This window comes from Rhineura floridana, chromosome 10 (assembly GCF_030035675.1).
Source record: "Rhineura floridana isolate rRhiFlo1 chromosome 10, rRhiFlo1.hap2, whole genome shotgun sequence".
Lineage (NCBI taxonomy): Eukaryota > Metazoa > Chordata > Lepidosauria > Squamata > Rhineuridae > Rhineura > Rhineura floridana.
The window spans coordinates 53,177,704-53,321,882 of NC_084489.1; the positions used below are offsets into that span (position 1 = coordinate 53,177,704).

The 144,179-nt window shown below is 42.4% G+C and overlaps 4 protein-coding genes and 2 pseudogenes across 5 annotated transcripts; 4 read left to right on the top strand and 2 right to left on the bottom strand.

Moving 5' to 3' along the window:
• The first annotated feature begins 6,205 nt into the window (after positions 1–6,205).
• On the top strand, positions 6,206–21,160 carry BET1 (Bet1 golgi vesicular membrane trafficking protein). Its single transcript, XM_061585670.1, has 6 exons — positions 6,206–6,224; positions 6,332–6,427; positions 6,519–6,783; positions 15,091–15,206; positions 16,289–16,345; positions 17,347–21,160. Exons 3-6 carry the CDS (start codon positions 6,765–6,767, stop codon positions 17,500–17,502), a joined length of 348 nt encoding a protein of 115 aa, XP_061441654.1. The 5' UTR covers positions 6,206–6,224; positions 6,332–6,427; positions 6,519–6,764; the 3' UTR covers positions 17,503–21,160.
• A 1,283-nt stretch (positions 21,161–22,443) lies between these two features.
• Positions 22,444–99,635, bottom strand: LOC133364807 (probable acyl-CoA dehydrogenase 6). 2 transcript variants are annotated; one of them, XM_061585668.1, is made up of 9 exons: positions 99,364–99,635; positions 78,913–79,033; positions 48,156–48,285; positions 39,330–39,436; positions 36,114–36,284; positions 31,954–32,127; positions 28,742–28,903; positions 27,973–28,123; positions 22,444–23,450 (listed from the first exon to the last, which is right to left on the bottom strand). In XM_061585668.1, the coding sequence occupies exons 1-9, from the start codon at positions 99,574–99,576 to the stop codon at positions 23,360–23,362; spliced, it is 1,320 nt and encodes a 439-aa protein (XP_061441652.1). In that variant the 5' UTR covers positions 99,577–99,635; the 3' UTR covers positions 22,444–23,359. The 2 variants fall into 2 exon arrangements, with proteins under 2 accessions (XP_061441652.1, XP_061441653.1); XM_061585669.1 differs by lacking the exon at positions 99,364–99,635 and adding an exon at positions 93,198–93,300.
• On the top strand, positions 33,146–33,262 carry LOC133365759 (5S ribosomal RNA; annotated as a pseudogene).
• On the top strand, positions 92,367–92,475 carry LOC133365671 (5S ribosomal RNA; annotated as a pseudogene).
• A 3,978-nt stretch (positions 99,636–103,613) lies between the features above and the next one.
• On the bottom strand, positions 103,614–110,843 carry LOC133365064 (guanine nucleotide-binding protein G(I)/G(S)/G(O) subunit gamma-11). Its single transcript, XM_061586363.1, has 3 exons — positions 110,342–110,843; positions 109,936–110,037; positions 103,614–104,065 (listed from the first exon to the last, which is right to left on the bottom strand). Exons 2-3 carry the CDS (start codon positions 110,029–110,031, stop codon positions 103,940–103,942), a joined length of 222 nt encoding a protein of 73 aa, XP_061442347.1. The 5' UTR covers positions 110,032–110,037; positions 110,342–110,843; the 3' UTR covers positions 103,614–103,939.
• A 9,176-nt stretch (positions 110,844–120,019) lies between these two features.
• On the top strand, positions 120,020–130,606 carry TFPI2 (tissue factor pathway inhibitor 2). The gene is made up of 5 exons (XM_061587213.1): positions 120,020–120,370; positions 121,393–121,572; positions 121,693–121,872; positions 125,592–125,765; positions 128,119–130,606. Exons 1-5 carry the CDS (start codon positions 120,274–120,276, stop codon positions 128,166–128,168), a joined length of 681 nt encoding a protein of 226 aa, XP_061443197.1. The 5' UTR covers positions 120,020–120,273; the 3' UTR covers positions 128,169–130,606.
• Positions 130,607–144,179: the final 13,573 nt, after the last annotated feature.

Genomic DNA, 144,179 nt, shown 5'->3' on the forward strand with positions numbered 1-144,179 from the left:
TTACCCCCCAGCGTATGAACACCAAATTGTCATCTTCATCCACGATCAAATCATGGATGAGTGTGGTCTTACTATGTACCGATCCGGCCTTAAACAACAACACACACAAGCCAGTGGGCATAGCAGATGGGCAATGGGGAACCCATCCATGAGAGGAGTGGGAGCAAGGAACAACGTGTGGGTAGCTTTGCCCTCGTCTTCTATGGTAGTTCACCACCTTCCTATGACTATACCTCCCTCTACCCATGGTAACTGAAATTGGGATGGCATCACCCATGTCCCTCCTTGCTAAGACTTCTCCTAAACACCTGATACGGACTCAGCAACAGCCGACCAACAAAACCTGCCTGAACCAGTTATCCCAGTAGGCCTCTGATAGAATTTGGAACAGTCAGACCCACTCAATATCTTTCACACAGGGCACATCTACTCTCCGCCCGCCCCGGTCTCACACCCAGGGAGGGCCAGCCTTCTGCCAGTTGCAGACTCTCACTCTGAAGGCATCTGGCAACATTCTCCTATTATTCAGTTCATCGCACAGGCTCTCACCCTGCACAGGAACTACACATGTGTCATAAGCCCTTGCCACTACCAATCTTCTCTAGATCGGGCTAAAAAAAATGGAAGGGGGTAGTGCTCTTGCCCTCAGGACTCCCCAAGGGGCAACCCCCTTTGGTGGCAACCCCACAGGCAGCAGACTTGCCGCCTAAGGGCAGCTGGGCTTTTATGCTCCCGACCCAACCAGGAGCTGATGCGAGAGGCTGCAGGATTTCCAGCTTTTCTCTGGAGTCAGGGTCAGCAGGGGGTCAAGGTCCTTCCAGCACTTACCAGGGACTTCAGCTGTCTCAGGAGACAGCAACCCAGAGGAGCGAGCAAGTAAGCAAGCATCCAGATGCTCAGGTACTTACTCCCAGGGCAGGTCTTCTTCAGTCCCCCAGTGCTGCAGCTGTTCCCAAGGACCCAAAGGGCAGCTGCACTTTTAAAGACGTTTTAAAAGCTTTTTTTTAAAAAAAAGATGTTTTGTTTTAATATATTTTAATGTCTGTTTTTATCCTGTTTTATAGTGTTTTTAGTGTTTTGTTTGCCGCCCTGGGATCCTACTGGAAGGGATTTAAATTTCATAATAAATAAATAAATAAATTTGAAGGGCATTCTACTAGTTCAACAGTATTATCAACATTCCTGTAAGACAAGGGCTGGGGAACCTGTGGCCCTCTAGATGTTGCTGCACTACAGCTCCCATCATCCCTGACCATTAGCCATGCTGCTTATGCAGCAATGGAGCTGATGAGAGTTGGACTCCAATGATATCTGGAGCACCACTGGTTCCCCATCCCTGCTGTGAGCACTTACAGTGCTATTTAGGAGGGAAGCCCCACATGAAGCAGTGAAATTCCTCCAATACAAATGATGTCAGGATTGCTGCATCATTGTAAAGACTACTGAATGGTTCTGACTGCCACAAGGTCAATGGATATTTTGCTTGAGCAAAGAGCAAACCAGAGCAGGCATTTTAAAACATTGATTGATTTCGTTCTGCCCAACAGACCATTTGATTTATGTGTTTGCAATTACCAGGTTCTATTAATACAGTTATACAAGATGTTAAATGAATAGGAAGGCAGCAAAACTTGCATTATATTCCCTATTGGAGACTGAAAGTGCTCCTTTCAAAGGGATGCACTCTTGCTTTTATGCAGCTGATGTAGTGGATTGTGCTTTTAAAAATCTCAGCCAGCCATTATCTAATTACAGTGATGGATCACCCATTAACAGGCAAGCCTTCTTTCAGGGAAGGGTGGCAGCGGTGGTGATGAGAGAAGCAATTTCTTACTCAAAAAGCAAACCAACTGAACATTAAGATTCAAATGCATAAAAGCCTGAGATAACAGCTTGGTAGCTCACTAATGATGTCAGGCAACATCTGCAAAGTCCAGGGAAGAAACAGACTGAAGGACAAGAATGATTATTAAGAACATTGTGCTCGAGTATCTGAAAACACAGAGAAGACAAGGAAACTTTTATGCACACAGCTACTGCAGTGTTTTCCTCAAGGAGAGGGCCACAGCTCAGTGGCTGAGCACAGGCTTCACATCAGTGGTGGCTGATGCCCATTATGACTGATGGCGCAGAAGTCAGAGAGGCCAACAGCAGATGAAGCCGGAGCCAGTGACAGCCAGAATCAACTAATTCTAGTTTTGTCCCCATCCTCCTCCCTTCCGAGTTCTACAAGAGACAATACCGAGGCCGTATCTGCACTCTATAGTATTTGTTGTTATGTGCCTTCAAGTTGACTACGACCCATGGTGGCCCCACGAATCAGCAACCTCCAATAGCATCTGTCACGAACCACCCTGTTCAGATCTTGTAAGTTCACGTCTGTGGCTTCCTTTATGGAATCAATCCATCTCTTGTTTGGCCTTCCTCCTTTGCTACTCCCTTCTGTTTTTCCCAGCATTATTGTCTTTTCTAGTGAATCAGGTCTTCTCATTATGTGTCCAAAGTATGATAACCTCAATTTAATCATTTTAACTTCTAGTATTAGTTCTGGTTTAATTTGTTCTAACACCCAATTATTTGTCTTTTTTGCAGTTCATGGTATGCGCAATGCTCTCCTCCAACACACATTTCAAATGAGCTGATTTTTCTCTTAGTTGTGAGGAGACCCCTGTTCCCCTCACAGAGCTATAGTTCTCAGAGTGGTTTAACAGTCAATCCCTCTACCTAGAGAACTCTGGAAATTGTAGCTCTCTGGGGTGGAATAGGGGTCTCCTAACAACTCTCAGCACCCTTTACAAACTACAGGCCACAGTATTCTTTAGAGGAATCCATGGCCATTTAAAGTGCTATAATAGTGCTTCAAATGTATATACCCAGTTGATCACTGCGCTCTGCAGGTGAGGGTTGTGATGTTCCCACCTTTGGCTCCACCTGTCAGGTTCCCACCTGCTTATGTCTACCGCCTTTCACTAGGCACCACCTCAGGACACCACCAGTCAGGATCGTTGTTTTTATTTTTTCCTCACTCCGCTCTAGCACAGATCTCTCAAGATCCCACTGCTGGGCAGCACCACCAGCCACTCCCTGTAAACAATACTGCTACAGACTTCGCCTTAATCTCCCTATGGCTTGTTACTTTGTGTCTGGGTGCCCTTGCTGTCCACAACCCCCCTGTATCTTTGTCTATAAAGCATACAATCCTGGGTTGCTCTGGATACTTGACAATGTTACAATTTCTTCCTTCACCGCTGCCACCATTAGATACAGTTTCCCTTCAGCCTTGGTAATTACCCTGCCTTCCCTTCTGGTCTGTATATCCCCAGCCAAGGATCAGGCTTTTGGTAAACCAATAAAAGTATTTATTTGATAACACTAGGAAATAACAAGATTACTTTAGGAATATTTAACAAGCGTATGGTTTCCTATAGTGTCACTCTTATGTTTCCAGTTATATACTGTCCAAATATCAGCCTAACAGAATCCAAACCTCCCTCAGAACTCAACTCAATCCCAACTGCCTCCCACTTCAACTCCTTTCCAATCACTCTCCTCTCAACTTCCCCCAACCAACCTCTCCAACTCAACTGTCATCCTCTCATTTATACCTTCAGCCATTCAAACCCTCACCCAATAATCATCCAACATTCTCCCGCATTCTAGCCCATGTACTCCCCCCTCTTACTCAATTCACTTACCATATAGCCCTATATAAACCCACACTTACCATATTTACAGTTTTTAACATATAAGGACATCACAGGGTATCCTGTACAAAGGAGCTTAAGAACATTAGAAGAGTCTGATGGATCAGGACAGTGGCTCATCTAGTCCAGCATCCTAATGCTGTTCCCAAATGCCTATGGGAAGTACACATGTACAAGTATTTGTGTGAGAAAATGTGTGCTTGTTAATTTGTACAGCTCATCTGTTGTGTATACAGGTACATAGACTGTACACTCATTGAATGTAATGTGTGAATACCCCCAAGAATGCATTAGGGGACAGCTTCTTGCTCCTATATTTTATTCAGCAAACTTACCTTATTTTATTCTTATTGCTATCACATCGTAATGATATCTTTTTTCCTGTAGTGAGACAGCAGTGTGCTATCATGGGAAGATACAGAAACTGAGAAAACAGTTTTATAACAGCTTTAGGCAAGGAAAAAGAAGAAAGAGTTATACTTCAGTGATTCACTGCTTCTAAATGCTGCATCCCCCCGCCCCCCGGTTAAGGTTATCAGCCTGGGAAATAAATCTATAATCCTACAGTGTATGGCATGAGTCACATCCATAATGTAAGAAGATAATACTGAATTCTCATTAAACATTTTGAATGGAGACAAGTTGTAGGAGAAGATGAATTGGCTTTGTAAATTAATTCAGGTACACTTTGGCTCGGAAACACACAGAGAGATCTGAAGTATTACAACAGATACTTCACTAATGCCCCCCGTTAATGTTTTGTGGTGAGGATCCAGTAATAATAAAAAATTTATTTATTTTAGACATGCCAGTATTTAGCAATATATGGTGATCCTAAGCATTGACTCAAAAAGAAGTCCCACTTAGTTCATGTAATCATAGAGCTGGAAGAGGTCTCAAATGTCATCTAGCCCAACCCTGAGGACTAATGTAAAATCAGGTTTACTCCTTAGTGTGTTTAAGGTTACAGCCATGCAGCCCAATTCTATGCACATTTTCTCAGAATAAGTTCCACTAAGTTCAGTGGGTGCACACAGCATTGTATCCTTATGGTCTTCCCATGAATTATATCAGTAATCAGTACAACATTCCTGTGAAGTACGGCAGGCAAGGGTATGATGCGTATATAGCAGTGTTACAGCATCCTAATCATGTAGAAGTCACCTGGAGTTTTGGAATGAACTCTCAGTGATATGCTGATAATGCACACTTCTGTTTCCCTTTTGCAACTGCAGGTGTAGCAGGGGATTCACAAGACTGATATTGGCATCAGGAATGCACTGGATGAGAGCCAATAAACCAAAGCTTAATCCAGATAAGACGGAGATGCTGTATGTGGGCTATTCCATAGACCAGATGGGGGAGGCATGGCCTGCTCTGGATGGGATTACACTCCCTCAAAAGTAGTAGGTGCTAGCTTGGGGGTACTTCTGGATCCACTACTGTTGCTTTAGGCTCAAGTGGTCTTGGTGGCATGAACTGACTTCAGCTGGTGGCCCAGCACCACCCCTATTTGGACAAGGATTGCCTAACGTCTGTGGTTTATGCTCTGGTATCATCTAGTTTAGATTACTGCAATGCATTCTATGTGCTGTTGCCTTTGAAGATGGTTCAGAAACTACAGTCTCTGACCATGTAACACCAATCCTGGCCTGGCTGCACTGACTACCAATTAGTTTCCCAGTGCAATTCAAAGTGCTGGTTTTGACCTATAAAACCTTATGCTGCTCAGGACCCCTGTGCCTCAAGGTCGGCCTCTCCCCACATGAACCAATCTGGATCCTGCATTCATCATCTGAGACCCTTCTCCATGTGCCCCCTCCAAGGGACATGTGGAGGGTGGCAACACGAGAACGGGCCTTCTCAGTGGTGGCTTCCCATTTGTAAAATGCTCTCCCCAGGGAGACACGCCTGGTGCCATAACTATCTGCTTTTAGGCGTTTGTTTCTGTAAGTCATGTTGAGTTCATCTTTATGAAAACAGCAACAAATAAACATAAACTAATAATATTGATAATAATAATCATCTCCCTTCTCATTAGTGGGAGAAAAGTGCAGCCAAATCTGCAAGTGGAGCAGTTTACAGGAAAATAACACGTGCCCCACTGAGTTAATTGAAATTTATGCCCACTGAAATGCACATAGAATTGGAACCTTAACAGGCCCCAGAGAGCCATAAAGGAGAGAAACTAGGGTTGTCAGGTTCAATCCCTGAGACTGATCCTGTATCTTTAGGAGAAGAGAAAGTCAGCCAAGTGCAGGTGTTCTTGCAACTCTGTAATGGGGAAAACCACATGGTGGAATTCTCCCTTCCCTCTGCACAACTTTTAAAGTTACAGAAGACCTCTTGGTTGCCAGGCCCGGCCTTCAAGAGATCTTCTGTATCTTTAAAGGTTGTGCAGGGGGAAGGGAGAATTCCACCTTGTAGTTTTTCCCATTACACCTGCACTTGGTTGACTTTCTCTTCTCCTAAAGGTACAGGATCAGTCTCAGGCCCTGAACCTGGCAACCCTACAGCCAGGTAAGTGCAGCCGTAGATGCCCATAACGAGGGAACAAGAAGCAGGTAAATAGAAATAGTTTTCACTTTTTCTTCAATGGCGTGGTTTTTGCTTTCTTTTTAATTTAGCCAGGCGACCGCGTTTCTTTCTACTATACCCCACGTCTCATGATAGATGTTTAGAACTCATCCGCGAAATTTCATTTTCAAGCTGAGGATCGCAGGGTAAGCGAAGGCTGGTCTCCTAGAATTACGTGACAGAAACACCCTGGAACCTACAGCATTGCTATTCCTGTTTCTCTCTCATTTTCCTTAGAAGAACTACATTACCCAGAGGGCCTTGCGCAGGCGAAATGAAAACTACATTACCCGGAAGGCTTTGCGGGAATTAAGCGCTGTCGTGGCGTTTGCGGGGTGATCTATACCGACCGAGAGTTCGTAAAGCTCCCCCACCCCTTCCCTTTCCCCTGTTGAGTGCCTGAACGCAGACTCCGAGTGTGCCCGTGTGTCACAGGAACAAAGCTTTATTCCGTCTCCCCTTTTCCCCCCACGGCGCGGAAAGATGAGGAGGGCCGGGCTAGGTAAGTGGGGGACGGGGGTGAGGCACAGGCAACTCTCTCGGGCCGCTAAAAATGGGGAGTCGGGCCTACTCGGCCTCTGGGGAAGAAGCCTGTTGTCAGGGCTTCGGTTTGTTGCTGGGGACCATCTTCCTACTTCCTCCCCTGTGATGTTTGTGCTCTCTGGAGACAAGCCAGGACTGGCCTGAGACCACTTAAGAACGCTCTTGGGGGTCGGCGGGGCTTGGCGGTGGAGGAAAATGAAATCTTCCTCTGAATGCAGGAACATTAAAACATTTTCTTCTCGGGCAAGGGACTGAGATACAGTGGCTCGATTATTCCCTCTCTCTGCTCTGAATATGTTGTGTTTAAGTCAGGGATAGGGGACGTGTGGCCCTCCAGATGTTGTTGAATGCCATCTCCCATCAACTAACTAACTCCTGGAGGGCCACAGGTTTGCTATCCCAGTAAGCGCATCCCAGTCCTGTGCAGGTTTACTCTGAAGCAAGAGCCACTGTGCTTAATAAGGCTGACTTCCAAGTAAGCATGTATGGGATTTGCGGCCTTAAGACAGAAATGCTGTAACTTACTCCTTGATGTTGTCAGCTCCTGTCAGGAAATTAGGCATGTGATTGAAAATTGCTGCAGATGTTAGCAGTATAGGTAGACTTGCTGGATGTTCTTGTTTAGGCACTAGAGTCGGGTAAGCTTGATGGATAGATACTTATAGCGCCACCTGTTCCCTGTGACTGATGCTGCGATTGCTGGTATGTATGTGTTTTCACTGAATTAACTATGAAAATAGCGCTATGATGGAAGAATTTGTTTCACTTTCGAATGAGACTTAATTCCACCAGTAGCGATAAGCATCTTATAGTTCTGTGAATGGGGAGTAATTGCCCACCACTACCTGAAATTTAAATATAAGGCTTGTATATTCTTTTAAAGTAGTGCATCCCTAATAGAGCATTTTTGTATTAAATGAGACAAGCTTGTATTCACTTCTGTATTAAGTTTTACTCTTCTACAGCTCCTGTTTTCCAATTGTTTGCCCTAAGTGTGTACTTCATTTTGATATAAGTGGTCTTCTCTGTGGTGGTGATAGCCATAAATTTAGTTGGATTTGAAAGGGTATTAGACATATTCACAGAAAATAAGACTACCAGTCATGATGGCTATATACTACCCTCAGAATCAGAAGCTGCATGTCTCTGGGTACCAGTAACTAGGGAATTGAATTTGAATTGAATTGAAACTTTATTTTTACCCCGCCCTTTTTCCAAACTGGAACTCAGGGCGGCTTACAAATAGAACTACATGTAGTTAAAAACATAGAAAAACATACAATTAAAATACAATTAAACTATGCACAACCTTAAAACTGTGAAAGGCACTTAAAAATCTAAAAACAATTTAAAATAATACAAGTAATAATATAAAACAATAAAACAAGCCTTGTAAAGCCCAATCCTAAACACCTTCTATCCCAAAAGCCTGCCGGAATAAAAAAGTCTTTACTTGCTGACGGAAGGATGGCAAGGAGGGGGCCATTAGTGCCTCCCTAGGAAGGGAGTTCTAGAACCTAGGAGCAGCCACCGAGAAGGCCCTATCTCGCGTCCCCACCAATCGCACTTGCGAGGGTGTTGGGACTGAGAGAAGGGCCTCTCCTGAAGATCTCAGGGCCCGGGCAGGCTCATATAGGGAGATACAGTCTGACAAATAGCCTGGACTTTATAGGGCTTTATAGGTCAAAACCAGCACTTTGAATTGTGACCGGAAACAAACTGGCAGCCAGTGGAGCTGTTGTAACAAGGGAGTTGTATGGTCCCTGTAACCAGCCCCTGTTAATACTCTGGCTGCAGCTCTTTGTACCAGTTTAAGTTTCCGAACAGTCTTCAAAGGCAGCCCCACGTAGAGCGCGTTACAGTAGTCTAAACGGGATGTAACTAAGGCATGCATCACCATAGTCAAATCAGGCATTTCCAGGAACGGGCGCAGCTGGCGCACTAGTCTTAACTGGGCAAAGGCACTCCTGGCCACGGCCGAGACCTGGGCCTCCAAGTTCAGAGCTGAGTCCAGGAGCACACCCAAACTGCGAACCTGTGTCTTCAGGGGAAGTGTAACCCCATCCAGCACAGGCTGAATCCCTATTCCCTGATCTGCCCTTCGACTGACCAGGAGCACCCCTGTCTTGTCTGGATTTAGTTTCAATTTGTTCGCCCTCATCCAGTCCATCACTGATGCCAGACACTGGTTCAGGACCAGGACAGCTTCCTTGGCTTTAGGTGGAAAGGACACTGTAGGGAGACAACAGTGGGAGGCTATTTTGATCATGGCCTGCTTCGGGACTCCACGTAGCATTTGGTTGGCTATTATTAGCTATCATCATTATCATCTGTATTCCATCTGTCCTCCAAGGATCCCAAGGTAGCATACATGGTTTTCCCCCTCTCATTTTATCCTCAGTCCCTTGAGGTAGGTTAGGCTGAGAGATGGTGACTTGCCTAAAGTCATCCAGTGAGCCTCGTGGCTGAGTGGGAATTTGAACCCTGGTCTCCCAAGTCTTTGTACAACACTCTCACTGCTACACCATGCTGTAAAACAGGTTGCTGGATTAAAGAGGCCTTTGGTCTGATCCAGCAGGATTCTTCTTGTATTCCTTTGTCATCACTAAGGAAGTATGGAGCATGCATTTGAGCAAGATGTTCTATTTAGCTATTATTTTCTTTGGGTGGGTGAGTAATTTATTTTGTATTCCTGGACTCTTTGTACTGCCCTTCCAATGCTATTTCTCCGAGGACGTTTTGGTCTGATTGCTTCCAAGCCATAAAACTGTTTTAGCCAGTGCTTGAAGTACAGTGGGATATCATCCCACTTCTTGTCAGGTGGACTTGAGTCTGGCCTGGCCATTCCACTTCCTTTTCTCTCCCACTTTGCCAATCCATGTTGAAACCAGTGCCCAAAGTCCAAATCTGTGTCACAGAAAGCCTTTGAACTAGTACTTCCAACACAGAAGTAATAATAAAGATTTTTTTTTAAAAAAAGTGTAGGTTATTCTATGTGGATTTATGAGTGAGGTTGATATAAAAATTAAGAAACTAACACTAAAGATACCCCAAAAATAGTATCAGAAGGTGCAAGGAATTCAAGATTGTGCTTATAAATGTTGGGGAAGGGCTGTAGCTTTGTGGTAGAGCAATGCTTTATTCGCAGAAAGTCCTAGATTCAATCCTTGACATCTGCAGGTAGGGTTGCAAAGAGGGCCAGTCAGTGTGGGCAGTAGAGGACCAATGCTGTGACTCTGTATAAGGCTACTTTCTTTGTTTCCAGGAGATCTGACAGCATTGAATACTATGGAAACAGCAGTGTGGCCTGTGTGGATGCTGCAGCCCAGTCTTCATCTGATTAATCATGTCCCACTGAGTTCTGTGAATTTAACTCCCAAGCAGCCTTAAACTCCCACTCTTAGACCAGTGACCTTTTGTATTATACTCCATTTATCAGCAGCTCTTTGCTAAATGCCAATCTTTGTGGATCAGATAGAAAATTTCACTTACTGTTAGAATTCTAATGTCACGTAATGCGCAGAGAGCCTGTCTGATTTGGACAGAAAACAAATAGATAGCTGGAGTATTCTGCAAACTCTTTGTCCCTGTGGAATTGGGACTTGCACAGAGATGGGGTTGTCTGCACAGTAATTTGGTTGGCCTTCTGTTATAACACATTCTGTATAATAAGGTGTTCTGTTCATTCCCTTGCTCTCTTTGACTCCCTCCTTACATCTTTCTTCCATATTTGAACTGCTTTGTCAAAGAAAATTCTCTTTGTGGAGAAACTATTTATTTCACCTTTGAGGTCCCTGGGCTCGTGAGACACATGCAGCCCTCCAGGCCCATCCGGCCCTTGGGACTAACCAAGTCACCCCTCCTCTTTAGCCACAGCCCTCACCAGACCTGCTTTGCATCCTCTTTGAATGCTTTTGCCTGGTTGGTATGTATCCTTAAACTCTGATAATACATCTTTCTTGCCTGGATGGAGGATGGAGATGGGAGTGGGAGAATGTGTATGGAAACTAGCCTCCTGTACAAAGGTAGAATTTACATTAGTTGCTCCACCCACCTTTACCTCTGACCCTGCCTACCACTGGCATGTGACACGCAGAAGGTTGCCCAGAAGAGAATATGTCCTATAGGCTGATGAAAAGGGTTCCCCATCCCTTATTAATTATTGTGTTTATATCACACCTTTCCACCAAGGAGCTCAAGAGATAGTGATTGACCCAAGACCACCCAGTGAGCTTTATGACTGAGTGGGGATTTGAACCCTCATCTCTGAGACCCTAGTGCAGCACCCCTACTCCATGCTGGCGCTCACAAAGTTCATCAAGTATTAATTCTTGGCTTACCAAATGCGGTTTGTTTGAGTGAAACAAACCACGATCCCTGGTTTGGATTAACACCAAGCCAGGGATTGTGGGAGGGCATTTCACATACTGGGTACCACAATGGAGCAGACCCCCTGTCCACTCACCATGTATTTAGTTTTGAATGTAGAGGAACTCAGAAGAGGGTCTCATATTACAAAATAGTAGTAAAATTTGAGCAAACTTGTGTGGAAGAAGATTGTCCTTAAGGTACCCAGGTCCCAAGCTGTTTAGAATTTTAGATGTGATCACCAGCACTTTGAAGTATGCCCAGAAATGGACTGGCAGCTTGTGCAGGACTGGCAAAATACGTTCTCTGTAGCTTGTATTGGTTATGAGCTTAGGGCCAATCTAATCAACTGAAGTTTCTGGCAAGTCTTCAAAGGAGGTGCCACATACAACATATTGCAATAGTTTTTCAACATGTTTTCAGAACATGCATAACTGGCCAGGCTGTCTTTGTCCAGGAGGGGTTGCAACTGGCTTCCAGTGACAGTGCAAGGTCTATAAGCACTACCAAGGTGCAAACCTGCTCCTTGAGTATACAGCCTCATCAAGAACAGGTTCAACATCACCTCACTTTTCAAATGAGCCACCCACTGAGAGAACAGATGGATCTTAATCTGTTTATTAGCCCTCATCCAATCCATTATAGCTTCCAGGCACTGATTCAGCAACTCTACTGCCTCACCTGACTGATGAAAAAGAGAGCTAGGTTTCATCAGTGCACTTATGGCAACTGATTCCAAATCTCTCTGAGTTCTCCAGGCAGGCAAGGAGGGGTGTTCCCCCCCCCTTCTGCCAGACTCTTTTATAAGGCACTAGCAGCATTGGCACCTACTCCAAAAGCACTCTCTTGAGCTGCCCATGAATTGTACAGAACTTGGGATGGGAATATTTTTTTCTGCTTCCATGCTGTGTTTGCGTACCCCTGCCCCCGTCATGTGCAGTTCACTTAAAACTTAAAGTTGGGGATCTTTGTGCTGGGAGTGTGGTTGGTGCAGGGGCACTTGCTGGTAATCAGGTGCATGGCTGTATGAATCTTGCAATTATGAAATTACTAATACTGCACAAGAAGTGTCACAGGTGGACTTCAGAAACAATCCTGAGAGAGAGATGCAGCTTTGAGTCATTGTCTGAAAGTGACAGCTAAGATTCTGGCTGTGGTTCATATGTTGTGGCAGTCATGAAACAGACAATATCTGGCACCGGCTGAAAACATTGCTAGTCTGTGATACGAAACTGAACTTTGACTGGGTGAAGTAGTTATTTGGTATGCAGCTTCCTGAGAAAAGGCAATGAGCTGGCCTACAAGTTGAACATGGACTATCTTTGACATCTGCTGTTTTAGCCACTCAGATGCAGAAATTGCTCCGGCTAAACTCTGTGCATGAAAATCTCACATGAAAATTAATACACACAAACACATTCATAAAACAAAGCTCAGTTCTCCCATTTTTATTTTTCTGTTTATTAAATTTATATCCCGCACTTCCTCCCAGAAGGAGCCCAGGGCGGTAAACAATAACTGAACAACTTATGCTCGGTAACTTAACCTACGTTTCCTTTCCTCCTTCCAAAATCTGGCAAAGTCTAAAGCATGTGTAATTAATTTTGGCACTAACACTTCATAATTGTATAGGTCTAAACTTATAAACATATACATTTTGTACTGATCGTTCTTATTTTTTTGTTTGAGGAATTTAGCTTTGTTTGGTTTTATGTGGGAAGAACAATACTGATCAACCATAAGGAACATTTGAGATAAGGATCATGTTAGCAACCAAGTACGGCCTTATATTTCTACCTTGTGTGGATCCATGGGATGCCTGAAGTTACATCACTCATGGTCTTTGTTGTACAGCCCTTGCTGTTTAATGCCAAAAGTAGGCAAGATGCTTCCTGCAGATACTACTGTTTCACAAGCGACCTATTTCTAGGCAGCAATACGCTCCAGGGATAAGGAATACTGCTCTTTCTGGGACTGCTTAGGTTCCAGTGTCAGTGGAATGAAGCAGTCCAATTGTTAGTTAAGTGAAGTAGTGATAAATCAATTCTGCCTTACTGCTTTGGTGAACCCTGCAAGAAAACCAGTAAAAGTAATAAATCCTTTGGGAAGCTTCACTGTTTGACTTGGGGCATAATCCACTCAACGTTAGCCTTTACCAAGGCCCATTGAAACAAGGGCCTAAGATCAGTCACATTAAAATCCCATGACATTGCTTTCAGTTGGGAATTCATTTTGACTAACTTTTGTTGGATGGTGTCCTTGGTCTCTTGTGTATATTTGGGTCATAAGCTGCTGTTGGCCAGCTTTGCCTTTGTTGCAGTGTCTGTTTTTGGAAAAGGCAGGAGAATCTTGTTAACCAGTTCTGTTTACAGTGGTGGTAATGTTTTCTTCCAAAAATGTCCTTAAAATGGTAGGTTACAGATTGAAACTTTGATTAAAATCGAAGTCTTACAATCAATTAAGGTCAGTTAAAATTACTACTAATTCTTCTGAACAGTACTTTCAATTTTCTTTATTTGGCTACACTGCGTTTTCTTTCCAATAACCACATACTGCTTGTGTGTTGACTATGTTGAGACCTGCTTGTACTTTGATTGTGCTGAAAAAGGGTTCTTTGCTCATTCTAGTCTGATGACTCCTATTACATGCATGTTTGGAGACACGTTTTGTTTTTAAATGGTAGTTCTGCTGTCCCATATCATGGACACTGAAGAGAAAGTGGCAAGCAGTAATTCCTCAAATTGTGAAGGCAGGAGTGGGGAACCTGTGGCCAACAAGATGTTAGACTCCAGCCAGTGTGGTCAGTAGTCGGATGCTGAGGATTGTAGTCCAGCAACATCTGGAAGGCCACAGGTTCCCCACCCCTTCTTTAAGGCATGACACCTGCAGTTTGGGAAGAGGTGCCATTAATGACCTTTGTTTGTCATTTGTATGACATGGCATGATGTAACTGCTCTCTGTGTGTATGTTGAAGAGATACTTGCAGCATGGATTTTGAGTTTCATTAACACTTCAAATCCATGTTGTAAAAATGGGTTTTGTTGCATGTATCGCTGGATCAAAGCCTTTGGCTGTGCACTCATTGTAGGAACTGGCTTTTGAACCCTATGATAGCATTTGACTGTGGATGGGGAATTCATATAAATACAGGTCTCTGGAGAGTATAGTACTGACAGTGAAAGGACAAACAAGATGATGCCTTCCTGTAACAGGATGATCCAGACAGGCATGAGCATTTTACAAGGTGAAGGAAGAAAGAACAGTCATGGAGTGGAAGGAGGTGTTGAACTGTTTCAGTTTTTGAATAATATACTCTGTTGGATTCAAAGTTTCTCTTTAAAATGGGATTATGTGGGGAGGAAAGTCTTGTGAGCAGGCATCTGGTGGATTAGGTACATTTGTCTGTCTTCCCTTTATTTGCCTTCTTCATACTTTTTGTTGCATGCTTAATTTTAGATTGCAAGGGGTTTGGATCTTCCTGTTGTAGAATACCATTGCGTGCCTTGATCTTTTTTATTTTGTAAATATAAATAAGAATACAAAATATATATTTAAATATATAAATATGAATATTAATAGAAGTATAAATCAAAGTAATAAACATTATAAATAGAAAGATAAAACTTAAAAAAAATCAGTTTAAATTTCCCCCAGTATCATATATGGGTTTACGTTATCCTGCATTCTCTCATTCCAGTAAGAAATAAACTACGTTTTTCAATGAAGGTATTGCCACTTTGCCTCCCCTCCCTAACCATATTTGTAAGCTTAACCATTTGGGCTGTGTCCTCAATCTCTTAAGGCAGGTGATGGTATTATCAATATAAATTGCTCTTTCCCTCTAGAAACCCTTTTTTGTTTGCTGTATTTCTGGTGTCTAAATTTATGTTTTTTTCAGGTGAAGGAGCTCCTACCAGCAATTATGGCTATACCAACAGTGGATACAGTGTATATGAGGAAGAAAATGAAAAGTTAACTGAAAGTTTGCGTTCAAAAGTCACTGCTATAAAATCAGTAAGTATATCATTATAGTGGGTACCATTAAAATTGATGGGAGTGCATAATGTTTGCTCAATGAGGGTAATAGCAATATAGTAAAAATTGAGACGGCCTAATTGAATTCAGGCAAAATATTGCCCAACAGAAAGCATAGTGGACTCATTCATGGAACAAATTCTTTATCTGATTGGATTTGAAGACCTGATGCCCTTTTTGGCTAATCAAAATATTAGTTACAAGTTGGGACAGCAGAAGCTCTGCTCATTTGGCACACTGACTAAGAGGTACATTCCCAAACAACTTATAAGCAAGGTCAGTTAACAGACCTACTAATAAACCATCAGGCTAAATTATTCCCATGCCAATGAAGTAATCGTAGCTGACGTTTGACAAAGCCCACTTCAGGGTTTGATTAAGCAACACCCTCTATGGCCTATGAGATTTGAACCCCAGTGTGTAAATGACAAAGCAGGGGTGCTGCAAAAAATAATTTTAATTTGATTGGGCATTGTACACTGTAGGGAAGGTACATAAGGTAACTATACTCTATTGCAGCCTTCCCATCCTAGTGTCTTCCAGACATTGTTGGATTGCACACGCATCAGATCCAAGCCAGCATGGTCAATGGTCAGGAATGATGGGAGTTGTAATCTAACAACATCTGGAGGGCACCAGGTTGGGGAAGACTCTACTGCTGCACAGCTCTTATAAAATAAGTAATGAGGTAGTTTAAAATACTCAAATAGAATGACACATTAACATGGGGAAACATTAAATAAGTTAAGCACATCATATTAAGAAATTTGAATGAAGGGGAAGATTTGAAAAATGACACTACAAAGTGTCAATGCTTGGCTTTTGTTGCTGTTAGTTTGAGATAATTTTTATATTTGAAAACCATAGGAGCATAGACTAGAATTTAATAGTGTCTTACAGAATCCTTTCATAGATGCCTTTCTCTGTCTTAGATCTTTATGATGCTTCTGGAAAGCATATGAGCTATGCTTATATTTCCCAAACTAACTTGGTTTTGCATGATGTAATCCAGTTAGTAGTATGGATGCTACATAATAAATCAGTCTTCATTTTCCTCATAGCTTTCCATTGAAATTGGATCAGAGGTTAAACAGCAAAATAAAATACTAGCTGAAATGGTATGTATATGATTAAAATACTGAGTTGCTTTCAGTGAGTTTGGAATTTGTTTAACCCTCAGATTCATGAATTTAGTTGTGCTTTCGTTGTTGAAATGTGTCATTGTTTTTTTTTAATCAGTAACATTGAATTTTGGCAGTAGACACGTTTGTTTCCTTTCAATACTTACCATTTATAAGGATCAAATTTTTAAACTTTTTCATGTGTTCACTTGAATTATTTTGAAATTTCTCTGTAGATGATTCCATTCCAAAATGTGCCTATAAGTTTTGTGGTGTGGCTGGCCATACTTTTCTTTATGTAAAAGGCAAAAAAGAAGTGCCCTTCTATGGACAGGAGAACTACACATACAGAATCTGGCTTTCATGCATGTCTCCTCAGCTGGTAGAGGGCTATGTTAGCAAATAGGAGTCCTTCCTGTTCCCAGTGTAAACAGGTGAAGTTGTGCTTGTGGGACCCTTTCTAAAAAGGGAGAAACAGCCACTGCTCAGCTGTTTGGGAGAGAGAACTGGATTCAGACCATCACCACCCAACACACACACGGTTTCTTCCCCACTAAACAGATGACTGGGAGGAGTTTAACTTTTGAAAGAGGCTCTGCGTGTGGAGATCTGTCTGATTGCACACATGCTGCTTTGGATCCAGCTGTTTCCTTATTACTTTTATGCCTTTCCTCTAATGATCTCAAGGCAGTATGCATGGTTCTTTCTCCCCCCCCCCCCCATATTCACAACAACTCTGTGAGGCAACTTTAGACTCAGAGATCATGACTGGCCCAAGGTCATCGAGTGAGTTTCATGGATGAGTGAGGATTTGAACTTGGGTCTTTTCAGTTGTAGTCTGACACTTTAACCACTATACCATATTGTCTCTCTTGCAAAGAAGGTGCTATTCTTTGCAAGTTTTTTCTGCATGTATTGAGAGTTGAAATTGTAGATAGCACAAATATAGTCACCTCTCAGACTAATTATTTTCATTCTTTTTATATTTTTTACTGTAGGACAATGATTTTGATTCAACGGGTGGATTTCTGGGTGCAACGATGGGTAGACTGAAAACTCTCTCCAGAGGAAGCCAGACAAAACTCTTATGCTACATGATGCTGTTCTCACTGTTTGTCTTTTTTGTCATCTATTGGATTATTAAATTGAGGTGATGCAAATTCTCTACTATGAGATTACTAGTGCCATGTCGGACTCCTAGAAAAGTCTTTGTGACAAATGATAAACTGTTTGTATGTAAACTGCATTAAGTATTAATGCATCTGGTTTCTCAATGTTTATCAGGCCACAAACATTGCTATTTCAATGCCCTTATTTTGTAGGGTTCTTAAATAGAATTCTGCTCAAGTTTGAGCACTTTGTAGAGACAAAAACATAGATACTTGGGGGGTGGGGTGAAGTGCATACTACGATTGAAGAGAAAATTGCTTTTTAAAAAAGTGTCCAAAAGTGCGACTTCTACTTTCTACGTACCACTATTAATAAAAAGCAATCTCGTTTGATTATGCTAAGAAATTTTACTCAGTTTTTTTAAAAAAGATGCGATTGTGTCAAAGTTATGTATTGGTAGATTTCATTCTTTCAATGGGAAAGTTATGCATGTGCTTAACTTTGGCAGGATTGTGTCTGTAATGGCATGTTTAGTCTTGCAGTTATAATTTATATTAACTGGAACTGTTAAAAAGAATGGTTGAGAATTGCTAATTTTTCAATTTCTGAAGTTGCCTTTTGACTGTGGTTTTTTTTTTTGGGGGGGGGGGGCTGGAATTCAGTAGAATAGGCAAATGGTCCAACCCACATAGAAATGGGCTTCTGTGTCTGGATCCTCTTCCAGATCTTCATGGTTCTTGTGTCCCAGTTATAGAATCGCCAAGTTGGAACAGACCTCATAAGTTAATCAACCGCCTGCTGATGCAAGAAACCTACTACTATACCATCCCTTGTAGGTGGTCATAATGACTCTGCTTAAAAACCTCTAATGAAGGAGAGTCTGCCACCTTCCAAGATAGTCCGTTTCACTGTCAAACAGTTTGTAGCATCAGGAAGTTTTTTCTAATGTTTAGTCTAAATCCTTTTTCTGGTTGTTTGAATCCATTGGTTTGAGTCCTATCTTTTGGAGCAACAGACAACAGTTTTGGTCCATCATCTATGTGACAGCCCTTCGGATATTTGAAGATGGCTATCATATTGCTCTTAATTGTCTCTTCTCCAGGCTGAGCTTCATCCTTTCCTCATAGCACATGAGCTTCAGATCCCTCATCATCTTAGCTGCCTTCCTTTGAACACATTCTTGTTTGTCAATATCCTTTGTAAATGGCCAGAACTGGACACTGACAAAAGAAGAGTAGTACCATTTCTTCTTGCAATCTGGATACTATACTTCTGTTGATTCAGCCTAGAATTACATTTGTTGTTTTAATCACATCACACTGCTGACTCATGTTTATCTTGAACTCTCTTCTTTTTGAGTATTTCTACTCATCGGGTTGCAACATGTTAAAAAACAATTTTCTAAAGTCCAGGGTGCACACCTGATTCAGTTTTAATCCTTTAATCCATCTGTGTCATGAGTCTGAAGTCATTTCTTCCCTATTGGTGAGGCTTAAGTCTAGGATGGCTGATTTTCCTTGGTCTTCGCTTCCGTCTACTGGTAGATGAAATTGCCAGGAATTTATTAGAACTTTCATTCTTTGCAGACCTCAGGAGTGGCTCTCCATGTGAGACAGAGCCACAGCAGCATTGCTGTCTTTTACTGGGAGGAAGGAGGTGGTATTGAGGTTGGTACTGCGTGGTGCACCAGCAGAGCTAATCTAGTGCTCCTCCTTACCCTTCTTGCTGCTTTACCCCTCTTGGTAAGCAATAGTGCTGCTGCTGCGGGGAGATTATTGTTGCAGCTTCCATCCCACCAGCAGAGAAGCTCTTGGTAGAGGTTGACTACCAACAAATGTTAGGATAGCTGATTTGTCCCATTACTACAGCTCTCCTCTTTGAAAATTGAGAAATCTGATCTAGGAAGAAATCATCCAAATCTTCTGTCTGGGGTAGCAGTTCCTGCATTTGGTTGCTGTTACTGGATTGAAATGGCAAGCTCTATGTCAACAGAGCGGGGTTGGAACTGTCAGTTTCGACAGCGTTCTCTGATATAGTTCTCTGATATATAATAGTTCTGTGCTTCTCTTTGGGTTAGGCGAAATAGTTGCAAATCAAAATAATGCTGAACTATTTATGTTTTCATTAGTTAAATCATGTTAAGTTATATATAGTACTATTGGTTAATATATAGTACTATTGGTTAATATAACACCGAGAGCCACTTTTGAAAATATAGAGCAGAGGTATCAAAGGTTTTATATATTAACAGACATTGTGATATAAGAAAATACTTATTTTTTCTTAATCAGAGTCTCTACAACATTTGTTAGTATGGCTTCAAGAGCTGTGAATGGCTAACACTGCAATCATCTACACACTTTAGTGGAAGTAAGTCTCATTGAACTCACTGGGACTGGCTTCTGAATAAATATACAAAGGACTGCACTTTACATTGCTAGTTGTAGCATAGATAGTGCCATTTTTTTCTTGCAGTATAAAACCATCTTCTAGAGCAGTAGCCTTCAACCTTTTCAGACCTGGGACTTGCCTTTAATCCAAATGTGCATTTGGGAACCCATTTCTTTTTTACCATTTATTTGTATAGTGGTAGTGCAGCTGTTGCAATCCACCTTGGATTAGGCCACGGCCCAAAAGTGTGTCTCACCCACCACTTTGAAGAATAATGCTCTAGAGTAGGGCACTCTGATCAAGTTACATTAAACCAAGAAATATTGTAGACGCACATTCTAATGCAGGCATTTGCAAGCTTCAGAGAAGAAAGAGCACACAGAAGTATTTGGAGATGCTAGGATGACTGGGCATTTTTTGCTGAGAAGAAATGCCAGAACTAACCAGCTCAGTAAGAAATATTTAATGAATATGGAAATTCTCTGCTCTATTAGTTTGCTATCTGGAACTACTTCAGGATAAATAAGGCTGCAGCAACAAAGTTTTCTAGCTGACTGTATGGTCTCCCTGTCAGCCAGTTTTGTGAGACCCCTTTAAGGAAGCAAGGACTAGGAAATCTCACTTTAGCAGGCTGCCATTTCTGTAAAGGTTCAGAGAGGTCCATCTTAACACAGTTCTATCATTTGAGAAAAATGTAGTGTCTTTTGAAAGGGCTTTGTCTCGAAAGGCAGCCTATAGATGTTTTAAATAAATAAACTGTCCAAACTTCTGCTTGCCCATTAGATGATTTCCATCTATATAATCTCAACAAACCTACTCTAGCATTCTGAAATTACCTGGAGCAGTGTATTGTGGAACTGTATGCGCTAGGGGCATGCAGGCAGTGAAATGTTACTGCGTAGTTTCTAGTGCAGAAATGGTAGAATATACATTGAGGGCCCTTGTGATAGCCAGTTCAGTTGAATATGATCTATCTAATTTGGGGTGTGATCAGTCTGAGGATCCCATTAACAAGTGCTGAGGAAAGGGATTAGATCATCAAGATCTGCTATGTCATTAACTTCCATGCTGCTGATCTGCCAGATTTTGATGAAGTAGTGCTAAGTTGTCACTATACTTAACATTATTTACATGGGACCACATTGGTAGGAGCAAGGATATCTTGATGCATTCATATGTATTTACACTGAAGTGCTTTAGAAGTCCTTTCCAGAGAGAACGTTTAATGTTTGTATACATATATTTAAAATTATGCAAATAGAACATGTCATGATGTGTACTTAACGTAAAATAAAAAAGGCTGTAATTAAAGCTTTTGACGATTTCTTAGTGAAAATGCCATTTCCATTGTTGCAATCTTAGAAATGGTAAAAAACCAAAAATACTCATTTTGCTTGTTATCGTCACAATAACCCTGTGAGGTGACCTAGTGAGTTTCATGACTGGGTGAATATGACCCTAGTATAAGTCAGATCAGTTGATCACTAGACCCAAGGGAAGCACACTCTGGCCCAATTCACGAGCCCAAGGGCCCATTGGGAGACTGCTCTCACTGCTTTCCCGCAAGAACATCACGGCCAGAAGGAGACCAACCCGGATTCCTTTCAGCAGCCAGTGAAGGAGCAGCTCCTCCAAAGCTTGCTTTCCTCTTCCCTCCCCATTCCCTTTTCCTTTTGTATTCTGTCTCATTAGATTGTGAGCTTGGCACTTCCAAAATTTAAGGTGGTTTTTAAGTGTTTAATAATAGTCATCATGCTGGCTCAATCCACAATTCAGTAAAATGATTTTTGGGGGTGGAGGAGAAGAAACAACAGCCCACTGAAGGGAAAAAAATACCCAAATCCAGAATCTTAATTAGCATTCATGCTGAACTGCTGTTACGTTTTTAAAAAATCCTATAACCTTACCTATTATTCATAAGGGAAATGTCTAAATTGATCTTACTCTCTTCCAACATTGCTGCATTTATTGTTTCATTGCTCTTTTTTAAAAACAAATGTTTAATGCTTGTGTGTGTATATATATATAGAGAGAGAGAGAGCTGGTTGTGGTAGGAGTCATCAGAAAAGCCACTGCTGCTGTTGGTATTGTACGGCTGGGCTGTTTGTCACCAATGTGAGACTCATGGGAGCTGTGTAATCAAGCCCAGAGGTCTCCACTTGTGTTTGGTTTTGTATGAAGGCAGGTGCTCATTAGAATACTAGATCATCCGGGCACTTGTTCTACTGTTACCATTTCTGGGTTCTCATCTCTTTCTCCCCACTCCTCTAGCCAGTCTCTTAGACTCTGATGAGTAGGGCAAACTGTGTGCAACTGCTTAGTCTCCTTTGCCCAGGAGCTTTGGACTTAGGGGGCTGAGGGCAGGGCAACTGAAGTGGGCAATTGGATATTCACCCCACGCATGACTACTAACCTGTTGGTCTAGCTGGCCATGTAGACACAGAAGTGGGTCAATGGCTCAAAACACGGTAGCAGTGAAAGTTATTAAGAGGCCATCATTTACCAACTATCTCAGCATCGCAATCTTCTGTTACAGCCTCTGGGTGGGTAAGGCGTCTGTTGTTGCTTTAGACAGAATAAGAGGTGCAAGCCAGTTCTTTAGATTTAAAAATAGTTTTTATTCAGCTTAGTACAAAGCCAATGTTTACAATTTATTGCAAGTCAATTATTGATTGTCAGGTATGACCACAAATTATCCTAATTTAGCAAAGCAGGTGGAATTTTAGGAGGATTGCTTTGTACCATGTGTTGTGAATTACCCATTTTAATTGCATCCTTGCTACACTTAATAAACCTAAGCAATTACTCTGGTTCAGCCTAGATATGTGTTGTGCACACCGACGGGTGCAATCAATACTTTGCTATTCCAAATGAGGAGTTGCCGGAAGCTTTGCTGGAGCAGACAGAATTCATGCAGGCATTTAAGAGGCTATATTGGTATTTGAAGTTCTTGACTGCAGGATCGAGGATATAAAATAATCTAACCTGGTTCTATCATTACATGGAATTTAAAAGCGAATAAGGAACAATTCCACGTTTATAGCAGTTAGAAGTAGGCACAGAACAACTTTCTGGGGAAAAGTGAATCAATCTACATGGTACTTGTACTAGTGTTAATGTACAGGCCACGCGGCTCAGCAGAGTCTTTCACTATAAGGTACTGCTCAAAGTGCTGGTTTTCTTGACATGTTTAAAATGTCTTAGCTTTATAAGACTAGCCAGAGAAGTAAACCACATCTCTGTCTGACAACAGAGTTGGCCATAGGTCATACCACATAATGTTTGTAGTAAAATAAGGCACTGTGTTTGTGTGTACACGTTTCTGGCAGTGGTGGTTTGATATAGTATCAAGTAAGGCAAAATCCCAACAACATGAATGTTAAAGAAAATTCAAGAATTAATTAATTAATTAATTAACTCTTAACATAGTTTTACTGGATATTATTTCCTTGCATTGACAATCTTGCAGTTTATTAAAATGTAGGTAGAGATCAATAAGAGGCCTGGAAGTTACTTCTTTGGTAAGGTGTTCATGTACTTGCATATGATAGAAAGCATGACTTCATCAGCACCACCTCCAATTGACAGCAATCGCAAGTCTCTGCCAAGACAGGAAAAGCAAGGCAAAAATAACATTGGCAAAATGAAGCTTGTCCCATCTCAAACACAGCTAACTAGGTGTTCTTATCACTGAATAGAATTTTAGGTTCTGAAAGAAGTAGCCTCCTACCTGATCATGTGTATAAACTAATAAATAAATCAACTGAAAGAACAGAACTGCCAGATGTATAAAGAGCAACTGAATATGAACAGCCTAAATTTGAGAATTTTGTTAACATGCTTTTTTTGCAGCAATCGACCTTTGTTTTTATTCTTTTTTTTTAATTCTGTGGTGGTGGTTGTTTTAAACATGTTGTAAACTGCTTTGATGTTTTTAACGAAGTGGTATACAAATATTTTTATAAAAAATAAACTGTTGTGCAAAGTTACAAGATGTAAATGTAGCTAAGTTTTAATTAGATTTAGGTAAAATCTAATTAAATGGTCATGATTATGAAACTTTCTTTTTTACTTTGATGCTGTACAGCAGATATGGGGAAACTGGCCTTCCAGATGTTGTCAGCCCCAGGCAGCATAGCCAATGGTCAGAGATTATGGGAATTGTACTCCCAACATCTGGAGGGCCAAAGGTTCCCCACCCTAGCCATGCAGTCGAAGCCCACCCTTAAATATCACCAAAGGACCTCACCCCACTCTTTAAACTCATCCCCTCCCCCTGCACCCTCATTTAATCCCTGGAAAAACACCAGTTCCCATAATAAAAATCGTCCATGTTAATCAGCTTACTGAGTTTCTGAAATCTTACTAATGGTCCAAAGCTGTTTAATTAATTTTGTTGTTACTGAAGTAGCAAGGAGTGTGTGTGTGTTATTTTCTGGCTAGTCTTCATTCCCCCTTGCAGACTGACCTCCATGATTAACTTGACACAAACCACAGAACAGAATACTTTGGGGAGGCCATTTTCCATATTAAGTCAACCTTTGTTTAGAAAGAGCTGATTTTCCATCAACAAGGAAATAGTTATAGCTCAAATGCAGCAAGTTTTGATGGTGCAAGTTGTGTTCTGTTGCTCCAGAGGGCAGGACCCAAACCAATGGCCTCATGTTACACAGAAGGGGGTTTCAACTGAACATGAAGGAGAAATATCCTAATGGTAAGTGGAACAGACTGAGAAAGTGATGGTCTCTCCTTCTCTGGAGGCTTTTATATAGAGACTAGATACCCTATCAGAAGATTTCCTGCAGTGGCAAAGGGTTGGACTAGATGCCTTTTGAGGTCTCTTCAAACTGTATGATTCTATGAAATTGAAGGGTGCCCTTTGGGGAAGGGCCATAGCTCAGTTGTAGAGCATCTGCTTTGTATGCGGAAGGTCCTAGGTTCAATCCCTAGCATTTCCTGGTAGGGCTGGGAGAGACCCTGTCTGAAATCCTGGAGAGCTGCTGCTAGTCAGTGTAGACAATATTGAGCTGGATGGGCCAATCGTCTGACTCAGTGTAAGGCAGCTCCTTATGCTCCTATGACATTAATGATTTGAGGAAGTGGGTAAGCAAGCCCAGAACACAGAATCATCTGGAGTCAGATGTAAGACTAAATATTATAATCTGCATATTCTGGCTCGGTGTCAAAAACATTAATTTGAGCCCAACTAATTTTCAAGACCGTGCTTAAGTTTTCGCATTCATTACTGCTTTAATTTTTAAATTAAAAAAAAAGTATCCATTACAAGTTAGGCTGAATATATCTAGCGTGTAAAAAGACCAGCAGAATAGCAAATCAGTTCCTTCGTGCAGCAATTTTTCTGTCCCTGGGACTTCAGAAGGAAGAAGCTCATGAGTCTGTGGGTGATTTACTGATGGAAGTTGCCTTATTGGTCCATCTAACTCAGGATTGTTTATAATGATTGGCAGCAGTTTTCCAGGGCTTCAGGCAGGGGTCTTTTCTGGCCCTATCAGAAGATGTCCTAAATTGAATCTGGGATCTTCTGCGTGCAAAGCAGATGCTCTACCACCGAGCTACGACCCTTCCCAAATTTCCTTCCAGTGGCAGTTCCTGCCTCATGAGACTCTCTGGAGGGCTCCTTGATCTTCAAGGATGGCAGCTGAGGAGGAGGAAATGGAAAAGCTGCTCTGGCTGCACAGAAGACAAGGTGCCATGCTTTGGAACCTAGCTAATTATATTCAAAAATGGTTGTCATGAGTTTAGCAAGGGGGGGGCTGTTTAAAGAGAATCGGAGGCAAAAGTAGCTAGTATTTTTTAGTTGTTGCTACAAGGTTCCATCCACAGGAATGTGGTTAGGAGCCCAAGGTGGCATTGATTTTGCCTTGTTAGTGGTAAGAAGCTGGATATGAATAGTTCCTGCTAGCTAAGGAGTGGCTGAAACTATTGTGACAAAGCAAGGGCTCAGAATGAGGCAAGGGAGCAAAGTTTCTTTCTGCACTGGAGGAAGCAGCAACTGTAGGATCCCGCATGGTTCTTAGAGCTCACATATCTTTTTGCTGTTCTATGGATGGCAACAATATGGATTGCTTAATTGTTTATTTTAATGATGGATGTTTATATCTTAATGCTTGTGTAATTGGTTTTTATACTTGTAAACTGCTGAGAAGCCTATTTTGGCATGAAGTGGTAAATACATACATACATACTCTTAAGTTAGCTAGATCCAGAACTCTGCACAAACAGTGGTTTTACCCCCAATATGTGCAATTGTGCACATCCAAGCACATGTACAACTTGTGCACTACCATCAGGAATTACATTAACATCTTGACTTACAAGGGCTGAGAGGAACTTGACCTCTTCTACTTTTTTCTGATGCTCCTTCAGCTATTGTTTCTATGGTTTGGCTAAAATTATGTTGAGTCAGAGTGCAATGTTTGTGGATTTCACATATGTCTCCCTTTCCCTCCATAATCTGAGCATTGACTCATTTATTTCAATGAAGAGGAAAGCTCTGGATATCTAACTCTTAGCACCTGTGGAGGAAGCCCAGCCTTTGAAGTGAATGTAGCAACTTACAAGTGAATGCATTCCCCTGATGGCTGCAGTACAGGACGTGCGTGCCTTCCCACATTTGCAAGAACTGCTGGATGGAGCTATGCAGTTGATAAAACTCCCAATACTTGGTCAAATTAATTTATCCTGGTAAATGAGATTTCTAAACTACCTGTATGAGAATTTATTTAAATATTCTAAAACTGTGCACGGGGGAAACACATACACCCACACAAAATGTGACCTTTTGTACAATCAGATATCCAAGATAATATTCATGAATAAAAACCTTAACTCTTTCACAAATGAAAAGCTTATTCTTTTTGGCTAATAAACAAAGGTCCTGGAGAAAGTGACACAAAGAGGGAAATTGACACACAGCAAAGCCTAGAGTGTGAGAGTTGTCTTTTTTTTTTTGTAAATTCTTGCTTCCACAGCACTTGAAAAAAAAGTTTCCATTGTGGGAGAGTAATCTGCCAGAGTAATTTTGGGAGGGGTGATCCAAGAATAAAATGACTGACAGATATGTACGGTGCCTGACTAAAGTATTCCTTTATGACACAACTGGCAGCCCAAACACAGCCGCCGGATGCTATGGAATATGATGGCTGTAGTAACGCAAACTGCCCCATGTGTCAGATGCTTACTAAGGATTGTGCATCAAAACCACCACTGTGGCATGACGTTAAGGGACATGCTGGTCAGTGAGGAGACTCTATGCTGCCTACTGTGAGAACCGCACTGCTATGTGAGTAATAGTAATCAAGCATGAGCAAAAGTAGCAAGCTTTTCCTGTCCCCCAAAAAATAAATCAAGGGGCAAGTAGTTCGTTCTTTGACTACGTGATACTGAGTATCTGACAGTGGTGGTGGTGAAATGAAGTTGAACCTAGACTTTCATTTGAGGAAGCAAATAACAGTTTTTCTAACACCGCCGGGCAGAAGGAAATTGACAACTGTATTGCAAGTCTACATTCACTCCCACCTCTTTACATGTTCTGCAGTCTGTCATGGCGAATTTAGCACAGAATTAAAAAGAAAACAGGAAGAATGTCTCCAGCATTCCTGCTACCCTCCCCCGCCCCTCCCCCCTCGAGATTATAGCCTGGCTAGGATTCAAAGACTGACATGAGCACGGGGGGGGGGGGGGAGAACATGCAACTGAAACTTCAATTACTGCTTTTGGCACAAGAGTTCCCATTTCCAAAAAAGCAGTTTTCATTTTAAACTAAACAGGGGCTTGCCTCTTCAAAAGGATTCTCCCGTGTGTGTGTGTGCAAGCACATGCGCACACACACATTTTTGGATCCCACCTGTTGCACTTAAACATCAGATTGTGATGCGCCATGGATGAAGTTAGGCCTGGAAAGAAATATTCATTATAATACTGCTGTCGAATGCATGGATTTAAGATAAAAAGACCTTTCCTATAGTCCCGAAAACATTTATATTAACTCCAAGCGTACAACACCTTGTAGAGAAACATGAAATCTTGTTTAGTGATTTGAATGTATACAACTACATGATGAGAAAACACTTTATGGATCTAATCACAAGATATTCACTCACCTGTACATTCTACTTACTAGCACCTCATTAGTGAACCCCATTCCTCCCCAGAACTGGAGACAGCTATCTGTCACCTCCCGAGCCACGCGTCCTGCCTTTAATTTAGCCATGGATGCAAATTTGGTCACATCATTGCCATGGATATAGAGAGCTATAATAAAAAGCACAAATCACACATTAAATTATTTATCAGGATCCTTTTTTATTTTCTTATTTCTATTCTGCCTTTCTTCCATTATGGGAGCCAAGGAGGCATACATGTGGTTCCCAGGATGTCTTTCATCCAAGCAATGACCAGACCTATATCTACTCAACTTCAGCAAGGTGATGGCTTCATGCGCCTTCATGGAGGATAAGGCTATCAATGGCAATTAGCCAGGATGACTATGCATTACCTCCAGTGTCAGCGTCTGTGTTTGAAGACCAGTTGCTGGGATTCACAAGTGGGGAAAGTAGTGTTGAGTTCCTGTCCTGCTTCTGGGCTTCCCAGAAGCATCTGGTTGGCTATTGCGGGAGCAAGATGTTGGACTAGAAGGATCTCTGGTCTGATCCAAGAATTGGTTCAGTACTTACAAAGTAGTATGGGTTGCATCCAGTATCCTCTGTCCACGAATGTAACATACTTCCACTTGCGCAATGGGATTTCACCTTCTCTTTTAGCCTACAGTCCCCTTCGCACCCGCAAACTCTGTTCCAGAGGGTTGGGAGGGGCACCCTACATATTGTCAATGTCAAACAAATCTCTGAAGGAAAACTTCATTGCACTTACCGACAGCCCGATACAGCAAAGAACGAAGGAGTTCCACCTCAGTTGCTAATTCTGCCAAACGAAAGTGCACCGTTTGGTTATGAAGTATCGGGTGGTTGAATGCCTTACGTTGGAGAGTATAATCAATAGTTTCTTGTATCACATTTTCCAGTATTATCAAATCTGCAGGAATTGGGGAATGAAAGAGGAAAGGGAGTTTACTTGATGTCTTTTTCCAAAAGGTAAACAATATTTTTGCCTTTGTATAAATGAGGAGAAAGGATCGATTCACGCAGCCTTGAAAGTGTGCTGAAATGTGGGTTAGAGGGACATACGCTGCGATAAATCATCTGAGAATCGGCCCGTAACGACAAGGGTAAAAAAGGCCACACATATTGCAAAAATGGCCCTAGAATCTGTGTTTAAATGATGACTGCTTCAATCAGGTTTGGTTCACACACGCCTGTATGTCACTTCATTGTTCTTCACATGATGACCAGTAGGTGATTCTGTGAACTGACTTTATTGAAAAGCATTGTGTGTGAGATGATGAGAGGCAAAAATGAAAGTCCCATCTGTGATGTTATATCTGTGATGACCCATTCATACTTGCAACTCATCAAGTGACAAACAATAATATTTGAACCAGCCTTCAGCTAGCTATGCTAACAGAGATCACAGCTGAGTAGCAGAGCACGTGCTCGATGTGCAAAATGTTCCAGGTATAATTCTCAGCATCTCCATTTAAAACAGGGATGGTGAACCTTTGGCTGTCCAGGTGTTGTTGGACTACAACCGCTGTCATCCCTGACCATCAGCTAATGGAAGCTGTAGTCCAACGTGTGGAGGGCCACAGGTTCCTCAACCCTGAGTTGGAGAATTAGGTAGCAGGTGATCAAAAGTCCTTGGATGTTGAAGAGCCATTGCTTGTCAGAACTGTCTCCCGTTTTCTTTTGTAGCACAAGTTAGATTTTCTAAAACATAGTACCTACATTCTGGTTAAGGTGTTAGTTTTAGCCCATGGTGAGGGGCAGGGCTGGCTTGGAGATTCTCCCCCTTCCTGAAAAGTAGTGAGCGAATGGGCCTATCGCTCTCTGTAAACTGCAACTGCTCCTCACTCTTCCAGAATGCTCTGCCTTATGCACAGTAGTGACCAGAGGCATGGTGCAGGCAGAGCAGCGTTGCTTACCTGGCATCCCAATGCTGTGTGTTGCTGCTGGCTACCGAGGGAGGGACAAGGCATCAAGGAGCTCAGCACAGTGCAGGTGCAGCATCAGATTAGTTCTGCAGCTGCAGCTGCGCACCTGCATGGAGTTCCCTGCAATCAGTGTCAGATTAGCTCTGTCGCTGCGCTCACACCAAGCTCCCTGCAACTTTGCTCCTCCCCCAGCACTGGGAAGCCAGATAAGCCAGTCCCATGAAACCCCTCTGGCCACTACTGTTTATGTGCAAGAAGAAGACGCAGGCATAGAGTTTTCTGACAGACCACACAATGATGAAAATGCTTTCAAACATTAAGAGGGGAAGGAGAAAGCTGGTCAACTTTCATCATTAACGTTTTGGAATCCATCAGTGCCAAAACAAATGGAAAAGTTCCTTTGTCAGAACATAATTCTTATGTCACAGATGAGTTCTCAACACAAGAAAAATGACTCTGGGTGTTACTGTGTCTCCCAGGAGGACTCTGTGAATATTTGACACCACTTGCTATTTTCCATTCCCCCTGCTGCTTCCACACAGCAAATCTATGGCTAAAAATAGTTTTCGCCAGCTTTCATGTGAAAGTGTCCTCAGCCTTCTAAGTTGAGTTGCTGCCTTGCTATTTTATAGCTCGCATTGTGAATGTAGGCTTTACATTCCCAAGGATGTTCAGGCAGCTCCACCTCTACCTTTCCTGGGACTATTCTTGACATCAGGCAGGTGCCTAAAATGCCTGGTGAAAAGTATTCTGTTTCAGGAAACTTATCCAGACATCCAGATTTAGTTACATTTGTTTTCAATGTTTGATTCACTTTATCTTTATTTTTAATGAAGGTTTCCTTTATATTCATTTTAATTGGCTTGTGCATTTTAACCAGATTTTATATATAATTGGACTTGAGTACCGCTTGGATACACTTTTCAGGGGCAAATGGTTATAAACGGTCTAAATAAAATACTTAAGATCCATGTTCCCTGAGGGAAGGTGGAAGAGAAGAAGCTGAAGTCAGGGAGCTAGAGCCATCAGTCTAAGATAACTCTGTTATTCTAAATTTTGTACCATTTGTTTATGTTAATTTGTAAACTGTCTTGGCAGAAAGGTGGTATACAAGATGAATAAACAACAGTAGTTGAGATTGGAACACCAAACACAGGCATTCCCTTCATCTCTTGACCCAACTCTGTTTTCATTGCTGTGCTGTTTTAATGGGATCATTTTATTTTAACTATGTTGTGCAACTGGTTTTTATGGGTTGTATTCAACTAAGTTCTACACAGAGTAGACCCACTGAAATTATGGCTCTAAGTTAGTCATGTCCATTATTTTCAATAGGTCTACTCTGAGTAGGACTAGCACTGGCTACATCCCTGTCTTTTAAACCTCTTAGAAGCCATCTTGGTATTAAAGTTATAGACATGGCTAACTTATGCCTATTAATTTCAGTAGGTCTACTCTGAGTAAAAGTTAGATGCAACCTAACAAACCTCTGCTTCATAGCAGGACTGCAGAGGCAGAATTCAAGTGTTAATTTGTTGTGCCTATTATAAGGACATAAAAAAGTGATCTCTAAAATAAAATCATAAAAGTGGCATTTTCCAAAGGGATTTTTTTAAACCCTCCATGAAGACTCTGAGAAGCATATGGCAACGTTAGATGTGTTACCACAAATGTATTAAAAATCCTAGTTATGAAAATTATTTAATTTTTGTGTATGTGCTGAAGAAGCAGAGAGTAATTTCTATCCCTTTTGTATGAGGACCTTTTCATAATATGCATATAAAACATCCAACTTCATATTTTTTGTTTAAACACAGTTGAACTCAGAAAGCCCCCTGGAAATTTACAGTTGCTACCTTTGTGTTCCATATGTGGCCTCCATAAAAGTGGAAAAACTGATTTTGCCGATGCATTCTGTGTTCATAAAAAACTGGCTGTATTTAGTGGCTGTATTCTACCACTAAAATAAATTTGGTTAAGATGTTATATAAGAAACAGGCTTCATCAGTGCCAAAAGGTGGGGCTAAGAACTTACTGCTGGCTACTCCCCACATACGCTCCTTTTGGAATTGCAACATCTGGTATGTAAAACCCATTCCTTCCTCCCCAATGAGGTATTTGCTGGGAATTCGGACATCTTCAAAAAAGATCTGTGCCGTGTCAGATGACCTCATGCCCATCTTGTCAATCTTCTTAGCAATATGAATGCCTAAAAATGAATGTTCATGGAATAAGTTCCAGGAAATGATTAGTCCCAGTTGCAACCATGATATTTTGTTAAGAGAGACATTTAGCAGCAATAAGGTTCATACAACTGAGACTCTTTCATCTTTAGCACAGTAAGATTTTAAATTTAAGAAAACATGCAGGTGTCTTAAAACCTCCAAGATAAGGTTAATGCTACCATTTCCACCTAATCTGTAAAAATGGCAATGTCGTCATTAATTAGCAAATTAGAATTTTCCAGATTTTAAAAGGTCTTGCTTTTCATAATCGTGAAAAAAATAACAGCTTCTCAGTTAGAGTAAGCTGAATTTTAAACTTAGAAATGTCAAACTATCCAGGTTGCTTATTATTGTAGAATGTAGAAAATTTTTCTTGAGCAATAAAGTAAACAAAGCAGAATTCTAAAAATACAAACGATTAGAATGACCCTTCTTCAGCCTTTGAGACTGGCATTCAAATACTTAAACATCTGAAGAGGTATGTATGGACCCTTCATTCCCACCAAGAGTAAGATCCTGATAGCAAAATGCTCATAATTAAACCCCAGATCGTTGCAGGATATGCAATTTATTTTAAAAAGCATTTGAAGAAAAAGGAAAAGAGGAGAGGAGGTAAAAATACATTTTTGTTCTTTCTGGTGGGTGGAGGTCAGAATTAAATAGAGATACCATTATGGATCTCCCACTTAATGTGCACGATCCTTTGAATGTTGAGTGTATAATTAAGGCCAATAGCAGAGCAGTTGTTTCAAGTGGGTGAGTTCACAGCAACACATGAAAAACAAAAGCATGGTTGAAAAGATCCTCCAGATTCCAAGCTCATGTAAACAAGAATAACATTAACTACTTAGCAAAGTCCTACTCTGTTCCTCTGCTGGACAGAAAGGATGAATAATCCTACCAAAAAGGGGAGGGATGGCAGGAATTTTGGATTAGCAAAATTAGGTGGAAAACGTCAAAGGGTAGTATGGTCAGAAAAGTATTTTAAGGCCACTTAGCTAGAACTGGCCATACTACCCTGAACACACCCAACCTCATCTGATCTTGGAAACTAAGCAGGGTCAGGCCTGGTTAGTACTTGGATGGGAGACCGCCTAGGAATACCGGGTGCCCTAGGCTTAGAGGAAGGCAATGACAAACCACCTCTGAATACCGCTTACCATGAAAACCCTATGAATATATCCAAAAAATCGACTTGAAGGCATATAACAACAACAACAAAGCTAGAACTGCACACTCATTTGTAATTCCAAAGAAAACAAAAAGGCCAGAAAATGATATTCATAATCAGCTGGATTCAGTAAGCTCCAAAAACTGAGAGAGGTTTTCCCCATGGTTAGGAATAAGACAAGAAAGAAATAATTCAGGATTACTGGCAACTTTCAAAAGAAAAAAAAAACACTGCTATGATGCCATGCCCTGCCATGTCCAGACTTAGTTCTAGTGAAGTCCATAAACTCAGTGTACAAAAATATTAATGGACCTTAGTGAGGATATCATCATTCCTTTTATTTCCGATGTTCAGGCTGAGAGTGCCATCACTTGTGAAGCATCACCCACACACACAAGAAGGAGGCAACAGGAGGCTTGGGGGGAAGTCCAAGTTTTGCAGAAATACAAAAAATATTTAGGGGAAAAGAAACCTTAGGAAGATTGAGGGGTGGATCCCTAAAACTAGCCTCCTAAGAACTGAGTGTGCTCACTGATTACAAAATGCTGAGTGACTGTTGCAGGAGATGGAGGAACTGGGAAATGAAGGGTGGTAATGGAAAGGACTGGCTGGAACCCTAAACCGCAGCACTCTGCACTGCAACGCTTTGTTGCAGGTCCCATATGTGCTACTCCAAAGCAGAAGAGGGGAGGGATCAGCAGGGAAGACACATGGGAAGTTTGCTGGCTGGCTTTTTAATGGGAGCAGCTGAGGGAACAAACTTCTTTTAATCATAAACAAAAATATTTTTGTCTGAGATGGTGAGCAGTGCACACAATGCACATGACAGTCATTATAGTAATGGCTATGGTTATCTAGGGGAGGAGAGCATTTCTCCGTGTACGAAACATAGCACATCTGATGAAGGAAACCCACTGTGGTCTGTGCACATCAAAATAGGCATTGGCTATACACCTAGCCTTAAGGCTTAAGGAACTATAGAATTTCCACTGGTGGAAGTCTTGAGCTGAGTATCTGTCAGTGAAGTTTGGTCGCAGATCCTTGATAAACATTTTTCAGGGACTTGCCATAAGGATTCATCTAAGACTTACAGAAAGGCAACAGAGGGTTCACAGGCTGTATCTGATTCACTGAGTACCCACCCTACTCCACCAGGCCAAGCAACCTAATGCACCTGCAAAGTCAGGTGTCACCAATGTTGTGCCTGTGAGCACAATGGCAACTTTTAGGCCTTCCTCTGGTGCCCACAAAGTCTATGAGCCCCCATTCCCAGCCTCCCTGTTCACGAGATGGTGAGGGTGGTTACCTCCTTCTTCCATGAAAAGTACAAGTATACTTTTAGCACAATAGAGCTGAAAAAGAAGTTGGAAGAGTGGCACTCTTTATCACTTCCTCTTTCAGGTCTGTGCACTTTTCAAGGCTCAGATTAATTCTATTTTTACCCAGATCCATTTAAAAAGCGGTATGTGTACGTACATTTGCCTCCTCTCTTTTTGTCTCGGGGGGGGGGCAGATCCAGGGGTGAAAAATGACTAGAGAAGGTGGTGTCCATGGCACTTGCTAAAAAATCCAAATGTGCCCACAGGCCAAAAAAAAGTTGATGACTGCAAGCCAATTATTTCAGGAGAAAAGGGTGTGTGTGTATGTGGTTTTTTCCCCCTGGAGAAAACCCTTATTCTTCCTAGGTTTCAGCAATTTACACTAGCCGTTTCCATAATCTCTCCCCATTCACATATACATCTCTACACTTATTAAACTGACACCAAGCTTAATCACATTTTGGAAAGAAAAATGGTCATTATTTTCATTGGTTTGTATCCCGAATTGCTCCTCCATCCATGTAAGGGAAGAGAGGTGATTTCTACCAATAGCCACTCTATTTCTCTCCTCACCCCATCGTATCCCACATCATCCCCAAGAGTCCCCCAACTTCCAGGAGCACATCTGGGACAAGGGAGGTCGGGGGGCTGCAGAAAGGGAACGGTGGGGTGGTAAAGCTTTTTTCATGGGCTGTTTCAATTTCATAGAAAGAGGATTCAAGCCATTGGGTTACCAGGTCGCCTAACAAAGTTAAAAACAACAATTTATATATTTTGCAAGGTCTTGCAGTGTACGTTTCAAGAGCGACAAAGAAAAAAAATATCTTGGCTATAGTTTTGGTGGCCATCCTCCAAGTCTAAGACAGTCTAGATTGATAGTGCTATTGTTCAGTTTTGTTTGGATGTTTCAAACCATGTTTTTACAAGGATTTTTTTTTAAAAAAATCTGTGGCATTTTCTTATCTACTCTTGCAATGGATTGCAAGATATCACATCAAATATATATCTAACAGACAGATAATTTTACATTTCCACCGCTGAGAGGGTGGCGGGGAGGGGGGGAGAGAGAGAATAAAGGCAGTCCATAATAGTATTGTTGCCTTTGTTCCCATTTCTCATTCCTCTCCACTCGGACTCTCAAACGGCGACATATTATTTAGGCTCTCCTGAGTCTCCTTGATTACATTAAAAGAGTGAATCATTTCCAGGCAATATTGTTTTCATTTAAGGATGGAATAACAGGTGTTTTCTGAGGGGCAGGTCAGATCAGAAGATGTTCCCGCCTTCCAGTTTTAGGTACAATTGCAATTTTTCCTAATATTTAATTGTATTTATTTCATTGCCTCTTTTCCATCATGGAACCGAAGGCAGCATACACGTGGCACCATCCAGGCACTGACCAGACCCAGACTTGCTTAACTGCAGCAAGTTGGTAGCCTCATGTGCCTTCAGACATTCAAAAAGACACCAGCTTCATTACCAGGCAGCTTCATTGGCAGACACAGAAGAGATTTATTTCTGTGGGGGGAGGGTCCGTCGCTTGTGTTTGCCAGCAGGCACATCCAATCTGCCTGACACCCGGATGTAATCCACATTTTGCTACCATTGACAACATAGTCATCCCCTTTTCTCACAGCGTTCGTCTTGATACCTATTCAAAAGGAAAGAAGTAATTAAGCACATCCGTTCCAGAAGAAAGGGATCTGAACATTCTGGGAATACTGGGGCTGCCTTATATTTAACAACTCATCTGGTAGTCACAGGTGATCAGGAATACCTTGCAGCAGTGCTTTTTTTTGAGATGGAACTCACCAGTACAGAGAATCAGCACTTCTACGTTTTCCTGTCCATGATAACCACCTTGCCCATGGATGAGAAGGCATCCCCTCCTGTACAGACAGCATGGAACCACTGGCTACTATCATGCTAGTAAAAGTGTCTGCAGGTTATGGACTTTTGTGGGCTCATTGACAAGGCTGCAGTGAAAGAAGGAGCTCACCAATATGGCAGCAAAATGATCAAGCCACAGTCCGGTGACTTTGATCCACGACCTGTTCTGGGGCTGCTCTATTCTCTTCTGTGAGCAAAAGTTGTCCAGTGAGGAAGTCCTGTTTCCTTTCATGGAAAACAGCAGGAAAGGCTTGAGTACATGGTCTCTTGGGTTCATTTCCAGTGCATGTTATGAACATTTAAACACATGAAGCATCCTCATAACAAGTTAAACCATGGATCCGTCCTGCCCAGTGCTGCCTTCTTATTATATTATTGCATTTATATCCCACCTTTCCTCCAGGGAGCTCAAGGTGGAGGAGAAACATGGTTCTCCCCCTCCCGATTTCATCCTCACAATAACGCTGTGAGATAGGTTAGACTAAGAGAAAGTGACTGGCCCAAGGTCCTCCAGTGAGCTTCATGGCCAAGCAGGGATCTGAACCCTGGTCTCCCAGGTCCAGTCCAACACTAAACACTACACCACACTGGGTCTCTGAATTAGGAGCAGCTCAGGCAGAGGTCTTTCGGTAATCTTTTTAACTGCACATACAAAGATTGAACCCGGGATTTTCTGTATACAAACCACGTGCTCTAGCTCCTCATCTTCTGAGCTTAGCTGCTTCTTCCTGCTATAAACTTTCTCTGATTCTTTCAACTCTGACTCCCATTAAAGCACAAATGCACTGCTGTATCTTTGTTTTTTCTCTCTTATTTTGTTCAATTCCCTGCCTAGGACATAGAAGACCAATGTTGTCTTTGTGTCACCTAGCTTTTTACCAGTGCAAAAATACATGTGCAAATAAGGAGGTCACGGATAAACATGAAAAACAGGAGAGCAACTATTCAAGTTCCACTTGCATGCTGCATTGCCAAAAGAATACAAAGGCAATTGTGATATGCAGAAAAAGAGGAGGGAGTGTATAAAAAATTAGAACAGCTGTAGAGTTAGGTTTTATTATTATTGTTTGAGATTTTTAATGCTCTAATGTAATTTGTATGTTTTTATGTTGTATGTCACCCAGAGTGGCTGGATAACCAGCCAGATGGGCGACTAATAAATTCAATAAATAAGAATAAAATAAATAAAGAGTATGAAATGTCTGGTGTTTGAGAATTATGTAGAAAAATGGGTTGTTTTCTATGCAGAGGCATTTACTTTGTCTTGCAACTGGCAACACAAAGCAACTCCTTTTTTAGTATTTAATGTAATGTCACACCATTATGAATGTCCTCCTACAAAACATCTCACAGTGATTTAACAATAAAAACATCCACAATAAAAACATATATCAAAACAATTCAAACAATTTCAGATCCAATGCAGATGCAGACTGGGATGATGGCTTTTAAAACATTTTTATGTTGCTGTACACTTCCCTGAAGTTTTGTGACAGGGCGGCAAATAAATACTTTTATAAATAAAAATCTTCATCTAAAAGGCTTGTTGAAAAAGGAAGACCTTTGATAGATGCCGAAAAGACAACAGAGACTGCACCTGTCCAATATATGATGGGAGAGTTCCAAAGGTGCCACAACATTAAAGGCCCAATTCCTACATCATATGGAACAAACCTTCTGATGAGATGCTATCTGCAGGAGACCCTCTCCAGGAGAGCACTATGATCAATTGGGGAGTCTGCATCTGTGTTGCAATTGTTTTTAGATTTATTTTCAAAGACATTTTAAAGATTTATTTTTAAAGATGTTTGCTTCTAAGAAGCTTTACAGATGATTTTAGTGTTTTTGCTTGCCACCCTGGGCTCCTTCTGGGACAAAGGGTGGGATATAAACTTTAATCAATCAATCAACCAATTTATTATCATTATTAATTAATAAACAGCAGCAACAACAACAGCAACAATAAGGTGGTATCTTTTAGGTATCCTGGTCACAAGTTGTACAGGGCTTTGTACATTAGCTAATTGGCAGCCAGTACAATTCTTTCAGCAGCATCGTAACACGATGGCAATAGTCTGCACCAGTAAGTAGTCATGCTGCCACCTTTTGCACTAGCTGCAGCTTCCCGGCCAACCCCACATATTATTTGCATTGCGGCACCATGCAAAACCCTAGGCACTCCCCCCACCAGGCAAGAGCACATTAGCAAACCTTTTCTAAAAACAGCACACAACAATGTACTATAAATGCCTAGAATAATCCACAACGCTGGTAAGGAACCCTCTTCAGTGCAAGCACAAAAAGTCCATCTGTTGGAAATCCCTGACATACCCCAGGGACCTGATTTCATGTGGCCCTCAGCCTAATTTCAAAAGCCCTTTGCAAGCTACTAGTTTGCAGCTCTGGCAAGAGAGATTGGTCCTCCCCACTCCAACCAGCTGGACAGATAGGAAGAGGGAGGTGAAAATGGTGCTCCCACCCACTTTAGGCTCTGGCCCTGCCTGCAGCCCTCAAAAGATTACCCTTTTGAGGGAATGTTGCTCTTGATAGAAAAAAGTGTGCGCATCCATGCCATATGGTGTAGAAACAAGTAGCTCAATCTCCTGCATGTTAATGAAACTGATCATGTGCAAAACATTTACTGGGTGATTGTGGGCCAGTCACCATCTCTCAGTCTAACGTACCTTCTAGAGTTGTTCCAAAAATAAGAGTGTGTGTGTATGAGTGGGGTCAAGTGTGCTACCTTGAGGAAAATTAAGATATAGAAACATAATAAACTGAATAATAAATTCTACAATTTACTTACTTGAAACATCTGAGCCTGCCCCAGGTTCACTGACTCCTAAGCAAGCCACAACATCTCCAGCTATACTTGGAGCAAGGAATTCTCTTTTCAGCTCATCGGATCCAAATCTGCAATGTGAAATATTAAATACATTTTCTTTTCTATGCTTCCTGAATGCAAATTGCACTAATTCTTCTCCCTGCCCTTCCTCCCTGAAAGGGGGAGGTTAATACTTTGATATGTTTAGGTCGTTTCAAAACACACACACAAAAGAGACACATGCCATACAAATGTCTACTTCTTCCAGGAGGGGGAAAGCAAAACATCACAGACAAACAATGTTTATAATGTGGCTGCCAAGCAAGTAAGGCAAGGACATCAAAGGGACACCTCTTCTAAGGAAGGAGACCCACTCCAAAGGGATTGTTTTTGCAGTCCCCAGGAAGTAGCCAAAAAGAAAAAAACAAAATACCACCACCACCACACACCCCATGGTATTGAAATCCTGGCATGCCAGCCTCCATGACTGGTGTGATGTCTTCAGTGCGAGTCACAAGTTGTCTCGGCCTGTTCTAATGTATACTTGGTGCTTTGTCTCGGGCATGAGAATTTTATTTCTTCGAAGAATTAGTGACTATCCACGATTTTTACAGCACTGGGAGGAAACCTATTTTCCCCTCAGGTATTTCCAGGGAGAAATTTTGGGAAAGCTTTATTGCTATTCCCACAGACCTCTCTCTAGCTTCATCTGTACTATACAGTTCAAGCAGTATCACACCCCCTTAAAAAGTCATGGCTTCCTCCAAAGAATCCTGGAAACTGTAAATTGTTAAGGGTGCTGAGAGTTCCCCTCAAAGTGCTACAATTCCAGGAGTTCCCTGGGAAGAGGGATGGATTGTTGAAGCACTCTGAGAATTGTAGTTTTGTGAGGGGAACAGGGAACTCCTAACAACTCTCAGCAACTTTATACAGTTCCCAGGATTCTTTGGGGGAAGCCACAACTGTTTAAAGTGGTATGATACTGCTTGAAATGTATAGTGCAGCTGAGGCCTCTCTGAGTTCATGCAACCAAACTAATTCATTAGTAGAACATTTCACCCAGACTATCCCATTCACCAGAGGTACTCGGAATTTTTATCAAGACTACACCCCGGAAATCATTGGCCCTGGATTAATCCCACATACTTCAGCATCACCCAGATGACTTCTCTTATTTGCTCCGATTGCTGCATAGGAGACCCCAATAGTCACAATCTCCAGTAGCAGCCCATGTACAGGCAAACAAAGATACTATGATACATAGATAACATAATCAAAACCTATACTAATACCAAACATCCTCCAGGTCTCAAATAGCACCATCCATCCATGCACAAGAGGGACAGATAAACAGGTAGGTAGGTAGGTAGGTAGGTAGGTAGGAAGGAAGGAAGGAAGGAAGGAAGGAAGGAAGGAAGGAAGGAAGGAAGGAAGGAAGGAAGGAAGGAAGGAAGGAAGGAAGGAAACTTTGTTGGATAAGAGCCCCTAAGTGACGGTGGGGGGACCTGAGACAGCCCAATGAAGACTGAGTATACTGAGTGGATATGGAACATTGACTGACTGCTGAGGTGGAGAGAATTGAAAATTGGAGTGGTGGTGGAATGGAGTATCCTAGAAAAGGGCATGGTTGGTTGACTGGCTGAGGATTGGTGCAGGAGCATTCAGCACTGCATCTGCAGGTCTCACTGTACTTTTGTAAAGAGCCAATGGAAAAAAATATCCCTGCTCATACTTACCCTCAGCATCCTTAACCACATAAAAATGCTGCTGGCAGATACTCAGTGGGGAAGGGCATGGCAGTCCTTGCTCTAGTAGATATGAAGGTATATAATTGGCCTCTAGTATCAGAGAGTCCAGCAGGGATTATTAAAAGTGCATGGCTGACTCCTCCACTCACAAATACACATGCTTTCCTGATGTGTTGTTCTCAGAAAAACACATTCCAGCAAAGGAAAAAATAACCAAAGAAGGTATGAAGTGGGGCTGGTGAGGAGTGTGGCCTGGGAAGAGGAAGTGTTGCTGGGGAAAGGGTGTGGCCTGGGAAGAGTCCCAGAGCGGCCTGGAGGGCCGCATTTGGCCCCCAGATCTGAGGCGTCCCACTTCTGCCCTGTGTGCAAACAGCTGCTCACATATTGCAGATCCTTTGCCGATGATGCCAGGGGGGAGGCCAGCAGCACAATTTTGCTCCTGCCCTACATACCAACAAGGCGTGAATAGGACCAAAATTAACTCCAGAACAACATGGTGTAATTAAAAGTGATGTAATTCTGTTGAATGGAGTCCAGAAAGGGTGGGGGAGTCACAGAGGAATCTCAACACCATTACATTTACTGGACTCACTTCCTCTATCTAGGCACGTGTGTATCCCAGGAAAACGCTTCCTAAATTCCTCTCAGAGAGCAATCAGTTTGCTTTCTGACAGGTGGATTCTGGCTGCACTGCACAAAAACTTAACTACGTGCCTGCACTTCATTCTGATTTAATGGCATCTGATTTCAATTGTCTTAATATGGATGGGGGGGGGAGTGGGAGTGGTTAGCACTCCTCCTTTCACATCTCACAAGGGGGAAACAGGAGCCATGTGGAGCTTTGTGCCACTGAATTAATTAAATATAAAGTGAGGAAAGTTTCTAATTAGGACTGACACTTTATGACATACTGCCAGTGGAAAATGGTAGCTTCAAGTAGAAACAGCTGCAGGTGGGTTCTTTTATACTCCACATTTCATTAGCCACCCTACACCTGCCTCTTTTCAAGACCGCATTCTAACTTGTCTCATCATGTGACCCGCTTCAAAGTAGATGGCAGGTCTTCTGGGACAAGTGCTGCACTCAGCACGCGCACAAGTGGCACAGCAGTTCTTCTAACAACTAATAACCCAAGAGTGAACGGCGGCAATACTGAAAAGATTCAGTCTTGAAAGTCATGTGCTTAAGGACGGGTTAATATATCAATTACAGTTTCTCTGTTTCTCATTTTTCCAAACTTAAGTTCAGTTATCCAAATTTCCACTTTGATTTGCAATTTGTTTGTTTTTTAAAGTCCCCATGAAGATTAATCAGTATTCTCCTAATATATACATTTTTGCAAAGCAATTTCCCCTAATACAATACATTTTTGTAAGATATTTTTATCAATGCATGCATTGATATGCATATTTTACCTTAATATATACATTTCTTACACATTACAGGGCTGGAGAACCTCAATGCAAAATTTGGATTAGTGTGACTTTTGAAGGACGTGACTGTGTTTCACTTCATGCATTGTTTTGAAAGTGTTAATTAGGGAAGTTCACCTTTAAATGTGAGCTGAATCAAATTTTTACCTCATCCCTAAATATGCTACAATACTTTTAATTACCAGCTAAATCTCAAGTTTCTGGCACCTCTCTTAATAAAATCCCTGCCCCCATTGTGCCAATTTTTGCTTTTTTTGGAGATGCTTTGCTGATGTTTTGTTAGTGGGATTTGCTCAGGTTCTCAGTTTTCAGTTTTCAGCTTCCTCTTCTTGATCTATAGCAGGGTTAGCCAGACGTTGTTAGACTACAATTCCCATCATCCCTGACCATTGCCCATGCTGGCTGAAGCCAATGGGAGTTGTAGTACAAAACCATCTGGAGCTCTTGCACTATGCTTCTCAGATCCCCCTCTAGTTTCATCTCAATGGTCCAGGGGAACCAGAAAAGAAAAACAAACCATTCAGTGCAGAAACATGAAAATGAAAGTGTAACACATGAGGTAAGAAGGAATGCTCAACTGCTGAGCTAAGTTTGGTATAAAGATCCACAAAGCAGTTGGAATACTGAGCCCAGAAAGCTTTCTAGGGCTGAAATTTTGCATTTGTGACACTGTAACCTTTTCCCCACTTATATCACTTCCTGAAAGTTGTAAGCATTCCAATGAACAAGTGAGACCTGTAACAAAGTGTTTCAGTGTATCCTCCTAGCAGGATTGTTTAAGGTTCGCAGTAGCTAGCCGTGCCATCTGCCAGGATTGTATGTTTCAGCAGCCCAGTCTGCACTCACCTCACCCCAGTTTTCTGATTTGCTTTTCCAAGCAACGCTCAACATTCTGTGGTGGCTGCCAGGGTCAGTCCTCATTGGGCTGTTCCCCCACCCTTTTAGGACAAAGGTCACCAACCGTTTTGGGCCCGGGCAAAACTGTAGTGGAGAAACTAAGCACATACCACAACTGATTCTACTGGCTACAATTGAATGTTTCTTTTGAGTTTAATTTCAGAAGAGAGAAGGGATCCTGTGGACATCAGGGAAGGCCTGCGCTGCACACGTGTACACCACGCTTTAGGGCAAGGGTAGGGAATCTGATCTCGACAGTGGGCCAGATCTTTAACTCCCCTGCCTCTTGTGGGTCAAATTTGAGAGGTGGGTGGGATTGTCCACTTGCCAGTGATGTCTGGTGATGATCGTTGAGATTTCGAAGCACCACACAGGATTTGCATGGTGCTTTGAAGTGCTGCTGATCAACAGGCTTGCAGTCATTGACTACCAGGTGGTGGGTGGTGACTTCAAGCCTGCTTTCTGCAGGGATCCGCAAACCTCAGTAGAACAGCCTATCCAGCTGCATCTCCACCTGCTCCACACCTGACATCACTTATGGGGGCAGATGGGCATAGTTCGGGGGAGACAGCTTCATAGGCCAAACTGGGACTTGTGATGGGCCAAATCTGGCACATGGGCCAGAAGTTCCCCACCCAATTTAGGATATATATGTACCATTGGAGCCCTGTTTTGGTTCCATTTCTCTTGCTACTGGAGTTTGTTATTAGAGGAAAAGCTAAGTGGTTTGCTTGACCTTCTGCATTCCTTTGGAAAAGAAATACTAGGATAAGTGACTTATGGTAAGTACTTGATGACAATGGGGGCCCCAGTATATGAGTTCATCATAAAATCTCATGTTGCTCTGCTGCCAACAGAGCCTGAAATTTCTGCTGCCAAGATCTAACCCCCATTGAATTCACTCCTCCAGAAACGTGTCCCTTTCCCTCCTTCCCCCATCTCAGTGAATGCAGTGTAGTCAGCCATTTCTGTGAGACATTTGTGCAGCTTGTAAATTGACGTGATTAGGATCCTAGAGGCTGTCTTTGCCACACTGTTGAAAAAACATTGCAAATGTAAGTCAAAAAACACTGTGGGGGAATGAAACCATGCTCCAGCTATTTATTGATTCGCTTAAAACCACAGGGAAGAATTAAATAGAACAAAAGCCTGTTCTGGAGACTGCCTGCCACAGCCTTATTGCATAAAGCTGCCATTTTATTCTCTGAAGTACAATAAAAAGGGCCACAGTTCTGGAGGAAGCAATTGAAATGTGGAACTATGGCACCTGCATGCTGGCGGTAGGTTCACGCCACACATATTTAAAGGGGAAGAGAAAATGCTCTTTGGAACTTTTTCTCAAAAGGAAGCCTTCATATTGAACAAAGAATATTCATATTTACAGCTTGTCCAGATACACTGAAGCATGCTGGTGTTAATTCAGAAGGGCACAGAGGTGAGGAGAGAGACAAAATGTCTTTTTATATTTACCTCTCAGTCTATTACATTATAGACAACAGCTCTTTGCTTCCCCTGGCAGCAGTGGATGATGGTATTATTATTAAAATTTATATCCCACTCCTCCTCCCTTATTAGGAAAGGGATCTAAAACAAAACTGCCAATACTGTAATGCCTTTATACAGATCTATCGTGCAACCGCGGCTGGAGTACTGTGCACAGTACTGGGTGTTGCATTTCAAAAGAAGGTATTTTGGAGCTGGAAAAGGTGTATGCATGATGTGGAGAAAGTAGATGGAAAGAAGTTTTTCTTCTTCTCTCGTAACACTTGAACTCAGGGTCATCCAACAGAGCTGAATGTTAGAAGATACAGGAGAGACACAAGAAAGTGCTTCTCTACATAGCTCACTTGAACAATGGAATTTGCACCCACAAGATGTGGTGATGTCCACTAACTTGGACAACTTTAAAGGGGGACTAGACAAATTCATGGTGGGTATTAAAGACGACTAATTATGATACTATCTCTCTCTCTCCCTCTCTTTATTTATTTATTATTAGATTTATATCCTGCTTCCTCCCAGTAGTAGCCTAGAGTGGTATATAGTGTATACTACCACCATGATCTGAATACCACAGTGCAGTGATATGGATGGAATGTTGGACTATGATCTGGGAGACTAGGGTTCAAATCCCCAATCAGCCATGAAGCTTGCTGGGTGACCTTGGGCCAGACACCGTCTCTCAGCCTAACCTACCTCACAGGGTTGTTGTGAGGATAAAATAGAGAGGGGAGAACCATGTACACCACTTGAAGCTCCTTAGAGGCAAGGTGGTATATAAACATAACCAACACCACCACAAGCTCCTGGGGTACAAAAACAGGAGGTGGCCATTGCCCTCACGTTCCAATAGGCATCTGGTTAGCCACTGTGGAAAACCAGATGCTGGACTAGGTGGACCTTTGGACTGATCTAGCAGGGCTCTCGTTATGTTCATGCTTTCGCAACAGCTTCTTATATAAACATGATTCTAAAGTAGATGCTAAAATCCCTTTGAGATTTTCTTTTGTGGTCTTTTCGACTTTGGTGGCTGGATGTTAAATGGTTGATGCCCCCATATGATTCTCTCATCTTGAATCACTTCCGTTCATCTTTTTGAAATTGACTTGGTTGGTGATAATACCTGCTGAGAGTTTCTTTTTATTTTTTTCACCTTGAGGCTCATCGCATCAGCAGTAGTAATGGTACTGCCAGTGAAGAAGACACAGAACATGACTTCTATTTAACAGCCAATAATATCCACAGAAGAAAACTGGTAGTTTGGATAAACTAGAATGATTACTGAAATTTGGGGGGGGGGGGTGAGGGACGGTGATTTGAGCTAATGGGCAGACTCAGCTACATAGTCCAATTTCTAGTTATGGATTTTTCTGTTACCTTACCTTCTAATTTGCAAAGTGGTCTATGATCTTTATTTCATTTGCCTTCATTTGCTAAGTAGGTCAGCGCAGTCCCCATATTCCAGATGGAAAACTGAAGAACAGTGCACAAATTGCCCCACACCAGGTCACAGGGGCTGCTAGAGGAGGAACTCACTACACAATGACCATCAGTCAGGCAGTGAGTGAGCCTGACACTGTGACTGCATGAGGGAAACTTGCTTCTGAGATGCTGCTTGGCTAATGCAATATGTTTTCCAGGTACAAAGAGGGCTGACAGTCTAGAGTCTCCTTAGATCTGGCCACATCACAACATGGATAAGAAAGCACTTTTCCATCCCATACTATGCACTGCAGCTAGAGACTGATTGGATGCCTTGCAATCTATCAAGGGGTGATGATGATAATAATGGGCTTTTTTTGTTTAGAATTTTTATTTTTATTTAGTGTTCAAATATGTACTTAAGGCCTTCACACAGACAATCTCAAAAATCCTTGCTACAACCCTGTGAAGTATGCCAGCAATATGACTGCCCTTGTGTCAAAATAATAGCACCCTGTCTGTAGTTACTAGCAAACAAGTTAAACCAGGAACTTCCAGTTCAGTAAAGATCTCCTTTGCTGGATCTGTGAGGCCTTTTCAGTGCTGGCTCCCTGTTTATGGAATGCCCTCCCCAATATGGTGCATCTGTCTCCATCACTACTGACTTTCAGAAGGAAGTTGAAAACATTCCTGTTTGCCCAGGTTTTTGATGGCTGAGGGGGACTGTTCCTGGCAACCTAGAGATCACAGGATGGAAGAATGTTTTTAAACTGCAACTGTGCTTCAGAATATTTTAAAACTGTTTTTAGAATGCCTTTCTTGTTGTGGCTGTTAAATTGTTTTGTTATGTTTGCCGCCTTGGGCTCTTCAGGAGGAAGGGTGGGATATACATTTAATAATGATTGTAATGATGATAATAAATACTATGTAAAAATGTAAACATTTATTATTATTATTATTATTATTATTACAATGTAAAAATATAAACATGCCAAGGGAGTCTCTTGTCAAAATACACCCTATTTTATTTACTGAAAGCATTTCTTATACCACCCTTCATTAATTGATCCCAGGACAATTCACAGTAATTAAAACCACAGAATACAGCATGTAACAATTCCTCTGACAATAATATAGCATTTCAGTAAAATCTATTACAGTGACTATTCTTGTTTTTGCTTTGTAGTATTTATGTCCTCAAGTGAAACACATGTAACATTTAAATGAGTGTGCAGACCCAACCATTTTTGCCTTCCTTCATTCCTCACAGACCCAGATTTAAAGCTGTTGCTATCTTTCTGCCCCAAGGATTCTGAAAATCTCACTGCCCCTTGAAGAACAAACCCCTTAAAACAGGGTTTCCCAAACCTCTGTGTTCACTAATCCTTTGATGACCTTACTACGTTGTCAGCCCCAACCCTAATTCTTAGAAATGTAAAGGAAATAAAGTCAAGAAATATCAATATATAATCAACATAAATCACCATTACTAGCATCGTAAAATGTAAAGAACAAGGGCTGTTGCATTGTGGAATCTTCTTATTAAATACAGAGATTCCTCATTGGCAAGGGAGGTGCATTCTATATATGCCCCTGTCCTTTCTTTCTGAGGCTCATGGTCCAAATTAAAAATTTTTTTGTACAATACCTCTTTCCCAACCCCAGGCCCTTTTCTCTCCCCTTTCAACTTCTAGGTTTTTTTTTACTCCCTGCACAGTCCCATTAACCCTTGGGAGTCACTATCGACCACTTTGGGAACCCCCCCTTTAAAGAGAAAGAGCTAGGAAGGTGTGTTTTTTTTAAAGTACCTTGCAAGGGCAGGTGTAGCCATGTCAGCCTGCACTCCAATTGCCATGGGAACACCTCCACAGTGAATATTTCCAAGTTCTTCAGCCACTGCAATGCTGTATGAGAAGTCCAGACCCAGACCGCCATATTCTGTTCATGAGAAATTGAATTATCTTTAGAATTACAAAATGATATTCAATCCCTTGCTATATCCTATAATGCAGCCTTTCACTTGGTGGCCGCCAGGTATTTTGGACTCCAACTCCCATCAGCCCGTCAGCATGGCCAAGGGTTGGGGACAATGTGAATTGTAGTTCCAAACATCTAGAGTACACCATGGCAGGGAAGTCTGCTGTAGTGTAATACTAAGCTCCATGTGTTAATGGTATGAATACTCTGAAATACTGTCAAGTTTTTGTCCAAACTGTTAAGAAGGTGTCCCCCTTGGATTCCACTGCCCCACTGACATAGAGCCACCAGCCGCCACTGCTAGGCCCTTCTTTAGATATCACGGTAAGCCAACCTATGGCTTACTGGGAGTCTGCAAATATGTCATCCCAAGCCAGCTCGATGGTTACGCTCTCTTCTGGTTAACCACAATTTGTAACCACTGTTGCTTGATTAGACAACATCTTTGCCTTCTGCCATTCCTTGCTCTCACCTGCACAGGAGCCAGGTCTGACGAAGCCCACTAAGCCAATGCTTATGCAGAGCTTGGAAAAGTTACTTTTTTGAACTCCAACTCCCATCAGCCCCAGCCAGCATGGCTACTGGATTGGGCTGATGGGAGTTATAGTTCAAAAAAGTAACTTTTCCAAGCTCTGCGAGAGAAAATACACTGTAGCATTCTGGCTTTGTCTCTTTTAAATGAGAGCCCCAAAGGATCCCAGCTGGGATAGCTCCATTGCAGTACCACCCCCAGCTCTCAAGCAATGCCCTGCTAGAGGACCACCTGTTTTTCCTTTCTGCTTAATATCTGACTTGTGATTAAGAAAGATGTAGCCATTGGTAGAAAATGGGTGGTAATCAATGCTAGTCACCCATTGAAGTTAATAAACACGATTGACTTAGGTTCATTAATTTCAGTGGGTCTACTCTGAGAAGGACTTAGTGGAATACAACCCAATGTCTCCTAAATACTCTTCTTAAAGAGTATTCCTTCTCTCTATATATCAGAAATGATACTCCTAATTCCTGTTTACTTGTCTGAAATGATGTATGTACAGCCTAAAAGGAATTTTAACAACTGACATTAAGCAAAACTCACAAAACCCTCATATTCTGCCGCAAATGGCATTTGTTCAGTTATTTTTTTTATTTTATTTATTTATTAAATTTATATCCCACCCTTCTTCCCAGGAGCCCATGGCGGCAAACAAAAACACAAAAAGCACTCTAAAACATCTTAAAAACAAAAAACCTTAAAACTTATTAAAGCAAAACTTAACATCTTTAAAACATATTTAAAAAATAGCTTTTAAAACATCTTAAAATGCAATTCCAACCCAGATGCAGACTGGGATAAGTTATGGAAATATACCACAAGTCATGGGCTAAGATTTATCCAGCTGTCTTCATAGCTTACTGTTCAGTGAGGGTTGCTTTGCCGATGGTAAATAGCGTGGCTTTACATTGATTTCTGCATATTTCTAAATAGGCCTTATTTCATTTGTCTGAGCTGAAACAATTCAGATTCTTGATTGCGTCACTGGGGCAGAGTTCACCTCTCTGGGAGGTTCATCAGAAGAGAGGCTAGGTGAGACCCAATGACTTCATCAGGGCAATATATAGAGTACATACTCGCTCCACTTCCCCACACACATACAGTGCAGGTGCCATATACAAGGCACTTACTTACTGAACTCCAGTTTACTTGTGCTGTTTCAAAGCTCAGACTCTGGAAAAGTGCCCCCCCCCCAAAATGCAAAACTGCATCAAATCTGGCACCTACATTCAAAAAGATGCAGCCCTCCTGTTCTATTCAAAGTAGACCCATTTAAATTCATCAGCCTAACTTAGCCATGTCCATTAATTTCAATGGGTCTACTATGAATATAATGAGCATTCGATACAACCCCTAAATTTAGCCACTGGGCTCCACAGAGTGTGGAATTAACTGGCTTGGATCTAGGCTCAGAAGAATTCCTCTTAGGGGACACTCCTGCCAATGGACCGGGGTGGGGAGGAAAGCAACATTTGCCAATTCTCCTTTCCCCTTGTGCTTTCCAAAAATGTGCTCCAGAGAACTGGGGAACCCCCTGAAACACGGGGGCTGCAGGGGGAGGGAGGAATCAGTGCCTTCTCCTTCCTTTCTGCAAAAGCCTTCCATGGATAAAAGAAGCCCTTCTGTTAGCAGACGGCAAAGCTTGGATCTAACTCTTGGAAGAAATGACGTAAAAGGATTAAGATTCATTTCTTTAATTATGTAATTGACGGCAGGGAGTTAATTTGGTCTGTTTCATATTCTTCTCCATATTTTAAAATACATTTTATTTTCCTCCACTGCAACTTTGCTCCTGTTCTCCCTCCCTATCATAAAGCAATAGCATTTTATGAATTTCTGCTGCCTCTTTTCCGCACATCATATTCCAAAAAAAAACAACCACGCATCTTTGAATGATCAGAGTCTAAGAAAAACTTCAGAGTTCAATGTATTCCCTCGGGGCGCCTGTATCAGTTGCTCCAGGCAGCAGAGACATAGCCTTGACTCAAAAGGGAACAAGATGTAAAAAAGTTAGCTCAGTTGTGTTTGGATCAGCATACGCTTAGTAAAAAAAATAAAAATAAATATTCCGGGACTTCAATACTCAACAATGTTAAAGAGAGACAGATATACATGGGGGGAGGGGGGGGCAGAAATCCAGCAGAATCAAGTTTAGACATTTATTTTATTTCAAAAAGCTTTAACCCCTTATTCCATTTTAAGTTAACGTTTTCAAAACAAGCCTGCCATAAAACACAGTTAAAATATCAAATAGAAATCTAAATCTAAACAACAACAACACTATTTCACCCTTCCTCCCAAAGAGTTCCACACCCCACTCCCCAAAAAACCTTGCAGCAAGTCGCGGGTTGGAGGAAGTCCAGTCAGAGAGCCAGAACATGGGAGGGAAAAGGATAAGTACACAAGAAGAATCTGCTGGATCAGGCCAATGGCCCATCTAACCCAGCATCCTGTACTCAGTGGCCAACCAGATGCTTATTATTATTAGAATTTGTTACCCACCCTTCACCCAAAGGTCCCATGGTGAGTTACAGCAATTTTAAAACACATAATTAAAAACAGTTGAAAACAACCTAAACATGGGGATATGGGAAGCCCACAAGAAGGCCCCTGAGCACAAGAGCCCTCTCCCCTCCTGCGGTTTCCAGCAAATGGTATTGAGAAGCATATTGCCTCCAACCATGGAGGAAGAGCACAGTCAATGCAGCCAGTAACCATGCAGAGCCTTGTCTTCCATGAATTTGTCTAATCCTCTTTTGAAGCCACCCACGTTGGTGGCCATCACCAGATTCCATTGTCTGAAATTCTGTACACAGAAATGGAAGTGAGAGGAAGCCATCTGTAGTCAGTGAGTTTTGGTTGGATGCTTGTGCCCCATCCCTGACACAGAGAGACACATGGGGTGATCTTTGCCAAAATTAGGCTCTGCCCCTGCCCACCACCACTGTTCAAGGAGGTCCTAACGGAGTACTCCCGAAGGAATATGGTCCTCAACCCCTGCTATATCTATACTGAGCTCAGTGGGACTTATTTCTGAGTAGAAATGGAGTGGATTGCACTTTCCTTTGGCTGATTCATGGGATGAACCCTATAGATTTCAAGACCAAAGAAACAGGAACTTATATTTGATATAAGTTATATCAATGTTATATATCCATGTTATTTTATCCAGGTGGAATGGTAGTCATCACAGGCTTCACACATTTTAAACTTGCTGAAGGAGATGGCTTCATTAATTTGGAAGTAGTATATTAGTAATGAAAAGGGGAGAGGGCAATGCAACACAGATGCAGTTATGGAGAAGTGGAATAAGAAACTGAATTGAAACTTTTTCAGCACATTGGAACCACCAACCCACAGCGCCTCCCATCTTGCTAGGATTCAGACTCAGTTTATTGGCCTCATCCAGCCCACCACCGAGTCCAGGCAGTGGTCCAGGGCTTGTACAGCCTCCCCCAGTTCAGATGTTACAGAGAAACAAAGCTGGGTATCATCAGTTTACTGCTGACACCTTGCCCCAAATCTCCTGATGACTGCTCCCAAGGGCTTCATATAGATGTTAAACAGCATGAGGGACAAGATGGTACTCCACAGCACAACTGCCAGGGGGCCGAAAGACAATCACCCAATGCTATTCTCTGAAAACAACCTTGGAGATAGGATCGGAATCACTGTAAAACAGTGCCACTCAGAAGCATCTCACCAAGTCAGCACAGAAGGATACCATGGTCAATGGTATCAAAAGCCGCTGAGAGATCAAGCAAGAGTAACAGGGTCGCACTCCCCCTGTCCCTCTCCTGATAAAGGTCATCCATCCCAGTAGGAGCCCAGGACAGCAAACAGCAGCACCAAAAACATTTTAAAACATCATAAAAACAGACTTTAAAATATATTAAAACAAAACATCTTTAAAAAAAGGTTTAAAAACATCTATTTTTAAAAAAGGTTTAAAAACATATTCCAACACAGATGCAGACTGGGATAAGGTCTCAAGTTAAAAGGCTTGTTGAAAGAGGAAGGTCTTCAGTAGGCGCCGAAAAGATAACAGAGATATTAGATCTAAATAACTATTTTAGCAATGCCTAGTGGGACTTTTGCCTTTTTTCATTTTCTTTGAGTAGCAGAACACTATGCCATGTAGCTTTTGAAGCTTGTCACAATTCTCAAAAAAGGTCTTTTGCTACAAATAGATTGGAGACATAGGCTGTCATTTAAGAACCACAAACATATTCCCTGTGGATGTATGGAGCCAGCTGAACAATTCTTTAGATTCTGGCTAATATATAAAGCACAGTGAGAAAGTTCCCACATTTCAGTTATCAGGTTATTTCCAGGAGTGCTTTGTAAATCTGATCTTAATGCCCACCTGTCTGCTATCAAAATACATTTTCCATGGTATACCCCTACATCCATTCCCCTTCCTTTCCTCTGCTGACTCCCCGGCCAACATGGCTGATAGTCACGGATGATGGGTGTTATAGTCAGGGCTGTGGAGTCGGAGTCGTGAGCAATTTTGGGTGGAGTTGGAGTCGGTAGAAATGTACCTACTCCTTCATAAATGGCAAATGTATATTAACTAGTAATAACAAATTTACTGTAGTAAAATGGCAGCACAAGGCATTTCATCACCACCACGTGAATCCAGAGCTTGGAAAAGTTACTTTTTTAAACTACAACTCCCATCAGCCCGAGGGATTGGGCTCGTGGGAGTTGTAGCTCAAAAAAGTAACTTTTCCAAGCTCTGGATTCACGTGGTGGTGATGAAATGCCTTGTGCTGCCATTTTACTACAGTAAATTTGTTATTACTAGTTAATATACATTTGCAATTTATGAAGGAGTCGGAGTCGGACAGTGGAAAAATAGAGGAGTCGGAGTTGAAGGTCTGGCGTACCGACTCCACAGCCCTGGTTGTAGTCCAGCAATATGTGGAAGGTCACAGGTTCTACCTCCCTGTTTTAGATAGTAAGCTTCTCAGGGCAGAGACCTGTCCACTTTGACGGCACTATATATACGGCACAAGACTAGAAACCAATCATGCTGCAAAAGACAAAAAAAATTAATTCTGTAATAGCAACATGTACATTTGACTAGAGCCGTATCTGTCACAGCTAATTACAACACAATTTATCACAGATCACACAGTAAAGCTAAGGAATGCATAATCGCTTTATTAAGAGGCTGAAAACCAATAAAGTAACATACTTGGATAAACTGACCGACCATGAAACACAATCTGTCAAGCCACAAGCAGTTTTAAAAACAAATACCCTGTTCTGTATTAATGAATATATAAAATACCAAATATGTTCATGCCAATCCTAATTGGCATCTATTCAGGCCACTGCCACTGATTTTAATTAACCTTTTTTCATTTTGACAAACCTCTTATCCCATGCTAATTTGAATTCATTTATTTTAGAAGGTCCTCTCCCCAACAGTTCTCCCAAATGCTGCTGGCTTTCTTGACTAAATGCACCATGAGGATTATACGTATTGCATTTTTGTCTCACCCTTCCTTCAAAGGGACATGATTCTCTCTCCATCCCAGCAACCCCCCCTGTATCCTCACCACAGGAGGTAAAAGTAGACCAGAAAGACTGGCCCAGGGCACCCAGTGAGCTTCAGGGCTGAGTAGGGATTCAAATGTGGGTCTCCCATCTCCTAGCCCAAAATTCTAGCCCAGCGCTGGAAACCTGTGGGGCTGTCTAGATGTTGTAGGATTCTAACTTCCTTCAGCCCCTGCCAGCATGGCCAAAGGTTGGGGGGTGATGGGAGTTGCATCCAACAACATCCAGGGGAGGAGGGGGCAGATTCCACATTTCTGCTCTAGCTACTACACAACATAGCCTCTGAAAAATGTTTGACAATTTATTTATCCACTGTGGGCACCTGTTTTATAAAAAGCAACCACCTTCTCCCTGATATTTTCTCACCACACGCCCATCCAGAAAAACCTTCATGGACAACATGGAAGATCTTATGAAAGAAAGTTTAACCAAAATAAAGTGTACCAGGGATGGGGAACTTATGGCCCTCTAGATGTTGTTGGACTCCAACTCTAATTATCCTCAGCCAGGATGGCCAATGGTCAAGGATCACGGGAATTGTCGTTCAGGAACATCTAGAGGACCAGAGGTCCCCATCCCTGGGGTTTAAACTCTGAAGGTATTTACCAGTCTGGAAAAATTTGCCCTGACAGCCAGTGAGCTGCTGATCTCAATTCCAGGTGTAAGTACTAGCTTATAAAGTCCTAAATAGCTTGGGACTCAAGTACCTAAAGGGGCTACTCCCCCAGTATCAACCATCTAGGGTCCTACTATCAGCAGGGGAGTTCCTGTTGGAGATCCACTTGAAGTTGGCCTGTGACAGTGCCTTACTGGTAGTGGTTCCGTTTGTGGAATGCCCTCCTAGGTGAGGTCCATCGGTCTTGATCATTACTACTTTTGCAAGACATTTTAAAACATTTCTGTTTACCAGGCATTTGAAGGCTGAAAGATACTAACCATGGCAACCTTGAAATTAGAACTGTGATGGTATATGATTGCTTTTACATGTTTTTAGATGTTCTAAATGTTTTGAAATGTTTTTGTTGGTTTTTAAATTGGTTTTAAATATGTTTTTAACTTTTTTTTTTATGTTAGCCATCCTGCTTCAAATCTGGTTAGGGTGTTGGACTATGACCTGGGAGAGAGGGTGTTGAATCGCCATGCAGTCGTGAAGCTCATTGAGTGACCGTGGGCCAATCGCTGCCCCTCAACCTAACCTCACAGGGTTGTTGAGAGGAAAACAAACAAACAAACAGAGATGTTTGACAGTATAAGCAATCAAGGGATAGGAGAAGCTAGGGGAAATGTGGGCATGAGAAATGAACTGGGGGACAGAGAATGCCCAGTCCAGCAACCTGCTCCCTCAGGAATATATTTACAATAAGCATCAGCCTTGCACAATCCCAATTTGGCTCCCAGCTGTTTCCCTCTAAAGGTATTCCCCCTATAGTAAGGTCTGTGGTGGGGTGGGGGGGGGGGGAAGGAGCGGAAAAAAGAAGGTAAGGGGAAAATATGGATTGGGGAAGAGAACAAGAACATCTGCTTTTTAAAAAGTCTTGGAAACCAGAATTTATGTGCAGGCGGGCCCCACTTTATGGCGCTTCGCTTTTTGGCGTTCCGCTAATGCAGCTTTGCGCAAATGCGGAAAGTCCCTGCTTTAAGGCGCTTGTTCCGCTTTTACGGCGGTTTTTCTTGTCACGCACCATTTTTACACAACGTGCACCATTATTGTCTATGGGTTCCGCCTTTCTGCGGCAGTCTGGAACGGAACCTGCCGTATAAGCGAGGCCCACCTGTATAACTACTTAGTTTTTTTAAAGGACTGAGCTTGTCAAGAAATAGAAAAGCAATTTTTTTTTTAGCAAGCTGCCTTAATTTTTAATCAATGCTTTCAAGGCTCTCTTATTCCATCCTTTTATCTTTGATTTCATCCTTTTATAACATATCCATTTATTTCATTTCTAAAACAATCTTTAAGAAGATCTTGGAAAGTGAAATACGTGATCTAAAATGCAGCTCTGCCCCCTCAATAACTGCGAGTTTAACTCCTGACATTAATAGCTTTTTCCACCATAAGCTAAATGACTTAAAACTGGACATTGGTCTTCTCTTCATTTGCTTAATGGCAGTGATGTCTGCTTCACATATATGCTGAGGGTGTCAGAGCTAGCGGTGATGGGATAGTAAGGGATCTGGGCATTGATGAAATGTCTGTGCAGCTAGTGTGGAAAATGGCAAATTGGACGTTGGAGTTCATTAAAACAGAACGTAAAGTAAAACAGACTACAAATATCATAGCACCTCTATACAAATCTATGGTGCAACCACACATGGAATACACAGTTTAGTCAGCATCCTATGTTGTGGTTGTGGGGGCTGTCACCTGAGGCTCTGCACGGATATCAACATGAGCGTTGTAACTTGTGCCACCTTGCCATGAGGAAAGGAGGTGAAATTTGATTTTGTTTGCATTTTCATGAGAGAGTACCTAATTTGCACGTCTGGAACCAAAGGTGAACCAAAACAGAGTTGTCCTTCAAAATTCACACTCTATGAATTTTGCAATGCAGCTCTCCAACCAAATACTATGTACAAAAATGCGTATTAGGGGGAAAGTACACATAAAACCTATATATCAGCAAAAATAACATACAAAAGTGTTAGCAAAAACCTCTTGTAAAAATGTGTGCATTAGTCAAAACTGCATGCAAAAACATGCTTAGGAGAAATTTTTAACTAAAATGCTGCCGAGTTTTCATGAGGATTTTTTTAAAAAAACCAACAGCTATGAATTGCTGCAGAGATGTGGAGAACTGAATTTCAGATAGGAAGAATGAGAAACTTACAAAAGCAAAATCAACAGATCTGTCCATTCCCTACTTGTCATGAGTTGCACTTGCTTGCAACTGAAATGTTCTGGGAAACATTTCTACAATAAATCTGCTGTTGCTTATCTAAGAAGGCATAGATGATTAATGGAAAACATATTGCTGTAATTACTTTCAAATCAAATTATATTAGGAATGACTAACAATCGTGGCACGAAGGCCATATTCATTAACAATTTAACCTACAAGTCCCAAGAAAGGTGTTTTTCTGCATGATCCTTGACCATTGGCCATCCTGGCTGAGGATAATTAGAGTTGGAGTCCAACAACATCTAGATCAGCCTTTCCCAACCAGTGTGCCTCCAGATGTTGTTGGACCACAACTCCCATCTTCTGACCATTGGCAAAGCTGGCTGAGGCTGATGGGAGTTGTGGTCCAACAACATCTGGAGGCACACTGTTTGGGAAAGGCTGATCTAGAGGGCTATAAGTTCCCCATCCCTGGTACAATTTATTTTGGTTAAACGTTCTTTCATAAGATCTTCCATGTTGCCCATGAAGGTTTTTCTGGATGGGTGTGTGGTGAGAAAATATCAGGGAGGTGGTTGCTTTTTATAAAACCGGTGCCCACAGTGGTGAGGAGGGTTGAGAGTGTCGAAGAAGTTATGCCATCTGGAGTCTAGACCAAGAGGCTAGACTTCTAGCAGGGGCACCCAAGGCGGAAGGGTCAAAACTGAGACACCAGACTAAGACGCATCCACACTTAGAGGAAGGCAATGGTAAACCACCTCTGAATACCTCTGAATACCTCTTACCACGAAAACATACAGAGTATCCAAAATGCAACATGAGAGAGTGCAGGAAGATGAGACCTCCAGGTCAGAAGGCACTCACTGAGCTACTGGGGAAGAACAAAGGACAAGTACGAGTAGCGCTGTGACTAATAACGCAGCTGGGTCAAAGCCGAAAGGAAGCCCAGAGGCTGATGCGCATAGATGCGAAAGGTGAGTCTGGAGTTGTACGACTTATACAATAGGAAGATGGAATGTGAGAAACATGAACCAGGGTAAGTTAAAATTGTCAAGCAAGAAACGGAATGTATCAACATTACAATACTTGACGTGAGTGAATTAAAATGGATGGGAATGGGACATTTCCAATCAGGCAACTACAAAATATTTTATGCAGGAAATGAGAAATTAAGAAGAAATGGGGTTGCTTTAACAGTGAGAAGTGATGTAACAAAAGCAATTAGGAGCTATAATGCAAGGTCTGAGTGAGTTATATCAATGAGATTAAATAACATAACCATCATCCAAGTCTATGCTCCAAAGGCAAATGTAGAAGAAGAGGAATTGGAGAGATTTTACGCAGAAGTATGGGAAGAAATTGATCACACACCAAAACAAGATGTGCTGATAATCATTGGGACTGGAATGCAAAAGTAGGGAACAGAGAAGAACTAGGAATTGTGGGAAAATGGGGCTTAGGAGACAGAAATGAAGCAGGAGAAAGTCTTATCGAATTCTGTGAAGCCAATAATTTGTTTCTTGCAAACACATCTTTTGAGCAACCAAAAAGATGACTGTACACATGGACATCACCAAATGGTCAATATAGGAATCAAATTGATTATATAATTGGAAGCAGAAGGTGGAGAAGTTCCATACTTTCTGGGATAGCAAGACCAGGAGAAGACTACTGTACAGATCATGAACTGGTAATATCAAAAATCAGAGTAAACCTAAAGAAGAACAACAGAGCAATCATAATGCCAAAATACAATTTAAATAACATCCCAGAAGAATATAAAGATCAAATAAGGAACAGATTGGAGGCTTTAAACTTAGATGACAGAGAACCAGAAGAACTATGGAGTGAAGTCAGAGACATCATCTGGGAAGAATGCAAAAAGACAATACCTCTAGTTAAAAAGAGAGAAAGACCTTAATGGATGACTGAAGAAACTCTTAAAATGGTTAAAGAGAGAAGGAAAGCAAAAGGAAAAGGAGATAGAAACTTGGTTAGAACCCTAAATGCAACAATTCAACCACTAGCATGTAGGGACAAAGACAACTATTACAATAGTTTTTCTATAGAAATGAAAGAGGACAACAAAAAAGGTAGAACAACAGCCCTATTCCAAAAGATTAGAGAAATGAAAGGGAAATTTAAACCAAGAATAGGGATGCTGAATAATCAACAGGGGAACATACTGACTGACTGAGATGAAATAAAAAGAAGATGGAATCTCTATAAAAGAGATGCAAGGATGGCAGATTCTCTCATAGAGGAACAGTATGATGAACAGCCAGAAATTTTAGAATGTGAGGTGAAAGCTGCTCTTAAAATACTTGGAAGAGACAAATCACCAGGAACAGATAGCATACCAATAGAGTTGCCACAAGCTACTGAGACTGAATCTGTCCAAATGTTGACAAAAATTTGTCAAGAAATATGGAAAACTAAACAATGGCCCACAGACTGGAAGCATTCCATATACATCCCAATTCCAAAGAAAGGGGATCCCAGAGAATGCAGTAATTATAGAACTATTGCCTTAGTATCCTATGCAAGTAAAGTAATGCTCAGGATTCTACAACAAAGGCTTTTACTATATATGAAGCAAGAAATGCCAGATGCCAAGCTGGATTTAGAAAGGGTAGAGGCACCAGAGATCATATCGCAAACAGATGTTGGATAATGGAACGGAGCAAGGAATTTCAGAAAAAAATCACCCTGTGCTTTATAGATTACAGTAAAGCCTTTGATAGCGTAGACCATGAAAAACTATGGAATGCTTTAAAAGAAATGTGGGTGCCACAACATCTGATTGTCCTGATGCGCAACCTATACTCTAGACAAGAGGCTACTGTAAGGACAGAATATGGAGAAACCAACTGGTTCCCCATCGGAAAGGGTGTGAGACGGGTGTATTTTATCACCCCAATTTTTTAATCTATATGCAGAACATATCATACGAAAAGCAGAATTAGACCAAGATGAAGGAGGTGTGAAAATTGGAGGGAGAAATATCAATAATTTAAGATATGCAGACGATACCATACTACTAGCAGAAACCAGTAATGATTTGAAAAGAATGCTGATGAAAGTTAAAGAGGAAAGCACAAAAGCAAGACTACAGCTGATCATCAAGAAGACTCAAGTAATGACAACAGAAGATTGATGTAACTTTAAAGCTGACAACGAGGACATTGAACTTGTCAAGGATTAGCAATACCTTGGCAGAGTCATTAACCAAAATGGAGACAATAGTCAAAAAATCAGAAGGGGGCTAGGAATGAGGAGTGCAGCTATGAGAGAACTAGAAAAAGTCCTCAAATGCAAAGATGTATCACTGAACACTAAAGTCAGGATTATTCAGACCATAGTATTCCCAATCTCTATGTATGGATGTGAAAGCTGGACAGTGAAAAAGGCAGATAAGAGAAAAATCAATTCATTTGAAATGTGGTGTTGGAGGAGAGCTTTGCAGATACCATGAACTGCGAAAAAGACAAATAATTGGGTGTTAGAACAAATTAAAGCAGAACTATCAATGGAAGCTAAAATGATGAAACTGAGATTATCATACTTTGGACACATAATGAGAAGACAAGATTTACTAGAAAAGACAATAAATGCTGGGAAAAACAGAAGGGAATAGAAAAAGAGGAAGGCCAAACAAGAGATGGACTGATTCCGTAAAGGAAGCCACATACCTGAACTTACAAGATCCGAATAGGGTGGTTCATGACAGATGTTCTTGGAGGTCGCTGATTCATAGGGTCGCCATAAGTCATAGTCGACTTGGAGGCACATAACAACAACAACGATTAAAAAATATGAACCTTGTGTCTTTTGCTTTAAATAGCTGATGGAGAGTTAACAGGGGGGAAGTGGGAACAATATTTCACAATTAACTGTGAAGACTGAGCTGCAATGGTGTGCCATTCTAAGCATTACACAAAGCTTATAGGGGTTCTTCCTGCTACCCCTTCAAATTAAGGTAATATTAGAACCATGGACAGAAGCAGCCATTAAAGTTTAAGAGGAAGCAGGCGGAGGCATCTTCTCTCATCCCTGGCCAAACCATTTTCCCCCTCATCTGCCAAATTTCTATTGAAGCTTCTAGATTAGAGATGCTATTGGACTCCCATGAACCACAGATAGCATGGCCTGTAGGAGTGCAGCAACATGTGGCAAGTCACAGGTTCCCCACCCCTGATGGAAGGCCACACAGTCCCATCTCCTAAGTGGCTGTAGTGCCAGCCTCTCACTCCTGCTAACAATTCCTCCATCTCCATCCATCCTCAGCTTTAGCTGGGGCTGAGCTGGGAAACTTGCTAAGTGGCTCTCCCAGAACAAAAAGAAGATGTACATTTATGCCTCTTATTTCATGCTCCTGCTGTTCCGTTTCCTCCCCAGGGCTGTTTATGAGGAAGACAGCTGTTGAGTTCAGGAGATCAGCCGCTTCAATGATAGGATTTTCTGCAAGTATCCACAGAGATGCTCACTTATTCTCTCCTTTCCCAAGGACAGTAATTAGGAATAGTTTTGCAGGCTTCTTGAATAGCAGAGGACTGTGTCGAGGTTAAAAAGCAAGGCCAGAAATAGTGATTTTTCTATCATTTGCTTTACACACCTCTTGAGGTGAAGGGCTCTCCTACCATACACAGGGACAGTATTCAGTACAGTGCAGTCCGAGCTCAGCTATTATGATTCTGCAGGTATGGGAATAATAAAATGGCTCTGTTTTCCCACAGAGATTGCCACAGTCCCTTCCATCAGACACGGTCATGCTTGTTTTGTACCTTTTATACTATTGTCTCTGTTTGGGTCACCAGAAAGGTCACTAACACTCCCGCTTAGAATTCAGAGCTCAGAGCTAATGCTTGTTGTAGCTTTCCCTCTGGGAAAGTACACCTGCAAAAGAGCAGGTAATGAATCTGCCAATCTGAAGTTGCTGCCACATCAGTAAACATTGTTAAATGGCTCCCTAAGGTAAATCTTCCACCAGAAAAAAAGCAGACCAAACCTAAGCATATGCACTGAGGTTTAGTTAATGGGGACTGGCTGCTCCTTAACACTCTAGCCAATCCACTGAACTCACAATTTGCCCAGATGCACACACTGTGAAACGTCTTCAGCTTACCCATGCTCTTCCAATTGTACGTTTTGAAAATGCCAAAATAAAATAGCATGTAAGCAATTCTAGCCCTGTCCACTCAGATGTCACTCACAGAGTTCAAAAAGACTTCCTACTCCAGGTAAGTGTGTGTAAGATTGCAGCCTTCCACCAAGTTCAGACTTTTGGACCACCTAGCTCAGTGTTGTCTGCATTTCTCTACAATGATTTTCTACTGCAGGGTCCAGATGGGTCTTTCCCAGCCTTACTTGGAAACACCAGGATTTAGCCTGGGACCTTTTGCATCCAAAACTTGTGCCCTACCACTGAGCTACAGCCTTTCCTTGGCTGTAGTAGCAGTCATATGAAGTACTACTGTCCCACCCACTATGAGGCACAGAGGCAACCAAAATCATAACCCAAGTTGTCCAAGTTTTGCTTCAAATACTGCTAAAAGCAAATTGGTTTGTTCTTTTGATTTTGATGCTATTTAAGCACATGTTCAGTTTGCATTATCAATATTTTGCCAACTGCTGGGAGAACAGTGTTACGAAAACCGGAGCTCATATGTTCTCTCAAAAGCTCTCATCTCCAATTTGCAAATACTTATCCTAGAGGTTTTAAAGATCTTTTTGTGTTTGTTTCTGGAAGTCTCATCAGGATTCTGACATTTTCCCCCCTTCTGAACGTTCAGGTTGGCAGTAGGCGTGATTACTGTGGGAACTCTTGTTTCTTGCATTAGATCAAACTCTACCCCTACCCAGCCTAGAGTGCTGCCTACATCATTCCCCTAATTAGAAGCTTGTGTCATTTCATGCCATGCTGCCATTAAAAAATGTTAATGAGAACAGTCTCTTCAAGCTTATTGTGTACCCTGGAGATTGCATGGACACTTGATTTAATTTGTCTCAACACTGATTATGCATTCCCTCCTAAAGAATATGCATCCTTCATTTAAAATATTCAGGAGACAAACAACAATAAATGAAAGCCTAGGTACTAGACTCATCTTCCATAGCAACCTGACAGGCCAGTTCAAATGGCTGTGCCTATGCCAGACCTTCCACCCTAGCACAGACCAGCTGGTATCCTTTGTTTCATCACCAGCACAATCATAGAATAGTAGAGTTGGAAGGGGCCCTGCTCAATGCAGGAATCCAAATCAAAGCATTCCTGACAGGTGCTGTCCAGCTGCCTCTTAAATGCCTCCAGTGTCGGAGAGCCCACTACCTCTCTAGGTAATTGGTTCCATTGTTGTATGGCTCTAACAGTTAGGAAGTTTTCCCTGATGTCCAGTCAAAATCTGGCTTCCTGAAACTCAAAAGCCAAGTAAGAGAAACGGGGGAAAGCAATGTAGGAACAGTGACTGCCGCTCCTAGTCTTCCCCTTCTCCTTTACTGATGCTCCAGTGGCAAGGCCAGAGGCAAGATGCAGACTTTGAAACCTGGCAGGATATTAGAGCAAACAACCCATCACCCTGCCCCAATGTCCGATCACAAAGAGAAAGTTTGCACACCACAATGATAAGCACAAGAGCAGAGATAAGGCTAAGATAGTGGACTGTATCTGACTTTTTGGGGATAGCCAGCCATTTTTTTTTCAGGGTCGATGTGCAATTGAAGGCGTCATGACAGTCAAGTGTTTACAGGTGAAGCATCCCCCATCACTGCACTGCCCAGCCGGATACAGACTACATGCATTACATTTCTGCAACTTTCAAACCGCAGGAGTCTTGCAAGAACAATAAAAAAAGTGGCAACCCTACATACCTGGGGGAGCCGACATGGTTCTCTCCAGATAATGTTAGACTCCTGCTCCCATCATTCCTGGCCATTGGCCCTGCTGATGTCAGCTCTAGTCCAAAATATCTGGAAGGCCCCAGGGTGGAGATGGCTAGTTTAGCCCAACTCCTGGGAACTGTAGTTTGGTAAGAGTGCTGAGAGCTGTTAAGAGAGCCCTATTCCCTTCACAGAGCCACAGTTCCCAGAATGGTTTGACAATCAATCCCTCTTCCCAGGGAACTCTGAGAACTGTAGCTCTGTGAGGGGAATAGGGGCCTCCTAACAACTCTCAGCACCCTTAACAAACTACAGTTCCCAGAAATCTTTGTGGGAAGCCATGACTGGTAAAGTGGCATAACAGTGCTTTAAATGTATGGTGTGGATGTGGCCAAGGTTAGGTGTTAATTCATTTATTTGAAACAGGGCTGTGGAGTCGGAGTCGTGCAGTCGGGAGCAATTTTGGGTGGAGTCAGAGTCGGAGTCGGGAGCAATTTTGAGTGGAGTCGGAGTCAGTAGAAATGTACTGACTCCGACTTCCAAATAAATTTTGATTGACAAGAAGCAATTTTGGGTGGAGTCGGAGTCAGACAGCAGAAAAATAGAGGAGTTGGAGTCAGAGTCGAAGGTTTGGTGTACCGACTCCACAGCCCTGATTTGAAATATATTTTTTTAATTCATGAAATGCTTCTTATGAATTATCTCAGTGACTCACAGGACACTTGGTAGAAGACTGCCATAAACAAAATAATTTCACTCTTCTAACGTACATAACAACAAAGAACTGTCCATCAGGGATTAGAATGGGTACTAGCTGCCCAAGGACTCTTATTTTCAGCCATTAGCGTTCATATCTTAACTTCTGATTTGTAGATTTAATTTTCAAAAATCAAACATAACATAGCCGTGACAAAAATAAAATAGTGAAAGGCTATAAATAAATTAAGTGGGAGACAAAAATCTACAAGACAATAAAATCAAAGCCATGCATGTAAATAAAACAATGATAAATGAGGCATGTAAAAGATTCTTGATTTTCATTCCAATGCATGTCCTTTGAAAGTATCATTTGTGTTTCACTTTAGGAGAAGTTGTGGAAATTAAAGCCCTTGGACCTCAACTGCTCCCCACTGACCAATGAGTGGCAGGGGCCCCGGGGGGGGGTTGATGACCTAGAGCTGTGGGGTTCCCCACCTTCAGGTCTAAGCAGAAATCTATTGTCCCATTTTTTAAAATGTACAATTTCTGGAGCTTAATTTTGGAAATGACAACTGATGATTTAATGCTAGCAGTTGCACTGGGTGTTGTTTACAAGGTAAAAAGTACCCACACAAATGACCAATTAGAAAAGGCACAAGACATTCCAGCTTAGTACCAGGGAATCAATGTAAAACTACAAGGCTGAGGTCTTAAAATAAGAGGTATGAAAAAACAAAAACAAATCCTAGCAGCAGTATGATTCCCAAGAGGTTCTTAAATAACATTTCTGTTACCCATTTGTAGGATTCACTTATTTATGGTTTCCCTTTTCCTGTGACAACAACGACATCTGCTTATTAACTTTGCTCAGAGTTTAGTATTGAGAAAGGAATGTACTGAAAAATTTCTATTGACAAATTACTAGGCTATAGCTACATATATAGATGAAACTGATGACATCTTTACAATAAAAATCCAATACAATTTAGTTTATCACAGTCAAGCACTGCTGTCCACTCCTGTTGCAAATATTCCACTCTTGCTGCACATTTCATTCTTCACGATGGAACAATCAAGCAGATGTTTCCTTCTTTTGAAGTAAAACAGGTGGATCTCAGACATATAAAAAATAATTTAATGCAATCTTGCACAGGTTGTAATTAGACATTCACCTCACAGCCTGTGCCAAGAAATAATTGCCTCCAAGAAACCTCAGCTGCAAATATGTATGAACACATACTAAAGCAGCCTTCTCTGCGCTGGAGCTGATGGGAGTTGTAGTCCAAACATCTGGAAGGCACCACGTTAGAGCAGGCTGTACTGAAGAGAAAGTCCTGTTGAAATCTTTTAGATTCTGAGAACCCTGTAAAGGATTAGGCTGCAGATTGTTTCTCAAATTACTGATGCACCACAGTTTACATAACATACTAACACTATCAGACATAACCACCTTTGTTTTTAATTCCTGCACATATGATAGTGAAACAAAACTGAGGCTAGTAGACTTTTGTAGACTTATTTGAAAAGCTGATTTAATGAAAAATAAATTTATTTTCATTTTTCACTTAATACTTTGACTTCTAGACTTGGTTGTATCACTACTATTCATTATAGCACTTTGCACATCCCAAAAAATGTTGAAGCAGATATTATTACAATAGGGGGCAGGGGAAGAGAAAGGAATGGGAAAGCTATCTATTCTTACATTAACAGTATCTTTGAGAGCTACTAGTTCTGTAACCCACACACACATTTTTATTTTGCCCATAGAATCATAGAATAGTAGAGTTGGAAGGGGCCTATAAGGCCATCAAGTCCAACCCTTGTGCAATGCAGGAATCCAAATCAAAGCATTCCCGACAGATGGCTGTCCAGCTGCCTTTTCAATGCCTCCAGTGTCGGAGAGCCCACTACCTCTCTAGGTAATTGATTCCATTGTTGTATGGCTCTAACAGTTAGGAAGTTTTTCCCGATGTCAAGTCAAAATCTGGCTTCCTGCAACTTGAGCCCATTATTCCGTGTCCTGCACTCTGGGATGATCAAGAAGAGATCCCGGCCCTCATCTGTGTGACAACCTTTCATGTACTTGAAGAGTGCTATCATATCACCCCTCAGTCTTCTCTTCTCCAGGCTAAACATACCCAGTTCTTTCAGTCTCTCCTCATAGGGCTTTGTTTCCAGTCCCCTGGTCATCCTTGTTGCCCTCCTCTGAACCTGTTCCAGTTTGTCTGCATCCTTCTTGAAGTGCGGAGACCAGAACTGGATGCAGTATTCAAGATGAGGCCTAACCAGCGCTGAATAGAGGGGAACTAATACTTCACGCGATTTGGAAACTATACTTCTGTTAATGCAGCCTAATATAGCATTTGCCTTTTTTGCAGCCACATCACAATGTTGGCTCTTATTCAGCTTGTGATCAACGACAATTCCAAGATCCTTCTCACATGTCGTATTGCTGAGCCAAGTATTCCCCATCTTATAACTGTGCCTTTGGTTTCTTTTTCCTAAGTGTAGAATTTTGCATTTATCCCTGTTGAATTTCATTCTGTTGTTTTCAGCCCAATGCTCCAGCCTATCAAGGTCCCTTTGAATTTTCTTTGTCTTCCACTGTATTAGCTATGCCCCCCAATTTTGTATCATCTGCAAATTTGATAAGCATGCTCTGTACCTCCTCATCCAAGTTGTTAATAAAAACGTTGAAGAGCACTGGGCCTAGGACCGAGCCCTGTGGTACCCCACTCGTTACTTCTGCCCAGTTTGAGAAGGCACCACTGATAAGCACTGTTTAAGTACCATTCTGGAGCCAACTGTGGATCCACCTTATAGTTGTTCCATCCAGCCCACATTTAGCTAGCTTGCTAATCAGAATATCATGGGGCACTTTGTCAAAAGCTTTGCTGAAGTCGAGGTATATTATGTCCACAGCATTCCCACAGTCTACAAGGGAGGTTACCCGATAAAAAAATGAGATAAGATTAGTTTGGCAGGATTTGTTCTTCATAAATCCATGTTGGCTCCTAGTAATCACTGCATTGCTTTCAAGGTGCTTACAGATTGACTGCTTTATAATCTGCTCCAGAGTTTTTCCAGGGATTGATGTTAGGCTGATTGGTCTGTAGTTCCCCAGTTCCTCCTTTTTGCCCTTTTTGAAGATAGGGACAACATTAGCTCTCCTCCAGTCATCTGGCACTTCACCAGTCCTCCATGATTTCGCAAAGATAATAGACAGCGGTTCTGAGAGTTCTTCAGCCAGTTCCTTCAATACTCTAGGATACAGTTTATCAGGCCCTGCCGATTTGAACTCGTTCGAAGTGATTAGGTATTCCTTGACCATTTATCTATCAATCTCAAGCTCCAATCCTGCCCCTTGTACTTCATGTTTCCCGGGAGGGTCTGTTACGACATGTGTTCTTGGGAACCTGAGTGTGTGATCTTGCCACCCTCATGTCCCATGAAACACACCTCCTTTAGAGGAGGGAATCTTTTGCTAGGGATAAAACAAGCGCGTTGCCCTGAAATGTGCCTAAATGGTGTTTCTATTTATCCCACGAAATGCATGTCCAAACCAAAATAAAGCAAAGCTTTCCTTTATTGAGAGAAAGAGCAGAAAAGCATTACATAATTACTTGGGTGCATGGCAGCCTTAATCATTAATAGGTCACAGATCCTTTTTTGGGATAAGACTGAGCCAAAGTAGGAATTGAGGACTTCTGCCTTTTCTTTGTCATCTGTTATCATTTTGCCATCCTCATTGAGTAGCTGTGCCACCGTTTCTTTTCTCTGTCTTTTACTATGGACATACCTGAAGAAAGCTTTTTTGTTGCTTTTAGCATCCCTCGCTAACCTCAGCTCATTCTCAGCTTTAGCCTTTCTGACACCATCCCTGCAATTCCGTGATACCTGCCTATACTCTTCCTTTGTGGCCTGGCCTTCTTTCCACTTCCTATATGTGCCCTTTTTTTGTTTTCAGGTCCTCTCTAAGCTTTTTGTGAAGCCACATTGGTTTCTTCTGTTGTTTCCCCTCTTTTTTCCTTGTTGGAATTGCTTGCCATTGCGCTTTTAGAATTTCCTTTTTTAGAAACTCCCCCACATCTTGGACTCCTTTTCTCATTAGGGTGGCTTGCCATGGAACTGTACTTACAATTGTTCTGAGTTTATTAAAATCAGCTTTCCTGAAGTCCAGGGTGCGAGTATGGCTACTCTCAGCTTTTGCTCTTGTTAAAATCAAGAACAAGTATGGTGTGGTCACTTTCCCCCAGCGTTCCCGTAACTTCCACTTCAGCCACCAAATCATCTCTATTGGTTAGAATCAAGTCAAGGATAGCTGATCCTCTGGTTGCTTCCTCCACCTTCTGTAGAAGAAAGTTATCTCCAACACAAGTCAGAAATTTATTGGAGGGGCTGTGTTTGGCAGAATTTGTCTCCCAACAGATAATCAGGATAACTGAAATCCCACATTACTACTACATCATGCCTCCTCAAAACATTGACAATTTGCTTTTCAAAAGTTACATTCTCATCTTCTCCTTGACTGGGTGGTCAGTAATAGACTCCAAGCATCACATTCCTTTTATTACTTGCCCCATTAATTTTACGGACTGCATGTACTCGAGGCTGGGCCCAAAGGGCAGCTTAGGGATTCTGCTTGTGTACTGTCCACCCTGCTGCACAGCGGACTCCCTGGCCGAGGTGCTGGAGGTGGTCTCGGATGTGCGGGTGCAATCCCCAAACTTGCTGGTGTTGGGGGATTTCAACATACATGCTGAGGCCACCCTCACAGGGGCACCTCGGGATTTCATGGAAACCATGGCTTCCTGCAAGCTGCACCTTATTTCCATGGGGCCCACCCATGTAGCTGGGCATGCACTTGACCTTGTATTTTCATCTGGAGAGGAGGGGAGTGATCTGAAAGTGGGGGCTTTATCTCTTACCCCATTATCATGGACAGATCACTATTTGGTGAGAGTAGACCTTTTGATACCACACACCCTCCGCGGGGGCAAAGGACCCATTAGGATGGTCATCCCCAGGCGTTTGATGGATCCTGATGGATTCCTGAATGTGCTTGGGGATTTTATGGAACCTGTAGACTGGCACTCAGTCGAATCCCTGGTGGAGGAGTGGAATGAGGCGATCACCGGGGCATTAGACTGGGTGGCTCCAAAACGCCCTCTCCCCTTGAATAGAACTCAGACCGCGCCATGGTATACTCCACAGCTACAAATTCTGAGACAGGAGGTGAGACGGCTAGAACACCGGTGGCGGAAAACTCGCTCTGATGACGATTGGACATGGGTTAGAGCGGCTGCAGTGGCCTACCATGTGGCAATGAGGGAAGCAAAGAAGGATTTCTACACTGCCTCTATTGCGTCCGCAGAGTGCTGTCCCAGGAGGCTGTTCCAAGTGGTCCGAAGCCTGGTCGGTCCAGTTGCTTCAGAACCGATGGGACATTCTAAGACCTCCTGTGATGAATTTGCAAAACACTTTGCGGATAAAATCAATTGTCTAAAGAGTGCAATTCCACATGCTGTGGATACAGTCAGTGAGCCAGAGGCGGCCAATGGTTTTCCGGTAGTGTGGGATCAGTTCCAGCTTCTCCCTTCCTAGGAAGTGGACACAAGGTGCTTTCAACCTTAAGGCCAACCACCTGCTTACTTGACCCTTGCCCATCGTGGCTCATTATGAGCTGCAAGAACAGACTGGGCGAGGGGATCAAGGCGGTGATAAACGCGTCCTTGGAAGAGGGTGTAATGCCATCAGCTCTCAAGGAGGCAGTAATAAAACCAATCTTAAAGAAGCCCTCCTTGGATCCCCAGGATTTGAATAACTTCCGCCCAGTCTCAAATTTACCATTCTTGGGCAAGGCAGCGGAGCAGGTGGTGGCGAAGCAGTTGCAAGCGCGCTTGGAGGAAGCAGATTATCTGGATCCATTTCAGTCTGGCTTCAGGCCTGGACATGGGACTGAAACAGCCTTGGTCGCTTTGGTGGATGATATAAGGAGAGCGTTGGATAGGGGTGAATGCACCTTCCTTGTCCTCCTGGATCTCTCAGCGGCTTTTGATACCGTTGACCACGGTATCCTTTTGGATCGCCTGGAGGGGTTAGGCATAGGGGGTACTGTATTGCAGTGGTTCCATTCCTTCCTCTCTGATAGGCACAAAAGAGTAGCATTGGGGGATGAGGTTTCAGACCCTTGGCCTCTCACTTGTGGGGTGCCACAGGGTTCCATCCTCTCCCCGATGCTATTCAACATCTATATAAAGCCGCTGGGGGCTATCATCAGGAGATTTGGGCTGCAGTGTCACCAATATGCGGATGACACGCAGCTCTGTCTCTCATTTAAATCTTCACCAAGGCCGGCTGTAGAAACCCTGCCCAAGTGCCTGGAGTCGGTGAGTGGCTGGATGGGAAGAAATAAGCTGAAACTGAACCCTGACAAAACCGAGGTACTGTTTGTGGGAGACAAGGGAAGGTTAGGGGATCTCGACCTGGTGCTTAATGGGGTACGATTGCCCCTGAAAGACCAGGTCCACAGCCTCGGGGTCATTCTTGACTCCCAACTGTCCATGGAAGCTCAGGTCTCAGCTGTGAGCCGGGCAGCATTGTATCAACTTCACCTGATACGGAGGCCGCTCCCCTACCTCCCCAATCATCTGCTCCCATTGGTGGTACATGCCTTGGTCTCCTCTCGCTTAGACTACTGTAATGCGCTCTACGTGGGGCTACCCTTGAAAACGGTCCGGAAATTGCAACTGGTACAGAATGCAGCAGCGCGCCTGATCAAAGGCAGCTGCTGGGGGGATCACATAACTCCAGTGTTAAAAGAACTACACTGGCTACCAGTGGCTTGCCGGGCCCAATTCAAGGTGTTGGTTTTGACCTTTAAATCCCTATATGGTCTCGGCCCAGTCTATCTGAAGGAGCGCCTCCAGCATCATCAGTTATGCTGCCTAACAAGATCAGCCTCAGAAAGCCTTCTCTCTATCCCATCAGTGAAAACAGCCAGATTGGTGAGGACTAGAGAGAGGGCTTTTTCAATTGTGGCCCCCACCCTGTGGAATGCCCACCCTAATGATCTCCGCCTTGCCCCCTCTATAATGAGTTTCCGCAGGGCCATGAAGACCTGGCTCTTCAGGCAGGCCTTTGGGGAGGATTAGATTTTATTATTGTTATTGGTGTAGATTTTAATGTTTACTGGATTGCCATGTTATTAGATGTGTAGATAGATTTTATTATTATTATTGGCTCAGATTCTAATGTTTATTGCACTGATATGCTAATTTGTACGTCGCCCAGAGTGGCTGGAGAACCAGCCAGATGGGCGACTAAGAAATTTAATAAATAATAAATAAATAAATAAAATAATCCAGATACTCTTGGTGGAACTACCAAGCTCATCTTCCTGTATTTCTGTGCAGGGATATATATTTTTAACATATAGCGCGATGCCACCTCCCTTTTTATTCCTTCTGTTCTTTTTGAACAAGTTATATCCTTCAATTGCTGTATTCCAGTCATGGGAGTCATCCCACCAAGTTCAGTTATGAACCTAGTCTTGCCATAATATTCTGAGTTTATCAATGATTAACAGCACGCTCCTTGAGCAAGTAAGCAAGTCCCACTGAGTTCAACAAGACTTGTTCCCAGGTAAATGATAAGATTGCAGCCTAAATATTGCAATCACGGTTAGGTTTCACACAAAAAATTAGGAAAATGCATGCAGTTTGATACCATTGCCATACAGAATCAGAGTCCTTTTGCACACAGTATGTGATCCGCCACAGTGCTTGCCATTTCGCTACAGATTTCAGGAATGCCTTAATGCACCTGTCTTGTATATCAAGCACTCCACATTTGCAAAGCTCTGTTCTCTGCTAATGCCAAACTTTTTTCATTTTGTCACATGTTGGAATGTACTTATGTTGTTTTTATGCTTAAGGAACATGCTTCACTGAGAGACAACATCCCTTTTCCAAAACATAAAAAGTAAATTTGCTCCCCCTGCCCCAAATACACTAGCGTTTCAACAATCTATGGGATAGATACCACAGCTCCAAAGAATCCCACATTTATGACAGTATGGTCCAGCATTCCTTCCTTACTTGGAGGATAATTATTAACTTTTGTCCTGTTTGCTTCCTGTTTTTTTCAGTGATTCCTCATAGCCTTTGCATGCTAGATGGTACTGGCAAGTGCCCAACACACCACCTGTAGCTTTTAAAAAACAAACATGCAAACAGCTATTAAAATCTGCCTTATGCTTACCACCGATCCTCCATCACATGCCATTCTACATGCATTTAGGACAAATTCTCATTTACATCAGTTGAAATGATGTCACTAGTCACAGACAAGCATCCAATTAATGCATCGGCAACAACTATCAAAATGGAACTCTTCATGACAAGAATTTTAATTATTATTTCTGAATTGCATAACCACTGACAAGGTGCTATACAATATAAAGCACAAAGCCTTGCCCAAAGGTTTACAATCCAATCAAAGAAAGGAAAGCATGAGGGGTAATTGAAGACAAAGAAGGAAGAGACACACCAAATCCAGACACCTCATTCAGAAGCATCACAAAACGAGTGCTCTGACATCAGCTGTTCTGACATCAGAACTGACACATCACTCAAGGATTGCAACCCTAAATACCTTCAAGCCAGCAGTGTTACACACAAACAGAAAAGTAGATCAATTGACTGAACTGGGAATGCAAGACTGCTAAAAGTTTGGCAACTGCTTTGATCCAGTTTCAGGTTTCGAATTCTCTTTGGCCAGTAATCTCATTTGCCCTTTAAACTTAATCCTTAAATGCTCTCCTTGCACTGTCAGCATTTTTATAAAGTAGAAGCTCAGAACTAATTGGATTTGTCAAACAAACCATCACAGAGAAAGTTTTCTGAAACAGAGCAATTGTTAATGTCTACCAATCCCTCATTCGGGATCAAACCCTATTAAAATAGTGGCATTGTTTCAACAGAACTTTTGCTTTAGTTATATAGCATGGAGATATGATCAAGGGTCTGAGAGAGAGGGCGCACATGTACATGAACATGTGCACTCTCTCTCTCTCTGTGATCTGGTTACTTGTTTCTTTTCTGAAGCCGTAACCATCAAAGACGAGAAATGATAAAAAAGTAAATGCCTACAAGGCTAGCATACCCTTAGTATTGCTAGACTGATGAAGAGTAGATAATTTATTATTTGAGGATAAGGTAAATTGAATTACAACATCAAAGACTGATCAATCTTAATTTCCAACAAAATGGTAGAAAATGAGGATTGCAGATATTGTACACCTTAGTTCACAACTTATCTAGTGTGCTCGCAAGCACATCCATGATCTGCAAGCTATATTTTGCCTATGCGCCACCTGCTCCGACCTCTGCAAGTTCACATGCCAGATCAACGGGAGCCTGGACTGTACACTGGCGACACAATCCATGCTTAGGAAGATGGAATGTTGTCCCAAGAAACTCATGCTGAGGGCCATGGCACTCATGTGCCATGCCCATTAATTTCAGTGACGCTCGCACAGGAAGAGCTTTCTGGGAATTGTGCCCTAAACTGCCCATTCACATAATATAACGGAACAGCTTTGGTAACTTGTATCACTGCCACAATGCTATCAACGCCATTGGTCAAAAGAATGCTTCCCCCAAAGAATACTGGGAACTGTTTTGTGAGCTGAGAATTGTTAGGAGACCCCTTTTGCTCTCAGAGCAACAATTCCCAGAGTTCACTGGGAAGAGGGATTGATCATTAAACCACTCTGAGAATTGTAGCTCCGTGAAAGGAATCGGGATCTCCTAAGCACTCTTAACAAACTACAGTTCCCAGGACTGTTTGGGAGAAGCCATGACTGTTTAATGTGGTATGATATGACTTTAAATGTATAATGCAGATGGGCCCATTCAACAGGTTACCATGTAGAAAGACACTTGTATACAAACAACGCTATACTTGCTAATAATCTAGTTTTATATTTATTTCCTTCATTGTGTTATAAAGCAGGGATCATCAACCTTTTTGGGCCCTTGGGCATATGTGCAAACCAGAGCAAGCACTCCCTGTGACATATTCTTTAAGCCACAGCAGAATGCTTCTTTCAGCCTGGTTTCAGTGGGGCATGGGACTTTATGGGCAGCAAGGAAGACCCCTGTGGGAACATGGAAGCCTGAGGGTATCACATTGGCGACCCCCGATAAAGGATATGCTGCTGTGAAGGTTACCGTGTAGAAAGGTGTTTGCACTGTGAAAGAACGCAGAACTCTCACCTTTGATTCAAAGAGGGATTCAATAATCAATATGCCTATATCTGTCTATAAAACTAAGAGGCTTTCCTAATATCACATCTTAAGGTACATTCTACTAAGCTACAGAAGAAATGGCAAGCTGTGCCAGCTAGCTCTTGAAAAAGGGAAGCTGTGGGTTGAAGAAAGATTTTAAATCATTCTTGGTACTTTTGAGGAATAAGACCAGTGTCAGGTATGATTGGTAAAGGATGATATGTGTCAGCCGAAAGGGATACATTACACGTATAGGAAACTCCACCTTATGTATTGGGTCACTTGGCATATATGGAATAAAATAGAAAACGTTCTGCGTGATGCATGTGCAACTATATAAGCCTGTGTGTCCATGGTTTGGGAGGGAGACTCTCTGACTCTCTCCTGATGTACATCAGTATTTCTTTATTGCAATAAACTTGTCCAACTGACTGCTTCTCCTAAATTTGATTTGTGAAGTTATTTTTCCTCCACACACACAAGCAACACTACACTTGCTAATAATCTAGTTTAATATTTATTTTCTTCACTATCTTATAAATCCCAGGTTATGGTCTGAAGGCACGTGAGGTCACCACTTTGCTGAAGCTAAGCAGGTCTGGGTCTGGTCAGTGTCTGGATGGGAGACTGCCAGGGAACCACATGCATGTCCCCTTGGGTTTCTATGGTGAAAGGCAGGGGATAAATGAAAGAAAGAAAGCCTATTAAATTGTTAACCCCAGTCTCTCCCTCTCTTTCTCACAGAATCCATACTTTAAGAGTTTGAGTGTCCATCCGTCCTGGTCAAAATAAGGTTTCCACAGTGAGACTGTGACAGTATTATACCTTAAGTAGGGATGGAGGAATCTGTCAATTTTGGTTCTCTCAGTTTCTCATTTTTCCAAACTTAAGTTCAGTTCTCCACATTTCTGCAGCAATCTGTGATTTATTTTTAAAATTATTTTTACAAAAATTATTCAGCACTTGAGTGTGAATATGTCCTAACATGCATTTTTGAATGCAGTTTTGACTAATATACATATTTTGCAAGCAATTTCTCCTTTCAACGAATGGCTGTGTTGGTTCTTATATGGTTTTGGAAAGGGTGAATTTGATAAATTCTCTTTAAATGTGAACTGAATTAAAATTTCACCCCATCCCTAACCTTCAAAAGATGTTGTGGGGAAAATATTCACATTATAAACTTATGAACCATTTGCAAAGGGAGCTATTTTAAAATAAGAAGTTCTCTAACACACCACATTCTTACAGAGAAGCAGAAAAGGGGAGACTCATAGAGACAGAATTCTGGAGCATTTAAAAGACAAAAATCAAAATGCTCATTGCCTCTATGCAGTATGAAAAGCATGCAAAGACACCATCTTACAGGGAAAGCCTGCATTGGAGTGGGACACAGCAAAAGGTAGGAGCTCAACAAGATCTCGAAATATCATCCAAAAGTTCGCCTTGTACATTGTGCTAGTTTTGTGGTGGCGACATGTCATTCCATACACAGCTAGAAATGTGACCCAAAGTGTATGATAATAATTGGATCCCAATTTTGTGCAATTTAAATGTGTGGTGCATTTTGAAGCTAACATTTAAATTATGCTAAAAGCTGTGCATTCAAAAAAAAATCCAGCAGCCAAGAAAAAATAAAAGAAGATAAGCATTACATTATTACCAAGCTTTTGTTCCGTTTAACTATGTAATTTGGTAAAGGATGTGCATTTCTTAAACATAAATGCCCAAATGCTCACATCTAACTACTCAGAACTAAATCTGAACAATGCAATTAAGCCCCATTTGCTTTTCAAGGATTCTGTATCTCTTTAACTCTAGCTATTATCCAAAGCATGTTTACTAAAAATTAAATCCCACTGACAAAACGGGACTTACTTCTAAGCAAACAGGTTTATGATTGACTGAATCTAGCTGTCAGTCAGAAGCCACTGGTGTTCAAAATCTTCCTAAATTAAAAGCAAAGGTTCTCTCTCTCCATTCCTATTTGCATGCATTAATCAAGATGGCTTTTTAAACAGCAGAGATCCATAACAGAACATATAACAAAATCGACAAGTGACTTGAGTTCTTAGGGTACCCCACTTTAGTCCATACTTTCCAAGGAAGGTGCCATGCCACAAATGTAAAGTCCTGTTATAAAAAAATAACCCCAAGGTAGAGCAAACCAGTGGCCCTTCCCCAACATTGGGTACCCCCTGGACCTTAAGGTGAAAAAAATAATTTGACAGCAATCCATGTTGCTCTTAGTCCTATTCCTAACAAAGCTATCTTTGGCTGCATATGCACCGTATATTTAAACCACATGTAAAGCATATGGCTTCCCCCCAAAGAGTCCTGAACTGTAGCTTATTCCTTACTGAGCTACAATTCCCAGAAGTCTTAAGTTCCTAGGATAGTTTAGGAAAAGTCATGTGCTTTAAATATATGCTGTGTTCGCAGCCTTTGACCCTTTTTCTGTGCCACATTATGGTACCATGCAGCAACATTACACCCTACAATGGAATTATTCTCAGATTTGTGGGGCTGACCTAGCCACTGTTCTTTAGTGTTGGGTACCCAGATGTTGCAATGGGACCACAGTTCCCATCATCCCTGCCCAATGTCTAAGCTGGTTGAGGATGATGGGAGATGTAGCCTAACAACATCTGGAGTCCCAACATTGAAGAACACTGACATAGACCTCAGCTGCACTATCATACCACTTTAAACAGTCATGGCTTCCCACAAAGATTTCTGGGAACTCTAGGTTGTTCAGGGTGAAACTTGGGGAACTGTAGCTCTGTGAGGGGAACAGAGATCTTCTAACAACTCTCAGCACATTTATTACACTACAGTTCATAAGATACTTGGGGGAAGGACTATTTGAATTGGTTATGATACTGCTTTAAATGCATAGTGCAGAAGGGACCACAGACAAACAGTGAACTCATTCTCCTATCTCTATGTAGCCAAAACAGCAGCACACACACATTCAAAAGAGGAAACTATAAGCAGACTCAGATGGACTCCAAGATTTTCAACCTCCTTGTAAAAAACCCTAAACATGCTCAGTAGCTACAGAATGTTGGCTGACTGCTGTGAGGAGCAGAGAAATAAAAGTAGACAGAGGGGAAAGAATGGTATTGATGAGAGAAGGCTGGCTGGCACCCTGAACAGCACTGCACAATACACTGTTGCAGGCCCAATTGTTGCATTAAATTCTCACAATCTAGTCAGCTCATACAATTACATTTTGTTGACCGCAATGAGAGGCGATCTCCATCCTGTTTGCTGGTACAGCGATTCATAAGGACAGGCTAATTCATTAGAATGTCTAAGGTAGATCTGCAAGGATCATCACAACACAAATGAGTAAGTCCCAGCATAGACTCAGAGCAAACTACAGTAGGGCCCCGCTTATATGGTGGGTTCCGTTCTGGACCCCCGCCGTAAAGCAGAAATCGCCATAAGGCAGAACCTCATTTACTTTAATGGGGCGCATCGTGCGAAAATGCCGCAAAAGCGGCTTTTAAAGAGGGGAGGAAAGCCGCTGCATTAGCAGAGCGCTGGTAAGCGGGGGCCTACTGTATAAAAACATGGGGAAAAATTGCTGTGTATCCTGGTGAAATCACATATTTGTTTCCCCACCCCTGTGTTAACATGTTCTAACTGAGATTAATTTACAGTTATTGCAATGAATTTAGAAATCGCTGTTGGTAAACCTCTGACCCATACCTATAAAAGGATAGATAACTTTTACATTAACAACAAAGATTTAGACACTCCCTTTTCTTACCAGTTGGTTTGTTCACTCCAAGGAATCCACTTTTCCCCAGAGTCTTAAAAACTTGGTGCGCGGGAAACTGTCCCTCTTCTTCCCATTTGTCCACAAAAGGGTTAATTTCTTTGTCAATAATCTGCATTGGGAAAGTGAGAGAGAAAAACCAAGGTTTGCAAAGTGAAGATGGTTATGCTAGTTGGACAAATTGGATTGTTAATTATAACCAGTGCTTTTTTTGTGTTGGCATTCACCAGTATGGAGTTCCAGCACCTCTTTTTTTGCTGCTCATGGGAGCTATTTTGTGCTGCCATCCACAGCACTTGTACCTAGATATGAGTGCTGGCAACTCATTTTTTCACGAAAAAAACTCTGATTAAAACCAGTGTCATAGGAGTGAAGCTGGCTCAGTCTGATTAGTTTCAGTGGACGTAAATTAGCTTAAAACCAGATGCTACCATTTAAATGGGATGGGGAGGTAGGCTTCTCATCTTAATACTGAACAAAACACATTGTTAACACCTAAGAACAGCAGGCTTTTTGAAGTCTCTGGAGATTTTTTCTTCTTTGCTATGCTTTTGAATTCTAATCAACAACAACCTATAGGCAGCGGTGTCTGATGCCCACTGGTACTGGTAGGGCGGAAAGCAGGGAGGTCAACAGTAGGTGGAGCCAGAGCAATGATGGGCAGACCCAACTCCTTCTAGTTTTATCTCTATTCTCCTCCCTGCTGAATTCTACAAGGGCAAGAGTGAAACTAAGGAGGAGGAAACTGATAGGCAGTGCCACCCCCTGGGATTGGTTTTAAGAAAGCAGGCAAGTGATGGGCTTGGTTGAAGACAGACTGAGGTTAGTGAGGCATACCCCATTTGCCCTGATGGAGCTGGCTGGGCTGATGTAAGTTGTAGTCCAAAGCTAATGGAGGGCACCCAGTTGGTGAAGGCTGCTCTGGGGCTTGGCAAATGGTAGCTCCTCCCCCACTTCCAACTATGTCTCCGTTGGGGAACCACTGAACACGCATCCTTTGCAAATCTTGGAACAGATGGAAGGACAGAGACAGCAAGATCCAGCTGCTCAGTCCCACCTCTCTTGCCTCAGAGGACCTCAGTGGGAGCTCCTGCCTGGGGGTGGAGGCCAGGAAATGCCACTCAAATAATCTTGGCACCACAGAGAGACAGTGTTAGTTCCGTTCCTTCAGTGTGAGAAAACAGCTCAAAAATAAGAAGAAACTGTGGCACAAGAAATGAGAAGGAAAACACTTTCTTGAGTGCCCCTTGTTAGGAAAAAGAACCGTTCCTTACAAACAGCTAAGACTGTGATAAAGGCATGCAAGTCAGTAATCAGGCTGCATATTAAGATTACACACCAGAGTTCACAGGAAACTAGTTACTGACTAATGTGTAGAGCATACTTTGTCAGTCTTCTGATGCCTAAAATGAAATGATTTCATCTATTTCTGAAGCTACATATCACTGTTTTTTTTAAAAAAAATGTTTTATGTGGTTTTAAAATTGTTCTTAAAAGCTTTAAATATGTTTATTTTATTTTAGGCTAGGCTAAAATAGGCTTCTTTGGGAGGAAGAATGAGGTCTGTTGTTGTTGTTATGTGCCTTCAAGTCGACTATGACTTATGGCGACGCTATGAATCAGCCATCTCCAATAGCATCTGTCGTGAACCATCCTGTTCAGATCTTGTAAGTTCAGGTCTGTGGCTTCCTTTATGGAATCAATCCATCTCTTGTTTGCCCTTCCTCTTTTTCTACTCCCTTCTGTTTTTCCCAGCATTACTGTCTTTTCTAGAGAATCATGTCTTCTCAAGATGTGTCCAAAGTATGATAACCTCAATTTCATCATTTTGACTTCTAGTGACAGTTCTGCTTTAATTTGTTCTAACACCCAATTATTTGTCTTTTTCGCAGTCCATGGTATCTGCAAAGCTCTACTCCAACACCACATTTCAAATGAGTTGATTTTTCTCTTATCCACTTTTTTCACTGTCCAACTCTCACACCCATACATAGAGATTGGGAATACCATGGTCTGAATGATCCTGACTTCAGTGTTCAGTGATACATCTTTGCATTTGAGGACCTTTTCTAGTTCTCTCATGGCTGCCTTCCCCAGTCCTAGCCTTCTTCTGATTTCTTGACTATTGTCTCCATTTTGGTTAATGACTATGCCAAGGTATTGATAATCCTTGACAAGTTCAATGTCCTCATTGTCAACTTTAAAGTTACATCAATCTTCTGTTGTCATTACTTTTGTCTTTTTGACGCTTTCGTGGTAAGCGATATTCAGAGGTGGTTTACCATTGCCTTCCTCTGAGTGTGGATGCATCTTAGTCTGGTGTCTCAGCTTTGACCATTCCGTCTTGGGTGCCCCTGCTAGGAGTTTAGCCTCTTGGTCTAGACTCCTGATGGCATTGCTCTCAGCTTCTTCAACACTCTCAAACCCCCTCACCATGTTAAGGTGTGCATCCTAGAGGGGGAAGAATGAGGTACAAATTGAATAATAATTATGATCATCATCTTGCCAAAAGTGTACCGTCCATGCACAAGGAGGAGGTACCAACAGATTTGGGGAGCCCTAAGGTATTCAGAAACACACACAAAAAATCTTTAGGATTTTTTTCCGGAGGCACAAAACCTCAATGAGCTCAATGAGGACTGATCATGCTCAGTGTTCACAGAATGATGATTTATGGGAGTGGGGGTGAGAGACAGAAAACTGGAACACAGGAAACTACCATATACTGAGTGAGACCATTAGTCCATCTAGCTCAGTACTGTCTACACTGACTGGCAGTGGCTCTCCAGGGTTTCAGGCAGGAGACTTTCCCAGGCCTACCTTGAGATGCTGGGAACTGAACCTAGGACCTTCTGCATGCAAGGCAGGTGCTCTACCAAAAAGCTACGGCTCTTCCCCATACAGAAGGTGGGGTAGTAATGGTGTGGGTGGAAATCTGAGCACTCCATGCTGCAACATTTTGGTCCAGGTGCCACTTGTAAACTTTTTTTAAATCAAATTCAAACATACTTTAACAGGTTTCTTGAAATCTGCTCACTGCAGCAACCTCATATTCTTGTCAGTCTTTTTAAGCAAGACAATTGAACAAGGCTATCGGCTGATCAGCATCATCCTGCATTAACTTGAGGATATAGTAGAAGAACCCTCAATTGTTTAACTGAAAGGCTAGCTTTAAAGAACCAGTCCCGTATCTTGTGAACTTTCCCCTAAAACAGGCGTTTGATCAGTGCATAATCTAAGGAAAGCTTTTGATTTCTTTGCAGCAGCTTCTGCAAGAGCAGCTAAGAGTCATCATTCTTTTTTGAGCAGTATCTCTAGCTAAAGTAAAGTAATGGACGACTGTGTGCTTGACAGAAACTCCAGATTCAGCATTCAGAAAGCCTTTTCTAACAAACAATGTAGAAACCTCTAGTTTAAGTCAGATTCAAGACAGCCAGGTCAGGAGATTACAGGCCTTTCATATCAAATACATCAAATATAACATGATTAAAAAGCAAAATATGAACTCAGATCTGTACTCCTATGCCCTTTTCCGTCCCTCCCAGTTACTAGGGGCTGGCTTGAATGCTTGGGGAGAATGCAAGTCCCTTTCTCTCGGCCACCTGTATAGCCTTTTCCATCCTCCAGATCTTTACACCTGGGGAGAGGGAAGCAGACTCACTGCTGGACGACTTGAAGGGGAGAGTTGGTCCCTCATATCTATTTATATTCTGTATTTCCTCTACAGAGTTCATGATGGTGTACATAGGTTTACCACCACCATCTCATTTTATTTCACAACAATCCCCTGGAGCAAGTTGGCTGAGAGTGACCAGCTCACGGTCACCAAATAAGCCTCTTTGCTGAGTGGGGATTTGAACCCAGTGGTAGCCAATGAATGTTCTCCAAATGTTGTTGGACTGCAGCTCCCATCATCCCTGATTATTGCCTACATTGGATGGAACTGATAGCAGTTGTAGTCCAACATCAGGACAGTCCCACACTGACTACCCCTGCTCTAACCACTAACACAATGGTCCATTCAAAATACCTTGCTTCAAGATCTAGGGCGGTATTCAATCCTAGTCCTACTCAGAGTAGACCTAATGAAGACAGCAGGCATGACTAAATTAGGATCATTAATTTTAATAGGTTTTAATGAGTAGGACTTAGTTGAATACAACCCCTAGTTTCCAGTTAGTAACATATTGGTCCTTAAATATTGCGACAGCATCACCCTAAAGGGAGACTCGGGGGACCCCATATGGGGCCTAGAGACAGGAACAGAGGAAATTGTTCTATACAGAGTCAGGTTTTCTTTTATCCATCCAGCTCAGTATTTGTCCTGGCCAAGCCCACTGGAATCAGTCTCAGACTCACTGGTGCATTTTTCTCCAGTACGTATAATGAAAAACTTCAGGTTAAGGTGCTTCGTGGATCAGCTTACAGGTCACACAAGATTCTGTATCTCTACACTAGGCATAACTACTCAAAGCTAAGACGTTGTCGCAGCAATTAGACACAAACCATAACAACCCTTAAGTAGGTTCAGGCAAGCTCTTTCTACTTGCGTGAGGAAGGTGTCACTGAACAGGAATATGCAGGTGAGTTCTCCTCCTAGGTGGGAAAGTAGGGGCCAGCTGAGCCTGCCGTCTCAGTTGTCTGCAGTTTCTACAAGAGATGTGTGTGACGGCAATGCCTGAAAAGGGGGGTGGAGAGAAGGAAAAGGGAAGGCTCCTGATCAGCCAGTGTTCCCTCTGTTGTAAATGGAGCTAAGGGGGAGGAGTTGTCACTGCCCAAAGCACTGAGGCCTACTGTCTCAGCACATCCTGGTTGCAAGTTGTGAGGACCCTCCCCGTCCAATTCTGTATCCTTGTCTTCTTCATCACTCCAGGACCATTCTGCGGGGCTCATGACAGTGTTGTCTACAACAGGGTTAGCCAACGTGATGCCCTTCTGGTGTTTTTTGACTCCAACTCCCGTCATCACTGACCATTGGTCATGCTGGATGGGGCTCATGGGAGCTGAAAGCCAGTACAGTAATACCTCGCATTAACGTACTCAATGGGACCAGAGGGAGTACGTAAACCGAAAATGTCCTTAAAGTGAAGCACTACCTTTTAAAACTTTTTTTACCTCTCCTTCATGCGGAGCCTCGAAGCCCTGCGCTAAAGCCTCTGCTTTATCATCATGAATACTAATTATACAACTTCTAATTATATTCTATGAATATGTTAACAGCACTTTATGAAGATAGGAGATCAGTTCTAATCTGCAGGTGGTGTACATGAAGTTCTCTCTCTCTCTCTTTTTCAAGGCCTTGCCTCTCTCTCTAAGTGCAAAGATAGAGAAGGTCAATGAACAGAGACTTTAGGGAGATGAAGATCTGAACAAGATCACTGTAGTAGTAATCCAGCTCTTAACTGCAGTGGTCTCTTCTGCAGCTGTAGAGAGAATTTTTTCTTCCTTTGGACTAATTATTCTTATATCAAGAAATAAGTTGGGAACTGAAAAAGCAGGAAAGCTTGTATTTCTTTCCCAGACAATGAGCAAGGAAGGCAAAAATGAAGAAGATGACTGAGTTAACTGTGCCACCCAATATTTTAGGTTTCTCATGTTGACTTGGTTGAAATTGCCTAAATTTTATTTTTTAAAGAACTTTACATTTGCCTAAAATTGGAAAGTTAACCATTCAAAAATCTATGTGCATGTTTTGCTAGTGTTGTTATTTGTTGAAGAAGAAAACTAAACAGAAGAATAAACAATCTTATTAGTAACATTTAAAAGCCTGTTGGTGGTAGTGGTGATTCTGGCACATCATGACAAAAATATCATCATTACTTAGCAGCTGGAGCCGGTTCATCTCTTGAATGACTTCACAAGTTCCTTCTGCTACAGTACTAAAATGACCAAATTATCATCCCATTTTTGATCAAAATTAATCTGCAAACAATTCAGAATAATTGCTTAGTGTGTTCCTACCTTCTAATGAAACCTACATCTCAGAATATGTATCAAGGTTATATTAAACAATAATGTTCTTCTACTAAAAAATGATGAACCTTCCTCACTAGTTATTTAAACTATGATTTAAATCATTAAAATTGAGTCCTTTGGAAAAGCAATATAAATTGTGTTTTAATCAAGATTTAAATCAGTTTGATTTAAATCAAATCCTTGCTTAAGAATTGCACACTAATTCAAAGGGAGTGAGCAAATTTCTCTCTATTGATGTCTAATATACATCAATTATTTTAAGTCACTTTGATCAAAGAGCAGTGAATCATCTCTAAATTATGTCTATGCTTGGTGCACTTAAATGCTGTTCTGCAAATGCACCAGTCCAATTAATTATAACAATAAATAGCTGCTTTGAGGAGCTAAAGGAGACAGATAACAGGATGTCATATGAACATAGAAGAGATGCTTCTGTGTTGCTTGCATGCATACTGCTCACTCACACCCTAGTTAATATGACCACACAGAGTGCTTTCTTTGGATAAAAAAATGAGGCACTGGTACTTACACCTTGATAAAAGTGTTGTGGGCACCAGCACAAAATGGCTGCCATGGGCAGCAAAAAGAAAAGATTACAGTACTCTGGAGTTGTGAGTAACATCACAAAAAAGTACTGTCCTCACACCTTTCTTAACAACTCAGAGGCTGACCATTTTTAAAAATGTAAATATTATTTGTATATAGAAAGTAATACTGAAAATTTGTTTTAACAGTTTTAAATATTGTATTTTTATGTTGTTGTAAGCCGCCCTGGAATCTCATGGTGAAGGACAGCTAAGAAAACTAAAAATAACAATATCAGTTCACATACCATTAGAATTTTCTTTAAGTTCCTTTTAAGGATAATAGGTAGAAAAGTTAAGCTTTTGATCAGACAGTTACTGCTCTTCTGAAATGTGTTCTATTTTGTCATGTGAACAACCTACATACTTAAGCAAGAAAAAGAGACAAATGCAGAATCATTGCCACAAAATAAGAACGTCTGCAGTTTTTAATCTTTTCCCTTCACCAGGAAAATAAACAAATCCCATAGTGCAAAAAAACTGCATTATATAAATCCAAAAGTAAACACATTTCTAAATTGGTGGTGAAGAAGCTATGTGGAGCTTCTCTGGAGATGCACAGAAGAGTAAAGTGTTTTCTTGTCAATACCCCCTGCACTACTCATCTTACGCTATATTCTGCAAAATGATTAAACTGGGTTATTAATGAATGTCTTCTGTGCCAAGTGTTTCAGCACAAGCAAACGGAGTCCTGGGCTTCCTTTTCCAAAGACAGTATCATCAACCCTGCAGGCTTCCACTATGTATTTATATAAATACACACATTCCAGAAGGTCAAATTGTTATTTTTCTTCTTTGAAATAAAGCGCATGTTAATAGTAGTTGGAGTTTAACAAAAGGGGGAGGACTGTAGCTCAGCAGCAGGGCATCTGCTTTGCATGCAGATAAAACAGGGCCCCACTTCCCAGCGCTCCGCTTCCCGGCGTTCCGCTAATGCGGCGGCTTTCCTCCCCTCTTTTAAAGCCGATTTTGCTGCTTTTACGGCATTTTCGCGCGACGTGCCCCATTAAAGTCAATGAGGTTCCGCTTTACGGCGTTTTCTGCTTTTCGGCGGGGGTCTGGAACGGAACCTGCCGTATAAGCGGGACTCTACTGTAGTCTTAGCTTCAATCCCTGGCTTCTCCAGGTAGAGCTGGGAAGGTCCCCTGTCTGAAGCCCTGGAGAGCCACTGACAGTCAGTGAAAATGCTACTGAGTTAGATGGAACAATGGTGCACCACAGAATAAAGCAGCCTCCTATGTACCTGGTACTAGAACAACAAGCAGAAATGACTAAATGCCATTCTCTCTGAAGTCCATAGAAAAGTCTAAGCAGATTTCCCCATCATTCTTATAAGCCAAGGGTAGCTAATATTTTGGGGCCCAAGGCCCTGGGCCATCCATCTGGGGACCACATGCCAGCAGTGGGTATGGCTACTCCCACACAGGACACACTGCTGTCATTGCCCCACATTCAAGTGATCCATGCAGATCAAATGAGGAAGGGGATTATTGCCCCTCCCCACTCGTTAGATGAACAATTTGATCACTAGAGAGAAGACAATATGCATCCCCGTCAGGGCACTGAACAGTGCTATGTCTACTATATATATATATTTTATTTTTGCTACCACCACACCAAAATCAGTGGAGCCTTGGTGGTGATTGATCTAGCCCCTGGACTGGACATTAGGAAACCCTGCTGTAAACTGTCATCTTGTTGTTTCTTGGGATAGCCCTGTTTACTGAACAGTCTAGTTCCACCCAGAATGAGTCCATGTACAACTACAATTTTTATATGGTAAAAACAGGGAGATGACCTTTGCCATTTGCTCAGAAGACAGATTTGTGAAAAGCTCCCTCTGTGGTAAAACGACAAGATTCCATACCTGAAGATCAATAGGAAAACCAACCAACAAACAAAAGAATTGGTAACGTGACTGTAGCATGGATGACTAACTTGCATCATCATATTGTATGAAAACATTGAGTCCATCAGAAGCTGTTGCACAGCATTCTGTACTAGTTATGGCCTCCAAATGGTGATAAGGTCAAACAAATACAGACCAGAAGTTGCCTAGGCAATATATAGGCTGAAATGCAAGTGTACTCCAAACCTAGTAACATCTAACCACAAAACACCATTGATTCTACTATCAGATTACCACATCCTACTGCTGAGAATTGTGAGGAGACTGTTATTCCCCTCACAGTGCTCAAATTCCCAGAATTCTCTGGGAAGAGGGACTGACTGTTAAACCACTCTGTCCACTGAAGCTCTGACAGGGGAATAGGAGTTTCCTAATAACACTCAGCACCTTTCACATTCTACACTTCCCAGGATTCTTTGGGGAACACCATGACTGTTTAAAGTGGAATAAATGCCAGAATATGTAGATTACAAGGATCAGCAATATCATAGCTTTGGGCTTATGCCCATTGTAGGGTTCTGATGTGCACATAAATATGCAAGCAAAGGTCACTATCTACCCTCTTTCATCTCACGAGATGCTCTATACACACCTGGAACATTAGCTAACAATGAAGAGAAATTCAGCAAGAATGGTGTAATCATCTACAAGATTCTAAAATATACAGTCTGGTGAGCTTAGTCATTGATGAGAGATCAGGTTTTAGATTGCAATTGAAAGTAGTGGTTTTAAAACAGCAACTGTTTTTCACAAGTACAATCTCTTGTCCATAATTAGATACTACTGGTTTTAGCCAGTATTTATGTCTGCAATTCAAATCTTAATCTTTGAGCACTAACCTGGCATATTAAATAAATGATTGCACAAATACCATTATGCATTTTGGGAAATCTGATTAATGAATCTTTTAAGTACTGTTTGTAGCTGAGAACTCAGTTTCAGCACCTGTATAATAATAGGACCAGTAAGATGGACTAGTAAGATGCTTAATTACATTTAGGGACTAAATAAATACAGCACATTTGAGTTATATTAACAGTGTCCTGCTATGCCTATAACTTCAGCAGGAAAAAACACACACCAAGGAAATTAATGTATCATATCCTCATGACAAAATAATTCATGAAGACTGCTGTTTAATTAATGAGAAGAAAGATAATAAGAATGTACACTGAGCCAGACATAGTTCTTTTATGATAATAGGAATGACTTTTAAAAGCTAGTATTAAGATCAATGCCTGCTGGAGACAAAGAATGGGGAGAAATCAGCATAGCTTACCAGGCCTTTTGCTCCTTATACTAATAATCAATAGGATAATCACTTTAAAAGGATCTTTTAAAAGTATTTCTTAAATTCACTTCACAGTATATTATTTCTTTTATTATGAAGTCTGGGAGTGATTCTAATAGCATATATTTAAATTCCTTACTGTGCCACTAGCATTCACATTCAGAAAAATGGAAACCATTTCACATTTCAAAAGTCTAGGAATCACTCTACTATTCAGCTAAATATTAACCAATGCTCTGACTTTATAAAGGCCAAGAGCTGAATGTTAAGTGGCACCTTCTTATTTATTTAACAAAATTAATATACCATTTGATTTTAAAAACAAAGAAACCTCTAAGCAATTTCCAAAAACATTAAAAATTATCAATACAATTAAAAACAAGAAATTTAAAACCCTTTTAAAACAATTAAAACAGTAACTAACTAAAAGATTAAAACACATCAATTTCTATGTGTCTGGGCATTTATTTAATATGTTGACAAGAAAAGGATTATTCTCCCTGAGAAACTGAAGTTCCACATCTAGGTAATAGTCTGAATTTGGGGGATCATTCAGATACGAGACTCCTTAGCTCTGAAAGTCAGTGTGTTTTAGTGGGTTGGAACGTTGGCCTACGACTGAATTCAAGTCCCCATCCGACCATGAAGCTTATTGGGTGACCTACGAGCTGGCAATATCTCTCCACTTAAGCTACCTACCTCATGGAATTGTTGTGAGGATAAAATTAGAGAGCAGAATACTATCCTGGGCTCCTCTGGAGAAGGGCAGGATAAAAATGAAATGAAATTAATAAATCCAAAGACTGTCCCGCATTTTCCTGAACATTTGAGCCAATTACTCAGCTGGAATCTTACAGCCCTGAATGGAAGACTGCTAAAACTACTTTATTGGGATAAACTGCAGTTGTTAACAAACAGTGCAGTCCTATATGTCTCTACTCAGAAGTCCCAATAAGGTCAGCGGGGCATAGGATTTCCACCTAAATGTATAGATCATATCTATCACTCCTTATAGAGCTGTCCATTATACAAAAGAGATTAGAGAAAGCTTCAAAGGCAACTGTAGTTTAACCTAACATATGAGTTACCACAGGGGAGGAAAGCAACATGGCTCTTGAGCCATCATATACATCTAATTTAACTTCTTTGGAAAACAGTGGCAATTTAGTACAGGGCTGTGTGGTGAATTTGACCCACAGGGTGCCTTGGATAACCACAAAAGCCTGCAGATTTCAAGTGAAAAAGACAGATCTGGTATAAAACTTCACACATTTAAGAACTGCTCTGAAGTCTCATGTTTTCTCTTAAAACTTTTACTGTCCAGGATAGATTCCTTGGCTCTTTATTTATTGGCTCTATTTATTTATATGCATAGGCTGCTTTTCCATCTCTATGATCCTTCAAAATAGCTAACTAAACTTACACACAACATATAACAAAACACCATGACACAGCTGAATAACTTGTCAAATTACTGCAGCAAACCAGGAATGAGATAAAATAATCTTCTGCATGACAGAAAGCCTGTAGCATGGGCCCTGAGAACCACCAGGGCCAGAGAGACCCCACCTGCACTATACATTTAAAGCAGTATTACACCATTTTAAAGAGTCAGGACTTCCCCCCAAAGAATCCTGGGAACTGTAGTTTGTAAGGGATTCTGACAGCTGTTAGCAGATCCCTATTCCCCTCACAGGGCTTCAGTTCCTAGAGTTCCCTGGGAAGATGGATTGATTGTTAAACCACTCTAGAGATTCCAGCTCTGTGAAGGGAATAGGGGTCTTCTGACAACTCAGCACTCTTAACAGACTACAGTTCCCAGGACTCTTGGAGGAAAGCCATGACTGCTTAAAGTGGTATAATACTGTTTTAAATGTATTCTGCAAATGGGGCCAAACTTCCACCACCTCAGTCCTGCAGTCACTACCCATTGAAAAGCCCTCTGCCATGTCATAACTGTATGTATGAATGGTTTTAATACTGTAAATTGTTTAATTTGATTTTAATCTAGACTTTTGTATGTTTTTAATTATATGTGTGCTTTTATCTGGAAGCCGCCGCGAGTTCCAGTTTTGGAAAAAGGGTGGGGTAAAAATAATGATAATAAATAAAATAAATAAATAGTCAATTGTGAACCCGGCATCTTCAAACACATAATGGCAATTCCTTCAAATAGAACAAGTTCCTGTATCTACACATCTTGATTGATCTAGGAAGGAAACAAAACTGACTCGCATGCACCTTGTCTTTTGTTGTGTTGACAGTTTAGGGTAACAGGGAGGGGGAAATGGAGAAACATAATTTCTTCCCCCTACTCGTTTTGTTCATTTCCATCTTTGTGACCCTTGTCACATGCATCTGTGGAATCACCAGAAGCTGAGTGAACTAAAGCAATTCCTACAATGTCCATTCTTGCTGTATCAATTTCTGGGGGAGGATCAAATGTTGGATGGCCACTGTGGCCTGGTTGGCCACTGTGAGAACAGGATGTTGGACTAGATGGGCCACTGGCCTGATCCAGCAGGATCTTCTTATGTTTTCATTTGCTAAATACATGCTCTAACTGAACACACCACTGTTTTTAACTGAAGATTTAACTTCTCAGATTTAACATCCTTTCCTGACTATGGCTATGCTCCCATCAACAAGCACACCGCCTCCCCTTTCTTTTTTGGAATCTCAAATATTTGTTGATACTTTCATTTAGCAGAAAAGTGCAGTCAAGATAAGATTGAAGTGTACCCTCTTTCTCATTTTGCAAGTGCAACAACACTATTGCCTCTATGTGCAAAGAAGATAAGACAAGAGGACATTGCTTTCGGCCAATGGTAGTAATGAACTTCCCTTGTCTTTTACTGATGTCTACAGGAAGGTTCTAAAGTACAAGCCAAGAACAGTATTTATCATGGCAAAATGGGGAGTTTAAAGCAGAAAGGGTTATTTGAAGTTCAGACATGTGTTCTGTGACCTGCACCTGGCACAATTAGAGGGGGGTTTTGCCCCTAAGGAAAGGCTAAAGTATTTAGGGATTCTTAGTTTACCCAAAAAAAGGTGACAGTGGCCTGGTGCATACATCATGGTAAGCCAAAGTGACTTAATGGGACTGCACAGGTTCCTGGAGACATGTTCACAGCCACTTTGCTCCTCCCTGGTCTTTTTTTTTAATGCTTGTGCTACCCTGAGCTACACCAAGGTTTGGCTTAGTACGTCATCCAAACTTGGGATTGTGGTTAGGCTTGCTAACCACAAGCTGTAGCCAAGGTTTGTTCTTGGCTACAGCTTGTGGTTATGAAGGAGACTGCTTTACCATGAACCCAGGAATAAAGAAGATGGGGAGGGCTAAAGTGGCTGTGAGTTTCTCTTTGGCAGCCCACACATTTGCATGTTCCCATTAAGGAAACTTTGCCGCTCCAGATGTTGCTGGACTCCAATTCCCATAATCCCTAACCACTGGCCATGCTCACTGGATCTGATGGGAACTGGAGTCCAGCAAATATTCCCCACCCCTGTACTAGAGCCTGGGGGTCAACCGAAAAGTGGACTGGCAGACTAAAATCAGGACAGACAAAAATTAATTGATTAGTTGATTGGTTGATTCAACAAATAATTACATATTAATTACAATATGTAATTAATTATTACAATATGTAATGTACAATATGTAATTATGTAAAATATGTAATTTGCCTACAGCCATACTACCCTGAACATACCTGATCTTGGAAGCTAAGCAGGGTCAGGCCTGGTTAGTACTTGGATGGGAGACCGCCTGGGAATACCGGGTGCCCTAGGCTTAGAGGAAGGCAATGGTAAACCACCTTTGAATACCTCTTACCATGAAAACCCTATAAATATATCCAAAAGATTCATAGGGTCGCTATAAGTCATAATCGACTTGAGGGCATATAACAACAAAAATATGTAATTACATATGTAATCAATTATTACAAAATGTAATTAATTTATAGAATTTTCTGACAAGATGAAGTAACAGCTGGTGACATGTGGCTTTAAAAGGGAATTAGACACATTCATGGAGAATAGGTCTGTAGCAATATGGATTTGAGATCTGTATTATTGAATTTGGTACAAATGTTAGATGTTCCAGCCAGCCAGCTAACCCATCCTTTTTTCAAAATACTCCATTCCATTCTACCTCTTCCCCACCCCCCAGGTCTCCCTCCCAATAGGTACTCTGTATTCTGAGGCGACTGAACATGCTCAGTCCATTGAGCTGTTTTGAGTGGCATCATTTTTTCCCACTAAACATTCTGCAAATTCCAGGATTCTCCAGAGCATGCTGAGACCTCCCTCTTGTTCCTCAACAGCCCCATTTTGGTTACTTAGCCATCAAAATTCAGTACCCAAGTTTGCTATTAGAAAATAGGATAAAAATAAGTCTAGGATCTCCTGACCTAGCCGTCCTAAATAGTCTCTAGTCTTGCTTGCTTGCTGAAAAGCTTGCAGGATGTTGAAATTTCTACAAAGCATATAAGGAATCAATCAATATTGATACCTGGTACTGGGCCCGCCTTTCGCTGGCACTCTTATCCAATGAGTAACAGGCAGTTGTGTCCAGAAGCTGCAATTTCTCACAATGCCCTCTATGTAGCATCTCACTGTGGAAAATTAAAATGGCAGTCTCATCAGAGCTCTCTTGCTGCCATAGTAATTGCCAAGTAAGCACCAAGAGGACCACCAGAAGTCACTTTTCCAGCCTTCTCAGACCTGGAGTCAGCTTTGTCTATTGTGACTGCAAACAAATAACAGGGAACAATATCCTGAGCTAAAGTAATGACAGATTATTCTAAGGGATAGCCAGGATGGGGCCCTCCAGATGTTGCTGGACTACAGTTCCTATGATCTCTGACCACTGGCCATACAGGCTGAAGCTGATGGGAGTTGAAGACCAACAACATCTGGAGGGCATCACATTGGCCACCCTTGTCCTATTCAGAAGTCATTGTTATAAAGTAACCAAAAAGGTTCTAAGTCATGAGCTGCTCAAACATGTATTTGGAGAAAGACAACATGAAAATAGTCTTTCCACTAGGTTAAAGAGATCAGTATTCATTCATTGCATCTTCAAGTTAGCATGTCAAGCGGCCAGTCAGCAGAAAACATTGTGTGTGCTTCTTGCACAACTGTATGCTAATTCATAAAGAGTTGTTTGCTAATCACTGCTCTATAAGTTGAGGGTTGTTTCTGGAAAACTCCCATGGTGTCATTTTAACATGTAATTGGAAAGATGTTGTATGCCTTTGCAATATCATGGGAGACAACCAGTGGAAGAAATGGTTGATTTGTGTTTCTTATTCTCTGAATGAAGTCCTTGGAATTAGGCCAACCAAGTTTTATATATAACATCTATTTTATTTTATTTTAATTTAATTTATTCTAAATATTTATAGCCCACCCTTCATCTATACTCGTTTTCAGCCCAAGGGCCACATTTCCTTTGGGGCAATCTTCCTGGGGTCACACGCTAGTGGAGGTTGGGCCAGAGAAAAAGCAGACAGAGCTATAAATCTGATTTTTACCTCTGCACAGTAGGCTAGTTCTTTCACATTCCCACATTCTTCTGCATCCAGGCAAGCAAAAAGCATGACCTGTCACACTGCAATTCTGACCTGTATAGATTGTTCTATCACCAGGAAATTAAACATGGTGCCCTCCAGATCTTGCTGAACTACAGCTCCCAAAATCCCTGACCACTGGCCATACTACCTGGGGTTGATGGGAGTGCTGGCTACCATGCTCTAGCCATTTTTTTCTCTATGGTCCCTCTCTCCGGGTATCAATTTTAACCGTTCAGTTTCCAAACAGCATTGCCTTTATTGGTTTTTTTTCCTTTCCCCATCCCAATCCTTCCTTTATTGCAGCAAGAAAAGCAATCACGACCAGGAATTTTATGAGGAAGGAGGATGTGCTTAACCCTTTCCCCCATGCAATGGCCCCAATGAAAATTGCCCTCAACCTCAGTCATTTGGGGCTGGGGAAAGGGGGATTGCCCACTTGGCAACATGGTATTAGAAGTCTGGAAGCAGAGTTGCTATTCCAATTCCAGCTTAAGGCGGAACAGCAATGACTGGGTGCTGCTAAATCATCCACATTTTAAATCACCTCTAGCCTTTGGGCTAGTTAGTGTAAAACAAAGAACTGGGGAGGCATAGAGGGCAGATCTATTTACAGCAAAGGTGGGAGACCTTTGGTCTTGCATGGTTCCAGTTTCACCCACGAGGCCGTTTTCTCCAAGCCACACTCAACTGCATAACATCTGATATCATATGTGATGCCAAGTGTGGGGCAGACAGAAACACATCTGGATCAGTTGTGGAATTGAGTTCCCCATGCCCATCATAATGGCATCCAGTGATTGACAGGTCAGTTATCCTGCCCACCTGTCAAAGTAGGCCATGGGGTGGGGAGCAAACAGTTATCTCGCCTGCCAGACCAAAAACTCTCCTTATCCCTGATTTACAGCCATGATTGTTAAATGGAACCTCCATATTCAGCAGCAGTATGCCTCTGAATAACAGTTGCTGGCGATCAGCAGCAAGGGAGTGCAACTGCCATCGTGCTCTCCTTGGGCGTTGAGACTGACAAGTCACTGCTATAAAAGTATTTAAATATTATGGGCTGGACCCACACTCATTTGCATTCAAGTCCTATTGAAATTAATGTGAAAAATCTTGACTTAATCCCACTGATTTCAACAAGAACTAAGTGCAACTTAACCTAACCTGCATCAATTACTATATAGTGCATGTGGGTGTAAGTCACCAGTGGCTACTATCAAGCTCCAACTCGGGGGAGCTGCCTATTTAATCATTATTATATTCACTAACAGGCAAATAACTGTGCGGTTTAAGAACATACCAATAGCCAACAGATATTTCTATCAAACTTTAAAAAGCAGGGAAATTTGGCAGCTATAGTGAATGTACCAGGGGAGCAGGAGACCTGACCTCCTCTCTGAGATATTGGACAAATTTGTCAGAATGCAAACACAATTTGGGTTGGTCTTTCACAGTCCAATTCACTTTCTGTGTAGCTTGGAAGAATTTGGTAACATGTGCCTCTGAGCACATGGTGAGTGGTGGCAACATCTGCCATCTCCAAAGATGGAGAATTATATTTTTGTATGTTTGGTGGTGTTCTTCTTACTTTGCTTCTTTCCTGTGTTACTAATATTTCTACAGAGAATCTAATCTAGAAAATTATATTTCCCTCATTATTCATCCTAGAAATCTGTGTCAAATTTATTTTTAATAATGTCAAAGCCTTTTTATTGGTCAATGTCATATGATGGTGAAGACAGCCTTTTGTGTTTCAAATCGGAGGTTATGCTCTATTTCTATTTTGGGTGCATTAACACTTGAATCTGAAACTGCAGTTTGATGTAAAATCAGACTGATTACAATATGTTACTACTTCAGCAATGACTCTAGCTGTTGGAAAAAAAAGGATGCATGTTTTCAGCCTGCTATGTTTAAACCACCTCATTTAAGGCACGGTCAATTAAAAACATAGAGCACACCTAGAATTTTGCTAGAATATATTTCACCTCCCACTGTTTTATCTTGTGCAAACTGAGACACTCCTGAGGTCCAATGGAGGCTGTTCTGCGGAATAGTCAGTGCCATTAATCCACAATTATTTTTGGAGGGTTTTTTTGTAAATTTTGCAAATTGTAAAGTGTAAATTTTGCAAAGTGTTGCTGTACTTCACACATTCACAGAAGTAGAAACAAAAGAAAATGATTTCCTATAGGAAACTTCACTAAAATTGCAAAGTAAATCAGACATATTTAAAGTAACTATCTGAACTATATCAACTATCTTAATAATGTTGCTTCCTCCCTGCTAAAACAAGGTCAGCACAGCACGTCTTCTTTCTATTATTTGGGCTGATTGCAGGTGTTGCCACCACTCACCATATGCTCAGAGGCACGTTACCAAATTCTTCCAAGCTACACAGAAAATGGATTGGACTGTGAAAGACCAACCCAAATTGTGTTTGCATTTTGACAAATTTGTAGGGCAGTGCAATATCTCAGAGAGGAGGTCAGGCTCCTGCTCCCCTGGTGCATTCACTATAGCTGCCCAATTTCCCTGCTTTTTAAAGTTTGATAGAAATATCTGTGGGTTATAGGTACATTCTTAAACCACAAGGTTTTTTACCTATAGTGAATTTCTCTGCTTTTTAATCCGAGAGGTAAGAAATGGGCTCCTGTGCAAGTTTGCTGAGAATGGATTGATCATTTGCATGCTTATTGAGTTCAGTGGGATTTACTCCCCTGCAATTGTGTTTAAGATAGGTGAAACTGACCACAGGGGATGGGGAGGGGGGAGGAGAGGAAGGGCAGGGGGGAGGAGGGGGAGGGGAGCAGGCAGGAGTGGGAGGGGAGGAGGACAGGTTTGATCATTTGCATGTTTATTGAGTTCAGTGGGATTTACTCCCGTGCAATCATGCTTAGGATAGGTAAAAGTGACCAGGGGAGGGAGGGAGGGCTGGAGTGAGCAGGGAAGGAGGAACAAGGAAGAGGGGATGGGAGGAGGAAGGGAGAGGAGAGGGAAAGGAGGTGAAAGGCAGGTTTGATCATTTGCATGCTTATTGAGTTAAATGGGAATTACTCCTATGCAATCATGGTTAGGATAGGTAAAACTGATCATGGCGGAGGAGGCGGGGGAGGGGGAAGAGGAAGGAGCGGATTGGAGGGGGGCAAAGGAAAGGGGAGGGCAGGTTTGATCATTTGCATGCTTATTGAGTTCAGTGAGATTTACTCCCCTGCAATCATGCTTAGGATAGGTGAAACTGACTGGGGGGAGGGCGGTAGTGTGCAGGAGAGGAGGAAGGAAGAGGGGAGGGGAGGAGCAAGGGAGAGGAGAGGGGAAAGGCAGGTCTGACCATTTGCATGCTTATTGAGTTCAATGGGATTTACTCCTATGCAATCATGTTTAGGATAAGTAAAACTGACCATGGGGGACGAGGAGGGGGAAGGAGCGGATTGGAGGGGGCAAAGGAAGGGGGGAGGGCAGTTTTAATCATGTGCATGCTTATAGAATTCAGTGGTATTTACTCCCATGCAATCATGCTTAAGAGAAGTAAAACTGACCATGGGGAGAAGGAGGGCACTGGAAAGGGCTGGGGAGGGAGGGGCAAAGGAAGGGGGAGGGCAGGAGCAAGAGAGGAAACAGGAGGGAGGAAAAGGAAGGGTGGGTTTGATTATTTTCATACCTATTGAGTTCAATGGGATTTATATCTGTGCAATCATGTGTGAAAATGGAAATGGACTGCCTTCAAGTCGATCCTGACTTATGTGACCTTATGAATAGGGTTTTTGTGGTAAACGGTATTCAGACATAGTTTTACCATTGCCTTCCTCTGAGGCCGAGAGGCAGTGACTGGCCCAAGATCACCCAGTGAGCTTCATGGCTGTGTGGGGATCTGAACCCTGGTCTCCTAGGTTGTAGTCCAACACTGACCTGGGGGAGGGGCAGGGAGGGTGGTAGGAGGGGGAAAGCAGCGGCCCTGGGCAGCGGGTGGCCCCTTTCCTTTCCAAAAGGAAAACATTGTGAACAGTATCACTGCTTTTCAGCATTCCCCCCATCTTTTTATTCTACAGCAGGCACATGTAGTCACACCAGCCTTTATTTCACTTTGGACAGTCATAGCTTCTCTCAAAGAATCCTGGGAAGCGTAGTTAGTGAAGGGTGCTGAGAATTGCTAGGAGATGCCCTGTTCCCCTCATAGAGCTTCAATCAGAGCAGCTGACTGTTAAACCACTCTGGCCACTGGAGCCTTCATCAAGGAAATAGGAGTCTCCTCTCATCCCCCTTCCTAAATTACACTTCCCAGGATTCTTTGGGGGAAGCCATGACTGTCTCTCATGAAATCAAAGTCTGGTGTGGGTGTGGCCCCCTGATTAGGCAACCCCAGCAGCTGGGAGTCTGGCTTTTAGAACACTGACAGTTGGTTCTTACTGAGCATGCCTGACATTATCATTGAGTTCAAGCCAAAATTCTTAAATTAATTAAAAATCAGCCAGGCATTTTTTAACTTTTAAACTGCAGAAAATGAAGGTCAGAGTATGGGGCAACGTTAGTAATAGGATTACAGGTACTCTGTGAACATGGCTTTCAACCTACTATGAGAACTCTGACAGAAAGTCCAAAAGGCTGGGGGGCAGGGCGGTGTTCTCTCTTTTTAGACTTTGAACTCTCGATTCTCTCTAACTGTTTTGTGTATCACCATGAAAATTAAGAGGGTTGTTAAGCAAGCGTTTTCGAGTTCAGGACTACAAATTTTGTAAGGTTTTGTTTTGAAATGAGCTTATGGGAAGCATCAGAATGGCACGGGAGTATTTTCAATTTAACATTGCGGAATGTGAAAAATCTACGCTGGCTATAGTATACAGCCACTCTTGTGGCTGTATAATCCCACGTGCATACATGCAGAGTTTGGAAATACTGCATGACCTACCCAGTGGCTTGCGGGACTGGGAAAAAGCTCCTGCCCCCGCTGGAGTTAGAAGCCTTAAACCAAAGGCCACCGGCTGCCGACTCCAGCGCGCAATTCACTACGCAAAGGCACAAGGACGGGATAGTGGGGAAATGCCCTTGACGCAGCCGCCTCTTTCGTCCCTAGCCCCAACAAAGCTGGCCCGCCGGATCAGATACCTTTCTCAAAGACGCTCTCAAAGCGAAATGCTCCTGTGTGTATATTAAGCAGTCCCCGGAGGGTGGGGAGGAGGCGGCAGCGGTGGCGCTCCTGCTCTGCCTGCGAGAAAAATCCTGGAAGGTGCCATAAGTAGAGGCAGCAGCCGACCCGCGCGGGAGCAGTAACTTGGCTCCCTCTTTGCGGCTTAGCAGGAAAAACCAACGCAGGGCCATGGCTAGGGCCAGCGAGTGCAGGACATGCGCGGCTTTTCCGACGGAAGTCGGGCGGGGAGGGAATAAAATTACCGACTCTTGAACCCGCCCCTTTGAGCTTTGCATTTAACAGCAATGGATGCATTGGTCTCCCTCTAGCTGTGGCTCTTCGCTTCATGGATGGTCCCTGAGCAGAGGATGCCGGACTGTTAATTTGGCTTCCCTACCAGATTGGATCCGTACATAGCAGGCCCTGGCACCTAAACGCCTAGCACGGCTGCACACAAATGTAAATTTAATTATTCATACGAGTATTATTATTAATAATTAAATATATATCCTACCCTTCCTGTCAGAAGGAGCCCGGGGTGGCAAACATAAACACTAAGAACACTTTAAAAACAGACTTTAAAATATATCAAAACATCTTTAGGCGGCTATCAAATTTGAAAATGGAAATGGACTGCCTTCAAGTCTATTCAGAGTTATGGAGGTTTTCATGGTAAGTAGTATTCAGAGGGGGGGTTACCATTGCCTTCCTCTGAGGCTGAGAGGCAGTGCCTGGCCCAGGGTCACCCAGTGAGCTTCATCGCTGTGGGGATTTGAACACAGTCAAACACTTTAACCACTATGCCACACTGGCTCTCAAATTTACATGTGGATAAAAGATATGTTTCTGAAGCAAAAGGCCTGTTTTTCTTGTTTGTAGATAATGCAAGCATGTGGGAATGGGCTATAGCTTTGGGAGAGCATCTTTTTTTATGCAGTGTCCCCAGGGTAACCCACAACTTCTCCAGGAAGAACTGGGATGGGCTTCTGTCAGAAACCCTGGAGAGCTGCTGCCAGTCAGTGTAGACAATACTGAGTGTCCTACCTTGTGTCCTAGCAGCAGTATCTTAGAAGAGATATGCCCTCCTGTGTAAGGGGGGAAGAGTTCCTGTCCGGTGCTTGCCAGCTGCTAGTTGTATTAAAAAAAGTATATAAAGTTTATGTAACTAAAGTGCATATTTTTAAAAATCTGCTGCAGTCCCATACCTTTAAAAATGTAGGCTGCAATCGCTTACCTATTTGCCTAGGAGGAATTTCCATTGACTTTAGTGGAACTTCTTAATAAACACGTGTAGAATTTTACTGTTAGGCTGTAATCCAATTCACACTTACCTGGGAGTAAGTCCCATTGAATCCAATGGAGCTTACTTCTGTGTAGATATGTACTGAATTGCAGCCTTAGTCAATTAAATTTGCAGTCACTTGGTTACATCATCCCTACCCCACTATGGCAATAATTGCTAGGGAGAGTTCATTGTATATGTGTGGTCCTGCGGCCTGTGAATGGAGGTAGCCTGACCACTTTTGTTTTGACCAAGAAGGAATGCAGCCCTCCAGCTGAAAATGTTTCCACGCCCCTCATCGATGAATCACTTAACAGTGCAATCCTATGCACATCTATCCAGAAGTAAGTCCTACTTAGTCCAGTGGAAGTCCCATAGAATAAAATGGCTTTTACTTCCAGGTAAGTAGCAGGCCTGGAGAACCTTTTTCATCCCAAGGCCACATTCCCTTCTGGGCAACTTTTCCAGGGGCCACATGCCAGGGGTAGGCAGGACCAAAGGCAAAAGTGGGCAGAGCATTGAATGCAAATTTTACATTTGGACAGTTGGCTTGTTTCTGCTCCCTCTCACACAACCCTCTCTATCCGTCAGGAAAGCAAGAGGAATGATCAGAGTTGAAGGAAACATTCAGGCCAAGCAAAAGCACTCAAAGGGCGGTGCAGTATAGGAAATGTGGTAGGGTGGCCTGGGGAGAGTCCCAACAGTCGGATAAGGTTTGGAAAGCCACATTCGACCCTTGGGCTTGAGTTAGGGAAACTACTGAGTTGGAAGTCGAATCTCCGGTAAAAGGGGTCGAGGTCCACTCAGCCTTCCATCCATCCGTGGTCGGTAAAATGAGTACCCGGCATATGCTGGGGGATAAAGAAAAGCCGGGGAAGGAACTGGCAATCCCACCCCATATATACGGTCTGCCTAGTAAACGTCGCAAGACATCACCCTAAGAGTTGGAAACGACTCACGCTATAAGCGCAGGGATACCTTTACCATTTTTAAAAAGTTTGGGGGGAAAACTGCAAAATAAGAGATTATACCAATTTATTTAATTTATTTGCACAATATATAATGTTGCAGAATCTGCTTTCTTTGATGTAGGATTTTAATTAGGGAGACCATGTTTCCCAGCTTACTTTAAAACGATCTCTGTGGGGCTCCCCTTAAGGTCAGAATGTGCACCAAAAGCAGCGCTGCAGTGAGGTTGCTCGTGTACCACACACACATAACAGTGAAGGATCTGCACTGGCTGCCAACTAACTACCAACTCAAATTTAAACTGTAAGATTTGACTTACAAAGCCCTAAACTATTGTTCTTCAAACTTGGGTGCTCGGAAGTTGTTGAACTACAGCTCCCATCATCCCTGACCATTGGCTAAGCTGTCTGGAGAGTATGGAAGTTGTAGTTTAAAAATATCTAGGTTGAAGAACACTGACCTAAACAGCACAGAACCAGATTATTCAAAAGACCACCTGCCCATATAGATAGCCCAGGTCATTATGGTTTGTAGATGGGGACCTCCTGACAGCACCACAATCTACTGAGGTTCGAATTATTGGGATCCGGGGAAGGGCCTTCTCCATTGTGGCACCCACCATGTGGAATGCACTCACTGGATAACAGACAGGCATTGATGGTAGGGTGTTTCCGTTAGCAGTTGAAGACCTATTTGTCTATCCATGCATTTCCTAACTTCATATTACCGGTCTCTGCTGTTCTAGTTACTGTGCGTATTGGAATAATGTTTTTGTTTTTGCAGTTTATTCACCTGATTGCAGTTGTTGTTTATTGATTTGGTTTTACAGGGACTTTGCATTGTGTGCTGTGATTTTTTTATATATAAATAAGTGGTAGAGAAGTTTTATAAATAAAAAACAATTAATTTGAAGTAAGTCACTTGCAACAAAAAAACCCAAACAACCCACATGATAATATACACCAGGTATAAATATGCTCCCTATATTTATATGGCAGTGCTACACCATGGTGCTCTTAAGATTAAGGTGCTGAAGCTGAAGCTAAACCCCGACAAGACCGAGGTGTTACTAGTGGGGGATAAAAGAAGGCTGGGAACTTTTGGCCTGGTACTTAATGGGGTGAAATTACCCCTGAAAGACCAGGTCCGCAGCCTAGGGGTCATTTTGGTCTCCCAGCTGTCTATGGAGGCTCAGGTTTCTGCAGTGAGCCGGGCAGCTTGGTACCAACTTCATCTGGTACAAAGGCTGCATCCCTACCTTCCTTTACACCTGCTCCCATGAGTGATACATGCCCTGGTCTCCTCTCGATTAGACTATTGTAATGCGCTCTACGTGGGGTCACCCCTGAAGACGGTCCGGAAATTACGACTGGTACAGAATGCGGCGGCACGCTTAATAAAGCAGAGCCGTCACCGGGACCATGTTACCCCAGTGTTGATGGAGTTACACTGGTTGCCAGTTGTGTACCGGGCCCAATTCAAGGTGTTGGTACTAACCTTTAAAACCCTATACGGTTCCGGCCCAGTCTATCTGAAGGAACGCCTCCAATATCACCAAATATGCCGCCAAACAAGATCAGCCTCACAAGACCTTCTCTCGGTCCCACCGGTGAAAACAGCTAGACTGGTGCGGACCAGAGAGAGGGCCTTTTCGATCGTGGCCCCCACCCTCTGGAACTTGCTTCCTTTTGACCTTCGTCACGCCTCCTCCCTGATGGCTTTTCGCCAAGCTTTAAAGACCTGGCTGTTCAGGCAGGCCTATGGGATTTCTGGGGTGGGTTAGGTTTTTATATTGTATTACTGAAGGATGGTTAGATGAATTGCTGTTAATATTGTAATTTGCTGTATGTATATGTTTTTATACTCTTTTATATTGTGTACGTCGCCCAGAGTGTCTGTTTAGGCGGACAGATGGGCGACTAATTAAATAAAATTTTATTATTATTTTATTATTTATTTATTATCTATTTTCTGCAACAACAAAAAGCACATTTCACTATGCATCTTAACATTTTCTTTAGCAAAATAACACTGTAATTGATTATACAAATAGATTTCTTTTATTATTCAAACCAGCACGTGCAGGAAATTAAAAGAACAGGAAACAGCCTCTAGAAACTTATTTAGGGATACATTAAGCAAGAATCCGCTTCAGGGAATGAAATTAACAGCAGACATGTTCTGTTTTCCTTCTTTTTTAAACCAGTATCTATTTGTTCAACACGGATTCCTGTAACTTAAATCAGGCTAGTTACGCTACGATGCTTTTTATTCCAGTTTCAGCATTGCCTAACCATGTTCTTCTAAGCAATAATACATCCTCCTTTTTCTTTAAAAGGATTCCTGTCTTCGGGAATGCCTTTCACCAGAGGATCTTCTCCAGATCTTTCTTCAATGTATTTTTTAATTTCTTCGGAACATTTAGAAACCTTGAGAGAGAGAGAAAGACAGACAGACAGACAGACAGAGATCAGGTTTGTTTATACAAGAGTAGCATTGGAAGACAATTTCACAGTGATGCACACACTACACATATTAATGTTAACACTAGAAGCAAAACAGTACAGATTGCTATGTACAAATACATGTTTCCCAGCTTAAAACTGGTTCCCAAGTTTAGATAATTGGTCAGTTGCCTGCTTTGGATGGGGTCATACTCCCTCTGAAAGTGCAGGCACATAGTCTGAGGGTGCTCCTAGATTCATCTTTGTCACTAGAGGCCCAGGCGACTTCAGTGGCTAAGAGTGCCTTTTACCAGCTTCGGCTGGTAAGACAGCTGTGGCCATTTCTGGACCGGGATAGCCTGACTACTGTTGTCCATGCACTGGTAACCTCCAGACTGGATTACTGTAATGGGCTCTTTGTGAAGCTGCCCTTGAGGTTGGTCCGGAAGCTGCAGCTGGTGCAAAATGTGGCGGTGAGACTGCTCACTGGGGCAGGGTATTGCCAACATGTCACCCACCTGCTGAAAAAATTGCACTGACTACCTATTAGCTACTGGGCCAAGTTCAAGGTTCTAGTTTTGGTGTACAAAGCCCTATACAGCTTGGGACCAGGATACCTGAAGGACCATCTTACCCCTTATATATCCAGCATATCACTATACTCTGCAGGTGAGGGCCTCCTGCACATACCATCTTATGAGGAGGTCTGTTCCACACAACATAGGAAACGGACCTTTAGTGTAGTGGCACCTACCATGTGGAAGTCCCTCCCCTTAAATATTACACAGGCGCCATTGCTGTTATCTTATTGGCGCCTACTGAAGACCATCCTCTTTCAACAAGCCTTTTAAGCAGAGACCTTATCTAAGTCTGTATCTGTTTTGGAGTTGCTTTTTAAGATGTATTTAAACCTTTTTTTTTTTAAGATGTTTTTAAAGCTTTTGAAAAAATGTTTTTAAAGATGTTTTGTTTTAATACGTCTTTAAGGGTGTTTTTGTTTTAATATATTTTAAAGTCTGTTTTTATGATGTTTTAAAATGTTTTTAGTGCTTTTGTTTGCCGCCCTGGGCTCCTACTGGGATGAAGGGCGGGATATAAATTTAATAAATAAATAAAACATAATAAATAAAAGTAACTATTTTTATTTAACAACATTTGTATACCATTAACTGTAAATAAAACTTCTGTGGTTTACAAAGAATATAAATTATACATTAAATTTGTCAATAAAATCAATGTTAAAAGCAAGTTTATAGAATAAAAGCAGCAGTTAAAAGTATACATTATAAGCTAAATTACAGATTAAGAGATATTTGAATTTTGCATGTAAGAACATGCGCTGAATAGTAGGAATGGTCTGCGCCATCAATTTGCTTCCTATTTGCTACATAAAAACCACACACCCATCTCAAGGTAATGCTTTTGCTATAGAATTTTTTATCATTAGATGATATCCAACATTAGGCATACTCAGAGTAGACCGGCTCTTCATTGGCTCTACTCTATGACTTAATTGACTATCACCCACAATGATTAAAAATGTAAATCCCATGGTCAGAAAAATTCAGAGTAAATGAAAGAATCTAACAAAAGGGCAAATAAAACAGACAACAAAAATTGTTACACAGCAGTAAAAAAAAATAATCCTCAAAACTATAGCAGCAAAGACAATCGGCCATTACCAAAATCCTTCTGAATAAGCCTGGTCAACATAAAATGAGCACATTGGGCCAAATGGACTTCCTTGGGTAAGGAGTTCACAAGAACAGTGCTGCAACCACAAAGGCTCTATTTCTCATATCCCTTCACCAAGTGTGCCTCCACCAAGTGTGCAAGATGGTGTATGAGGGGAGGCAGGCCTTGAGAGTATTCAGGTCCCAGGCCATATAAGACTTTAAAGATAAGAACCAACACCTTGGAATAAGGCCAGGAAGCCAAGAGATAAAACAAAGAAGATGATACAATGCCAGGTGAATATGCTTCATCCCTAGTTAAAATTCTGTTAGTGGCATTTTGGAAAAAGTTTCCACACACTTTTAAAACACCATGCAGAGTGCATTACAGTTGTCTAATCTGAAATTTACTAAACCATGAATGACTGTGGCCAAGTTTGTCTACTATTCATTATCTGAGCTCCAAGCACAATATTTACTACCTTAACAAATGAGATATCCCCAAGAGCTGAAATCCAGTCTACTGCTAATGCTTACAGCTATGTGAAACGTGTGGTTCCAAGTGACACCGGGATCTATATGTGAAGCTGCCTTTACACTGAATTGGACTCTAGTCCTGCATTGTCTCTTCTGACTAGCAGTGGTTCTTGAGGTTCTCGGGCAGAGGTCTTCCTCATCATCTGCTTCCTGATATTTAATTGAAGATGCCAGGGATTGAATTTGAGTCCTTCTGCAGGCACAGCATGTGTTTTTCCACTGATGTGGTTGCTTGCCTAAATGGTATCTACTGCAGGGATACAGAACCTATGGCCCTCCAGATGCTGTTGGACTACAACTCCCATCGTCCGTGACCACTGGCCATACTGGCTGGACCTGATGGGAGTTGGAATCCATCTGTAGCACCACAGATTCCCCAATCCTGGTCAACTGGGTATGGTTGGATATTAGTGAAAAATAACAGTACATTGGATGAACTTTTTGGAATTGTTGTTTCTTGTAATCCGGACTAAGATCAAGGAGCTGGTTTTGGTGTATAAAGCCCTATACAACTTTGGGACAGGGATATCTGAAAGATTGTCTTACCTCTTATATACTCAGTTGGCGCTCTGCAGGTGAGGGCCTCCTGCAGATACCATCTCATCAGGTCCGTTCCGCACAACATAGGAAACGGACCTTTAGTGTTGGGGCACCTACTCTTTGGAATTCCCTCCCCTTAAATATTAGACCGGTGCCATCTGTGTTGTGTTTTTGGCACCTACTGAAGACTTTCCTCTTTCAACAAGCCTTTTAAATAGAAACCTGATCCCAGTCTGCATCTGTACTGGAATTAATTTTAAGAGGTTTTTAAAGATTATGTTTTAAAACAGGTTTTTAGTATTTTATCACTTGTTTGTCATCTTTGGCTCCTTCTGGGAGGAAGGACAGGATATACATTTAATAAACAAACAAACATCTGCACTTCTCTACTGCATAAGTTCTGTCAGGAGAGGCACATCTGTCCAGATTTCTGGAAATAATCATGTGGAGATATTTTATCACACCATTCATAATTCTGAATGGTGCCCAAATTGCTCTTTCCTTCCCAAGTCATCAGGCCATTTCTTCTTTGCACACTATACCACACACCTCGGCTCCCTGAAGTCTTGTACTGAAGCAATAAAAAGCCCTAAATTTAGCCCTTTGCTTGCTTACCCCATAATTAGCCTGTTCACGCTTCTCCCCTTTCCTTGTAATTACAGTTTTCATTTGAGTTCAGGCTGTGTCATCAATTTTGCAGCTGATGTCAATAACCATTCCCTAGTGTGTCAGTGATTCCCAAATTGTGGTTATGTAGGGGAAAGGGGGGGGCAGAAGAGGCAACCAAAGGTACTTTGTGTCTTGGACAGAAAATCCAGACAGTGCTGCACTGCTTGCATTTTTGTAAATATGTAACAGTAAATTAAAGCATGGATGGACTGGACATAGAACAGACAGAAATAAACCAGACAAGAAGTACCGTCGGACAGGGGGAAGTGTAAAGCAGGGGGGAGGAGTCTGTGGCCCTCCAGATGATGTTAGACTCCAACTCCCATCAGCCCCAGCCAGAACAGGCAACAGTCAGGGATGATGGGACTTGTAGTTCAACATCTGAAGGGCCACAGGTTCCCCATCCCTGGTGTTAAGGCATGAAGAATCAGGTGCCCAGATAGCCATAACTGCCAGAGTTTCTTTTTTCCAGCTGAAGACTCATTCACCAGCTTGGCCCTTTCCTGTAAAACGCAAACCAGGCCACAGGCGCTCATCAGCTAGTTACCTCCAGACTGGACTACTATAATTAACAGGTCCTAAATGCAGCTTAAGAACTCCTCATTCCCCCAAATGTGCCTTGCTGCTCTGAGCTCCTTTGGGAGGAAAGGCAGGATATAAAATCAATTAACAATAACAACAACATGCTCAAGCGATATTGGATGCCCTGCTTCATGCCTCTCCCCAACCCCTAATACTGGAGATACAGTAGGACTGTTAGAAGGACAGGGCCTTTTGGGTTGTAGTGCCATGGCTGTGGAATGGCCTCCTGTCTAGGATCTACCTGGATCTGTTACTGCCCACCTTTTGGCAGTTCCCTAGAGAACATGCTGGCTGACTGGTGTTTTTGCTGTTGTGGTTTTTATGCTGCTCTTTTATGGCTCTGTGATAGATATGCTTGTTGTTTTATGATATATTGTTATTTGTACTTTATTTTTTATTATTTTTTATTATTTCTGGTTACTTTGTGGGTCTTTTTTGATAGAAAGGCAGGTAAAAATGATATTATTAATAATAAGACACCAACAGGTATTCTGCTTGAGGTGGAATGCCTCATTCTGGCATCTAATGGTAGGACCAGCCTGGGAGAGTTTGGCTGTATTATCACCAAGCGGCAGGGTAGGAATGGGGAGAGACTTTTTTGGGTTACCTGACAGGGGTAAAGGAAAGAGGCTGGAGTCGAAGGACTGGCCCTCACATGATCCCCACAGGAAAACAGTTTGAGACTCCCTACAACAGTACTTTGTTTATTTACATTTTCCTATATTATGGATGATCCTATATACTAATAGTGAACTCATTCTCAGTGCGCGGATCCCTGTGTAGCCAAAATGGCACCATCCACTGCTCTGGAGAACCCCAAAGTTTGCAGAAGTAAACACACAAACACAACCTAAGGAGAGAGGAGGGTGAACCAAAACAACTTAATAATAATGTAGAGCGGGCTGGTAATGCGAGAGAGTGTGACCAGCTGGCTGGCTGGATTCTGGAATGAAGTTCTGTTGCAGGTCCCACATTATCAGCAACAACAGGGTTAACATCTATCTATCTATCTATCTATCTATCTATCTATCTATCTATCTATCTATCTATCTATCTATCTATCTATCTATCTATCATCATCATCATCATCATCATCATCAAGGTACCAAGCGTAAATCTGCAGAAAGCCAACAAAAGAAGAGAAAGCAGTCCCATTTCTAAAAAAGAACAACTGTACTTCTGCTTCCCCAGCCCCAACCATAGCTAGAAAAGTGAAGCCTTTTCCTGTCCACCCCTCTGAAAGGAAGGGCTATAGCTCAGTGGCAGAGCATCTGGTTTGCATGCAGAAGGTGCCATGTTCAATCCCTGGCATCTCTAAATAGGGCTGAGAAAGACTCCCTGTCTGAATCCCAGGAGAGCCACTGCCAGTCAGTACAGGCAATACTGAGCTAGATGAACCAATGCTCAGTATAAGGCAGCATCTCATGTTCCTATGGATTTCACATGTGCACCTTTTGAGAGCAATCCGGCTGGACTAATCTTTCTCTTTAGACTTTTTGTCCCTACTTGCTTCCCTTATGTATCAAAAGTGACTTAAAGGGGAGAAAAGGTTTCATTTAGTTTGTTTTGATTTTTCCCGAGCCTAGAAATCCAATTGTTCACGTAGCTTTCCCAAGAGGATTGTTGGTGATGAAACTGCCCCAGTCCACCTCTTCAATCTGGGCCTCCTTTTGAGGTTCCTTTAATAATGCAAGTTGGTCAAATTGCCAAACTGCTTTGCTACCAAAAAGTTCACACGCCTGTTCCAAATAAATACGGCAGGGCTTTGATCGGCCTGCTGCTGAAAACAGGAGCTGTTCCAACCCAACAGCTCCTCGTCCCGAAGGTAAGTAAAAGAAGCCACAAAGCACTCACTGGTTGTCGTTCCAGCTTGACTTCTTTCCGGAGCTGTTCTACTTCCATTTTTAGTTTATCCTTCTCGCTCAAATCCTCTATATTGATTGCTGGCATTGCTGGCTTATAACACAGAGAGAGAGAGAGAGTTAAATTAGGTGGGTAGTTGCAGCTGAGCGCATAAGAAGCCTCCCCTCCCAGTGGTGCCATTAGGGTAGAACATTCAGGCAGAGGTCCAGAGCCCCACTCAGCAGAATGAGCAGGAGGGCCCCAAATGCGTCAGGGTTGGCTCACCACATTTTGAAAGTGAGTGAACTAATACACATTACCATAAGTAAAAGGGGGGGGGTGCAATATCATTAAGTCCACAGTCTAAAGTTCCCAAACTCCTCCACTTTCCCTCTTTGTCTCCCAAGAAAATCCGTACCTCCTTATGTGAGTTTGTCCCGATTTCTCTGTAGCAGCAGCAACAGCAACTTCCTCTCCAGCCAACTTTCTTGCCAGGCTGTTTGAGCTCCTAGTAACTACTTGCAGGTTTTAATTCATCAGCAGAATCCGTCCTAATCTGATTAAACCGGACAGCTTGACCTCTCTCCCTCTCTCTCCAGTTTTCACTGCTTCAAACCAAAATGAGGCTTTACATATACACTGAAAACCAACCTTTGCTCCTCTGTCTCCAGGCCATCCCTAAATATTCCTAACATCACACAGACAGAGGGAAATCAGCTATCTGGATAGAATCCTCAGGTTTTTGTTTTGCTTTGTTTGTTAAAGGAGGTCAGTGAATATCACTGATAAATTCCCCTGGAGTATTTTAATCTGGGATTATTAACACACCTGTGAGGGCAAAAGCACTGGAGTCTGTAAAGTCTTCAGTGTGCTTGCACAGAAGACCGTGGAGTGAGGCGGGGAGGATGGGAGGGAAACTCTGAGAGACAGGATGTGTGCTTTGACGTTTTCTACAATAGAAACACCAGCCATGCTGAGGGCTCCAAAGGAAACACGTTTGCTGAGGAAATGTCTGGCCTTTTCTGCCTCCCTGAAACAATGGGGGTGGGGTGAAAAATGGCATGGGAAAATGGAAAAGACAAGCCTATGGGAGGAAAAAACTATTAAGGCTGCTCTTCCCTCCCCCCCAGGGAGGCAAGGGAACACCCTAGAAACAGCTTAACAATCACATCAATGTATTATTATTATTATTTCCTGTCCTTCTTCCCAGGAGCCCAGGGCAGTAAACGAGTAATAAAACACTTTATAGTGATATAAACATCTATAAAACATCTTAGAAACCATCTTAACAAAACATCTTAAAAACAGAACAGTTTTGCATAGTGTCTACTCATCTCCCGCATTACATTCAAGAACTTTAAAAAAAAAATCCAGCTGTGGCTGAGGGGGGCTGTAATCCAAAACAATGGGAGGGCACCAGGCTGGTGAAGGCCAACCTAGTCCAAAAGATAATGCTAAGGAACAACTGGAACATCTACCTGGAACAAATGCTTAAGGTGTGCTTCTCTTAAGGTTTAGCTGTTTGTACAAAGGATCCTCAGCCACACTGGCATCTGTAGAACTGTCGCTTGATTCTGTGTCCTGCTGATCACGGAGCCATGGGTCCTCCCCTCATTCAATGTGGGACAGAATATTTGGCTTGGAGATTGCACAGTCAAGAGAGATCAAGTAATTCCCATCAGACTCTTACTATATGACTATGGCTTTGACAGCAAGATTATTATGGAATACTGATAATGGAAGATTGGATATTGAAATTACTGGACTTAACAAGACTACTGAAGATGGAAGATGGAAAATGGAACTAATAGAGATAATAGAACAATGGCTACTGAAATTACTGAACCTAACAGATTCTGATGTGATGGATTAATTGAAATGTTTATTTTGACTATGGTTATGACAATAAGATTATCATAATTAGTAATGAGATGGATTAATCGATATGCTTATCTGGAAAAAAAAATTGATAGATATATTTCTTAAAGAATTGAAACCTCTCTTTGACTTTTTGTGGAAAGAATAAAGTAATGTTTATGAGATTTGATGATTAAGTAAGATAACTACTGGAGGAAAGTGATTTTATAATATGATTTAAGAGACAGGATTGCTATATATTATAGACTTATAACTGATTTGATCTTTGACAAATGGGAAGTCAATATTTTACTCTTTATTTTTTATTTTTGTTTTTTTTTTCTTTTTTTCTTTTTGTTTAACTATTTTTGATTTTGTTTTTTGTCTTTGAATGTTTTATGATTTTGTCTTGTATGTTTTATGAAAATCTGAATAAAAATTATTGAAAAAAAAAAAAAAAAAAAAAAAAGAGAGATCAAGTATTCAAGTATAGGTAAAAACAATTCAAATCCAACACAGATACACTCTTGGATTAAAAAAACACACTTAAAACTTATGTTGAAAAAGGAAGTTCTTCAATAGGTGCCAAAAAAACAGAGATAGCAGCACCTGTCTAATTCCAAAGGGTAGATGCCGCCACACCTGATTTTTGCATTGTACAAAACACTTCCTGCTGAGATAGTGTCTGCAGGAGACCCTCTGATGTAGAGCACAGTGACCAGTTGGGTATATAAGGGCTGAGATGATCTTTTAGGGATCTTTTAGCAAGCATGCTTAAGATCGAACATTTGAAATTCTTAAACTAGAGTTTTGCCTAAAGTAGAAGTGGGGAATCCCTTTAGATATTGCTGGACTAGAACTCTCATCATAGAACTCAAAGTCACGGAATTCCCTCCTCACAGAGATGCATCTGGCATCTTCATTATGTAGTTTCTGTCGTATGCTAAAGACAGACCTCTTTATCTTGGTCTTTGACATTGGAGATACATATTTTTGGAACCCATCCTATTCTTCTCACTGTAGTTTAAGCTGTTTCTTTTCTTTTTTTTTACTGCTTTCAAGTCGATTCCGACTTATGGCGACCCTTCCAACTTATGGCGCCTTCGTTTAAGGCCTCCGAGGCTGTCATATAGAAAATTTCCATTTTCAACAACTCACAGCACCCTTCACAAACTACACTTCCCATGATTCTTTGGGGAAAGCCATGACTATTTAAAATGGAATAAAAGTGGAATAAATGTCTGGTGTGAATGTGGCCTTAGTGTTGTTGCCCCTTATAGAACTCAACAGGGAGAAGCAGGGAAACAAAACTGACCTATCATTGGTTGTGTCTGCACCTGTCATTGGCTTTGGCTCAGTCCACTATTGGCCTCCCTGCTTACTGTCCCACCAGTCCATTGGGCACCAGCCAACAATGGATGCATATCTATAGGTTCTTAAGAACTTTCATCCTGATTATGTGTCTTTTGATTGCCTCTGTAATAGTATATAACAGGTCTCAAGACAATAGTGTGACAGTCAAAATATCTGCTGTTGAATGGTACAGCTCTAAGGTGTACATACCGACCACCTAACTGGACTTGAACCTCGGGAAAATACTGGGAGCCCCATGAGTTCTTCTGAGCTTACTAAAGGAGAGTGAGATATAAGTACACATCACTCCTTCCAACAGCAGACTCTGGTAGTGAGTGCTAGTACAAACTGAACCAAAACAGGACCAATGAGATGTAAGGATGCTTCCAGACACTCACTATTTTCAGGTGGGATTCAATCTTATCTCAGCATAGTCGATTGGGAGCTCTTGCGCAACAAACCCACTTCCCCAAAAGATCAAACTTTTTGCAAAAAAGAAAGCAATGGGAAAATGCACTGGAAAGTGTGGGATAACATTAGTTTTGACACAATGTTATCTAACTTCCCCAAAAACAAATCAGAATGAATGCTCATTAGATAGCCAACTTTGTCTAATCTCCCTGCAAACAAATCGGGATGAATGCTCAGTAAACAGGTGGTCTGGAAGTGCCCTAAGAGTGTGATATCCAGGGCTGTAGCTGGGGGGGGGGCGGTCTGGGGGGCTGCCTCCCTACATCTTTCTGCCCTCCCAAATTCTTTTTACAAAAATTAAATAATTAAATTTATTACAGACAAAAATATCTCCCCCTACTTCCCTCCCCCCAACATATAGGCTAGCTATGGACCTGGTGGTATCAGCATGCTTGGAGAATCTCCAACATTTGCAGAAGTACAGAAGAAGAAAAATTAAACCAAGGAGACAGCCACCCCCCACCCACCCCAAAAACAGCCCAATAAAGATTGACCATGCCTAGTAGCTACAGAATTTTTGAGTATTATTTTGGTGAGGGGGAGATTCCCTGCTTGAGTTCCTTACGTGTGTGATATCCTGGAAGGAGGCATGGCAGCCTGGTTGGAACCCTACATAGGAGCATACTGCAACACACTGTTGCAAGGCCCATTTGTACATACCTTAAGACAGGCATGAGAGCCATGCTGGATGTGACCAAAGTTCCAGCTTCTCCAGCAGCTCTTTCTCAAAATGACTGAGTAGACACTCCAGGGAGCCCACAAGCAGTGCATGAAGGAATAGCCTTCCCGCAGAAACTTCCACAAAAACCGTTATTAATAGATTCCAGCTAAGTTAACTCACACCCTAAAATGATTTGCTAATGATTTGCCTCTCTCTCTGCACATTCCTCATAGATTTGTTCACCCGCTGGCAAGACCTTCTTCTGCAATGGAGTAAAGAGACATACTTTCTCTTTCGATTGCTGTGCACCCTTTTATCACAAGATTCCTAGCATGACAGTACCAAGCACAGGCACTCTGCAAGTGTTTTTAAAAGTTTAAAAAAGAAAATCTGTTTTTTTCTCCTTGCCTGGAGTCTCACAATCTAAAACTAACACAACACAGAAGTAATAATAGATGAAATGGATTCTGAATCAGAGCCACAAAGCATGGGGGGGGGGAAGTGGAATGTAATGGGGGCGGGAAATGAGAAACAAAGTAATGGGCAGCCTTAAGACAATGTTTATAACAAATGTATGGCAGGAAAGAATCGACCAGCCTTTTCCAACCTGGTGTCTTCCAGATGTTGAAGGACTACAACTCCCATCATCCCTGGCCATTGGCCATGCTGGCAGGGGTCGATGGGAGTTGTAGTCTAGAACATCTGGAGGGCACCAGGTCAAGCTACCAGGCCAAGTTCAAGGTTCTAGTTTTGGTGTACAAAGCCCTATACAGCTTGGGACCAGGATACCTGAAAGACCGTCTTGCCTCATATATACCCAATTGATCACTGCGCTCTGCAGGTGAGGGCCTCCTGCAGATACCATCTTATCAGGAGGTCTGTTCTGCATGTCATAGGAAATGGACCTTCAGTGTGGCAACACCTACCCTGTGGAATTCCCTCCCCTTAAATATTAGACAGTGCCACCTCTGTTATCTTTTTGACGCCTATTGAAGACCTTCCTCTTTCGACAAGCCTTTTACGTCGAGACCTTATCCCATTCTGCTTCTGTGTTGGAATTTCTTTTTAATATGTTTTTTAAACTTTTTTTAAAACCAATGTTTTAAAACAATTTTTAAAAAGTCTTGAAAGCTTTTAAAAATGTTTTTAAAGATGTTTTGTTTTAATGTATTTTAAACTCTGTTTTTATGAAGTCTAAAGTGTTTTTAGTGCTTTGTTTGCTGCCCTGGGCTCCTGCTGGGAGGAGAGAGAGAGAGAGAGAGAGAGAGAGAGAGAGAGAGAGAGAGAGAGAGAGTGAGTGAGTGAGTGAGTGAGTGAGGCAGGAGGAAGACCATGAAGAGAAAAACATAAGATATTGTGGCAAGGTGAGTACTAACTAAAATAAAAGAAGAAAACAAGATGCCGAAGGCATTTGTTAGCTTAACCAAGATGCAAGGAAGCAAGAACTTAAATCAAGGCAATAACAATAGAAAGAACTGGGCAGAGATTTCTTTGTAAAAGTTCTGTCTTCTCGTGCTTGGAAGGTGAGTGTGATCGCCTCCTCACTTGGTCCGCCATCAGGTTCTGGAAAAATTAATGTTAGTAACGCCCTTAATCACATCCTGCCACCTGTTTTTTCCACTTATCCTGGGATTAGGCTCTTGGGGCTTCATTTTTAGGCACCACCAAACATTAGTACAGTGGTGTCAACTTCCTGCTCTGTGAAACAACTTGTAATTGAGGCTAGTAAGTGGCTCATTCCACTTTTGTCCATATTCCTCCCTCCATGCTATTATTGTTTATGCCTGGCATACTCAACCAGTTGAACTTGGGGAGCAGGAGCAGGGAATAGTAGATGTTTCCCTTTATAGAATATATCAATGCTTAGTTTAGATTCTTCCTGGAAAGCTAATAATAACCGATTCCAGATTTCCCCAAAGAGCGGAAGACACAGTCACTTGGGCCACCCCACAGTTTCATCCAGCTCCTGTCTCCTGCAATGGCCAGAATTGGATATTGTTCTTGAAATGTACCAGGACTGATCAATCTTTTCCAGGTTGTTCACTTCCTGCTTTTGGCACTCAATGGATTAAGAGCATCTGAACATGTAGTTGTATCTCTTGAGGACCTTTGCTACATATAAATCAGTAATAAAGAGGAGAATACAGGGAAGGGACCATACTTTAGTAGCAGAGCATGTGCTTTGCATGCATAAAGCCAAACATTCAATTCCTGGCATCTCCAGCGAAAAGGATGGGAAATACCTCTGCCTGCGACTCTAAAGAGCGCTGCCAGTTAGAGTAGGTAGCACTGGACTAGATGGACAAATAGTCAGACTCCGGTTTCTAGCATATATAAAGAGATCTGTTCTTGTTCAGACTAGAAGAATCTGCTGTAGCCTGACCCACCCACCCCACCAACACAAGCCCATGCCGTCCAGTCCCCTGCACAATTGCCCTGCTGGTCGTCTTCCTGCTATTAGCTGGGAGCACAATGCAGAGCCAGCTTGCTCCTGCCCATGCAGAGAGACATTCTCCAATGTGATCCCAGTCACACTTCTGTGAATCTCCTCTCAGAGAGACCTCACTGCCATTTCTCTCAGAGTTATAACAAGGGTGGGATGATAAGACATCTGTTCTGTCACAGCTTGGGAACAGAAGCACAAAGTGGCCATCAGCTTCAAAGATCATTTTAACTAGTAATGGTTAATTTTTTTTATTTTTAATGGTCAATTATTTAGAGTTACACCAGTCAGACCATGTAAGTGACACTATTGCAGCTGTGCCTATTGCAGCCTAACACAATACAGCACATTTAGTCATTGAAACTACTGGTGTTGGAGAAGAAAATCAGAGTCTACAGAGCACTGGATAGCAGCTCACAGCCTTTAGTAGAAATGGCTTATGAGAGCATTGAAGATTTTTTACAACATTCTGGACAGTATTATTTAGAATTGATTATAAACAGATTCTATTCTTTATAGTGACAACTTCTGGAGCGATGGCTATGTCTGTCTTTCACAGCAATGCAAAAAGGAGTCCCATGGCACCTTTCTAAACAAAACTGGATTTTTTGTGGCAAATGTTTTTGAAGACTAGAACCACTTCAACAGATCTAATGGAGTGGCAGAGTTAGATACCTCTGTACCAGTTAATGCCCTTCATCACACAGTGCGTGTAGTGGTTAGAGTGACCTGGGAGACCAGGATTCAAATCCCTGCTCAGCCATGAAGCTCACTGAGTGACCTTGGCCAGTGACTGTCTCTCAACCTAACCTACCTCACAGGGTTGCTGTAATGATGAAATCAGGAGGCAGAGAACCATGTTTGTAAGCCACCTTGAGCTTCTTGGAGGAAAGTTGGGATATAAATGTTGTGTGGGGTGTGTGGGTGTGTGTGTGGCATCTCTAAGCAAAGCAACCACAGCACAGCTCTACTTTGGATGCAGAAGGTCCCAAAGTCAATCCTTGGCTGCTTCAGGAGGGGTCAGGTCCCTGGTTCCGTCCCCACCACCTCCAGTTGGGTGGATCAGCTTACACCTGATGCAAAAGATCTCCTTTTGCTTGAAATCCTACCAGCTGGAATAGGTAATGCAATGCAATGGTTACATCAAAGGTGGGAAACTTCAGGCCCAGGGGTCAAATGTGGCTCTCCAGACCTCTGTTCTTCAGGATTCTAGCTAGGCCATGCCTCCTCTGCAGGCCACACTGCTCACTATTACTAATCTGCACTCTCAGTTGCTTTTGCCAGGCTAGAATACATCCTTGAATGGTGATAATGCCGCTTGCTTGCCAGGATGAAGAGATGGAAGTGTAGGAACCTCTGACTTTTTCTGCAGCTGGAATGAAGCCTACCGCACAAAGGTAAGAGCCACATCTGCTGATCCACCCACTTTCACCTCTGGCCATGCAAACCACTGGCATGCAGTCTCATGAAGGCTCCCCATGAGGAAATGCCGTCCTCAGGCTGAAAATAGTTCCCCATTCCTGGGGAGAGACTAAGGTTAAAGAGACCACTGTTGAAATCTCATCTCAGTCATGAAGCTCACTGGTAGCCTGGGACCAGCCACTTTCTCTCAGCCTTGCCTTCTTCACAGACTTCCATTCCTAGCATATGTAAAGGGATCTCTTCTGTTCTTGCTCAGACTAGAAGAAAATAATGTTGTGAGGAGAAAATGGAGCAGGGGTGGGGGGGAAGAACCATGCATGCTGCCTTGGAGAAAAGGCAAAACAGAAAAGTAGAAATAAATATAATGAGTTGTATCCAATGCTAATCCTACTCAGAGTAGCCCCATTAACAGACATGACTAACTTGGGGTCATTCATTTCAGTGGGTCTACTCTGAGTAGAATGTAGTTGGATACAACAACTGGACTAGCTGGATAAATAGTTGAACCTGTAGAAAACGGCTTTCTGTGTCAAGGTCAGACTTAGGCCGGGGGTTCTCAAATTGTGGCCCATGGACCACCAATGGTCTACAAGCTTCATTCTGGTGGTCCTCAGCATGTCTGTGGATTGCTGAAAACAAGAGATGGCACATTCACCCCATTAAATATTCCTATTATTTTAATTGTATTCTAACTGCTTTTATTTCTTACGTGGCATTACCATTTAAATCCCACAGAATCTATATAAGAAATATGAAATGGAAATGGACTGCCTTCAAGTCAATCCCGACTTATGGCTACCCCATGAATAGGGTTTTCATGGTAAGCGGTATTCAGAGGGGGTTTACCATTGCCTCCTTCTGAGGCTAGTCCTCCCCAGCTGGCTAGGGCCTGCTCAGCTTGCCACAGCTGCACAAGCTAGCCCCTTCCTTGTCCACAACTGCCAGCTGGGGGGCAACTGGGCTCCTTAGGACTATGCAGCTTGCCCACAGCTGTACAGGTGGCAGGGCACATAACCCCTGAGCCACTCACTGTGGGGTGATCTTTAGCTGATCCTTGACACCCAGGAGACACAAGTGGGGATTTGAACTCACAGACTCTGGACTCCAAGCCAGGCTCTCCTCCCCACTGTGCTATACCAGCATAGAAGCAATAAAAATGGAGGAAGGGCGGGACATAAATCAAATAAATAAATAAATTATTATTATTATTGAATTTATTAGTCGCCCATCTGGGTGGTTCACCAGCCACTCTGGGCGACGTACAGAATAAAAACAATACATTAAACATTAAAATTTAAAAACAACAGTAAAAACCTAGGCCATCCCAAAAGCCTTCCTGAAGAGCCATGTCTTCAGGGTCTGGCGGAAGCTCATCAGAGAAGGGGCATGACAGAGATCATTTGGGAGAGAATTCCAAAGGGTGGGGGCCACTATTGAAAAAGCCCTCTCTCTGGTCCTCACCAGTCATAAAATAGTGCAATTGCCACACAGGCAGAAAAATCATTAAGCAGACCTCCAAGACCCTCAGCGATCTTCAAGTGGCCCATGGGAGGGGGGGAGTTTGGGGACAGCTGACAGACACAACAACTGTAACGTGGCAATGCCACAGCCTCCCTGGCTTTGATAGTAGTTTAACTTCAGAAATGACCTCTAGTGGACCAGAAAACCTTCGCTCCAATGGAGCCCTAGACAGACTTTGGCGCCAGGTTGTCAACACGCTTACTTTCTTCCACGCGGGATTTCTTCCATTGGCTTCACCATCCCCGTGTGGGTGGCAAGGCGCCAAGGCTGCCCCACCCATCCCTCAACCTCTCCCTGCCCCGGATATTCGTCGGGTCGGCGAGCGACCCCCTCAGTGGAGCGTTTTCTTCGGAAGACGCGCGATGACGCGCAGAGTGAAGCCAACGGGCAAGGGGGCGCTCCGCCCGTCCCCTCGCTGTCTGCATCGCTTTTCAGAGAAAAGTATGAATCACCCCTAGCGAGCCCTCCCTACTCCCGGGCCGTGCCTGGAAAACGCGCGCAGACTTTGAGCCAGGCGGAGGCGGGGAAAAGAAGACGCTGGGATCGTATATAAAGGGACAGCCATGGCGCAAAGGGAGAAGAAGCCCAACATCTTTGTGTTTGTTTCGACAACTCAGACGCGATGATGGATCGGGCTTGTGGAAACTCGCGGCTCCTTTTGCTGGCAGGCTCGGTTTTGTGGCTTCTGACACAAGTCTGGTCCCAAACGACGGCGGGAGGTAATCGGCGGGACTGGGCGTGAGGGGGCTTTATTAGCTGTTTTCTTGCCAGGCGCTGGGAAACGGATTGCTTGTGATCTTGGCGGGGCTGCCAACCAAAGTTCTGTTGCCTAAATCCCCGCTTTGCCCACAGGTGGCTCTGTCGCGCTCGCTGATTGCAACTTTTTTTTCTTGTTGCCCAGCTTGTAGCCAGACGATTATGAGGTGCCTGAGTGTTTGGGGATGGCATTGGCTTACTAGAGCTCTTGAGCCTTCGTTTAAGGCCTCCGAGGCTGTCATATAGAAATGATATTCCCCTTAAACATAACTAGTTAAAGAAGGAACTTGAGTTGGATTTAAATGCGAGGTATGTTGATAAACAACAAAAAATGCAAGAATTCAGAAATGCAAGCTAAATATGCAGCAAAATGTTGCAGTGCAGACTGCAGCAAAATGTTGCAGCATAGAGTGTTTCTGTTCAGGGTTCCAGCTAGCCATGCTCTCTTCCAGGCATTCAGCACTTTGGCTGTAGGTAACCACCTTACACTGAATCAAACCATTGGTCCATCTAAGCTCGGTATTGCCACTACATTGACTAGCAGTTGCTCTCCAGGATTTCAGACAGGGCTATCTCCCAACCCTCCCTGGAGATGCCAGGGATTGAACCTGGAACCTTCTGCTGTGCAAAGCAGATGCTCTACCACTGAGCTGTGGCCTTTCCCAGAAATAAGGCTATCAGTGCCTACATGCCATGATGGTGATGTTCTGTCAAAGGCAGTATGGCTTTGAATACTGGGAATCACAGGTGGGGAGAATGCTGTTGAGCTCAGAGCTCAGGTCCTGCTTTTGGGCTTTCCACAGGCATTTAGTTGGCCACTGTGAGAACAGGATGCGGAACAAGTTGGCCTGATCCAGCAGGGCTCTTCTTATGTTCAATTGAGAACAACTTTCAGCACACAAATTTCTCTTCCCCCCCCCCTTCTTAATTCTGGGATTTGTACCTGAAGCTTTTCTCTTCCTTCCCTGTTTCCATCTTCATACAGACAACAAAGCGATCTGTCTGCAGCCACCACTTAAAGGATCCTGCCGGGCTATACTGACCAGGTGGTACTATGATAGACTCTCACAATCCTGCAGGGAGTTTTCTTATGGGGGCTGCGAGGGGAACGACAACAACTTCTTGAGTTTTGGAGAATGCTCAAAAACTTGCAGTAAAATCAAGAGTAAGTCATCCTCAAATTTCAAATCCTGAAGTAAATCATGGAATTGGGTAGATTCTTAACAGCAGTGCTTTGACGTAGATGGTTGTTTTGATCTGTTTGTTGTTTTTCAATCCTTTTTAGAAGTGCCTAAAATCTGCCGACTTGAATCTGACCCAGGAATCTGTCGAGGTTTAATTCCAAAATATTTCTTCAACATCCAGACGATGAAATGTGAGAAATTTTTCTACGGAGGATGTTTAGGAAACCCAAACCGATATGATGATAAGAACTCCTGCATGGATGTCTGCCTGCCGACGAGAAGTAGTTATATTTTTTTTCATACAAGACAAAAGTCCTATTGAGCTTGTTGGGTGGGGGAGAGGATGGAATGTTCTGTTGTGTTTCCTAATTTTACTCACCATTTCTCTACACACACTCATGCTATGTTCACACCATATATTTAAAGCACACACACCCCAAGAATACTGGAGAACTGTAGTTTCCTCCTCACAGAGCTACAATTCTCAGCACCCTTAACAAACTACAATTTCCAGGCTTCTGTGGGGGAACTGTGTTCTAAATGCATGATGTGTACAGAGTAGGGATGAAGGAAAAATTCAATTGAGTTTGTTTCTAAAGGCGAACCTGCTGAATTTGCACTTTCTAAACAATATGCAAACCAAAACATAGAGTTCATCTACAAGGTGCTTTACTGTGTGTTTTGGTGCTACTCACATCTCCTTTAAATTTACATGGGTCACGCAACATCACTGGCAAACAAAAGCTATCCCCTGTAAATCTGTACTAACTCAATCCACTAATAGTACAAAAAGGGAAGAAAAAAAGTCCTCACTCCGTATCTTTCGTGGTTGCACACGCTTTGCTCTGATGCCTTAAGGTGGGTGTGTCAATCGTTCCCCTCTCCACTCCCACTCCCACTCCTTCCTCCTCCCTTTGTTTATTTTATTTCCTGTAAGCTGACAAGCAACTTCCAGCTGCTCTCCTCCATTCTGCTGGCCTTGTTGTGCTGCTGCAAATGGTGCCTTTATTTTATTTTCCCCTTGTGTGCAAAAGCATAACACTGCTCAAAGAAAGATTTGTATTTCAGCTGTATCCTACCAGGAAAAACACAGATATTTGCACTTGTGGGGTTTTTTTTAAAGGAACCTACTGCAGCTGGTAGAACAGACTGAGCATGCTCGGTCACCTTAGCAACCAGAGGGAGTGGAAATGTATAATTAGAGGGTGAGGCCACAAAGAAAAAACAAGACTAATCTTCTCCAGAGGAATGCCTACTTGTGTGAATGGGAAGAAGTGAATGGCAGCTAACATTGAGCAGGAACTGTGGATGATACAAATGAAAAGCAAAGGTAAAAGCAGTGTATTTCCTATGAAGAAGTGTTCCCATGTAGTCTTCCTTTGAAATTTGTCCTCTGAATATTGCTATGCAGTTCTCCAGACAAATAATATGTATAAAAATGCATATACTAGGGTAAAGTGGGCATAAAAATGTATACATTCATGAAAATTGCAAACAGAAATGATAATAGAGCAAATTGCTTTGTAAAAAGTGTATATTTGGCAAAATTACATACAAATGTGCATATAAGGAGAAATTCACACTAAAATGCAAATGAAATCTCATGACTCTCTTATAACTGATGACAAAATGTGGAGACTGACCTTCAGATTGGAAAACGGAAAAACAGTGAGAAACCAAAATTGACAGATTTGTCCATGCCTAGTACAGACTCATAGCCAGGAGAGGGGGAACTGGCCTGTGTCTGACCCCTTCTAAGCCAACCATGGTCTACAGGCCCTGAGGATGAAGCAAGAAATTTTTCTTCCTCTCCATGCCTGAAGTTGTTTACTTGCTCTTTTTGAGGGAGGGCAGGGAAACTCTAGAAATTTATTGGCCTAGTTTGCACATAACACTATGCAGTGGAGACTGGTGGCTCCATTGTCACTGTTTTTTAGTCTGAACTTTTAAGGATCTGTCCAAGGTGCTGAAACCTATTCCTGAAATAGGTTCAGCACCTTGGACAGCTTAACAGTTTGGACTAAAACCTGGAATGGATTCACTGCCCCACTGACATCAGAGCCACCAGTCTCCATTGACACTATGTCATGGTTTCTTTAACAAACCACAAGTGAACCACATCCCACATGTGATCATGCAAATCATGGTTTGTTTCTCCAAAGGTTGTTTTTTTGCAGCCGTGGCTTAAACCATGGTTTACTTTTTTGAAAGGTAGCGATGACCAACTTGGATGGCTTTAAAAGAGGTTTAGACAAATTCATGAAGGATAAGGCTATCAATGGCTAGTAGTCCACTGATGGAGGAAGTATGCCTCTGAATACCAGTTGTCAGGAATCACAGGTAGGGAGGGTATTATTGTACTAAGTCTGCTAGACTTTGACCTGATCCAGCAGGCTTTTGTGTTCTTAACAAAAGGCTGGGTAATTTGTTGACAACCTAAGTACAGTGGCCATTGCATAGCTGTTGTCAAAGCTAGTGTTTTGAAATATTTATGGTTAAAGAACTGTGGTGGTTCTGCATTTAATATGACAGCCCAGTCCTGTGGAATGCTCTGGTAACAGAGATTCAGCAGGCACCTTCTGTTTTAATCTTTAAATGTCTGCTGAAAACTCTTCTATGCCGCCAAGATTAAGCCGATAATTAAGAAAATATCTTTCTGTAAAAGTTAGTCAGTGATTTCTGATTTTAAATTTTTACATGGTTTTTGTTGTATAGATGATTGTTGTAAACAATCCCAGCAGTATACAAATATTTGTATAAATAAATAGTTCAGTGCTGATATAACACTGCACTGCTCTGCTAAGTAAAATCCTACCACTTGCTCTCTAATCATCTTAGTAGTAATACTAAGGGAGTAGGATTCCCATCATGCCACCAAGGATTGCACACACATCCTTTTCTTTTCTTTACAGAGGCCCTGTGCCCCCTTAGTGTAGAAAATGTATTTCTGTTCAAATCTAAAAACAATAGAATCACCCTCCTTCTCCCCCCTCACCGCCACCCCGACAGAGCCCCTTTACCTTTGACAAGCAAAAAAACAGTTTACAGTTTTTCTCAGCATGGTGATACAAAAATACAATAGCAAGTTGCTCTTGTTGAATTTCTACCTGCCATGTAGTCAGTGATGTGGGTTTTCTGGGGGGGAAATCTTATGCAAATTACAATAATTTGCATTGGAACATTTTCTGATGCCCAAGAGAGTGACCCTAATTTAAAAGGTTTACTTATATAAAAACTTTGAAACTGCCAAGCTTGGTTAATATTGTATTTGCAATTGTCATCCATTCATTATGAACACATTTTTTTCCTCCACATACCACGGCATGTAGCTCTTAAAAGTGTAGCTATCAGGAGGAGATCACAGAGGGAGGAATCTTGTTGGCTCCCATTCATGGAAGGCTCTGTGCTCCAGTGGAGACTTCCATGAATGAAAGGAGGGCAGAATGGAAGTGTTTCGTTTTGTTTTACAAATTAACCCTTTTCTCCTGTGCACACACCCACAGTGCCACCTTCCACACTATTTCAAAGGGGTTCCCCAGCCATCTGGAGCAGATTTAAAGAGGTGCACAGGGGCTGTAGATGGAAGGGGAGATTGGGCTCAGATACATCCCAATTGCTGAACTCATATAAAATTGGTACTGGGCTGGTGCTTATCAGCCATTTCTGATAAACTAGTTTATAATGGTTTTGCATTGAACTATATGAATTGTGCATGGGATTTTTTGTTTTTGCTTTACTTACATGGTATTGTGTGTGTTTTAAATTACATCAATGGAAATGTTTGGTAATTTTTAATGTTTTCTTATTATAAGCCACTTTGAACTCAGTTTTGTTAAGCAGCATACAAATGCTATATAAAATCAAAATAAAATAGCAAACTCAGCCCACTTTTTGAGTTGGGCACTATTGGTTCTGAATGCTTAACATCACCATAATCTACACTTCCAAAAAACCACAACCTGATAGTGTTAATTAACTCCTCTTTTTTTCTTTTTTAAAGGTGCCCCCTTCTTTTGCTATCGCCCCAAAGATGAAGGAACATGTTCTGCTTCAGTACCTCGCTTTTACTACAACGCAAAGACAAAGACGTGTCAAGAATTCAACTATACTGGATGCGGTGGAAATAACAACAACTTTCTTAATCAGCGTGCCTGCCTCAAGGCCTGCAAGAATGGTAGGCTTTTCACCTCATGGTGTGATTGAGAGTTACAAATACTTGTGCAGTGCTGGGCAGAGCAACCTTAAGTATCACAAGCCACCAGAAGTTACACCGGCTTAAATTAAGCCGGGATAAGTTACTCTGTTCCAAACTCAGTTCAGGAGCAGGGATACTGCTGGCTGTGCTTGCCTGAGCCTGGCAGAGGGAAATAAGTCTTTAAAATATAGTTTGACTTGCACCACCCTTTTTGCCGGCGTAAGTTCTACCAGATTGCCACGTCACATGGCTGAGCTAAAAGAGGTTTGGAATATATGTAAATTTCCATTTACCTCACCCTGGAACATCCCCTTTGGGGGGCTTACACTGGTGTAAGTTCCACCAGCTGACCCAGCATAACCCCAGCTCATCCAGATTGAGAGAGTTAACACCAGTGTAGCCCAAGATCTGACTATTCCAAAGTCTCTCATCCTGGTGGATCTTGGGTTTGGATTGCCCTGTTAGCCTATTCACGAAGATTCGCTGATGAACTCTCTACTAGTAAGTCTGGGATGATGCTGATGATTAATCTCATCATCATCATCATTTATTACCCAATTTTCACCCAAACGTTTCAGGTGAGTTACAACCATTGTCAAATAGAGCGCTTAAAACAATTAAAAACAACCTAAAATCACAAAATAGGGTGGGTCCTAAAATATACATCTCAGATGTCAAAGGCCAGGATAAAGAGGTACAGCTTTCACATAAAATTGTACAGTGAAGTTGCCAGACACACCTCAGTGGGGAGTTCCACAACTTAGAGGCCACCACAAAGGATGCCCTCTCCCAGGCCACCACTCTTCTGAGGGTGGCAGAACTACCAAAAGGGCCCCCTCTGCTCATCTAAACACCCAAGAGGGTCTGTAGGGAAGGAGGCGGTCATTCAGATATTTGGGGCAGTCATTTAGGATGTTAAAAACTAGCATGAGCACCTTGAAGCTAGCCCAGAAATGAACTGGCAACCAATGCAGCTGTTTTAAAACAGGAGTTACATGAGATCTAACGGGAACCTCAGCCAGTAATCTGGCTGCTGTATTTTGGACCAGTTGGAGTTTCTAAGTTGTCCAAGGGCAGCCCCACAAAGAGCGCAGGGGTGTTTTATATACAGCAGCTTTTCATTATACCAGAACTGTGGCCCTCTAGATGAGGGTTTCCCTCTGCCTGAAACCCTGGAGAGCCACTACCAGTCAGTGTAGTGACGATGCTAAACTAGATGGACCAATGGTCTCTCTCAATATAAAGCAGCTTCCTGTGTCCCTATACTTCTAGGCCGGGAGTGGTTTGAGCAGATACATTTTCACAGGGTTGGGAAAGGGGATGAGAGACAGTCTGCCTAATCATCCTTCCAAAGTGGCCCATGAATGGCGCCTTAGTTGATGCCAAGGAATATAGAAGTGTGCAGACTTTCAAACTGCATAGGAAACTGAATCTTGAAGAACAGGAAGGTAATCACATCCTGACCTGCTTACAGAACTGACTAGCTAATAAAACCCTTTCAATTGATTTCTGTACAGACAGGTCTAATGGAATATTCAGTACACTGTGCATATTTTGCACATAATAGATTTTTATTTCCTTAAAATGTGAAATCTTTGGAAATCTTTCTTTGCGAGGGAGTGATTTATGGAACAGGACAGAGTGAGAGGTGTGCAGGTACACACGTCCCAACCAGCCGCCTGGAAAAGCTCAAGCTTTTTGCAAATGACCACTTTCAAAAAGCTTAGAATGTGCTTGTAACACACCCCCCGCTGCCCCTGGGTTGTATCCCATGCTAGTTCTGTTCAGAGCAGATACGCTGACGTTAATGGGTCTGACTAATGTAGGTTCATTCATTTCAGTTGGTTTGTGCTGAGGACTAGCATGGGATGCAACCCCCTGCCTCCCCCTTTTCCTGACCAGTAAATTCAGGCAAGAGACACTCTCCAGACCTTGGCAGATAGTTCCCCCCCCCCACTGGGACTGCAGTCTCAGGCGCTAATGCCTAGAGAGTGCCTGCCACTGCCTTCTCCTGCCAGGCTCCAAGGTTAAGTTTTATGTGGGCACCTGCAGGGATTAAAGCAAACACAAACCCTGCTTGTAGTGAGCAAGGCAGCGTTTGCCGCACTCCAGCTTGGGAGCATTCAGAGGGGTGCTTGATTTTTATCCCTGCGCAGATGCCAGTGGAACAGTCGTCCTCTATCAGAAACTGCCATGATCTGGTGCCTGGGATTTTGCAGACTGGAATGTTGCATGCTTCTTCCTTTCTCTGTCTTTGCTGTCACTGCCACAATGAGCGACTAAAGTGATTAAGTTACCTCTGATCATGATTCAGTTTCTATTTGTTTCTTAGCACAGGGAAGGAAACCAGGTTTACTGAGACCAAAACAAGTCATCTCATGAGGAGGAGAAGTCTATGGCCAAATACTCAAATGAGCGCTGCATATGATCTTAAATATGAAGAGGTCTCTAGATCAGAAGCACTATTTTAACTTACTTAATTTATAGATTTTTTTGCTTTGGCTTTTGTTTGGTTAAGATAACAATCTTACTTGTATGATCTATTTTTTTAAAATGTATCAAGTCAAAAGTTACTGTGATCTAGCAAGGGCTGTCTATATAGAGATCACCTTTATGGATTAGGCCTCATCTGCACACTAGGGTGGTCTGTTGAGGGAATTACCCCATCAGTTACACCCGGGCTGCTGGCCCTCATTCAAGGTTGTTCTTGATGTGCAGGAGTAGGCTCAATACTCAATGCTGAACAAGCATCTTTCTCTATCCCCTGCTGAATGTGATTGGCACTATTTTCTGAGAACTATCATTATACGGATCACTAAATCTAGATTATCCTGCCCGTTCTTGCCCTCACATTTATAGGGAGACCACAGCACAGTAGTTTGCATGCTTTGCATGCAGAATATCCTCGATTCAGCCGATGGAATATCCAGTTAAAGGATCCGGCAGTAGCAGTCAGCAGAGTGATGGCGCTAGCATAACCTCCCATCACCAGCATCACTGCAGTTTACTGGGAGGAGTGAGGTTACCACTGGTAGAGCCAAAATGCACCAACCTTCCTGCTGGCTCCTAGTAAGCTGCTGCAATGCCAGTGACAAGAGGTTAGGTAAGTGCCACTATCCCACCAACTGCTTCTGGGATCAGGTAGCAAGTGACTGGAAAGGCCTCGGCCGAAGACCTTGGAAAGCCTCTGCCAATCAGAGTATACAATATTGAGCTAGATGGATAAATATTCTGACCTGGTATAAGGCAGATTCCCTCGTGCCCATGTAATGGACAGATATTCTGACCTGTTGTAAGGCAGATCACTATGTTCCAATGTGAGTAAGTTTGCCAGAGAAGATATCACTGATCATAGGTTTAATGACAGAACTGGGAGACATGTAGCAGGACATTGGCAGCTGAGGGTCTCTAGCTCTTACTTATATAGAGCAGGTGCAGGGAACCTTTGGCCTCCAGATGTTGGTAACTACAACTCGCATCCGCCCTCACCATTGGCCTTGCTGGCTGAGGCTGATGGGAGTTGCAGGTTAGCAATATCAGATGGGCCAAAGGTTCCCCACACTTGATAAAGGGTTTTCTCCCAAGTTTTGTAAAATGTTCATATAAATATAAATAGATTTGTTTTAAACTTTTTCTTTTGTATGGCATATGGAAATTGTTCTGCTGTTTTGGGAGAAGGGCTTAAAGAAGATTGTTGTCAGATGCCTCTGGCATTGTTTCCTTAACTGGGGATTTGCCAGACTTTTGTCGCTTGAAGAACTTAAAAATAAATTAGTATTGCTGCTATCAGTTTTTTTTGCTGTGAACCTTTTTCAAGATGATTGTTGAAGGACAAGCTTGTGAGAAACTTCCAAGTGAATTGAAAGTGAATGTAATTTTTTTTTTTAAAAAATTAAGCCCCAGTTTGACATGATGGATACAAACCCCTTATTAAGGGGTTAAGAGGTATCAGCTGGTCATGATTTTATTGTTCTTGGTAATACAGATAATCATAAAGTGGCTAATTAAAAGTTGGCACCGGGAAGAAACTAGGAACATACTGGACAGTGGGGTTTGTTTTTGAAAAGCTGAATGATAAGTTACTTAGGGTATATTGACTGATAGTTGTATCCTCTAATATCAACTGCTCTAGTTCTAAAGCTACAGGATTAATATTCATCCTGAATTTATTCCTGCTGGACAGTTACAATGGAGAACACCAGGCAGAAATTGTGGTTAAGTCCCTCTCCTTTGAAGTCATCGTGAGCTCTTACACAGAATGCATTTAGTCATGCCTTTATTAATGTGCATTCTGCATGTTTTCTGCTCTGAAGCAGAGGAGCAGTCTTTCACTTCATGCTGTCCATTTCTCCAGAATTCCATCTGCTAAGTAACTTTACACCTGTGCCAGGTATTACCCATGTGGGAATTGGTGAAATCGCATCCAGTGCCTGCAAGGGAAGAGGACCATCACCGCCCAGGGAGGGAGAGCCATCTGCCTGCTTTGCTGCTGCTGCTTGGCCAACATCTCTGCTCTCTCCTTCTTGGGCTCCTGCTCTGCACATGGGCACCTTGCAGGACCAGGCCCCGGGTACTCAGCCAGCTGTGCCTGATACTGTTCCACCTGTCCCTTCTTTGGAGGGGATATATAAGCCGGCTGGCTGAGGGGGCTTGGGAGATCCAGTGCCTGCAAGGGAGGAGGACCATCACCGCCCAGGGAGGGAGAGCCTTCTGCCTGCTTTGCTGCTTGGCCAACATCTCTGCTCTCTCCTTCTTGGGCTCCTGCTCTGCACGTGGGCACCTTGCAGGACCAGGCCCCAGGTACTCAGCCAGCTGTGCCTGATACTGTTCCACCTGTCCCTTCTTTGGAGGGGATATATAAGCCGGCTGGCTGAGGGGGCTTGGGAGATCCAGTGCCTGCAAGGGAAGAGGACCATCACCGCCCAGGGAGGGAGAGCCATCTGCCTGCTTTGCTGCTGGTGCTTGGCTGGCGTCTCTGCTCTCTCCTTCTTGGGCTCCTGCTCTGCACGTGGGCACCTTGCAGGACCAGGCCCCAGGTGGCGTATTACGTGGGAAGAAGAACGGTCTTAGAGCTGGTGTTTGGGCGCACAGAATACGGGACTGTGTCTTCTGTGTGGGTTTGAAGTGGATGAATGGGTGTTATATGAGTGTATGTTGTGAGTGAATGTGTATTTTTATGTATATGAGTTTTTTGTATTTATAGTTTATCATGTGCCTCGGGAAGAGATTTTATCATCAAGAGGGGAGACCTGAGGGGGCCCCAATTGCCGTAGTGACGGGTAGAGGGAGGTATGGTGATATGAGAGGGACGTGCCAGGTAAGGAGAACGCGGCCCAGACATGTAGTGGCTGTGCCGCGTTCTGGTCCTTCTCATACCCGCAGGGTTGTTGGTTGTCCTATCAGCCAACTCTCAGATCTCCAGTTGCTGCTCTTTAATGCCAGATCGGTACATAATAAAACCTCCCTCGTCCATGATTTGATTGTGGACGAGGTGGCCGATCTGGCATGTATAACCGAGACCTGGGTGGGCGAACAGAGAGGAGTTAGTCTCTCCCAGCTCTGCCCACCGGGGTATCTGGTTCAGCATCATGGTAGATTTGAGGGTCGGGGAGGTGGGGTTGCTGTGGTCTATAAGAGTTCCATCTCACTCACCAAGCACCATGTCCATGCAATCACTGGTCTGGAGTGTTTGCACCTTGTGCTGGGCCAGAGGGACAGACTGGGAATCCTTTTGGTGTACCGCCCACCTTGCTGCCCAATGGCTTCCCTAACTGAGCTGACGGAAGTGGTCTCGGAGGTACTGTTGAGATCCCCCAGACTATTAGTACTGGGAGATCTCAACATTCATGCTGAGGCTACTTTGTCTGGGGCAGCTCAGGACTTCGTGGCCGCCATGACAACCATGGGGCTGTCTCAATATGTTAGTGGCCCAACACATACATCGAGGCATACTCTTGACCTGGTCTTTGCTACCGGACATGGGGATAGTGATCTGGATGTGGGGAGTTTTACATCTCTCCCGTTGTCATGGACAGATCATTGCTTGCTGAAGTTTAGACTTTCAGCCTTTTCCCTCTGCAAGGGTGGGGGACCTATTAAATTGGTCTGCCCCCGAAGACTAATGAATTCTGAAGGTTTTCAAAAGGCTCTGGGGGTTTTTCCGGCTGATAAGACTGGCGCTCCTGTCAAAGCCCTGGCCGATCTGTGGAATACAGAGATGACCCGGGCTGTTGACACGATCGCTCCTGCGCGCCCTCTCCTATGTAGAGCTCATACAGCTCCTTGGTATACTCCGGAGCTGAGAGCGATGAAACAAGACAGGAGGCGGCTTGAGCGGAGATGGAGACGAACTCCCGATGAATGCAATTATGAGCTGGTTCGTGCTTCTACTAAGCTCTATGTAGGAGCGGTGAGGGCGGCAAAAAAACAACATTTCGCCGCCACTATTCAGTCATCTCTCTCACGCCCATGGGAGCTTTTTAAAGTGGTTCGTGGCCTACTCCATCCAGGCCTACAAGATACGGCAGATACATCGGTAGCTCGATGTAATAAATTTGCTGAACACTTCCAGCATAAGATCTCATGCATTCGCCGGGACTTAGACTCCTATTTAATAGCAGTTAATCCTACTGAGGTGTCCAGAGCACAGTCTTGTCATGTTTTGTTGGATGAGTTTCAGTTGGTTCAGTTCGAGGACGTGGACAAGGTGCTTGGACAGGTTCGTGCGACCACTTCGGTACTGGATCCTTGCCCCTCTTGGCTAATTAAAACTAGCAAGGAAGGAACAGTTGGCTGGGCCAAGGAAGTGATTAATGCCTCTTTACGAGAGGGAGTGGTCCCTGGCTGTCTGAAAGAGGCGGCAGTGAGACCACTCCTGAAAAAACCTTCCTTGGACCCAGAGGATGTCAGCAGCTACAGACCAGTAGCCAATGTTCCGTTCCTGGGCAAGATCCTGGAATGTGTGGTTGCTGACCAGCTCTAGGCGCTATTGGATGAAACCGATTATCTAGATCCATTTCAATCTGGGTTCAGGCCTGGTTTTGGCGCTGAGACTGCCTTGGTCGCCCTGTTTGATGACCTATGTCGGGAGAGAGACAGAGGGAGTGTAACTCTGTTGATTCTCCTTGACCTCTCAGCGGCTTTTGATACCATCGACCATGGTATCCTTCTGGAGAGGCTTGCGGAGTTGGGAGTTGGAGGCACTGCTTGGCAGTGGTTCCGCTCCTACTTAGCGGGTCGTCTCCAGAAGATAGTGCTTGAGGAACATTGCTCGACACCGTGGGTTCTCCAATGTGGGGTCCCGCAGGGTTCGGTTCTGTCTCCCATGCTTTTTAACATTTATATGAAGCCGCTGGGGGCAGTCATCAGGAGTTTTGGAGTGCGTTGTCATCAGTATGCTGATGACACGCAGCTCTACTTCTCCTTTACATCTTCTTCAGGTGAGGCAGTCAACGTGCTGAACCGTTGCCTGGCTGTGACAATGGACTGGATGAGAACTAACAAACTGAGACTCAATCCTGACAAGACTGAGATGCTGTTGGTGGATGGTTTCTCTGATCGGATGGTGGATATATACCCTGTCCTGGATGGGGTTACACTCCCCCTAAAGGAACAGGTGCGTAGTCTGGGAGTCCTCTTAGACTCTTCCCTCACACTTGAGGCTCATGTAGCCTCGGTGGCCCGGAATGCGTTCTACCAACTTCGGTTGGTAGCCCAGCTACGTCCCTATCTGAGTAAGGAGGACCTCACATCAGTGGTACATGCTATGGTAACCTCGCGTCTGGACTACTGCAATGCGCTTTACGTAGGGCTACCTTTGAAGACGATTCGGAAGCTACAGCTAGTGCAAAATGCGGCGGCCAGACTGCTAACAAGAACTAAGCGGTCTGAGCATATAACACCTGTGCTAGCCCGTTTGCACTGGCTTCCAATATGCTTCCGGGCCAGATTCAAAGTGTTGGTACTTACCTATAAAGCCTTATATGGCGCGGGACCACGATATCTGTCGGAACGCCTCTCCCGATATGAACCGGCCCGTACACTACGGTCTACTATGAAGGCCCTCCTCCGGGTTCCGACTCATAGGGAAGCCCGGAGAGTGGTGACAAGATCTAGGGCCTTCTCAGTGGTGGCCCCCGAACTATGGAATGGTCCCTCCGAGGAGGTGCGCCTGGCGCCGACACTATCATCTTTTCGGCGCCAGGTTAAAACCTTTCTCTTCTCTGAGGCATTTTAATTCCTGTTAATTCTAAATTATTATATTTTGATTTTAGACTGTACAGTTTTTTGTACAGTTTTGTATTGTGATATACTGTATTGTGTTATTTTTATTGTATTTTTAATGTTCACCGCCCAGAGAGCTGTTGCTAGTCGGGCGGTATATAAGCTTAATAAAATAAATAAATAAATAAAATCCCAACTCATTATGTGCAAGTGTAACCAATTTTCACTGTAAACCTGTAAAAAAATGTGTTAATAAAATAAGTTGCTGGTGGGAAAGTGTGTATTTTTTCCTAAAGCTTTGTACATCATTTTGTGTAGGTCTAGTTTTCTCCAATAAACAATCCATATGTATACACATGGCATACATATACTACATTTTTACTACATTTTATCTGATTAAGATCCAGACTGTGTATATGCTCCAATGCATATCTGTCCCATTCATTTCAAAGAAGAGGCTAGATCTGCAGATGCAGAGTTGCTTCCTCAGTTTAGAGAGAGGTAAGTTAGTGTGGTGTAGTGGTCAGACAGTAGGGCTATAAATGGGGAGATCCATGTTCAAATTATTATTCAGCCATGTAACAAATTGGATGACCTTGGGCTAGGTGATTTGTCAGCCTAACCTATTTCACAGGCATATTATGATTCTTTTTAACATATGCACCTCAAATTAAGACTCCAGTTTAAAGTGGACCGTCTTCTAATGTATAACTCATCTGACAGAGAAACGCTGCCAACTGATGCATACAAGTCTATATCTTTCAGTCCCCCTATACATAGCTGCACCTTTACGAGAATCTTTTCCAAAGATTGGTTGTAACCACATCTGTTTGAGATGATTTGGTTGAAAATCTTGATTTTTGTTGTTGCTAAAGAATGCAGTGAAGGTGTCCTCTCTCTTTGCTTCTCAAGCCCAGCAAATGCCAGTTTTTCAACTTTTCAGGGACCCAACATGAAACTGCCTTACATTGAATCAGGCAAGGTGAAATACAGTTCAGGATCATTGACTGGCAGTCAAGATCTTAGGCAGAGATCTTTCCAGGCCCTTCTACCTGAAAGATAACTGGGAATTTAAATAACAATTGCTTCCCATGAGGCATTGAGGAGCTATTTACAATAACATCTATAAAAACAGCTACAAACATAAAAACTACACACACACATATATATATACACACACAATTTTAAAAGCAGTTATAAAAACATTAAAAACAACAACAGCCCATATATAAAATCAGTTCAAATCCAAGAAAGATACCAACTGGGATAAAGATTTTAGAAGGATTGTTGAAAGAGGATTATGCAAAGCACCTACTCTGCTACTGGTCTTTGACTCTTCCTCTCCGTGTAATCTGCAAGGCCAAAAAAATATGGAAGGACTTTTCTCCTGTAAATACTTTTATGACTAGTTCTGGTCTGAAGGCCTATGAGGCCATCAAACTCACTGAAGCAAAGCAGGGCAGAGTCTGATTAGTGCTTGAATGGGTGACTGCCTGAGAACTACATGCCTGCCACTTTGGGTTCCATGAATGAAGAAAGGCAGGATATAGGAAGGTGACATAGTGAGATCAGAATGTTGATAATTCTAGCCTGGAGATGCCAGTGATTGAACCTGGGATCCTCTGAATGCAAAGCATGTGCTCTACCACTGAGCTATGTCCCTTCCCCCATATAATGTAAATGTAAGAAAAATAAAATACAAGAGAAATAAAATGATAAATCTTGTTTCTCTTTGGCAGACCAGGGTACCTCCAGTTCTATCTTAACCACAAGGAAAGCATGACCCTGTTCTTAGTGTTCGCCCGTCTGCAAGAATTTATTGCTGCTCCTTTGCAGTCAGGCACTCAGAGGATTCCATAGGGCCCTATCCACTGTTAGTCATATTCAGTGTAGATCCATTGAAATTAATGGACATGACTAACTTAGGACCATTAACTTCAATGGATCTACTATGAGCAGAACTTACATGGATACAATCCACTAGAGTTGCAAGGGTTTTTAGAAGTCATCAGTCTAACATTTCTCAACTCAGGATCTGCAATGTGGGATTCAACTGCCATCCAACCTCTGCTTAAATATCTCCAGGAAAGGAAAGCCTACCAGCTCCCAAGGCCGTCTGTTCTACTGTTTTAACAGCTTTTACCATTAGGAAGTTTCTCCTAATCTTTAGCCAAATTATGCTTCCTTGCAATTACCACTGAAATTTGGCTCCGGTCAACGTAACCAACAGTCAATTATTCAGGCTTCCGAATACCGAAATAAGTTGATTGTTCCGCATCTGAATAATTGAAGGTTTACTGTGCAGAGCTGCATGTGGATTTCACTGTAATAGCCAAATCTACTCTGACCTAACTATTGGGCCTGTAAACATGAAGACTGCATTGAACAGGCCTAAAGTATACAAATAATTACCTTTCCTCCTGAGGTCTGAGTGCCTAATAATCATCCTCCAGAATGTCTAACTGTAACCAGCAGTAGGCTAATGGTCAATTTATTTTCGTCAAACATCTAAAGCAGTAAAGTAATGGTCATTTTGTATTCCAGACAAAGCAATAAATCCCAGCAGCATTAGAAACATTGCCACATTATGCACACTGAGGATGATTTAAAGGTTCAGCAACTCTCTAATGGTTTTAGCAAGACTTACTTCATTTTACTGAACAGCAACTAATCTACCCCTCCCAAATTATAAATATTGTTAAATAATTATTAAAGTTGCACAGAACCAAAGCCACACATTATTAATAGACTGTGTCAACAGCATTCAGTCTTACCTTGAGTCCGTTCTCAAGGATTTATAATTATTTAAAAAATACCCTGAGAGCAGTGTGGTGTAGAGGTTAAGGTGTTGGACTAAGATCTGGGAAACCAGGGTTCGAATCCCCACACAGCCATGAAGCTCACTGGGTGGCCTTGGGCCAGTCACTGCCTCTCAGCCTCAGAGGAAGGCAAGGGTAAACTACCTCTGAATGCTGCTTACCATGAAAACCCTATTCATAGGGTCGTCCATAAGTCGGAATCGACTTGAAGGCAGTCCATTTCCATTTAAAAAAATACCCTTTCCAAATTTAGTACAACATTCTGTTCCTTTATTCCTTGCAAATTTAGCTTTGCTTACTAATAACTGACTTGTTTGTTTGTTATGTTAGCTCTACTGGCTCAGCATGGGCTCCTGGAGAAGTATGTACCATTCCTTTTACCAATAAAATGCATTTTGCAGCAATCCACATTAGCAGAAGGGAGCTAAAAGCCTTGGTTGTAGCAGCCTTGGCATATAAATGCAGATATGCTAGTTGAACAGGAAAGCATATAAAAATGGATAAGCCTGCAGGGGTCAGAGACCAAGCTCCCCATAATTATAGGCTTCTCAGGTTATGGATGGGGGAGTATGTTGCTTTGGAAAGACTATGTATACAGTTTACCCAACTATAAATTAATTAAAGCAAGTATTTATTTACCCCACTCTTCAGCTGAAAGGGCTCCCAGAGCTGCTTACATACAATCAATTAAAAACACAACATCATCCCTATGGGTACAGACTGTCTTCTACAGTCTAAAAGAAAGGACGCAAAAGGAAAAAGGGACAGAGAGGAAGAAGGAAAAAACAAATTCTGCTGTCAGTTTTTAAAGTTCAGTACACTAATAGTTATAACAACCTGCTGCAATGAAAGCAGTTTGGGAAGAAGAACCAAATGTGGTTGGCCTCTCAGCCAGGGCAAGGTGGGGCAGAGCCCTACCTAGTACGCTTTGCAAGGGAGGAGGATGGGAAGAAAACCAGAACAAGTTGGCCCCGCCTCCAGTGGTTACCAGCTGCCACTGCGCTCAGCAGAACCAATGGAGCGATCCTGCTTTCCGTCTTTCCCTCTGGCAACATTTTGTTTGTTACAATATTTGTAACTTGCCTATCAACTAAAAGTCTCCAGGGTTTCCAACATGACATACTAAAACAAAAAAACCACAAAATGCAAAATCATGCTTCATGTACAAATCACATCATATTGAAAACACGCACACTAAATAAATACTCATTGATGTCACAACCTGATCACAGCAGTAGAAAGAAGGAAGGAAGCTAATCAGGGCAACCTGCTTGCTCATTTCTGCAAGAGATGGTACTGCTGTTTCCTGGAAAGAGACTCATCAATCTACTCTCATAGAAACCTTGGGGTCAGTTTTTTAATTTATTTGATACATGGGGTCTCAACAGTGAAAAAAAATTCTCCATCACACTGAGGTAAGGACCAATTCCTCCTGATTTCCTCTAAACAGTAGCTGCAGCTGAGCATGCTTACATTTTGAGCTTGCTATGGTAACAAAAATAAACTCTGAGGACAGAGTCTCAGGAGCACTCCAAGAGTGGTACAACAGTAGTACCATCAGCAGGGATGCTATGACAGCATGATACACCATCTGAAATGTGTAGGGTGTCAGTCATCTTGTATCCTGTTTGAGTTCAAGTAGATATGATGCAGGCCAGGGGAGAGCAGATTGTAGCAGCTGTGGTGTTTTGGCACACAAGCGAACAGTTTATACTGTCAAGAGTTTATGATCAGAAAGATGAACATCTAGATATGTACAAAATACAGAAAGGGTGGATAGAAATAGATTCAACTTTAATAAGAAACAGCCACACCAAAGTTCTATGAGGACATAGAGCGCTAACTTACACTGATTCAGGCTATTGGTCTAAGTCAGTATTGTCTGCTCTGATTGGCAGCAGCTCTCCAGGGTTTCAGGTAGGAGACCCTCCCAGCTCTACCTGGAGATGCCAGGGGCTGAACCTGGAACCTTTTACTTGCAAATCATGAGCCCCACCACGAAACCACAACCTTTCCCTTAAGCAAAGGTACCAAAATAGGTGGAACAGCGCCTGAGTAGCATGTCAAGAAAATCCATGATCATTTATTAGAAGCCCAAACTTCACAGCTTCACAGCATGACGTTTGGTTAGTGCAGTGAGATTTTTTTATTTTATTTTTATTTATTATTTGATTTATAACATGCCCTTCCTCCCAGCAGGAGCCCAGGGCGGCAAACAGAAGCACTAAAAACACTTTAAAACATCATAAAAACAGACCTTAAAATACATTAAAACAAAACAACTTTAAAAAAAGCTTTAAAAACATCTTTAAAAAAGGGTTAAAAGCTTAATTTAAAAAAACCACATATTAACAAGCAATTCTAACACAGATGCAGATTTTAAAAATATGTTTTATAAGAAAGTGAAGGAGATTCTCAGTAAACATGTAAATGAAGATGTCTAGGTTCCCAGGTGATATATAGTTCAGGACCGTAGCAACAGAAATAATTTCCATCTGAATATAATATAATCAGGCTTTCAGCATTGTACTGAGATTAAAGACAAATGCATTTTCCCATGGAGGTGGGGTAAAGGAAACCAGTTTATCTGTTTCCTTTTGATAATCTCAGGAGAGTAGCTGAAGAGGAATAAAAATATCTGCCTCATTCCTATCAGTCTGATTCTTTCTGAGCTCATGAAAACACACTTAGATAGCTATGCTGTGCAGAATGGGGTACCTGGAATAAATGGTGTCAACTGAAGAATCAAAAACAAAATGATTTTTAGAAAGATATATAATGGCATTTTTTTAAAAAACAATCCCACGGTTTCTTAGTGGGATTTAATTTACAGCCTGAAATTCCTCTGCCATTTAGATGACAGGAGAACTTGAAAGACAAATTGCCATTTTTACTTGCAGCCATGTTCTTAATTCTACACACTATGAAAAGATGAACAGGATGGAAGGGTGTTCTTTTAAAAAGAAAAATCCATTGTTATTCCTGATTCCCTTCTTGATTGATGGTTTGTTGCACCCGTCATGCCAGACCCTGCTGTCAAAGAAACATCGGAAGCCGCCTTATACTGAGTCAGACTATTGGTCCATCTAACTCAGTATTGTCTACACTGACTGGCAGCAGCTCTCTAGGGTTTTTGGCAGGGGGCTCTTCCAGCCCTACCAGGAGCTTCCCAAAAATTGGACCTGGAACAGTCCACATGCAAAGATGATGCTCTATGACCAATTTACAGGTTTTCACCAGCTTTTCCCCCCCTGCAACCCAGCTTAGATGCAAGATGAATCTGTGGCATCGGCGACAGCATGCCCATGTTATGAATTATTTTAGTTAATGGAAATAGGGCAGGAATCAGGGCCTTTTTTTTGTGACGGCGCTCACAGAGTACCGGCACTTCTTTGTTTGCTGCTCATAGCAGTCATCTTGTGCTGGCACCCACAGTACTTTTATCAAGATTTGAGCACCAGCAACTCATTTTTTTTACTAACAATCAATGGCAGGAATGAATATTGGCTAGTGTTATTTGGCATGAACCGAGGATTACTTCTCCATGACTTCATAACATTCCATGAAAGTTCTTGATGCAAGAAGGAATAGGTGTTTGAATGGTTCCACATCATCAGCTAGTGCTGTCAGGTGCTCACTTGGAGATAGTGCTTGTCTTTTTATTAGCGCATAGGAAGAAAACGTAGGAAGCTGCCAAGATGACTTGTCTGTTGAGCCAAGTATTGCCTGCTCTGACTGACAGCAGCTGTCCAGGGCTTCAAGCAGACATTGTAGATCTTGGAGGTCATCTAGCCCAAAGCATGCTCTGCCACACAAGATACAATTACAGCATCTGTGACAGATGGCTGTCCAGACTCTGCTGTTGTGGGCTGCATCTCTATTTTTCTATAATTTTCTGTATAATGGTCATCTCGAGCTCATACTATATCAATTATGTTAAAAAATAAGTGGTGTAGGGATATAGTTAAAACACAAGCTGGGTTTTAAAGGTAAGTTTTACTGTCCATCTGCCTTAATTCACCCATGTCTGGGCAGTTATCCAATGTTTTCCCAGGAAAAGTAAACAAGAAATAAGACAACCATGGCTTCTTTTTTTGACTGCAGCTGCCCATGGGATTGCAGGACAGAGTTAAGATCTGAGTTGGCAGTGAGCAGATAGACTGAGATTTGGCATACAGAGGTAGAAGCAGTATTCAGAAAGAAATGTGTGATATAAGAGCCAGGGTAGCTTGACCACTGTTGTCCATGCAACTGGTAAACCTCCAGGTTGGATTACTCTAAGGCGCTCTACGTGGGGCTGCCCTTGAGGATGGTCTGGAAGCAGCAGCTGATGCAAATTGCAGCAGCACAACTACTTATTGAGGCAGGGTATTGGCAATATGTTACCACGCTGCTGAAAGAATTGCACTGGCTTCCCATTAGCTACAAGGCCAAGTTCAGCATTCTGGTTTTGTGTAAAAAGCCCTGTCCAGCTTGGGATCAGGATACCTGGAAGATTCTTACCCCTTATATACTCAGTCAACCACTGCACTCTGCAGGTGAGGGCCTCCTGCAGATACTATCTTATCAGGAGGTCTGTTCCACACAACACAGAAATAAGATCTTTAGTGTTATGGCACCTACCCTTGGGTATTCCCTTCCCTTAAATATTAGACAGGCACCATCCCTATTACCTTTTCAGTGCCTACTGAAAACCTTCCTCTTTCAACAAACCTTTTAAGTAGATACTTAACCAGTCTGCATCTGTGTTGGAATTCCTTTTTTAGATTTTTTTAAAGCTTTTTTTAAAGATGTTTTCAAAGATGTTTTAATATGTTTTTAAAGATGCTTTGTTTTAATATGTTTTACTTTTGTTTTTAAGATGTTTTAGAGTGTTTTTGGTATTTGTGATGTGTATTTGAAAGTGATGTGTGAACATCTCTGCTGGCACAGTTGGGAAGCACTGTGGATTACAAAGATGGCTGTTTTTGAAATCTCTGAATACTAATTTAATCTGGTAATGTATTTGAATTTATTAGCTACATCATAGAGGGGCACGTTGAAGGAACCTTGATCCATAGGTTACATGGGATTAGGCCCAAATGTGGTCCCAAATACCAGCACAATCAACAAGAATGCAGAAAGGTTAACTTTATTGAGGCTTTAGTCCTTGCTACAGATGCTCTCTCTCTCCCTCCCTCCAGGCACCACAAGTCTAAATCCCCTATGGATGGGGGGAAATATTCTCTGAATCAGACTTAGTACTGGATTTTGACTGAACCTGACAGTGTTGTCTTTTCAAACCGGCACTGATCTCTTGCGGTGGGCCACGGCTGTAAGCGGCACAGCTTTTGTTCCTGAGTTCCCCCCCCCCCCGATTGTATGTAATTATCTTCATAATTACAATCACTGTTATCCATTAACTACCATAGATTTACATAAGTATTTATGTAAAAAATTACATGATTTTTTTGCCACCGAAACAATGGCAGTGGATCAAATTGGCAAATGCAAAAGCAGAAACAAAAAGAAGGTGGATCAGGATTGAACGACGTACTATCAGAATACAAGCAGATCAGAACTAGGTAGCAAACCCCACCCCTAAAGTTCCCACTCATGGAGTCACAGCCACAAGTCCTTTTCAAGGCCGCATGCCTGCACCTGTGCTTTACTGGGGTCCTCTCCTGGGCCAGACCCTGTAGAAGCCTAGAGTTCCATTTGTTTTCAATATCCTTGGTGGGGTGAGGCTGGACTTGCTTCACTTCAGAGTCCTGTGGCTTTCCAGTAGCTCCTTTTTCAGGGATATAGGGCTTGAGAAGGGATAGGTCCAGAGGTCCCCTAGCTGGCCCCTCTACAGGATACTCTAAGGTTACCCCTAGTGGGCCAGTCCCACAGTATGCTTGCCCTAGGGTTTGGGTGATCAGAGAAGCCTCTTCTCCAAGACCCTTGTACCACTCAATTAGCAGAGGTAGAAGCTTCAGACAATCCTAGGGACAGTAGCCCCTTAGGTCTTTGCTTCTTCTCCACAAAACCCTCCTCTGACTGCTAGCTCTAGGCTATTTGGCGAGGCTTGTGGAGTTGGGAGTTGGAGGCACTGCTTGGCAGTGGTTCCGCTCCTACTTAGCGGGCCGTCTCCAGAAGATAGTGCTTGGGGAACATTGCTCGACACCGTGGGTTCTCCAATGTGGGGTCCCGCAGGGTTCGGTTCTGTCTCCCATGCTTTTTAACATTTATATGAAGCCGCTGGGGGCAGTCATCAGGAGTTTTGGAGTGCGTTGTCATCAGTATGCTGATGACACACAGCTCTACTTCTCCTTTACATCTTCTTCAGGTGAGGCAGTCGACGTGCTGAACCGTTGCCTGGCCGCGACAATGGACTGGATGAGAACTAACAAACTGAGACTCAATCCTGATAAGACTGAGATGCTGTTGGTGGATGGTTTCTCTGATCGGATGGTGGATATATACCCTGTCCTGGATGGGGTTACACTCCCCCTAAAGGAGCAGGTTCGTAGTTTGGGAGTCATCTTAGACTCTTCCCTTTCACTTGAGGCTCATGTAGCCTCGGTGGCTCGGAATGCTTTCTACCAGCTTCGGTTGGTAGCCCAGCTACATCCCTATCTGAGTAAGGAAGACCTCACATCAGTGGTACATGCTCTGGTAACCTCGCGTCTGGACTACTGCAATGCGCTTTATGTAGGGCTACCTTTGAAGACGATTCAGAAGCTACAGCTAGTGCAAAATGCGGCAGCCAGACTGCTAACAAGAACTAAGCGGTCTGAGCATATAACACCTGTCTTGGCTCGCTTGCACTGGCTTCCAATATGCTTCCGGGCCAGATTCAAAGTGTTGGTATTAACCTATAAAGCCTTATACGACGCGGAACCACGATATCTGTCGGAACGCCTCTCCTGATATGAACCTGCCCGTACACTATGGTCTACTACGAAGGCCCTCCTCCGGGTCATGACTCATAGGGAGGCCCGGAGGGTGGTGACAAGATCTAGGGCCTTTTCAGTGGTGGCCCCCGAATTATGGAATAGTCTCTCTGAGGAGGTGCGCTTGGTGCTGACAATACCATCTTTTCGGCGCCAAGTTAAGACCTTTCTCTTCTCTGAGGCATTTTAATGTAATTTAATTTAATTTTAAATTGTTGTAATCTGATTTTATATTGTACAGTTTTTATATACTTGTTCTATTAGATTGTGTAATTTTATTGTATTTTTGATGTTCACCGCCCAGAGAGCTATCGCTAGTCGGGCGGTATATAAATTTAATAAATAAATTAAATAAATAAATTTGTGCTCAGCTGCTCCGGGAGACCTTCATCAGCCCAAGCATTAGCAGCTGCTCTCTGCCCCACCCATCCCCT

Coding starts and splice junctions, on each gene's coding strand:
- LOC133364807 (XM_061585668.1), bottom strand. CDS start 99,576: ATGGCCCTGCGTTGGTTTTTCCTGCTAAGCCGCAAAGAGGGAGCCAAG. Junction 39,437..48,155: donor GCTACACCTGCCCTTGCAAG/GTACTTTAAAAA, acceptor TTCACATTGCAG/ATTTGGATCCGATGAGCTGA. Junction 36,285..39,329: donor GGCAGGCTCAGATGTTTCAA/GTAAGTAAATTG, acceptor CCTTTTGAATAG/GTATCAAGACGAACGCTGTG.
- BET1 (XM_061585670.1), top strand. Junction 15,207..16,288: donor AAGTCACTGCTATAAAATCA/GTAAGTATATCA, acceptor TTTTCCTCATAG/CTTTCCATTGAAATTGGATC. Junction 16,346..17,346: donor ATAAAATACTAGCTGAAATG/GTATGTATATGA, acceptor TTTTTACTGTAG/GACAATGATTTTGATTCAAC.
- TFPI2 (XM_061587213.1), top strand. CDS start 120,274: ATGATGGATCGGGCTTGTGGAAACTCGCGGCTCCTTTTGCTGGCAGGC. Junction 120,371..121,392: donor GTCCCAAACGACGGCGGGAG/GTAATCGGCGGG, acceptor ATCTTCATACAG/ACAACAAAGCGATCTGTCTG. Junction 121,873..125,591: donor TGTCTGCCTGCCGACGAGAA/GTAGTTATATTT, acceptor TCTTTTTTAAAG/GTGCCCCCTTCTTTTGCTAT.
- LOC133365064 (XM_061586363.1), bottom strand. CDS start 110,031: ATGCCAGCAATCAATATAGAGGATTTGAGCGAGAAGGATAAACTAAAA. Junction 104,066..109,935: donor TCAAGCTGGAACGACAACCA/GTGAGTGCTTTG, acceptor CTCTCTCTCAAG/GTTTCTAAATGTTCCGAAGA.